The 144,179-nt window shown below is 40.0% G+C and overlaps 1 long non-coding RNA gene across 2 annotated transcripts; it reads right to left on the bottom strand.

The window, feature by feature from the left end:
• Positions 1 to 30,378: 30,378 nt before the first annotated feature.
• On the bottom strand, positions 30,379 to 101,775 carry LOC124169163. Of its 2 annotated transcripts, none has more exons than XR_006867042.1 (4): positions 100,586 to 101,775; positions 64,005 to 64,111; positions 34,194 to 34,300; positions 30,379 to 30,807 (listed from the first exon to the last, which is right to left on the bottom strand). It is a non-coding gene; the product is annotated as an uncharacterized LOC124169163 (long non-coding RNA). The 2 variants fall into 2 exon arrangements; XR_006867043.1 differs by lacking the exon at positions 100,586 to 101,775 and adding an exon at positions 84,406 to 84,944.
• Positions 101,776 to 144,179: the final 42,404 nt, after the last annotated feature.

Below are 144,179 nucleotides of genomic sequence, written 5' to 3'. Positions count from 1 at the left end.
AAAATGAAGCGAATGTGCTGATTCGCCTTCGATATTTTGTGTACGGCTATACAATTTGCAAAAAATAAAGTACCATACGACACAAACAGATGCGCACAATAGATTTTAACAACAGATTTAAAACTGGCTGGTTGTGGTGAGCTCGGTTTACCGGTACATCTGTAACGCGCCTGCAACGCTCAAAATAATTAGAACACATTCTCACCTAATTGGCTTTTCTTCACTAATTTCTTATACAACTGATATACACTCACGCATTGTTCTCCGAATGGTAAAATGGTTATTTTTTTTACTTTTTTAGTGCATTTTAAATATTGTGCGAAAATTTTCATAGGAAAATTCGCCTTGAGCCGAATGGTAAAATGGTTATTTTTTTTACTTTTTTAGTGCATTTTAAATATTGTGCGAAAATTTTCATAGGACCATTCGCCTTGACCGGGGTGCGAACCCGGATCCCCAGATTTTCGGTCGAGTGCTTTAGCCAGTTAAGCTACCGAGGCGTCGCGTCGTTCTTCCCTGTGTAAATTTGAGGACTATAAAAGGTGGTATGGACAAGGTAGTATTCGGGCATTTCCATGAAAATGTCAACATTTTCTCACAAACTAAAATTTAGGCTGGAAATATTTTATCTTTATAAATCAACAGCTAATTGATTGAATTTTCAAAAATCAATGTTTGAAATATTATTCACAGCCTTGCTAAAAGTGTTAAAACTATACTTCGATTCACAGAGCTTTGAAGATGTTTAAAATCATTGCACTTTGGAGGTTGACCTCGCACTAATTCCGTCACATGTTAATTATGGGCTTGTTTAGAAGGTATTTCGATAATTAATTTTGTTTATGCACATGAAAATCACCTTCATAAATGTTTCTTGATCATGCACAGTTACAAGTTTTCCATTTTTTTTTGTATTTTACAAATCAATCGAAATATCCTATTGCATAATTTTCTCTAAAGGTAATTCCGTCACAAATGGAATTGCCCATTTACTACTGAGCATGTGATGCGACAAGCAGTCCAAATCATGCGCACAGCGCCACAGCTGGAGAGCAAAGTCCGAACTTTGAACTCATAGAGGCGGTCGCTCTTGACTAATTTACGTACACCGGGGCCAGTGCGGTTTTTTTCGCACAATTTTTGCATTGCGTTGAAGTTATCACCACGGCTGTTCACGGCATACTTAAATTATTTTAAACATATTTTTGGAAAGAGGATGTTTTTACAATATGCCGGCCTCGGTGGCGGTGGGATAAAGCAGCCCTCGCCTGCCAAACCGTAGGTCGCGGGTTCGAATCCCGCCTGGGTAGGTGGTCTCTATCCAGGGAAATGGATGCTTGTGTCGTGATCTGTTTATTCCTCCGTTGTAAAAGGCCTCTATGTGCTGTTTACGGGGAGCTAGGAAAAAAAAGTAAATAAAAAAATAAAAAAATAAGTAAATATGTAATTAAATAAGTAAATAAATAAATAAGTAAATTAATAAATTAATAAGTAAATAAATAAATATGTAAATGAATAAATAATAATTTTCTTCTATTTTTATACATTATTTTCGTACCCCCTCTGTCTACCCTCTCTCTCTGTGTCACCCTTCCTGCAGCTTTTCTCTTTAAACCTCCCCCTCTCTTTGAGTTTATCAAGTCGTCCTCATATCCTATTCTGTCCATGTCCCCACTTTGCCGCTGCCCTCCCAACCATTCCTTATCTCTAGCCTCCCATCCCTCTTCTCACTCGCTGACCTTTACCCTCTTATCTTCTGTCCCTGTCTCTTCCTATTTTGCTCTACTTCAACCTTCCAGCCGCCCGTTTGGTATTCCTCCGTTCGCATCACCCTCTTCATCCTTCATCTCACTACGTGTTCTCCTCTCTAGAAGGGTGACTGCTGTTTTGGGAGCAAGGGGACAACGACGGTAGCGTATGTAGGTTATGGGCATTTTCATGAAAATGTCAACTTTTTCTCTCAAATTAAAATTTAGTCTGAAAATATTTTATCTCGATAAATCAGCTGCAGATTAACCCTTTATAACCCAATGTTGCTTCTAAGCAACATCAAAAATGTTTAATCTTTCAGCTCTATTTAGGAGAATCTAGACTACCTATTACTATATGCAGCTGCCAGGATAATTATCATTGAGTGTAAAATTAAAAAAAAAAAAAAAAGTTTTCAAAATGAAAAAAATCTTGAAATTTGATTTCTCCTAGAATCAGCTCTGGGTTAGAAAGGGTTAAATGATTGAATTTTATGAAATAAGTATTTGAAACATTATTCAGAGCCTTATTAAAAGTTTTCAAATTATGCTTCTATTAAAAGAGTTTAGAAGATTGATGAATATTTCTCGGGTTCTCAGCCATGTTAATTATTTCATATAAGCCGACGTTTCGAGAGACGACTTGTCTCCCATCTTCAAAAAAAAAAATAGAAATTTAGAGAACCCGAAAAATTTTCATCAATAGTATTCACCAGGAGAAATTAAAATCGTTTATTAGTTTTGAAGATGCTTGAAATTATTAAATGTAGAATTCCGTCATATGATAATTTTGGGCATATTTAGAGGGTATTTCTACAATGTATTTTGTTTCTGTATATGAACATCACCTTTTTAAATGTTTTTTGATCGTGCACGGTCAGATGTTTTTCAATGTTTTTGTATTTTACAATTTTATCGAAATATTCTATTGCATTGTTTTCTCTAAAGGAATTCCGTCAAAAATGGAATTTCCCTTATGCAGAGGGCGGAGAAATGGCAAGATAAATGTAAGATTAGCTTAAGTGATGATACCCCGTTGTTAAGAGTTCATTACGAATATCTTTGCGACTGCGAAATATATGGAACAGGTAAAGAAGGATGTGAATGAGAAAAAATAGGTGGGCGTGAAAATATTAGCTGTAAGTAGTATTGAGTCAGTATCGTAGCCACGGAGGGTTTTCCCCCTAGAGACTTTATTACTTTATTTTATAAATATTATATACTTTTTTTTATAAATACTAGCACAAAGTTACTGTTTTTGAGTTATAAAAATTGCGTTTTCTTTACCAAAAATCCCAAAATTTTCCAGGGGGGACCACCGAACCCTTTTTTTCCCTGTGTGTTTTCCATACACCTCGGGAGGGCCCCGAAATCTCCGATAAACCCTGGCTACGCCATTGAATCGAGTGGAGACCTGCGTCAAACCAATCTTCGGCTTTTGTTTACTCACAATGATTATGATATCACCTCACAGAAGTTCACGAAGACGTATCAGTCCATCTTTAAAGACTGCAGGGATCTCCTAAGTATCCTATTCACCTTTCCCGCCATACCAGTTTCCCCCTGTTCCCTACTCCTTCAGGGCCTGCACATGACCCCCATTCTTCCGCTTCCCCCCCCCCCTGCGAAACTCTCTTCAGCCTCCCTCATTGCCCTCTCAATCTTCCTTTAGAACCTCCTGCCCTTCCATCACTCTACATCGCCCTCCCTTGTTTCGGCAATTAATTAATTAAACTCTCGTCTTTCCCTACCGCTTCTCTTCGTTATCCTATCTTCTCCTCTTCACCAATTCTCCGCCCTTTTTTGTGGTGATTGAATGAAAATTTATTAATGCTCTTGGTTTTCCCGTAAGAGTAACGGGCTCAAAAATTTCCTCTCAGACAAAACAAAAGTAGATCGGGTTGGATTCCCACCCCGCGGGCCCGGGTTCGAATCCCAGCGGTGGCAGAGAATTTTCAGAAACTTCTGGATCCCTGCTTGAATATCGTGTGGAGGATATCTCAAGCGCAACACTCCGTCCGTCGGAAGGGACGTCAAGCTGTGGTCCCCTTGGTGACTTTCGTTAAGAGCAGGCTAATGCCGACGCCGGGTATCTCTCCACCCTTCTTTCCCCACCATTCCATCATGGTGTAAATGACTTTATTTGTCGGTCGCCTCCTAAAAATACCATGCTACCATGCATAAGTAAAAATAAACTTGACAAAATTATATTTGTAACTCTAAAAGCAAAGAATCTCCCACTTCTCTTCAACGTTATCCTATCTTATTCTCCTCACCGTTACTCCGCCATTTTCTGTGTTGAATGAATGGATTAATGAAAGTGTAAGAGGCGGCTGTCGTATTTCTCCCTTCATTTCCTTTCTCACCCAAAGCCAGGGGTTTTTCTTTTCCTTTCGCTTCCCACGTTCCACACCACCCGACCCCGTCGGCCACAGGAAGGGCTAGCATGACCACGTAAGCTAAGACATGCTGCGAACGTGATCTTGCTGTGCACCCGAGCCAATAACTGAAGCGCTGGCGAGAGGGAGACGACGGCACGTTGGTCAGGCGGCGGGGGTTGTAAACGAAGAGAGAATAAAGCGTGATTTTTCCCGACATGAGTTCTTCCTTCTTTGCTGCGCGACTTACGAAAGTTTACAAATGCTCTGAGTTTTCCCAAAAGAACAAACAGAAACACATAAAACAATTTCTGCTCAAGCAAAGAAAATAAAAGTACACGTGGCACAATTCTATTTTCAGGAAAAAGCAAAAATAATACACCTAAGCAAAAATTACCCCTAGTAAAGAATGAGAACGTACAGACACGAACAAGAGGAAGAAAAAAATCAGAAAATGTGACTTCCACATAACTTGTGATGAAACACCATAAAAACAAATACTAGGCATATTCTTAAAGTAAAGTCCATTTGGTCACAGGAAAAAATATACTTATCTGAAACGGTTTTTATTGGCACTTTTAGTTGGCTGCAAACCTATTTCACTCCTCAACATAATCGCCGTTCGCTTCTAACCATTTTTCCTACCGCTGCCCCAACTTCTTTAACCCCTCTCCATAGAAGTTCGCCGCCTGAAACTTGTACCAATAGGGTAGTTTCCTTCATCAAAGAAAACGATTCGTAACCCACCATTACTGTATTCACAATACACAAATTATTTGGTTTTTGAAATACCGGTTTAGACGAATGGCAAGGGTCAAATTTTATCCTTATTTGAAAAAGGCCAGATTGGCGTCCATGCGATTCCACTCCACGTGACGTCACAGGGACCTAGTTCCTACACGAGAGGATAGGAGTTATAAATCGTCTGAGGTTACCAATGCATGCATGAGGCACAGAGCTCAGGGAAACATGTCTTAATAATCACCTATTAAAACTGGCTAAGGTCGGAAAGTTTTCTTTTCGCGCGCTTGAAATTTTTCACTTTTCATTTAATCGCGAAAAATAGATATCGTCATTTAAAAATCTAAAAGCGTGAAATACGTACTCCAGGAGTAATAATCTTTCGATTTAGGCAATAAAAAAATAATAGGAAACCACCCTATTGACAACGCCGTTGATTTGCTCTTCGGTTTGAAATGTTATCCACCGAGCCTCTGTTTCCAGTGCTAAAAGGGGAAGTAGTCGCTAGGTGCAAGGTAAGGACTATACGGCGGGTGGTCTAAGAGTTCCCAACGGAAACCTTGAATTTCCTGATTGGTTTTGACAGCAGTGTAAATCTATTGCTTGGTCCAATTGGTTCAACTCTCAGACAGCGATCTTCTATTAAGAGGGGTTAAAAAGAATCTGGTTCAGCGGTACGAGAAATGCTTGTGAGTGAACGGCGATTGTGTTGAGAAGTGAAATAGGTTTGGAGCTAACTAAAAGTGCCAATAAAATATATTTCGTATGAGTATATTTTTTTCTGTGTCCAAATGGCCCTAACTTTATGAATGTACCTCGTATAATTACCCACTTATGTCCTCGCTGATGTAATAATTAATGCGCATTTATGTATTTATTTTTATTTATTTTTTTCCATTACCCCATAAACAGCACATTTACGGCCTTTAAAATGGGGAATTAACGATTAAAAATGAAGGACATTCACACACGCCCATACCCTGGATAAGGGTAACTTACCAAGGCGGGACTCGAACCCGCGGCCTTCGGTTTGGCAGGCGAGGACTTTACCCCGCCGCCACTTATTTGAAAATGGATAGAGAAGAGGAATGTTTTACAAATGAAAACGGGGAATTTCAGAGATTACGACTGGATACCAGAAAAGAATTGAGAAAATTGTGTTTGTCCAAGGTATAGGACGTGGTGACTCCGCCCTTTGACTAATTATTTTCTCAGATGTAAAATTTTATATTTGAAATGCTGGAAAATGCACAAAAGAGAGTGTTATCATTATATGCAGAAAATTTTAAATTGATAGCTTGCGATTGAAGTGTGTTTTTCTTCGGGTAAAAACTGTAAAATACGACCGGTAGAGCAAAGGTTTGATGAATATAGACCCGTATTTTTCAGTTTTTATCACCGTCGCCTGCTTTTTGATTTACACGAGGTGAAAAGTCAACTGCTTTAGGGCTTTTGCAGATGAGCTGATGACGTCACGCGCTCACACTCAGCGGGTCACCGATTTTCTGAGGCTCCTCCCGTCATCGTATACCGTCGTAGTATCCGCCAAAAATGTACTATTAAAAAAATACTTGTTTTTTTTTAAGTGAGTAACATTGCCACAAAACATTTTTTTATTATTTACCTAGTTTTTTTCTCACTGATATTTATCGTAGACTGACTGAAACGGAAGCTAAGGAAGAAACGTAGGAGTGGAAGGAATTGAAACTAAGTAGACAGTATAGCTTTATCAAGGTGATACATAATACCTTGATAGTGTCACTCAGCAACGAAACCATGGTCGGAAAGAATAAAACACCGAAGAAAAGTTTTAATCTCTTCAAATCCTGCGATCAAGGATCTCCACCAAATAATGCCGGTTCCAATTACTTACATAAGCCAGTAACTATTTTTAAAATTCAGACTGTTTCCGGATATGAATAATTTTCTTTGATGCACAAAGGTTAAGAAAAAGACTTCGCTGTCGTCTGCACTGCACGGGGTAGCCGAGCGACCGAGGAGGACCCATCAGCGACGTACTTCCCAAACCTACCTTCCCTTACCCCCTCCCCCATTCCCCCCCTTTCTCCACCTCCACTCCACCGCCCCTCTAACGCCTTCAAGGGTATAAATTCTATGTACTGATACTTTTAATTGTCAGATGATGATGCGCTGTATCGAAACCGGTCGGAAATATATTTTATTTTGTGGAACAGCGAAGTAACCTTTGTGCATCATGAAGGAGTTCCACCATGTTACGCCAACCACCATCGCATTTAATATTTTTTGATTTTATGTGTGAAAATTTCCACTTATTTCTTATGAACTCAAGCTATTTCGTCCTTGGCGTCCTCATAGACGGTTGTAGTGGTAGGAGGAGCGGATTTTGAGAAGGATGTCTGTCGGATGAGAGGGTTTTAATAAATTACGTGCGATGATGGGAGAGCGATTGAGGCCCTTATGAATATTTGAGACGGATGCGCAAAGGGGTGGGGAAAGGGACCACCTGGGTCCATGGGGGAGGAGATGAAGGTCTTGAAGGAAACAGTGGGGGGCGGAATCTCTTTTAGGTGAAAATCTTTAAGATGGAGATGAGCAGGCTAGATATGGACATCACAAGAGTGAGCGACATCAAGTGGACGGAAGCAGACGACTTCTGGAATAACGGGTATGGATCCGGTGCAGAAAGACTTAATCCGCGAACTGAATAACATTCAAAGGAAGGCTGCGCGTTTCGTCAAAAACTGCTACGGGCGTACAGACAGTGTTACCCAGATGTAAAGCGAGTTAGGCTGGGAGCCGTTGGAGACTCGGAGGCTGCGCGCTAGGCTTAGATTGCTTGAACAATTGAGAATGGATATCTTTAAGAGCGACACAGTGAACATAATATTAGAGCCACACTATATTTCCAGGTCCGATAGAAGTGATAAATTAAGAGAGATGTTTTGCCGAACGGATAGATATGCGAATTCGTTTTTCCCCCGAACCATAAAGGACTTTAATAAACGCTAGTCCCAACTTCGTTTGAGCACTTAATTTTTTTTTTTTAGCTGTAAACGGCTGGTGTCCTAACACCCCCTGCCACACGCCTTTTAGGCGGCTTGCGGGGTATTATGTAGATGTAGATGTACTCATACGATGACCAGAATATTGCAGGAAGCAAGATTATAACAGCCATAATAATTTTCCACAGTTATTTATTTATTTCAACCGGTCTCAACGTTTATTCCTTCGTCACTTTCAAGAGGTGTCTGAATAACGAGCAGCTAGCCTGGACCGTCACCTACATCTTACGTTATAAGAGGAGTAAAATCAACAGACTAAGGTTTTTCAGATAAACTGATGACAAAACGCGCTCATTATGAGCGGGTCACCGCTTCACTGCGACTCTTACCTTCCTCACTCCGGCATAGCTTGGTTCAATGTACTTAGCACTCTTTAAACGATTCCTTCCCTTAATGAGTGGTTCTCTCTGAACGAATCAATGTACCGGGACTCGAATGACGTCACAGACTAAGGAAATGTAAATTGTAACTTTCGAGGTTTTTTTATTTTGAAACTCAAGAGAAAGTGGCTGAATGAAGATATCCTCTCGTTGCAACTAATGTTATCCTTCCATATAACGTATTATTTAAAAAAATGGTGAGTTCGTGTCAGAGTGAATGACCACTTTATAGGGCGGAAACTTCACGGACGCGCGGTAGGCATTGAAAAACGTGTCATTTTTTGTGTTCTCATTTTATAAATATACCTTTCAGAAGCTAAAAAAATATTGTAATACATGTTACTCAACGAAGAATAATACGAGTTGCATTTTGATGCAGTCAGCACTGTAATCGGATGAGCTGTTAAAAATTACGCTGCATTACATTCGGATATCTACAGTGTGTTTCAGGAGGAATCTACAATACTTCAGGAGGTGGTTGGGGAGACAATGATAAGCATTTTTGCTCGATGAACATGGGATCGCAACTCCTTAGTAACTGATCTATGACAACGCAACCATCTTTTTGGATGCACTTCGCAGTTACCATGAAAACAGTTTTCCTTGTGTATCCAGCCTTTTAGTTTAGTTTTATAAATATACCGTTCAGAAAAAGACAAAATATATTAATTCATAATACTTAACGTAGAATAATACGAGCTGCATTTTGTGATGGAGTCAGCAGTGTTATCGGATGAGCCGTTACTAAATTACGCAGCCTTAAACTCGGGTACTTAGAGGTTGCTTTATGAGGAATCTGAAATACTTCAGTAGGTGGTAGGGGAGGAATTTTTTAAAGCATTTTTCTCTCTATTACATGGTGCTGCAACTCCGTGGTTACTAAGCAAGTGCAACAAACACGGTTTTTGAATGCACTTAGTAGTTACCATAGAAACGCTTTCTCTTGGGTATCCAGCCTTTTCGACATTTCATTTAATATTTTTGATTTTTAAGGACATTTAGTGATTAAGGTTGGACGTGAATGTGCGATTATAAATGTCTGTAACAAATAATCTTTGAGCTTAATTTAACGAGAGTTTTGAGCGATTATCATCAATACGATTGCGCAATGTCACCTATTTTGAGATTAATGGTTTCAGAAAATTATAATCGCACGGTTTTGTCCAACCTTAATTATTAAATATCCTTAAAATCCAAAGGATTAAATAAAATGCCGAAAAGGCTGCATAGCCAAGATGAACCGTTTTAATGGTAACTGCAAAGTGCATTCAAAATAATATTCGCGTTTCCATAGCTCAGTAACTAAGAAGTTGCGTCCCCATGTTTATGGAGAAAAAGTCTTTAAATTCTCTCTCTTTTCTCCTCCTGAGCTCAATTAATTTTTGAGCTTAATTAAACTAGAGCTTTGAGCGAGAATCAACTATGAAATTGCATAATCTCAGCCATTTTTAGACGAATTATTTCAGGCATTTATAATCACACATTTTCGCCCAACCTTAATCATTGTAAGTACCTACTAAAAACTCCAGAGTATTAAACAAAATGTCGAAATTGGATTACCAAGTAAAACCGTTTTCATGGTTACAGCAAAGTGCATCTAAATAAATGCTTGCATTGTCATAGTTCAGTAACTAAGGAGTTGCGACCCCATGTTTAATGGACAAAAAATGCTTCAAATTGTCCCCCCCACCAACTCCTGAGGTATTGAAGATTCCTCCTAATAACACCCTGTAGAGTGTAGATACTCGAGCTGGAATCAGCATAGTTTAGTGATGTCGAAAAGACTGGATACCCAAGAAAGACCGTTTTCATGGCAACTGCAAAGTGCATTCAAAAAAATGTGTACGTTGCCGTAGCTCGGTAACTAAGGAATCGCGGTCCCATGTTCATGGACAAAAATGCTTAAAATTGTCTCTGTATACTTCGAGCACACTTACAGTCTTTTGTGAGGACCTTGATGGTTTTTCTTAATTTGACCCCAATTTAGAAAGACCGCGATCCGTAGTTTATTTTTTCCCCGGGGGATTTAACTCTCAAAAAACTCCACCCTGGATTTACCACTCGAGCTGGGAAGGGAATTTGATGGAAATTCAAGGGTCTAAGTAGGCCAGGGGTACGTTTTATGCATATATTTTTTAGAGAGAGCGAACGAGTGGGGGGACGGAGTAGATTAAAATTCCTTCCTTTACGCAGCTGGAACCCCTTGTGTGGCCTCTTGAAAATTAATCAACAGAGAACATGGCGGGAATATAAAGCAGATCAAGAAAAAACGTGATTTACGTACGAAGCTCCTTTAGACTACATATATTTTTTTGGAAGCTTTGGGAATCAAGTAGATGTTTGGGAGCTAAGCCTTGAAATCCCTCTTGATTATCAATGACATGGTGATGCTACTGAAGAATGATGAAGATGAAATGGATCGACCGAGTAAGTGATGAGGAAGTGCTAAGAAGAATGGGAGAAAAGGGAAGTCTTATAAAAACCCTGAGGAAAAGTCGGGAGAGCTTAGTTGGTGACATCATGAAGCATGATGATAACAATCGTAGAAGAACTGGTGGAAGGGAAGAAGGGTAGGGGATGGCCCCGAATGAATTATGTCGGAGAGATTATTTTGGATGCAAAAGAGAAGAAATACGTCTCTATGAAAAGGCTAGCGGGTAGGAGAGCGGTATGGAGATTTGCGTCTAACCAAGCACAGGATTGCTAACTAATGATGTTGATGTTTTTACCCTATTTACTATAAAATTTTGACTCCCTTAACCATTTAAAGACTGATACACTAACCAACTTACCAACTGATTTTGTTATTTTGTTTATATCCTATTTATTTTAAAACTTATTGAGAGATATTAGAAAAGAAAACGGAAACAAAAAAATTTCAAGTATGTTCCCAAATGGAAACACGCCGCAAAAGTTTGCTATTGCTTGAAAAATAAATACGCACTTGACCAAATAACTAAGTTTAACAATGCAATAAATATTGATATTTTGAATAAATGAGCGTTTGTTACTGGAGAGCGAGTGTAGGGACAAATATCGAATGAACCGTATACTCACTACAGAGGTGATGAAAATAACCAATTTAGAAAAGGTATAATTAACGACCAATGTATAAACAAGTCACGCAATTGTCTTAAAAAAATACTTCCATACTTTATTTACATAGAAAAAGCTATAAAGGTAATCACAGATACTAAATATAATTTTTATAAACCTGTTCCCAAATGGAAACATTCGCCCTTAAACGCTTAAGTAAAGTATTGAATCTTATGTGGATGTCTTTTTCTTTCCCCTTTTGATGTTAATAATACTCGACATATTTCTAGGAATTTTACATCATTGCTTGGAAAAAGGAACACATTCCTCGACTCTTTCCTTCAATTTTTCTATTTTTTCATTATATTATTTGTATTTTTCTTTTACCCCGACTATAGTCATGATTAGCTGAAGGACAAGCTTTAAGCACACCAGTGTAAGGGTTGAAATAATATGGATATATGTATATTACTCGTTTTGTTTTGAAAATTTCAAAATTTTGTGCAATGTGACTTGATGTTATTATGAGGGAGGAATGTAATTTACATTATACTTATCCCCGTATTCAAACCCATACTTCAAGATCATTTCGTAGCGGGACCATTTGTGATCTCTTCAATCAAGATTTATGTTACCAATTGATTTTTTCGGTGTACATATACTACGATTTGGCTCGCTCATTCAAGGCTTATGCGTGGTGCCATGTGAAATATTGATGTTGAAATATCATCGAAAATCATAGCCACTCACGGAGGTCATCATGAGAGTATGAGTCAATACATTGGTACGCTTATTATATAACACGTTTTTGGGGCAGGATAAGAAGCGTGTAAGTCTATATTGAGATAGAAAAGGGGAGTACAATTATGGCTACAGCGCGGTGCAGTTAGGGAAACAATATCCAGATAGTTAGGCAACCTTAGGTGTCACAACGAATATGCAGGTAGCATAACTGCAGGGAAATGCCCTTGGAAAAGAAAAAAACGTAGAAATATTTACCCGGGATATTTTATAACACGATGCTTGAATACCCAGGGATAGAGGGACATCCCGGACCGACATATTCCTTAAATCACAGATCCTAAAATGGCCTAAAGGCCGCTATACGCGGCGAATGATTTCATTCGCATGATCATGCGCATGATCATTCACCGTGTATGACGGAACAATTCGCGAATGAACCTTCATGCGCATGATCATTCAGTGAAAATTAGAACGTGTTCTATTTTTCTCACATGATCCTGTGAATGATCACGTGATCACTCAGCATGATCATTCGCATGATCACTCACCGTGTATAGCGGCCTTAATATCTTAGAAAGCGAGTTCAGAAAACTTTATTTTTTTCTCTCGATTGATACAACTGGTCATGGCTAATTGTTAATTTCATGAGAAATGTGAGTTTTTTTTTCGAGTGATAACTATAACAAGTCAAGTTTAGCCTCATCTAGTTGTTGTGAACTAGCAGAAGCTCTCCATGAGTTTTTATCTACAAAGCTTCGCCATTTTAAGTGAATTTGTTGGGTACAAGTTGTTGGATGGGAGTGTGGAGGAAGGAAACGAAATTATCCTTTCCATTAATTATGCGTGTCTGTATCTGCTGCTTTCTTATTCGCAAATCCCATCCATCATCATTTCCCAGCCTACTTCTCATGCAACTGCGTCTTGCAATACTCCAAAACGATGACAAAGGTTTAATCTTTTTAATAATCCTTTTTTGGCTCGTACTTCTTTAATGTCTCGCGTTATCAGGGGGATAATTGTACCGTTTTCTTCAGGTATTGTGGGATTTTGACTGAGATGCTGAAGGACCATCTGGCAGAAAGCCTCGGAAAATGAGATGCTTCGTTTTCCATTAACTCCCCTCGCTTCTTACGCTCTTATAAAGCACTTCTCTTGAACCACTGCAGCCAGGGAACATTGGAAGGCTTTCCGATTTTCTCCTCTTTTTATTCTTGCTCCTCTTTGTGTCTTTGTTTGATGCGACTTTTGTGCCTTCATCAACTGAACATCTACGCCCTTGCAAAATTAAAATTTGCTCGTATGAATTAGTGCTATCCACTTTTTTATGAAAGTATTTCCAAATGTCCTAAGTTTTGATCTAATCATGAGCGAATTTACATCACTTTATTGTGCTTTTGACAAATGTGCTATCCGACGGTGAAAAATCAAATTCAAAACAACAACCGTGATTTTATTGTGAACGAATGTGGCATCTTAAAATTTAAAATCAAATTCAAAACAAGGAACTGCCTTTGCATGATACTTGTCATATGTGCCGTTAATATTGCGAGAGGACATGTGTACGATGTACGCTTTATGCAGAAGAAATAAAAAAAAATAGGTTCGAAGATTAACGCGGAATTGATCAGATGATATCTGCATTTTATTCGGGTTCTCACCGCGTCCGTTGGCTTTTGTTGACAACATTTTCGCTGAAATTGCGTCCTCAGGTAAGATTCATTCTTTTAACTTCAACCTGAAGCCGCTGTCTACAATTTTATACTGTTGTCATCAAAAGCTTAAGGACGTGGTGAGAATCCGAAGAAAATGCAGAGATCACGAGAGATACAAAAGCTTTGACACATGTTTTAATTAAATTTTTTATCTTTCATAATTTAAATTTAAACCACTAATACTATACCTAAAAAACTTCATATCTAAGAATGATGTTAAAAATGATTCATTAGCGGTAAGTTTTTTTTAAATATTCTTGTTAGGAACTTACTTCGTAATTCAAAATTCTTTTTTCAGATATTTTTTAAAGAAAATGCGGATTGGTACCGAATGTCTGTATTTTAACAAATATGAATATTGGTGATTTCATGCTGTGTTTGTATCCGTTCTTCTTTCGTTTATAGAATTTTCTTTATACATACGTATTTTATAAATTCACAAAGGAAAGCTATAATAATAGGCATCACCAACTGCATTGTCGCTGGTTTTGGATGGGGGCTGGTGATTGGGTTATCCGTGGACAAATGTGCCATCAAAGAACAACGAATGAAATTGAATGAAGCACTGGTATTTTCAGAAATACTTGAAAGCATTCCGATACCTGCACTGCAAAACCGCTCGAAAATCGCCCACCGAATCATATCCGCTCATCTAGGAGCCCAAAAATTCGAATTCGCTCAGCTGGCAGTAGCGGGAGCATGAACGCTCACCTCCGAATTTTGGAGAATTGGAGGTGAGCGTTTATGCTCCGGATACTTCCATCTGAGCGCATTCGTAATGTTGGTGTACTAAATGAGCGGATTTGATTGGGTGGACGATTTTGGAGCGTTTTTACAGTGGAGGTATCGATTCATAAGCATCACTGGCCAACTTGAAAAGCTATGTTTTCCGCGTTACTTACCGTCGGACAGTATTTTGGGCGAAGACAAATTTTCAGCTTTTAACTCTTCATCAGAGATCATTTGGAAATTTAATACCCTTAGCTTCCTCACCTTCTTATCTCTCTCCACTCACCAATTTCACAGTTGCGGTAAATATATTAACATTTTTCAGTTACTCGTGTTAGCGTAATTTATGTTTATAGCCCAAATGAAGTGTTGGAAAACCCGGTGTTTATTCATTTCTTGATGCGATTATGCTTTGGTCCCATGTTTTGATCAGTTATTTTTGTGTTTATATGATTTTCTTTATACACTGGTGTTTTATAAATTCGCGAAGGAAAGCCATGATGCGGTTTCTAATCACCACTGTATTGTTGCTGGTTTCAGATGAGGGCTGGTGATTAGGTTATCCATGAGCAAATGTGCCATAATTGAACAACGAATGAAATAGAATGGAGAAAATTATACCCAAGCGGAGATTATGACACCAGATTATACCTAACGGAGGAAGAAAGGATTTTCTGCCTTTCCGTTAAAGCAAACTCAGCATACTCTTAAGAGGAGCTTAAAATAATATTTGATAACCATTTTAATAAAAAGCACTTTCATTTATTATAAATGAACCAAAATTATTACTTTGGGCCACAAAGCTTATCAGAAGGGTCCAAACATATGCATAAAATGCGGCGAATAAAATAATGATGCATAAAATATAATTTAAACGTTACTAAAATTTATAATATCACGACCGGAGAACATGCGGAGAAATTGTATGAGTGGAGACCACAGTGGTAGGTACAGTGGCCATCATGCCACTTCAGGCGGGGTAATACTTACTCTAACGGCTTAAGTACTGCGATGTGAAAGGCACCTTCTATTATTCCCTAAGAGTCGCAGTTACTCAAATTGTGTGCAGGGCTGCGGCAAACCAATCTTAGGATTGATGAGTATTGATGATGATTAATGATGTTTACCGCTGCTACTAACTACTATTTTACTTCATATCAAAATAAACCTCGCTGAATATACCATAAAATCCTCATGTGCGACTGCTTCTCCATTAGGAAAAGGTTTGCAGGCATTTTAAGGCTGCATGGCTTAGACCTTTGTCCACATTTGCCATTATGTAAAATAAAAAAATAAATTCGAGAAAGTGCTACGGCAAAATTCGGGCTGGAAATCAATGGAAAATCTAGGAATAAAATCGAAACTTGTAGCTTGGACGTTATGGAAGGGCACCATATTATCAATAAACGACACTTTGTTTCTTCCACAAAATATTTATAAAAATATAAAAGTTTTTATAAATAATTTTTGGAAGTAACAATGTGTCTGTTATTGGAATTCTAGGATATGGCTGATAGAAACTTTGGTTGAACCCTATATTGGAGTTAAACTTGGAAAGGAGAAAAAACTGATAGGATTGGAATATTAGTCTAGTCAAATATGTTAGAATTCACGGAAATAGAAAAAAGACAAAAACGGGGATAAGGGGAGGATGAAGGGGTCAATAAGGTCACATGTGTTGCCTGGGTAGGAAAGTGTTGGATAAGAGAAAGAGGAGTGTAGTGGGTTGGAGGATGGGGCTGAATCCGAGGGTTTTGGGAAGTGAAATGGTGGAGGAGAAGGGTGAGATATGATGGTGGGGAGTAGAGTTTAGGGTGGTAAATTGCGCTTAGGGTGTGTAGGAAGTGAGGGATGTAAGGAGTCTTGGGAGGGTTGTGTGAAGTTGGATGTATGTCGGGGATGAGCGTAGCAGTAAGTGACCGAAAAAGGGCCACTAATTTAGGAAGATATACACGAGGGCATGTCAATAAATTAGTCGGAAAACTGAATTGAGGCTAAAGTTATCAAAGTAACTTTCTGGTATTTATTACACTTTTTCACATATTCACCCTGTACATTCAGGCATTTATCTAGGGGCGATCTTGGGTATTTGAGAGCCCTCGGCTGGGGCTCATGATGAGGCCCTCCATAGTCGGGTATGCGGGGGCCTTCCCCCGTAAAATTTCAGGAACTTGCATGCCCTATGATATTTAGACACTTTACTGACTCTTAAAATATGGATGAAAGTTTGCAATTTCTCAAGAAAAATAATAAGAAAAGTGAGCAATTTACAGCTTATAAAATTTAAAAATGTATTATGATTCTATCATCTACGTAGAGAATTTTTTTCTTGAAACTGCGCTGAAATCTAAAAAAAGTCTAAAATAACCATTTCGAGTAGCCCATTAAAAAAAGCATTAGGTTCCCTGTTATCTTTTGACACCTTTATTTATTTTTATACAATATTTTTACAATTAGTATGTTGTAAAGAAAGCGACTTATGAAAACGCAGAAATTTATAATTACAAAAAAACTAATGTTAAAATAATTTAAGTCTTTTTTTAAGACTCTTTTCATATACGCTTCGCGAAAGACGAGAGTGTTGTGGGGGCCCCCTAAGCTCGGGGCCCTCGGCGATCGCCGATCAGCCGACATGGCCAGACCGCCCCTGAATTTATACAATTTCTGTACAAGTCCTTGAAAGCCAGCAGAAAAGAAGTCCTTTGGCTACTGTCGCAGCCAACGTGTAACCTCATGATTACGGAAGCATCTGTATCAAAATGACGGCCACCCAAATGATGTTTTTAGGAGCCCAAACAGATGAAAATCACTGGGGGCTAAGTCAGGAATGTACGCTGGATGGATCTGCTGGCAAAATATGCGCGAGTAATTTTAAACGGTATGAAGCACACAAACGTGTGTGACTTTTTTCTTCACTCACCCTCGTGTATGTGTCTGGAATTGAAATATGTAGTACCTGATGATGACTGCTTGGCAGTCGAAACACGTGTAGTGGAGTTTGTGAAATTAAGATTATGTGGATAGTACCATATCTTTGTGTATCAATTAGTATTATGTGCTACGATATTTCCCCGGAAAAAGTTGACTTCCACTGTTTAAATTTATTTCACAATTTTACTTGCATCTTTTTTCTAAAAAATCTATTTGTACCACGGCTATGCCATTGATGCAAAGTTGTGGAAATTTTAAAAAGTCGGACTAAAAATCTGGGATAAGTCACGGAAATTGAAAACGGAGAGTTGGCATGAACCCTGAGGCAGGGTATCTGAATGCTTTGTGAAGTGAAGTGGACCTGGAGAAGGGTGAGAAATTGGTAAGGGTGGTAAATTGCGTTTAAGATTAGGAAGTGAGGGATGTAAGGAGTCTTTGAGAGGGTGGTGTGGGGTTGAATGTATCTTGAGTATAAGCAAAGTGGTAAATGACGGATGAAGACGTATCGAAGACTTCTCAAGAAGTCGCAAACCTACCGTAGGATCGATCTATTTTTATAATAATAATAATGTTTATTATACGGAGTATTATCCTTTTGAAAATCATTACAATAGACATGGTTACATTTCAAAAATAAAAAATTAGACGTTTTTCATTCGGAATTTCTTTCTTAAAACGGACGGGAGACTTCATTAAAGTATAGTAAGAAATGGTTTCCTGTGAACTTTATTTTTAATAGTATAATTTACTTATATGTATTATATATTTATGAATTATGATGTCAGTGAAACTGTCAGTAAACAGTCAGTGAAACGTGTGGTGCTAATAACCCTAGTTGACGACGCATTCAAATATTTAATACTACTACTAACTACTTCTACCGGTAGAATTTATCTCACAATACACTTTGCTGCATTTTTCCATAAAATCCAATTATATCACTGCTTTTCCATTGATATAAAGTCGAGGAAACTTCAAACTTCGGACAAAAAATCTGGGGTTAGTCAGGGAAATTGAAAACGGAGAGTTGGCATGGACCCTTAGGCAGGGTATCTAAGGGTTTTGTGAAGTGAAGTGGCTCGGGAGAAGGGTGAGAAATGAGGGTGGTAAATTGCGTTTAGGGTGTATAGAAAGTGAGGGATGTAAGAAGTCTTCGGGAGGGTGTTGTGGGGTTGGATATCTCTAGGGGATAACCGGTGGAGCAAGTGGCGGAAGAAGAGGTCTTCGGCTTCTTAAGAGCGATTGTGGAACCGCCCGCCTTTTCCCCCTCGAGACCTTTGTCTTCCCAGACGATGCTGCAGGGCATTGCTTGATGGAGGCACGAGGCGTCTGATAGCATGCAAAGGGCGTCTCATTTCGACACCTTTTTCTCGAATCGGATTTTTATTCCCGTAAAAGCTGGTCAACCTGAATGATATTACGTGCGTGATTTTCTTCAAATCGTTTTAGATCTCCTGTCAAAACTTTTGCCCTTAAATTTCGAGGAGAAATGAAACAAAATCATTATTTATTTCGTATATCAGCATATTTTATTGATCAAGTATTCATTTCACTTTGATAGTCGTTTTAAAAATTAAAATTTTCCTCGTACCTGGACTACTAACTTCAAAATTTATAAACTTGGAGGAACAACAAAACAAAATAATTATTCATTTTGGAATTTCGGAATGTATTACTGATCAATTATTCGTCACACCTTAACCATCATGGTAAAAATAAAACTTGGCTTCGTAAGTGGACCACAAATCTCAAAATTTCGAAATTTGGAAGAAAAAACTAAATCCTAATTTATTTTTGCATGTCAGTATAAACGATCAATGTATCGTATCGAGCATTCGTCAAATCTTAAGAATCACTGTAAAAATAAAAATTTGCCTCGTTACTATACTATGGACTTCTTGACATATTCTACTACTCAAATCCCGTAAGTTACAAGAAATTATCATTATGGTCTCTTCAAATAATTTCAAGGAACGCTTGCTTAAAAATATCAGAATCAAATTATTCTCCACATTCCCAATAGCATTATTTTTATATATGATATCGTTTGAAGTATCTACAGTGGCTCATTTTCAGTAGCCGTGAGAATGGGTAGCGAGTCGGTACCCGAAACGTCGGCGCTCTTGCATAATCTTACCCGCGCGAGTTTATCCAGAGACGAGTTTATACATGTTTTCGCCGGGAAAGTGTAAAATCTTAGATATCGTTTTGGTTTCGTCAATGATGGGAAAACATTTTATTTTGAAATACTCACGTGGTGAAGTATTCCTTTTTTTATTTCCGCAGTCACGAACTTACCTTCTTTGAGTGCGTCCCGATGGGCCCCGTTCTGGTGAATGGCCGGATATCTTATGAGAGGATAATGGTCGGTTTTGTAACGAGGAGCGGTGGAGGAGGGTTCAGAAAGGGGAGCGGCATCTGTGAGGGAACCGCCTCCTCTCTCTCCCGACATCGGTCGTCGCACGCTGCTGCTCCGGCTGCTGCACCCACCACACCCAAGTATTGACCTCGTTGTCATGGTGATGGGTTGAGGTGGGGGGATGGAGGGAGGAGTAGTGGAGGAAGGGTGAAGTTCCCCCTCCTCTCTCTCTCTCTCTCTCTCCTGAGGGCACCCTACAATCTAGCTCCCTCATCCTTCACTTCTCCGTATTCTATCCCGGTTTTATCCCTGTTATATCCCTCTTCCCTCCCTCTCCTATTGTAATCAGGGAGGGCAAGGGAAACTAAACGAAAGACGAAACCAGTACAATTTCAATAGTTTCGTTCCAGGGAGCGAAATGTAGAATCGAAACGCTAGGAGCTAAACTCAGGGTCGAAACGAAATCGGAGTCAAAACTACTTCGGGTCGAAACTAAAGTAAAACTCTAGGACGAAACGAAACGCAGGTAATTTTTCGCACTGGAGGGACCACGTGCTTCACCTTCGAACAGTTTAGTTTCGACCCACGCGCCGAGTACGAAGTATGGTTGAATGAAGTAGAGGTTTGGCCTACCGCCATAAGATGTATGGGGCACTCATTTTTTACCACTAACAAGAGAGCGGTGAACGCCAACCGGTCATTCCATTTTTAAGCTCGATGTTTTAACCTCTCTACAGGTATTTCAAATGTAATGGGTCGAAACTATTCCCTTAAACATTTTCGTTTCGTTTCACTTGCCATCCCTGATTGTAATGATTCGGAAACGGAAGATTTCCTTCCCCCAAAAATGCATAAATATGTTGCTGACTTGACGTCTTCGAATAGCCAGCTGCACTAGGTGATCAAAAGTATCGGGGCACCTATCTTTATATGACTTACAAGTTCATGTCGCCCTCCATCACTAATGCTGGAATTAAATATGCTCTTGGCCCACCCTTAGCCGTGATGACTGCTTCCTCTCTCGCAGGCATACGTTCAATCGGGAGCTGGAAGGTTTCTTGAGGAACGGCAGCCCATTCTTCGCGAAGTGCTGCGCTGACGAGTAGTATCGATGTTGGTCGGTGTAGCCTGGCACGAATTCGACGTTCAAAAACATCCCGAAGATGTTCTATAGGGTCAAATCCGTTTTCACTTTCCATGTTGAAATTAATCTGCTAATCGAGTATAATCGTGTTGACAATTTCTGATGATGACAACTTCCCTGCCATTTAATCTTATTGGAAAACCCTCATCTCATTTCCATCCGACCGCTAAGTCCTCAAAAATCTCGCGTTACTTATTGTTGTTTGCACTGTTGTGATTCATTCCTTCCCTCAATTATGGCTTCTTTCTGAGCGATTTCATGATCCGGATCTTTAATGACGTCATCTACTCATGAATAGTGATTATTGTTACTTATTTGTCGTCATAATTTATCTTTTCCTTCCATCATCATCACTGGTCAACAATTCAAAGGTTGGTTTGACGCTGCTCTCCTCTCAGTTCTCCCAGCAGCTAATATTTTCACACGTACGTATTTCTTCTCTTTTACATCCTTCTTTTCCTGTCCCATATATTTTTTTTTGAACCTTCAGTTTTCCGTTCTTGCCATCTACTTGCCCCTCGATGATTTACTTCATCAGGCTATCATGTCTCCAGGTATAAGATTGTTCCGTCTTCTTATCTAGGTTTGTGTGAGACTACTCTTCTTTCCTTCTCTTCTTAGGACTTCCTCATTACTAATTTAAGAATACCGGGACTGATTTCTACCGAGGAAAATGACGCATTGGTAGCTTAACTGGTTAAAACACTCGACCGGAAATTCGGGTATTCTGGTTCGAATCCCGGTCAAGGCGAATGGTTATTCCTCTATCGAATTTTTGCACTATCCTCATTACTAACTCGGTCGATCCATTTGATTTAATTTTATTCTTCTGTATCACCACGTTTGGAAGGCCTTCACTCTTGATTTTTCCCGCTGCTTTCATTGTCCTTACCTCACTTCCGTAAATAAGCATACACCAGATAAAATATAGCATTGCGATTTCGTGTCTGTGTACCCGGCAGCGATACAAATAATTGTAATGTGGTCCCTGTGGTGGCTTTAACCTAACGTTTCAAAGCGATTATAACAACTCCAATGTCACTCAACACTATGGATTTTCTTTATTCCTTTTTATATCCCTTCTGGTGCAACATTCATTGTTTTTTTTTTATTTCCAAGGCGCCAACTCAACCATAACAATTAAAAACCAAAAATCAACTAAAGCAAACAACAAATGAACATAAAAAAATGAAACGGAATGATAACGTATATAAAAACATGTATAAAAGTGGTGAATTCTTCTCGGGTTTCCATCCGGGTGAGCTCCATCTCCATCGCTGCCGACGTTTCGATAGAATCCTTTTCTATCGTCATCAGGGCCGATGATGCCAGTAGGAAAGTGCCAGGTTTATATATCCTCAGTCGTTATGTTGGGTCGTTCTGATTGGCGGAGAATATATAAACCTGGCACTTTCCTACTGGTATCATCGGCCCTGATGACGATAGAAAAGGATTCTATCGAAACGTCGGCAGCGATGGAGATGGAGCTCACCCGGATGGAAATCCGAGAAGAATTCACCGCCATCATACGCCGGGAAAAAGTGAAATCTTTCATGTACAAAAGTGATTTGAGGCATTCAAAGTATATGCATCAAACCTTTTAAGTTGCTGTGGAAGATCCTTTACTTGTGGGGTACAAATGACCCCTCGGACAGGGCGATGCTGTGGCTGTTATCTTTGCCATAAAATGTACTAACTGCGAGATGCCTAGAGCTGATCTTACGGGATACAGCTTCCATCAAGTGCTCTGATGTTTCGCAACCGATTCCGCCAAAGTACCTATTAAATGTGAGTGTCTCTTCGAACGCAGGTTTTATGCGTGTCAGGTTTTATTATTATTGCGTGTCGTACGCCATTTAGGATAGGCTGTGACGGAGTCAACAACTCCTATGCCTTACTCGTGTAATTTACCACCGAAATTCTCCCCTCCTTGAACCCTGGCTTTCTGTATCCATTGCTTGGAAACCATTAATTTTCTCCCTCGTAATGGGTCTACAACCTTTTCTTACCTTGCATGTTACCTTTACTTTCTTCCTACGCTCTAACCTTTGGATCCATATTTATATATGTATGCTCCTTATTCAATGTAATAAGTCCTGATATTCTTTCGAGAAATGCAAAGGTCTTCTTCACATTCTACCATCTACCTCTGAGGAAGGTGTACCATCATATACGGTATGGAATCCGTCAGGATCCTAGAAAATCCTAAAGAAAAAGTTAGCTCCGGGTATTTTCTGTGCATAGAAGCTAAAGAGAGACAGTTATGCAATTTTTTGTGCCAAGAATTATGATAATCTATCTAAAAAAGTGTAATTTTATATTCTTTCAATACTTTGAGTAATTTATAAGTTGAATAAGGAACTGAAGAAGTATATCGTAACACATTTTGGTATGATAGAGTTTTGATTTCCCTCGTTTTTGAGGAGGGAAAGCTGAAATTTGTGAAAAACCTTCGACCTGAAGACGGAAGCAGGATGGCTTCCGAAACTGTAGTCAACCATAAACGACAGACGCGGCGGGAGAACCCGGAAATTAGCAGTCATAGCTGAAGTTTGTGTTGGGAGGTAATGGAAGAATTCGAGAAGAGAAGTAAGAGATCATAAATAAGTGGAGGAGGGAAAAAATGTTTTATTGTATAAAGATTTAAAAAATGATTTTTTGTATAAAGTTACGGAATCGACGCGGGAGGCTATGAGCTACACTATAATAAGTACGGATGTTGCAATGGCCACCATTTGAACTTACATCAGCCGATGGATTGCATCTCTTAAAATTAACCCAACGGTCGACTGAAAAAAGTCTTAGAACAGCCTCAAGCTTGACGATTCCTCGTTAGCTCTTCCATCTCCCACCATCAAACGACCTCCTTCCTGTAGAATCTGAGTTTTTCCCGGCGTATGCTCTGCAGGAATATTTCTCGGGTTTCCCACCGGGTGTCGTATCGGGTTGTCGGGTTGTATGAGGGCCCTCATGAGTATAAATACCGGAGAAAAAATTTGGCTCAACATTAATCCCTGATGACGATGACGGACTTAGTCATGGAAACGTTGGGAACTACAACCCGATACGACACCCGGTGGGAAACCCGAGAAATATTCCTGCAGACCTCCTTCCTGTTTTTAATCCCTCTCTCCCTGTCTAAGGTATAAATAAGCTCGCAAATTGTATATCATTACCTTTGGAAATGACATAGTGTAATGTCGAAACCTGGGTCGGTCAATTAAAATTTAGTGGAACATACAACTCTGTGTATCTTGTGGAAGGCTACACGGGCGAGTTGTCCATCGTCTTCATGCCCTGAAGACGATGGACAACTCGCCCATCGAAACGTCGGCCGAGATGGAGTTGGAGAACCTGACCCGGTGGAAATCCCGTGTAGCCTTCCACAATTCAATACGCCGGGAAAGCCTACGATCATTCTTCTGTGTATCTTAATTATGTTTCCTGTCACCAAGTTCCTCCAAATATCGCCATCCAGCCTTAAGTTGACCAATTGACCGTGAGTAACAAGAATAATCAATGAGGTAAATTATTAACGCAGTTTTTCATGGCAGCAGAGGCCCTGACATGGTGGAATACTCGCGAAGAATATGTCTCATTAGTTCGTCGGAATAGAACTCAGTCATACTTAACGCATAATCAACCTCATCGATCAGTGGAGTTGCTTTAGAAGGTTTTCAGGAATCGATAGTAATAAAATGAGCCCTCATTTTTTCTTCATTTTTAAATTGGCACGATAGTCTGGGTAGAGGTTTTAAGTGTTGGTTTAACGTATAAATATTACGGGAAAGGGAGTGAATACTCATTGCAGGCTACGGTGGGGCAGCTGTGTCCTTATGAATTCGGACTATTTACATCTCTCATGAGATGGCCGTCAGTGCTTAAAGCTTTTATCAGGGATTGCAAGTGAAACGAAACGAAAATGTTTCGTCTCGACCCGGAGGGAAACGGAAATATGATGCCTAGGTTTAGTTTCGTTCCCGCACGAAAAATTAAAATCACCAATGAGTCAAGTTTCGACCCGGAACGTAACTTTAATACTGGGAATGAAATTAAATTAATCGAAACTCCGCTGCTCATAGTTAAGTTTCGATACCAAAGTTGAGTGGAGGGGGATAAGAGAGAACGGTTTCGACCAACTACGTTTGACATACGTGTAGAGAGGTTAAAACATTTTAAACTTAAAAATCGAATGGTCGGTATGCGTTCACCGTTCTCCTGTTAAAATGTGAGTGTTCCATGCACCTGATGGCGGTAGGCCGAACCTCTATTTCATTCAACTTCGAGCTCGGTGTGTGGGTCAAAACTAAACCGTTCGAAAGTGTGGCACGTGGTCCCTCAAGTGCGAAAAATCGTATGCGTTTCGTTTCGTCTCAAAGTTTTAGTTTTGTTTCGACCCGAATTAGTTTTGACTGCAATTTCGTTTCGACCCCGAGTTTAGCTCCGCGGGTTTACATTCATTTGGTTTCGTTACTACATTTCGCTCCCGAGAACGAAACTATTGAAATTTTTCTGGTTTTGACTTTCGTTTAGTTTCTATTGCCATCCCTGGTTTTTATAATAGACGAGTCGATAGTCGCTTGAACTCATCAAGCGGGTAATTAGGGGGTTGGGAGCATTGTTGTGTCACGTGTTTCCGAGTTATTTGCCCATAAGTTGCTTAAAAAGGAAAAAAAACTCATAATATCGTTGAAATGGATGAAATGTACGGAGAGTACGCTTTTTCGCCGTCAACAATACTTAAGGTCGTCTTAGTAACCACGATGGTATAAGCGTTGAGAGATTGTTTTGATTTTAATATTTACGTAATGGGGAGAAATAAATTAATAATGACCGGTGAAGTTATTTAAAAAGGCCGATTTTTTGTAATTACACCTTTCTCTATGATTGTAGCTACTCCCTTTCTGATCGCAAGGGTTTTAACCCAATAAACTTAAGCAATTTATAACAGATTAAAAAAAATAAAAGATCTGAGACCAATTAATACCAATACCCAGCCGCATATTGAAAATATTTCAATGGGGCATTGTGAGGAATACCAAGATGTACCCATTCACAAAATTTCTTTGGTCCAAATTATATAGTAATCAAGTTATGCCAACTGTCGTATTTGCTATAATTATCGAATCGATCTTTCGATTATACTGATGAGATCGGTTACCCTTCGATACTTCAAAACATTTTGTGGATGTAAATATCCGGCGCCAGCAACTTAAGGCGCCGTTGGCGGAAAAAAGGCCGATAATAAGAGCTTGGAATTACCTTGCCTCCTCGGGCAATACGTTGGTTACAGTGAAAATAGGACGCATATGGAGATGAACGCTTTATCGAGATGGTTTTTTGGTAAAGTTTGAGTGCATTATTACTTTTATGTGTATTGCGATATTTTTATTCACCTTCCTCTCGATTATGACCTTCCTTTTGGACTTGACCTACAATCCGTCTTGGCCTCCACCTTGAAACCAGAACTTATTTTCTTCTAAGGGGTAATGGCCCTCGTTTCATACGGACTTTCAAGGAATAATTCATTGTCCGAAAGATTTCACTCTTATTTATTCCAGTAATCACCGTGATTTTTCTGTCGGTTAATATAATTTTCTCCTGTTTTTAGTAACGGATCTCTTAAGTGCGATCTTTTTTGCGTTACAGTTTTATTTTTAAGAAGAGACTTGGAGGAAACGTGATTTTTGGAATGACTCTGTTTTGCGTGAACATAATTGACAAAATAAAAATGGAGCAGTTAAGTTGAACTAAAATCTGTGCAAAGAGAGGTTTTTGTAAATGTATAATTTTTTTGCTAATTTTCAAACTTTGCTATTGCAGCCTAACTACCATGTAGCATATGCTGCCTTTTATTCATTTTTATGCGTTGATGGAGTAGAACAAAGAGTAGACAGATTGAGGAGTAAATCCTTGTCCGCAGCAAATTAACTTGCCTTAACTTGGCTTAACTTTATGTGGAAACAATAAGACGAGCACAAAAACTACGAACGGCGTAACTTGATTTTGAATAATCATTACTTGATAAAAAATCAAGATTTTCTTGAAATTAGCGAGCAAGGAGGATGAGAGTTAGGCCACATAAATTATCTTACTGTACTCAACAGTAGAGATAACGATTATTACGCGGTGTGATGCTGTTATTGGTGGAATATCTCAGCCATAGTCCTTGTCCAATATGAACCTAGTTTAAAAATTAGGCACGGGGATTTATGATTTCTTTTGGATAATGTGTTCATGCATAGTTATGTTGATTTATGAATTCATAATTCAGCCATTTATATTTCCGTATTCTATACCAGTTCACTTACCTCTTTGTGTTGCTTCTACTTCCTATACTTATAATTTCCGAGAAATATTGTTTTGTTGGTCTTTTTTGTGCGATTTACCCACCAAGAAATCCTTCTCATGCACATTCTGTGTCTCATGCCATGTCCAACCTAAATATTTTGGTTGTATGCCAAAGATACAGCCATGGAGTATGTTTAAAGGCGTAAAGAGCTCCAAAGCCCTCTTTCTTCTCTTATTACTCTTTGTACTACTCACCTTATCAGTTATTTTATTTCTCATTGAACTCCGTCAGCGTACACCTTCGTCACTGTGCTTCTTATCCGCTGAGTGCCACTCCTTACACGAAAGGTTTCTCGTAATGTTTCTTCACCTTTGTTCCTTCAAAATGGTAATCGGATGCTGGTGGGAAAAAAATCGAATAAAAACTTCACTTCTACAATCTCCTTACTCTTCTGAATTGACTGCGCCCATAAGGAGGTAGTGGGTGCTGTTTGATTACACTTTTTGGGTCCAAATGGTAAGGTAAAGGGAAGTCAAATGGATTTTGTAGATGCTTTTCGTGCCCGATGATGTGAAATATCCGGATATCTTCAACTCAGGATAAATACTATAAATTCTTTACCACTACTAGCAATCAATGAAATGTTTAAAAAAAGTGAAAGGAGGTAAATTTTGAAACTAAGGATAGTTGGGATCTTATGAGCATTATTTTTTTTGTTTATTAGATTTGGAACCTTGCGATTTTTATGTGTCAAGATTAGGCTAGTGATGTGAGGGGGACGTAGAATTAATTATTGGGGAATTAAATTAAGTAGAGGCTAACTCCAGTCTTAAGCTGGGTGTACCCGTCCAATTTGAATGCTTTAGAAGTGGACTCCTAACTTGCATTGCACTCGACTCGTATGTGTTCCAGAGACTGCGAAGCAGTGCAAAATGTTTTGAGGACGGGGTTAATTTTGCATCAATGTAAGTTCAGCTCTCCAATCGATTAGAATAGATGACTATGGATATATTTTAAGCTACAACGCTGGATTTCCTAAGCGGGCTAAGGATAAAGGTACAGCTTGGTATTTTTACCTTTTTCTCGTTGAACTTAAGTCAGCAATGAACTATTTTCTCACGATAAAGGAGGAGATGAAAATATTTCTCATTTGGCATCTGAATTTCTTTTGTTTTCATACTATGCGACTTTAATGTAGTAGCTCTCTTTCTGAGCTGGTAACAATTGAGAGATGTATTTTTTGAGTTACCATCATAGCAGTCAAAATTGACGTCTGAACGCAGTAATAAGAAGAGGGTACATAGCCTCAGTCTGAGTGAATGTTTAAAATGTGATGAATCAATCGTATGTGTAAACTCGATATTATTTATTATCATGTGATCAATACTTCTAAATTTGTTTGAATGCTGTTGGTTACTGGTGGATATTGATTCACGAAAAAATTGAGGGAAGTTCATAATAAGAGAAGGAGCCACCAAATTAGCATTCAAGTTGACTTTGGCTGTATAAAATCTTTCCTGGAATACTCATCAAGTTTGGATGGAAAGATGAATTTGTACTTATAAATTTTTCAATTCAGGGTCATTACCGATTTTACTCTTCCTCTCTCCTGTAAAGCAGATGCTTACATGAGATAAACTTTCCAATCGATCGGTGGAATTTCAGCCTGAGTGGTTTCAAATTCACACTCACCGAGGTCTTCTCTCTTGAAATTACCTCAACACCAAGTACTTTGTGGTGAAGAAAAAATGGAAGCATTTTGTCATATATATCTTTATTGAAATTTTTATTAATGATACACATCGCTAATTCTCCTCTGAAGAAATTAGCGATGATCATCACATGATTTTGCATGAAAAACTTTGGTAAACATGCATCAAGTAGAGAAAATGAAATAAAAATAGAATCACAATTCACCAGTAGGAGCCACTTCATGGGATTCGGCATCAATTACAAGTGAAGAAATAATTACCTTTGAATTGAGGTGGATGATATGCTGTGCAATGAAAACAAATATACTGCCTACGAAACGCAGACATTAATAATACTGCTTCTTCGAAGTAGCTATTTTCATTTACGACTTGCTACGATATTTTGTTATGTTTTGTTTTGAAATTATCCATACAATGCTATACAACCGCGCATATTCGCGAGAATTTTCCAAATTTAATCGAAAACTTGCTCCTTACCATGAGCCCGTACCATTTGAAGGGCGTCATGATAAATTTTCTTTGCGGTACACTACCTGTGTCATATGGTTTTCAAATAATTGATTGTGTACTTTAATAATTATACGAACTAATTAGCTCGATGATTCAACCTGAAGGCTACTAGACGAGATATAATCATTCAAAATTTCACTCAACTGTAAGTTAGGTTAGAGTACAGGTTTAAGTGTTGATTTTCTGTTATAGTTTACGACGTTACTACGTTGTTTATTTTTTTGATTCCATGATACTTTTTAGTAATTTGTAAAATATATCGATGAATCACCGAATTTATCTGGAAGTGTTCTACCAAAGAAGGTTCTTCTAGAGAAGCGGTTCCCAACCGGTGATACGCGTACCCCTTGTAGGTACGCGACGAACCAGTCGGAGGTACGCCGAAAATAATCGGTGATGGTGGTCGCCAGGAACAATGTATTTCTTAACCAGGAAACAAAAATACATACTCGATTATGCTCTCTTTTTATCGTCACTATGGAAGGTCTTCCACTTTTTGTCTGTCATTTTTTACTTAAGAATCGTTTACTTTTCAGTTGGCTAGATTATATATAAGCAATATTTCCACTTTCAATTAAAACGAGCGTATATTACGTAAGTTACAATATAAAAAAAGAAATTTTTATAGAAGAGAAACGTTTTTCTGAAGGACCAAAAATTGAATAAATTCATACAAGTCTCACAGAGTCTCTAAATTATTCAATTAAAATTAAAAAAACGTTGAGAGCATGATCCACTGTAACACTCAATTCATACTTAATATCATAACATAACGACTTTACGGAATACAATGATATAGATTATATGGGGTATTAAAAACAAAGTTTCTATTTATGCAATTATTTATAGCTAAAAATGTCACCTACCCGTTGTTAAATCATGCAATGAAATGCGCACGTTACATTTTTGGAGGCACAATATTAGTTATACACGTTAAGTGGGGTAAGGGAGGAAAATAATGTTGGGAACCGCTGATCTAGAGCTTTGTATGTTTGTTCATCATGTTTAAGTTTGCCCGCGATGCCGCTCTCAGTCACGTGAGTGCTACCGCGACATTTAAAAGGCACCATTAATCATCTGGCCACGCGCCACTATCTGCGGAAAGTGCACAGCTCTCTCTCGTCTTCCCCGGAGGTTGGTTGGTCGATCGTCGAAGTAATCGGCCCCTCGCCCTTGGCATTCACCGCGTGCCTTATGACTTCGCGCACATCAAGGCCAACAGTGAACACGGAGGGATAAGGGGCCTTCCGCCCGAAGGAAATCAGTCCGTTTTTGACGACGACAGCAATATCGAACGCCGCTCCTTGAGCGCGGGGTGTCTGAGAATGAGCCGCCGGGACAAACTCCCTGTAAAGGGGGAGCAAAGAGAGAAAGAAGGGAACATTAAAAAACTCGAAATAAAACTTGAGAGTGAACAAATAAAAGTTATCTCGCCCAATGAGGACGTCAAAATGTGTCTGTCATGCAAGTTAAAAAAATACTCTAATTTTCGTGCTCTTCCTTTTTTAGTTTAGAGCATGCTTTCATTTACCAATTAGGGGAAAATTTTAGTAGGTATGGCAATTTTTTTAAAATCTCATGGAAAATTTGTGCCATACTTAGACCGTATCATTACCAAGGGATTTATGATACGTTTTCTTTGCGATGCGCTATCTGCATTGTATTTGTTATCCTCAATTAATTGATTGTTTTCTGTTACCAAGAAGAATGAAGTGAGCATCCAAAACTCGAAATAAAACTTGATGGAGAACTAATAAACGTTCTCTATCAAGTTTTATGAAAATCCAAGAGGATATCGGTATGGGTCTGTCATGCAAGTTGAAAAATACTCTACAGCTTTTGTGATAATCTTTTTTTTATTTCGAGCATGCATCCATTTATTCCGTGGGGGGAAAATTTAGCACCATCAACTTGGATAACTTTGGCCCAATTTTTCATGATTTATCATGGACATTTATATTTCTCTCTCTGTTGAACATAATAAACAATAAACTAGGGCGCCAATAGGGGTAGTGTGCAAAACTATGTGATTATTATTCAAGTATTCTACCCGTAAATGTGGGTTTGCATGGAGTATTTAACAAGTATTGTGGGATCCTCGAAATAAAAATTGAGAGAGAGAACAAATAAAAAGTTCATTTAGCTCAATTATTCGTCTGATGAGGAAATCGAAATGTGTCAGTCATGCAAGTTAAAAAAATACTCACTCATACTAAAAATACTTTCGTGCTAATCCTTTTTTATGTAGAGCATGCGTCCTATTACTCAGTAGGGGAAAATTTAGTACCGTCAAGTTGGATAATTTTGGCCCAAATTTTCATTATTTATTGGTAAAAAATATTATAAACCTTAAAATTTGTAAACATTATTTATAAAGTGGTTGACAGATCATGCACCTTCAATTTAGGGATGTTAATTTTTAGATTTAGGGAATTTTTAGACATTTATTTTTATTAATTGCCACAGACGTGCGAATTTCGAACAGTCAAGTTAGATGGTCCAGTTCCTTTCCCTGGGCCACCTCGTACTTAAAGTGTATTTGTCAGAATGGTTCGCCCTGGACTTGAACCCGGGACATTCGATTCGATTGTCAATTAATTTTGTGTATCTATGTAGTAGAGGAACAGAATCAACAGAATATATAAGGGCGTAATAAGGATAGAGTGCAAAACTATATCATTATTATTACAGATTTTTAGCGATTAAGGTAGGTTTCCATGGAGTAATAAATAAGTAATCTAGCAGCCTCCCCTTCCTTCCAGCACTTTCCTCTGATATTCACAATTAGACTTACTCCCTTTCATTCTATCTAAATCCTATTCTCTTCCTTCCTCTCCCTCGTTTACCCAACATTCTATCCTCAAACACATTTTTCAGCATCCCCTCCCCATTCAGTACTGCCTCTATCCATACCTTCTCTCTCCTCCGTATCCCATCTAGAAGCTGCTTCCCCTAACCCGCCATGTCCAGCACTTCGTCGTTCCTCCTCCTTTCCGTCCACTTCACTTTCTCCAGTCTAGTTCACACCCACATCTCGAACGCAACTGTATGATATTCTTTAATTAGTTATCAGCTTTCTCTTAAGGTTGATTTGTATAGATTGCTTCCGCGTGATTTTCGATTATTTTGAAGGGTTACTGCATGATTTTCAAATATTTTGGCATTCCCGCCATCGAAAAAAGGGGCCAGTCAAGTATCACGTTAGAAAAGTTTTGCCATTTTAACCCCTATGTCACTTACCCTATATTAGTAAGCGTAGGATTTCGACGTTCTCTCATCCCTTATCTAAAAATTACGTAAGATGGCAGATAAATGTATTTCCTCTTCTAAAAAGTTTTATTTATTCAGTTTTGGATCTTCATTTATCAAAATTCCATTATAAATCTTAATAAAATGTAAAATCGCGGGGTAGTCAAGCGACAGAAGCCCCTACTACAGTCGAAGAGCTCGGGGGTATTTTAACTGGCTATTTTAGTGACGGAGTCTGTGAGCATGATGAAGCGGCAAGACTTTTATAGTTAAGTTATTAATGAGCAGGTATTCAAACTTGCTGCTATTTACCCCAAAAAGAACAGCAATATTTCACCTCGGCGGACAAAAATATTATGTAATTTGGTTTCAGACCATCTGCGCAGGGCAGTGTACGAAATTCCTCATTCTCATCTTCCTCAAAAACGTCTGTTAAATACTTTTGTGATCCCTTATCCATTTTTAGAGCATACTATTTATCTTTTTTAACGTGAGGCTTGTTTGCTGAGTAGAATTCAAGTGTTGGAGATGCATAGTACCATTTTTACTCACTCGGTGAAACAACCCGCAGGTTGGTTTGATAGGTGAGGATAGAACTCCCTCCGAACTAAGTCACAGGCGTGTATATTCCACTTATTCAGGGTATGGGGGTAGAGGCAGTTCCTTTACGTGGACCTCCTTGCGCCGAGGCTTTTCACGAGAGGTGTCCGGAGGGCTTCAACAATGGACACTTTGGTTTGTAGCCCAACGATTAACTTGGCGATAGCCTGGTTTTTCCCATAGGCACCAAAGGGACTGATAAACAGCGCCTCATCCGACGGATGGATTGCTGCTTTTGAGGCGTCCTTTTCACTCGAAAGATGGGTTCCCTATTTCTCTGAAAAGGCTACGCGTTCGCAGAGATTTGAACTCGGTCGATCGGCATCGAAAGCTTCTAATATTCCCAGTCAATTCCTCCAGTCACCTCTGCCACATTTCACATGAGTTGATTAGTCATTGAGGTTATTCTATACAAGAGGGACCGAAGGAACAAAGTGATTACATTGTATGTTGAGATTTAGGGCCTATTGAGGGCATTTTTGTAAGCAATTAGGCTATCTATCTTTTTTATGTAGTTTACTGGTACTGAGAGTACCGTTTGGAATTAAAACGATGGCAGAACGCAGCCGTAGGGAGAATGAAGTTATCGAAATTATTCCTTGTGAAGACTATTTAAGATGATTCAACGTTTCTTTCAGTTCGGAAGTAGGGATGTGCTCATCTGAGTTTAAAAAACGTGGTGTATGATGAAAATGCGATATGATTTTTATCTTATTGCAAAAACAAATTGATTCCGGAGTTATGTTCTTAAATCTTAGGTTTATTTGCTCAATAATTTACCACAGCATTCTATGGAATGCAATTAATTTAATTATGAAGGGCAGCATGCAATTTTTTCCGTGAGAAGGAAGGAAACTTGTATATTATGAATATTGATTACTTACGGATATCACAATGGTTTCATTTCCTCCCAGGTGTATTGGGACGATTGACGTCTTCCGTTGAAATTTCTTGGGGCAGGAGAGCAGCGTCCAGTGGTTAATTGCGGCACCTGCAATTGAAGATAGAAGAAATCAGTCATGGCATATTGGTGGCGTCAAGACAATCTACAGTAAGCACAAATTTAAATAATGCATTCTTTTTTTTAGTTATTTCCAAAAATTTGAACCATCCGATTATGAGACATGGCCACTTTCTTGAACTTCTCAAAGGAATGATTGAATTTTTAAGTAGTCCACCATAGTAATCTATGTAAAGGTATTATTATTATTTTCGGTATATATACGGAAGCGTGGCTTCTGATCTCGGGACTTGGGATCCGGGTTCATATCCCGAATGAAGCCTTCGGATACCCCCAAACAAAACCTGTATGGCTAAAATTCACACTACTGCGGCTTAGTTCGAGGTGAGCTCTAGCCTCACCTATCAAACCTATCCTTCGAGTTGAATCACTGAGTGAGCGTGTATGTACAAAGTAGCTAACCTGTAAGTGCTGGTATTTATTCTTTCTTTTATCATCGAAGGAGGAAATACATCAAAGTAACGCTCTTAGCTCTTATTTATTTCAATGAATCGCAATTTGTTAGTTCGACCACATATTCGGCGATGGCTCGAGGGATGTAAATCCCATTCCTTTTTTCATCCCTCGGCACACCCCTTTTTCCGTCCCTGAAAGCATCGCTGGCACCGTCCTTCAGCCTATCAGAACTTATGGCCGCTAAAAGCCATTGTAACCCCACGCTTGTCTTTTAATTGAATGACAGTTGTTTGTACGAAGAATGACGGAAAGAGCGATGGAAAAAGGAACTGTGGGAATGACCGTGCGATACAGAATATGATGGCTCGAGTGATCACTCTTGTAATCCCTGAAAACCTATCGCTGGAGCTGTCATTCTGAGGGATGGAAAAAATGATCGTGTGGTTCTGACTGTAGAGAGTATTTTCTCTCTTGTACTTTTTTAAATTTGATATGAAGAAAATCATTGACGAACTTCTTCTCTGTGTAGCCTGATAATTTGAAGACGATATTGTAATTTGTGAACGAATAATTCTTCGTGAAAGCAGACTATATATGTCTCAAATCGGGAGGGAGTGATGAATACTCATAAACTGATAAAAATAAAAATAGTCGTAATCAATTAGTTTGAATAAAATCCGTAGTTTTAAGCGTAATGTAGTGGAATTTTTAATAATGAAATTAATAATTGCAATATTCCTCTATTATCGCAATAGTGGCTATATAATCGGGGAAAATTTCAAGTATTTATTTCATATTTAGTTTGAATCGCGCAGCCACTATTGGACGCCATAAACTACGAGCTTTACCGTTGATTCAGACTCGGGGGAGGGGAATCGCTTGCTTGGGGGGGGGGTCGCTTTTTCTCTCCCCCTGCGAAAGCCATCCTGACCGTTTTGACGACGGAGGCAATTACAAGGGCTGTATAACGGATCAAATCACCCGTGACGTTGCTCATTTTATTAAGTGAAAGCCGTGTCTTCTATTTTTTTTGCCCTCCCACCAAACCTGTCCAGTGACACCGCTTTCTGACCAGAACACATCCTCTCCTTCCCATCCCACTTATGGACAGAGTAGTTCTCGCTGTACGAATTTCCCAGGAACAGAGGGCGTGGTCAGTTTTACCGAATATCCCCTCCCTAGCCTCCAGGTCTGGTTTTATTGTTGACACGACTTGCGTCGCCTGCTGCCTCGCAGTCGCTTAGCTGCCCTCAGAACGATAAATATACCCAGTGTCCCCGGCAGGCTGAAACGTTGTCTCCCCTCAATACAGGGAGCTAGATGGCTTGCGTGGGAGAGATGTGGCTACTCTACCCTACAAAATGCATGCAAATCCTTGGTACAAGCGAATTCGTCGCAGCATAAAAGTGGTCTTTTATTTCATTGACCAGTAAAAGTAACCGTTTAATTTTTAGAGTCTATGAAATGTTCTCTGCAGTTATTGATACTTCATTTTGTGATACATGTAATGTAGGGTTATAGTTATTTATAAAGGTTAGAGGAACGTTGGTTTGAAAGTAAAAAGATGTCACTTCATCTTTGAGTGATATTAAAGCAGAAATGCTGTATTATCTGTCGTATTTTAGTAGTAGTCACTTGGATTTTAATGTGTCGTGTTGATTTTTTTGCTTCGGCTACTAACGTACGTATGAAATCCGTGTTCATTTCCATACGCGATGTCAATAAACTTTACCCAGATGCCATAAATAGTCATTATAATCGACTCTCATGGCAATTATAGACATACTTAGCTGCATCGAGACAGTGATAGGTAACTGATAACGGCATTTTTTTTGTGAAATTAGGGTTTTCGGGGTCGACTTGCTTGGAGTGAGGTATATATTTTCCTTAACCTCATATTTTGTTAGTGAAAGTTGTTATTAAATCAAGTTTTACTCGAAAATTAGAAGTCGGAGTATGTTGACACAGTAGTATCAGATAAATCTCGGAAATTCTGGAGCGAGTTGTAGGAATCGAGGGGAAGCTATTGGAAAAAATGTTATCTTGTAGACAGTGGCGGATCTATGGGTTAGCCCTTAAGCGGCTAAGCCCTTATAGCCCGTGATCAGTTTGCCCCCCTTGGGTATCCAATTTACACAAGATAGAATGGTAATTTTTTTCCGTCCCCCACTACTGCTGGAATTTTAATCCCCACTTAGCCCCCCCCCCCCTATCCCTATCCTGAATCCGCCACTGGTTGTAGATAATGGAAAATAGTATGTGTATGTATATCCCATCTGTAACATTATAATACATAATACACACCTTTGCTAAAGGTGATCCCCGCACGGGGGGAGGAGAGTTATCTCTTCCTTTGGGGAGTCGCGCCCCCACGGACCCGAGCCCACCGAGGAGACAAGCTCGTAAAAAAACCCCGTCGCTCGCTCGGATAGTGTCCAGACAGCATGTGACTCTGCTGCTCTGAGTAGCCGTAAGATCTGGCGTCCAGAATCACCCACGTGTTTGCCGTGCGTGGAGACCCGTACGTGGGGGAGAAGGGGATCCTGGTGGGTGAGCTCTCCGGCACCCAGCTGGGCGTCGGAAACCCGGTATGGGCCGGAGTTCAACACCCCACTTCGGCCCTGGATTCCCCGCAAAACGGGCGGCCGAGAAGAGCCCAGCTCGGTCAATCGGCTCCTGGCGGCTGGGGAGCTTGGCGGCTCCTTCCGAGCGTACGCCAGGACGGGTTAGTGCTGGAGATATGGGGGTCTCCGTAGGGCGGCCGAAGGCGTGTGGGTTCGGAGGGCCCCCGCGCTAGAGGTTCTAACCCGAAAGAGACCCCCTTTCGAAGGTTCCTATGTCCCTTGGGTAGCCCTGGCGACCACACCGAATCTCGGTGTGGCGTCCCGAATGTGTGGCTCCGTGGTGGGTGGGGAGCCCAGGGGATGAAATATAACGTAGCATGGAGTCTGAAATTCTTCCTCCACCAAAGAGATCCCGCCCGGACACGGGCGGAGGAGAACAGTTATTCGAAAGAGCAAAACGGTTTCTGTCATTGAAATGCTCCAAGGACGGCGAAAATTTGAAAAAGGTTTCTCCCTTCTTCATTAAAAAAGCACTTCAAGCCATCATTCCAGGAGAGCCAAACTCAGTAAAGAAACTTAGAGATGGTTCCCTATTAATCGAAACAGCCAATAACGTACAAGCCGAAAAATTGTTAAAAGTAGAAAAGTTGCACGATATACCAATCAATGTCGAGATCCACCGTACTCTAAATACATCTAGGGGTGTGATAAGCCACTACGACCTACTATATGTCGAACCAGACGAAATTAAGAAGGAGATGGCTTCCCAGGGTGTCATTGATTGTCGACGACTTACAACGAAGCGTAACGGTGAAGTGATTAATACTACCTCGGTAATCCTCACGTTCGGTTTGGATAAAATCCCGAGCAAAGTCTACCTAGGCTATGAATCGGTACCTGTGAGACCTTTCTTTCCCAACCCGATGCGTTGCTTTCAATGCCAAAAATTCGGCCACATCGCACCGCGATGTGAGGGCAAGAACACCTGCCCGCGCTGTGGCAAGGACAAGCATGACGGTGAGAAATGTTCATCGGAGCCTTACTGCGTCAACTGCGAGGGCACGCATCCATCGTACTCCCGAGATTGTCCCGTCATGAAAGATGAAAGGAGGATAATGGAAATAAAGACCCTGGAAAGAATCCCCTACTCCGAGGCACGAATGAAATACCGGTCACAGATGGCCCCAACATTTTCAAAATCGTATTCGCAAATAGTCGCAACCACCACTAAAAAAACTACATGTACCATATCTACTCAGACTTATAATGATTTTCGCATTGAGAGCACGAAGATGCCCACACGAGAACAAAAAAAAACAGAAAAGCAAATTAATAAAGTCACAGACAGGAAAAGTCATTCTAAGGCGGTTTCCCCTAAGAAAAACCCAAAATCTACTTATGAGGATGCTGGGAATAAGCGGGATAAAACACCCCCACCCACATCCTCTAAAGATGCACAATATGATGCCATGGAAGAAGACCTCTGTGTCTCGGACACAGAAGTGTTCCAGGCCAGGATAAAGCAGAGGAAACAGCGGTTAAAACGTTGATCCTCCGCTCACTGTGTACATACGTACATTTCCAGATTTTAACCTATTTATTTATTTATTTTAACAATTTAAACCATGAATTTTATTCTGCAATGGAATATGAATGGTTTTTATAGGCACAAGGAGGAGCTGGTTGTTTTAATTAGAGACTATAACCCCGTCTGCATATGCCTGCAAGAGACGCATTTTAAGCTGACAGACAAGACCGTTTTAAAAGGTTTTAAATTTTTAGACTTGACGACACCAGTGGTCAGCGAGCCCAGGGTGGAGTGGCAATTGCTATTCGGGAGGCCCTATACACCTCACGAGTGCAATTGGACACTCCGCTGCAGGCAATTGCAGTGACAGTACACGCACCCGAGGCAATTACTCTCTGCAACGTATATCTGCCGGAAGGTGCACCTGTGAGTCGAGTTAATTTAGAATCCCTCGTTCGTCAGTTACCTCGGCCCTATGTTTTAATGGGTGACTTCAACGCACACGACACCCTATGGGGTAGCTCAAGAACTCAGTGCAATCAAAGGGGACACATAGTCACAAATTTTATCAATGACCTTAACTTGTTTTTACTAAACACCGGTGAAAAAACTCGATTCAACAGCTTCAACGGTACCTTCTCGTGTATCGACTTAAGTATTACGACAGGTGGCCTAATGCCTAGGCTTGAGTGGTCCGTACATAAAGATTTATGCGGTAGCGACCACTACCCTATTTTAATAACTAAAGGTGGCGGTTTTATCCACCGTCCGACTCAACCAAGCAATTGGGTTGTCCGCAAGGCCAATTGGTCTCTTTTTAAAAGAAATTTTTATTTTAACCACGACGACAATGTGAATGGTGTGGGGAACATAAAAGTACTCACAGATAACATTCTAGAAGCCGCAAATTCCACCGTACCCCGTTCTAAATGCAAATCTCACAGGCCCACAGTTCCTTGGTGGAACGAGGAGTGCGCAAAAGCTATACAGGTGCGAAAGAGGGCAGTCCGAATCTTTAGCAAATATCCTACGGCGACAAATCTCACCGCCTTCCGGCGCCTCAGAGCGAAAGCTCGGCAAGTGGTTAAGGAGGCCAAGAAAGCTTCGTGGGAGGAGTTTGTGTGTTCTATAAACCACAGGACTCCCATATCCAACATCTGGAGGAAGATTAAAAGCATCTCTGGCTCTAACCACAACCCTGCAATTTCATCCCTGAAGGAGACTGACCGAGTTCTGACGACACCTCCCGAAATAAGCGAGTGCTTTGGACGTCGACTTGCGGAGACGAGTCGTAACGGCAGCTGCGACGAACCATTTAGAACACTGAAAGAGCAGAATGAGACGATACCTCTTACCTTTAACCCGAGAGACTCTGGCGAGGTTTACAACGACCCCTTTTCTCTGTGGGAGTTGACCTCCGCCATCCTCGAATCCCGTGACGGCTCACCAGGAATAGATAAGGTGCATAACGCTTTTCTAAGAAATCTTCCCAAAGAAGCACTCCCCCATATGCTGCGATCCCTTAACCAAATTTGGTCAGAGGGTAGTTTTCCAGACCCTTGGAGGGAGTCCATAGTCGTACCCATCCTTAAACAAGGAAAAGATGGATCGGACCCAAACAACTATAGACCGATATCTCTCACCAGCTGCGTATGCAAGGTGATGGAAAGAATGGTCAACCGTCGTCTCGTTTGGTGGTTGGAGCGGCGGAACCTTCTTTCGGATATCCAGTGCGGCTTTCGACGGGGTAGGTCAACCTCCGACCATCTCGTCAGGACTGACAGTTTCATTCAGGAAGCATTTCTCTTGCGGCAAAACGTAATTGGCGTGTTCTTCGACTTAGAGAAAGCGTATGACCGTGTTTGGCGGTACAAAATTCTGAAGACACTTGATAAATGGGGGTTTAAAGGAAATCTACCTATTTTCATTAAAAATTTTCTGTATGCCCGAGTTTTTAAAGTTAGAATAGGTGAATATCTATCTACCTTATATCCACAAGAAAATGGAGTACCCCAGGGGTCCGTACTGAGCGTGACCCTATTTGCCATTGCGATAAACGATGTGACCGAGTGTATCCGCTCCCCAGTTATGGGCTCCTTGTTTGTTGATGACCTCGCTATTTTCTGCAGGTCATCAAAATTAACGAATGCCTCTAGGCTGATCCAGCTGACTCTGAATAAGCTCTCCGTTTGGTCTCAGAGGAATGGATTCCGTTTCTCTACTGAGAAAACGAAATACATTCACTTTTACCGAGGACGGGGTGTACAAGCCCCACCGTCCCTATATCTCAATGGTAATGAGCTTCCTTACGTTGAGAACGCCCGATTTCTGGGTATGACATTGGACCGGCGCCTGAATTGGCGCGAACATTTCCGAGCTCTAAGAGACAAATGCTTCAAAGTTCTGAACATTTTACGGTTTCTGTCACATTCGACATGGGGCGCGGATCGTACCTCAATGCTTATGCTGTATCGAGCATTAGTACGTTCAAGGCTAGACTACGGATCGATTGTGTACTCATCCGCCCGTGAGACCTACATGAAACCGCTCTCGACGGTTCATAATACGGGACTGCGTTTAGCAACCGGTGCCTTCAGGACCTCCCCTGTCTTGAGCATTTACGCCGATACAGGAGAGCCTCCCCTAGTCAATCGCAGAGAGACGTTGATGTGCAATTATGCCACAAAAATTTTATCCGCGCCGAACCACCCCTGTTTTAACATTATTTCTCACCCACTGCTTTTAGACCTTTTTAACCGAAAGACAAGATCCACTAAACCTCTAAGTGTTCGCTTCAGAAACCTAATCGCAGAACGCAATTTTACCTTGCCCGCCACGTACCCCACTGGGTACAGCAACGTGCCGCCGTGGTTAATTCCCCGGCCAGCTTTGAGACTTGATCTTACTCGCTGCTCTAAATCTACTACTATGCCGGGAGAATACCAACAACTTTTCAAGAAATTCCGCGCCGAAAACTCCGAATCTACGTTCGTATACACTGACGGTTCGAAATCGGATACCGCCTGTGGGTGCGCTGTGGTATCCCCATATCATGGAGTCCTCAAGGCAAAATTGCATCCGTACTGTTCCATTTTTACGGCTGAGCTCACTGCCATTAGGATTGCTCTCCGATCCATTAAAAACAGTGTTGCGTCATTTATGATCTGTACAGATTCTTACAGTGCTCTCCAATCCATATCTCTTTATTCTCCTTGTCACCCCATTGTTCAGGACATACAAAGCACTCTGTTATCCCTGAGTAAAAAAGGGACCACTATAAGCTTCGCTTGGGTCCCTGGACATGTGGGCATACCAGGGAATGAGAAAGCAGACTCTGCAGCCAAAGATGCGCTCAGGTCTCCGGATACAGATTTTCAGTTAATGCCAGCGGAAGATTTAGGGAATGCCATGAGGGGTATGATTAGACAAAATTGGAAGACGCAATGGCTCGAAATCCAAAATAACAAACTTCGGGAAATAAAGCCCGTAATAACTGCGTGGCAGACCTCTATAAGAAATGTCCGCAGGGAGGAAGTGGTTTTAACACGCTTAAGAATTGGTCACTGCTTATTAACCCATTCATACCTCTTCACCGAAGAGAGAATACAGCCCCAATGCTTAAATTGCGATTGTCCACTAACAGTGCGACATATCCTGACGGACTGTGCAAGATATCGTACTGCACGGGTGAATCACAACCTCGGAGTCAACCTAGCTGAGGTACTAGGAGACACTCCCGAAAACATTTCCCGACTGATAGCATTCCTACACTCAACTCGACTTTTCAATAAAATATAAATGATACCTCTTGTAAATTATTGACACGTTAATTTCAGAACGGGCCTAATCCCCTTTATCAATACCAGTCAGTGAGTGGTGCAAAATGGCCTTAGCCGCCGACGCACCCTATAAAATAAACACTACTACTACTAAAGGTGATTAACCAAAACGGCATTTTAATGACATTGTAGTTAGCTCTTAATGAGGTTGCTTTTAAATGCATTCATTTAACTTTACCGAAAAATTCCGCGTTCACCGAAATCCACCGTTCTTCACGCACTCCTCATTGCCAGCACATTGCACGAGGATGTGCACAACCTTTTCTCTCACTACTTTCCTTATTCTTGCTTTTTCGCTGCTACTTTGTTTTTTATTTATTTGCATTAAATCCAATAAAAGTACACAGGACCTTTTACATTGGAGTTGTAAAAAATGGTTAAATAATAAAGCGTAACAAGAAACAAAAGCAATAAAAACAAGAAAAAATTAAATACCCTCAGATATTACGTAATACTTCACTTGTATCAACGTCTCATCCGCTTATTTGTAATTTAGGGAGGGCGGAGAAAGCTTATTTATATTTAGCTTGGTCCGGTAGTTAGAAATTTAAATCTATATATATCTTGCCTGCCTATGTTCTTACCTCTTTCCGCTATCTCATAGAATTACTTTTTTGTTACCAGCGTATTCTGGCCTTGTTTCTCAACAGTATAGTGGGGGGGTCGTTGTGTGCTACTTCTCCCTTCGCCCGCCCTTTTACTCGTACGCGACACGTGATACGTCGCTTCCCCACCCTCCCGATGGACGTCGCGCTAATCGAATTGGTCGTCACGTAATCCTCAAAAAAGCTGTACGTCACACTTGTTCCTATCCTATGGTCCCTGTTTAAGCACTTAGCGAAAAAGCGGAGAGGAAACCTATTCTTTTCCTTGTACCATCCTCCATGTATTTTCTCCCTGAATTAGCCGTGTACCCTTCTTGCGGAGGGAATGGATGCCTCAAGTAATTTGTTTCCATGGCTTTAGCATTGTTGGTGTTTCTCCATTCTCAATAGCCTCAGTATTTTTTCACCGTAAGGGAAAGAATAATGTGATTACTGATGTGTTGGAGAGGGATTGAGCTACAATCGCTAGGCTCCGCAATAATTGTCTCCGAAATCATTAAGTTGGCAAATATCCATGAAGCTGCATTAAACTACACTAAAACTCGCTCATAACGAAATTCAGGGGATTCCATCGCTGTATTTTGTTATGGACGAGTTTTTGTTTTATCCATAATAAAGAATTTTCCTACGTAAACCACAGGACTGCCGGCTAATATCACGTAAATTGTCTTTATTCAGGCCACAGGTTCATAATAATTTCCTAAGGGACAGAAGAATAGTCCGTAATAGTGGGAATTTCGTACCATCCGCACTCGTTACATGCGGGGAAATTGACAATGGCGATCATAGGAAAGTCCAAGAGACCGGGAACTCACCTCGTTATTGGCGGGATTTCCTTACATGCGTGTTCGTCATAAGCGAATTTTATTGTAGTTAGATACCGAATTAATTTCATTGTAGTTTTCGAGTTTTTTTTACGAAATTGAAGAAACCTAGAAATAAATTTAATTTTGATTCCAGTTTGTTTACTTACAGCAGAGCAAGTAATTAGCTAGATTCAACACTTCAAACTAAATAGCAATAATTCACATGAGACCGATGGTAAGCCTTATGGTTTTTTGATGACTTTTTGAAGAAGATAGGGTCTTTAATAATTCATCCATGGTTTAATAAGTGCATGCAAATGGTTGGTCTTATTTGCCCCTGTTATTAGGACCCGGTCGACAGCGAGTGGAGGTATCTATGCCTAAGGCATGCTTTACAAATTTATTTCGTTGAAATCTACCCACACCTACTCAGACTGACTCTCGGTTCCCGTTGAGTTGACACACCCTCTGTTGACTGACTTGATAATTAATTATGGAAACAGGTTTTACGTGTTGTTTTGGACAGAACAATTTTCATTGCATGTATTTGTGGTGATCTTATTAGCCTAGATAGAGTTCTCCTCTGCGAGACTGTCACAAAATATGAATGTAAAATGAAAAATAGCATTAGTGATGATTATTTTGGCACAGTGATAGGCGTATTTTACTTGCGAATTTTCATTCATCTGAAAAATGTCCACGTAGTAAATATAATCTATGTGTAAAGTCTGAATTTCATTTTCCTGGTGGATGATAATGTTAAGTTGTTCAATCCACTGTCTATAAAAGATCACGCTTACCACACCTTAAAAAACGCGACTCGAGTCAGTGGTTGATCTTTCGCGATAGAAGCCATTTTCAGTTGTCCGTTATCGAGAAAATGTTTCCAATCATTTAAAATTGAGTTCGTTGGATCGTGGAGGAAATTTTCCATAAAACACGATGCCTAGGAAAATCGTGGATTTTCCATGTATTGCTTTCAGTGGAAAGTATTGCATTATATTAAAAAAGTCCATCGGTCGTTATTGACATCGGTTGTGATTTATAAAGGTAGCAACGATATAGGTAGTGACCGAGATAGACAATTACCGACATAGCAAGTGACCTATCGTGATTGACACACTCAAATGAAAGGTGAACGGTGATAGACATCACTTAAATATAAATCGACTTGTTCCATCACTAACCAGAGCGCTCATCGGCGTCTGTGAATGGAATCAGCATTGAAATGGGAAAGTCCGTGATATATATGTTGGGTCTTATTAGCCGACTGGGGTGATGTAATTTGCTTTCTTTCTTTTTATTTCGACTGAAAATCGTATTTACATTAAATAGAATACTCCCGAGGAGATGGAAATGTCAGGACTTTAATAAAAGCTGTCATTAAGTATTTAATTTGCTTTCAAGATTTGCTTTGCTCATATGATCAACATTAGAACCCTAATAACTCAAACCTCGATATCTGAACTCTCCGGGGAAAATGGACAAGCCCGAAACATTTTTTCCTCACACCCGTAACGAATTTTTTGAGGGTGCTCGGACCCCCTCAAGACCCATGAAGTCGGCGCCACAGATTTACTAAGCAATTTTAAGTTCACTTGGGTTTATTGAATTAATTTTTTAAACATAATAAAAAAAAACAGTTAAAGTACTGCGTACAGTACATAAAAATAGTAAAAAATCCAGTTTTAGTGGATAAAAATTATGGAAATAAATCTTTGCATAAAATATATACGTAATAATAACAGCGTTATTAATTTTGGTCAGATTCTTTACGGTTTAGTATCACTGTGCATCGCGTGGCACGAAAAAGGAGGAGAGGAATAAACAGTGCAGGGCGTCCAACTTTTGGGAAAGAGCTTCTCGGGGACTGAGCGTGGCGTTGAGAATCCAAGGGGTTGGCACCCGTGACAATCGTGCTGAATCGGAGCTCTCTCTCGACCTTGTCAGCTAACTCTATCCTCTTATCTTCGACCGCCAACCCTCTCAACTTCCCCTCTCGCCTTTATAGCTTCCACCCCACCCTCTCGATATCCCTTCCATTCTTCATTTCATCCTGTTTATCCCCTCATCTCCCTAATACGTAACTAACCGATCCTCCCTCCTGACCAGCGAACTGCCTCAAACCTTTGTAGTGCTGCTGGCACCTATTTAGTGTGGTTTAAACATTATATTCTGTTTACCTCTATCTTCTCAGGCTAAACTTTATGGAAGTTCATTTTATCGTCAATGAAATGACAAACTTTATTATATTCCACCAATTTATTTTTAGGTACGACTATTTACCACGTAGAGCCGTCATCCGCGGATGCATTAGCTGAGTCGTAACTAGTCGTATCTAAAAATATATATCGGTGGAATACATTTTTCATTTTATTAACTCTAAACGATGAAAGATTGCGTGGATTTAATTATTTATCCAAACCTTAACGATCTTAGGTTTTCCCGACGCATCAGTTGCAGAAAAGTTTCTCGGGTTTTCCACCGGTTGATGTCTCCCATGTCTCCCGACGTTTCGATCCGCGACTTGCTGATCATCCCCAGGGGATCCTCAGGGGATTCGGAAGATCCCCTGAGGATAATCAGCAAGTCGCGGATCGAACCGTCGGGAGACATGGACGACATCAACCGGTGGAAAACCCGAGAAACTTTTCTGCAACTCTAAACGAATTAACTCGAAAAGCAATATTGCTGCTCACAAAATTTAGCCCTTTTTTCACGGGATAAATAAATCGCAGCATCAAGGTAAAAAGATCTTTTTGGCTGGAGTAAAACCTATAATGTAAAACATTCAGCCGATAAATAAACTAAAATGGGAAACATTCTCAGCGCATGAATCATGCCTGTGACCCCATCACGCCCTGACCAGTCAACTGCCTCACACCTTTGTAGTGCTGTTGGCACTAATTTTGCGTGGATTTAATTATTTATCCACTGTTCATTTTGACTCAAAAAGCAATATTACTACTTACAAAATTTAGGGGAAAAATAGAACGTAGCATCAAGGTAAAAAGATTTCTTTTTGGCAGGAATAAAACCGTCACTGCATAATATGCGGTCAATGTATAAAATTGGATGGTAAACATTCGGGCTGGATGAACTTTGCGTGGGAACGATAAATGCGACATGTTGTCCTCCAATTCCTTATGCAGGCTTCCGCGGGTCGATGAGTATGAAGATACGTCTCTTTCGGGTAATACACCGCGTGGGTTCATTGTTCTCGGACGACAGTTTCGCCGGCGTTACAGTCGGCTTCTTCAGGTCAGTGAAGTAATGATGCAGTGAATTGGCCGCCTTATATATCTGTCCGTAGAGACACAGCAGCGACAGCCAATCACAGATGACCTAGCCTCTACGGACAGATATATAAGGCGGCCAATTCACTGCATCATTACTTCACTGACCTGAAGAAGCCGACTGTAACGCCGGCGAAACTGTCGTCCGAGAACAATGAACCCACGCGGTGTATTACCCGAAAGAGACGTATCTTCATGTTGTCCTCCAATTTTAAAAACCAATGTACTGTTGAAAAAACGATAAAAGATTATTTATGAAGAGTAAAAACTTAAGATATATATTATTATTTAAATTGTTATAAAATAATAATGGGATTCGTGATATAAAGCTCTTTGTATCATTCTAGCGTAAAATAGGTGATGTTCAGCCCATAAATACAATAAAAATTCAGATAAATCCCCTCTCGCATAATGAATGGTTTGTAGATTTATAATGTGTATATACATTTAACGAATGAGCGTCAATGAGGACCTTAATATTCCATATAGCGTAAATAGTATTCAAAATACATTAATACACATTCTCATTTGTAATAATAGACAACGTGGTCTGCATGAAATTTAAAATGTTATTGGCCCGTGAAAATAGTCAGTAAATTGACGGTAGCTCATATTATTAAAATAAGACATTGCAATATTTCCACTGAGTTTTATTATTACACAACGCGTTTCGTCGTTATAAACAAAATTATCAAGTGTTGTTTGTAACGACGAAACGCGTTGTGTAATATTAAAACTCAGTGTAAATATTGCAATGTCTTATGCTAATAATATTAAGAACTTCCACCATATCGTGCCCAACATCATACAAGTGGCTGTAGCTCAGTTAATGCTTGTAAAAAATTTTAATTGAGCACTGCGGGATGTTCTTTTTACAATCCTAAAATTTATTATTATGATTACTTGAGTTTTAACAAGAATTTCCGAGGTCAGAAGTTCAAAACCGTTCGCTGTGATAATTTATGTGGACTTTACAGAGCCATTAGCCTTCCTCTGAAATAGAATGCTATAAAATTTATTGATCCACTGCTAAATTTATTGTTGAGTATACTTTGCAATATTTGTTATCATCATTGGTGAAAAATTCTCAAATATTTTTTTTTTAATCTGTAAGAATCTTTAGCACGTTTGGAATTTCTTCGGCACGAGGTAATAAGATATGACTGAATCAATATTCACACTATTAAGTTGTGAGCGTTTCTCAAAGTAAGAATAAATTTTGAGATATCACCGGAAAACAATTGTTTCATTAAGCTTCTCCAATTTTACAACTTTTTCAAGGAAACCGTAGAGAAATAAATGTTGATGACGAAAAAACTTACTGGATGCATATCACTGACAACAACAAATGCTACCAACGCGTTTTGCAACGTCACAAATTTAGCAATTCCTCCCATAATTAGAATAGTTGATGCGTTGCTACGGCAACATACTGGTTCCAGCATCAAAACGATTTAGTGTGGATTCATGAAAGCCTTCTCTCTCCTAAACTAGCGTCGCATGCCTCGTGAGTAGTGCTTAATCATGCGCAATCCAAAATAGAAAGCTCCAAATCATGTCATGAATGGGCTCCTCCGGTGAAAATAAAACAGTTTGATGTCATTCATCCGGGTAGATGTTAGGACAAAGCAACTCATTGGTAAGGCCTATGCAGAGGCATTTATGTTTACGTATATGATCGCAGTTTCAGCCCAGTTTTAACATCGCGCAATAGCATTTTTTTCTATTTAGCGGCCTTACTTGTCGACTGCTAATTAAGGCAACTTCGACGCGTAAAACAGACTTAAATGGCTAACGATGTGGGCAAGAGTTTCCATAAATCGCACTGTCGAAAATATCCAATGTGATAATTCGAAATATCGGAAATTCCCAGTTCGAGAAATCTAAATATCGACAATGTCCAGTTCGATAGATCAGTATTTTTAATGATAGAAATCCCGTTGTAAAAGGCCGATATTTGCTGATTAAGGGGCAGTTTAAAATAAATTAAGTTTTCAGCAAAGCTATAAATAGATTAAAATTCGAAAATTCAGTATAATTTGAGCGAAGATAGTTTTAAACAAAGTATCGAAAAAAATAAGTTCGATAAATCGAAATATCGAAAAAACCTTGGAGTCAGTCAATGGAACCGTCCGAGAAAGGAAAAGCAACCAGCAGGAGGAGATAAAGACGTAGGGGGGGGGGGAAGGCTGAGCTGGGGCAGAGGAAGGGGAAGAGGGGTGAATGGGGTTGGGGTAGAGAGACACGAGCCATCGCGTGCCGCGCTCAGTCGCCCCCCTTTCGGGTTTGGGGGGAGGGTGCGTTTTTGGTGGCACGTAAGAGAGAATGGTCAGGGGACATGAGTACTCTCGACGACGAAGAAAGACGCAGGGAGCTGCGGGTTTCAAAAGAGTAAATCGAATCTCCCATTGGCAACCAAAGGCTTATTCAATGAAGCTAACCATGACTTCGATCACCTAGGAATACAATGAATTTGACGCTAAATTCGTTCAGAATTGATGAGGTGAGACTCGAAGGAGTACAAGTAATTTTTTCTGAACAGAGTGAAGAAAATTGACGGAAGAAATATACAAACACTTGGTTGCCAAGGGATACGAGTGAGTCTCTTTTCTGTGCTGACATCGAGTGAAAAATCAAATGCCCTACTAAAATATCTAGTTGATCTCTTTTGTTTTCTCAACCTAATTTCTGTATCTTACTCTGTTTAGCAAAAAGAAATCACTTGTACCCCATGGATTCTCACCCTCTCAATTATCATCTTTATTTCAAAACACGCGCTAAGAAAAGCACTTGTGAGGCTGGAGTTATCCTTCAACAACAACCAAGGTCTACGAATGCATTCTTTCCCCAAGCATCATATGCAGTGGAGTCAATTAAGCTAAGCTAATACTAAGTATAAGAGCAGATTTCGGGAAATATTTGCAGTAACTGATGAAATTAACGTTGCTTAAAAGAACATTCAAATATGCGCCGAGCCTTCATTTGTGAAATGTAAGAGGGAATGGTATGGGAACTTGATTACTCTCCGTGACGAAGAAAAAGGTAAGGAGCTCCGGGCTTCGAAAGAGCGCTTAAAAATTAAGGTTGGGCAAAGAAATTAAGTACTGTAGACCTTCGTTTTACGATCATAATCTATTCCTGACGATCGATCGCAAAGAGAATTACTTAGTTACCATTACTACTGAACGAGGGTCCAGTTTAATCAGTGCATGTCAATGCTGCCACGTCATAAAAATGTGTTTCTTGAAACAAATAAATCGTCGAATTATATAAGTGATAACTTTGTTCTAGTGTGAACATAACCTGCGATATTATAAAAATTTTGCGCATCCAAAATCAGCTCAGATCGTTAGCCAAATCCGTTCGAACCTAAGTCGAACCCAACAGAGAGCTACTGAATTTGTTATTTCATGAATGTTTCAATTAAAATAAATTTCCCCTCTAAAATCTCTGGGAAGTTGAAGATGATGGCTTCTAAGTTTTAAAAATGTAGAGCGTCACGAAAAAATGGCATAATACTATGCAAAAGATAGATTGGGCGTCAGTGATACCATCATCAATTACATAAGGGAGTTTATTGAATAAACGAAGAACACAATCACGATAAAAGTTTCATAATACGCTCTTATAGTTGGGATCCATCGGCTAATTGCTGCATAATTCTTATAAAGGCTTTCCATGCTATATTGTCTAGATATTTTCATTCGTATTCGCAGGCCCTTACGGCGATATCTGTTTAAGTGTAGGAAAAATGTCATTATATTAGAATATATGCGTTGCTTTGACAAATAATTGATGTATTGTTCGCACCACCATAATATTTCTCATAAAAATAAAATATAGGCCTTTCACTAACAGTTTTCCTAGCTCCGTACTGGAAAACGAATATTAAAATTGACGTCTAATCACGATTAGCTACGCCGGATAAAATATCTGGAAAAGGTTGTAACTTAAAATTTTATGAATTGAGTTACCCACATTCTCTGTATGTATCATTTGTTATTCACTAAGTCAGATTTGATGGCCTCCCACCAAATTTATTGATGGGACGATAAATATTGTAAAAGAGATATTGTTTTTAAAATTATGGCGTTTATCATGAAACGGAAACAATGCTGATTCGTTGAAACTTACTTATCAATGATACAGTAAAGCAAAAATACCTTTTTTTGTATTATGACTTATTATTTTAATTTTGGCCGCTTAATCATTTGTATTTCCGTCATTTTCATCGTAGAAGTCATCCCGGAGAGAATAAGGTTAATTGTTATTACTAACTATTTGTCGTTAGTTTCCTCCCTATTGCCACATATACCCATTAAAAAAATAACATTACTCTCAGAGAAGTGAAAATATCGGTCTAACGTCTGATTAATATAATACGACTTGTGTTGTGATTTCGTTTTAATTTTGTCTTACATCTTTGGAATTCTTTTTGTTGTGACTGTGTTGTTGACGGAAGAAAGGTTAATTGTTAGTTTCTGGGGTATGGAAGAGCTACCCTGGCGCTGCAAAGTTTGATATATTTTTTAAAGTCCACAATCAGTTTTTTTTTAATGAAAGTTCTGAATAAAAATGAAGGAATTAGCCTAACGCTACATCAACGATCGGCGTTAGGCCTCCGCCTAAATAAGTAGCTTCATCGTATAAGTCAGTGAGAATTCAGTTCAACTCAAGTCAACATCTTCACCAGCTGTATTTTCGCGCGGAACAAAACTTTCAAGATTCAATTACTTCATTTCAGTAATTTGATGTATTGAGTGATTCATGGCGGCCGTAAATGAATTGTTTCATATTCCGTCGTTCGTTATGTTTTATCGAACGAATTTACCTCTTCATTTGTTTTGATCACGGCATCGTGAGAGCAGCATGACGTCCTGTCACATAAATCATCCTTTCCCACCCTTGGTATCATACCCGTGGTGTTTCCCGACGCACGTTTCATGCCCGAGTTATGGTCTCATGGTCCTGTCTTTATTGACGCTCGTGTATCGACCGAAACCATGGAGATCAATGTTCGGTCTTGGGAATTCCCATGATGTAGAGCTACCTTCCGAGTTATTTTTTATTTGTTGCCGTGAAAGCTATTCGATCATTCCCTTTTCTTAGTTACTATATAGGATTACATCTCTGCAACATTCTCCGTTATTGTAACTGTTTTCCGATTTTTTAGTTTTTGTGTTTCGTTTTCCCTTATCGCTCAATCTGCTTCAGTTTCAATTATGATTATAAAAAGTGTTTTAATATAAAGTTGATGGCGATCAATTTTGCTTCCAACGCATCAAAATTTCAAGCTGTTCCTTCAGTTGTTGGTAAAAATTGCTTATTGTGCATTTGTGGGTTTAAAAAATTGTACATCATCGTTCAAATATTCCCTGTAGCTTCGTAGCTAAAACATATTGCTCACATTATTCTTTTGTATAGAAATATAGTAATAATTGGGAATTATTTATGGCATTCATGCTCACACTTTCGGCGACAAACATCTCTTGCAAATTACTTTCAGTATCAGTCGATAAGTCATAATTTCGGTCATAATTGTGCATACAGGGGTGCCGAATACTTTGTACGAAGCGGAAATACGTGGAAGAATTTATCGAAAGTTTTGGCTTCGTGAAATATCGCCTAGAAATTGTATGAAGGCTTGGCTTGAATTTGATTAATTTTGTTATTTTTAAAACTATCTTAAAGACAGAGTCCTTGCTCCTCTATGTATTCATCTTATTCCTGAGTGTATTGCGATAACTGTGTGGACGCACTACATCGTACGCGGTCGTTTGAATCAGCTGCTGTGGCCAGAGCCGAGGTTGTCAGTTCGTCCGCGTGTTTTAATTTCGCCACCCTCCTGGGACTCGAACCCGCCACTTCCGAGGTAAAGTTCTTGCCCTTCTATGTAGTCCCCTTGCTCCTTAGTCTATTGCGATAGTGAAATGGGCGCGCTACATCAGACACGATCGTTGGAATCAGCTGCTGTGGGCACGATTCGTTTTAAATTCGTAAGCGAAGGCTGTCAGTTCGGCCGGGTACTAAAAATTTCGCCACACATCACGTCTCCCCAACACAATTCCCGTTACCCAGGCGCATGAAGGACGTGAAAGAGAAGAAATACGTAGGCGTGAAAAGATCGGCTGATGGGAGAATTGAGTGGAGAGCTGTGTCAAACCAGTCTATGAATTTTTAACTTGTTATCATGATGATGTGGAAAAGTGCAAAGTATCATCACTTTATATGCTACACTGGATAAGAATTATCTATCCGGGTGGGACTCAAACCCGCGACTTTCAGGGCAAATTCCTTGCTCCTTTATATATAGGGCTTAGAAACATTTTGGAGTAAGTAAAAAATCAAAGTTGTTCAATAATTAATCCTTCGTGTATGTCATTGTTGTCATGATTATAATCCTTATCTTCATTGATATCATCTCTTTCCATAAATAGATTGAACAGTTCTTCGCTGTTGGGTTACATTATACAACGTTGTTCATCATGCAATGGGTGTCAATACGCAATGTGATTCAGTAATAAGTATCAGCTACTTAGAAACACAATGGTGTAAGTCAGACTCACTTCATTTTGATTTGCAAAGTTGGGATTGTGCTGAGGGCTCGCATTATTTGCTGCTACATGGCGGCCTCAAGCGTAACGATGTCTTAAACCATTGTGTTTCTAGGGGAGTCGGTTGTCATGGTTATCTAAAAACCACCTAAAATTGACATACACCACTATGTTTTTCAGCCCTTCATATAGTTCCCTTGTTTCTGAGTCTGTTGCAATGACCATTCGGAAGCGCTGCATCGGACGCGGTCGTTGGAATCAGCAGCTGAGGGCAGGCTTCCATTTAAAAAGCGTAAGCCAAGGCTGTCAGTCCGGCCGGGTACTTTAAATTTCGCCACATATCACGTCTCCCCAACGCACTTCCTCGTGTCTTTCACGTTCGACCCACAAGACAGACAGAACCACCCCCCTTTTTTCACGTAACACAAAAGGGGATACGTCCGTCGCACGAGAGTATGCAACCCCGTCGTCGTTTCCCTCCCCTCCAACCCCAAAAAAACTCTTCACCCCTTCCCTACACATTCACCCCCAAACCCTCGGGCCTTTTAAGCTCACGCGAATCCCTTTATAAAGGAAAGGGTGGGGGAGAGAAGTGTGTTCGTCGTCAAAGGGGCAGCGTAGCCCCTGAAAAATTCCCCCTTCCCCATACTTGATTTCCCTATCCTCAACCACCGCCCTCCTCTCTTCGCCCACAATATCAAACTACCCCCACAGTTCTCATGCAAAATCCCGCACGAACTTCATCCCCCTCCCCACACTATCCTTTTGTGACTCACCCCTTCCTTTATTCCGTACTCCTCCCGCTTCCGTCACAACCACCCTATTACCTTCCCCTCCACAGGCCACCCACATTCAAATTTCCTCCGCCCCTCCCCCTTCACTCCAGCTCTTCAGCTCGAAACCGGAACAGTTATAATGATATGCGAAATTTCCAACGGTCTCCGCGTTCCCAGCAGTCGACACGTGGGTTGCGGCATTGGAGAAAATTTATAAGAGCGCTCACAAGGTGACTGCGCTGTAATCATTACCATTTGCCAACATTCAAAACTGTTACATGGTCATTATTGATATGGGAAGTGGAAAAAGCGTTTGAAATGCTACATACAGGAAGGATGAAATTCGCTTTGGTAAAATCATTTGGATTAGTGTGTAAGATTTCACACTTTCCCTGCGAACAGAATATTTAAACTTTCCTCGGAATTCCGCGCGGGTAAGGTTTTCTAAGAGCGCCGACGTTTCGTGTTCCGACTCGTTACCCATTCTCACGGCTACATTACATTTGGCTTAGCCTGGATTCGAATTTGGATATCTTGATTGCCGGTTAGGTATGTTATCATTTACACTACCAAGCCATCTTAAATGGAAAATCGTAGACTGGGTTTGCTGGAAAAGGTGCAGCCAGTCCTCACTTTGGGACAGGACGGACTAATGTCGGAGAAGTAAAACCTACTTCGTCGCTTATCCGCGACGGACGTATTCCAAATCACATAATTTTGAAAAACAATTATATATGGTGGATGTATGATTTTGCTCTTTCCCGGCGTATGATACTGGTGAAGTCTTATCGGGTTTTCCACCGGGTTAGTTGCTTGTGGGCCGCAGTTTCGATAATTACCTCTGCCATCTTCCTCAGGGGATCTGCAGTGAGTACCCGGTGAAAACTTGGTGATGACTTTACCCTTATATGGTGGACTTTATTGAAATCCTAATACTTACAGGTATCTTTTCTCTGTATGAGTATAAAATTTAGAGGAAAAAATATTTCCAAACGAAATTGATTACCAGTAAGGAAATGATTTCGTCGGAATCAGCCAATCAGAGCCATCACACCCATCACGTGTTCACGGATTTGACCATTGCAATCATAGTTCCATGCGCAGGAGCCGATTATATCTTTCGTATAGGTTTACTTCTTTGTAAATTCATCAGACTATTGTTGCAATAGTTTGCTGGCTAAATTTCGTATTTTTTTTCTAAAAATTTTATTGGAGTGGTTGATTTAAATTTCCGCCATGTCCCAGAACAGAAGGACGAGAGAAAGCGGCAGGATATTGGTGGAGAATAAAAACAAGAATGAAACAAATATCATTCTGCTCATGGCTACGCTCTCGAAGAAGTTTCTCATTATCTGGGAAGGTATGACACATTCTGATTTGGGGCCTGGTAATGCTAATAGTGAGTAGTAAAATGAGGTTGAATGGCGTGAGTTCCATTAGAACCAATTTCCAAAAAGATTTGGTAGTGGTCCCATCCGTATTAGCATTAAATATCCTAAATAAAATTGGCTCCGTCATCTTCGGTAAAAATGTATTCCGGGAACACGTGTGGAGAGAAATAACCCTGGCTTGGCGTTCATCATTGCACGGAAAGTATGCGAAGTCTTTTCATGATTACTTAACGATGCTAAGTTCATGCTTTTAAATGCTCTTTTTTTCTAAGTTATTTTAATGCCGCGTCATTCAATTCTAGGATGGGTTGCCTGCAGTCATTAATGATAGTGTATTCAATAGTTTTCCTCTCATTCACCTTTATAGCGGCAGCTTTTCTATTTTCACCTCATCTCACAGTTTTGTTGGCGTGGGGGATACGTTTATTTTCAGTTGAAATTCAGGGTGAAGTATGCGGACCTAATAACAATATGCATAGTTCGATTAGCGAGGTTGCCCGCGGAAACATACCGGCCCTCCTACCCTAAATGTCAGAGATGAGACGTTAAGCCTTTGGCGCCTTTCGTTAAGAGCCTGATAATGCCGACGCTGGGTTTCTGTCCACCCTCCCTTCCATGTCTTTCCCTCATGACGCAATTAACCTTTGCTTTCGGTCACCTCCTTCAATACCAAAAGTAAATGATGTAACTTGATACTTCGCACACCTTGTGATACACAGTTTCCTTTATATCTCAAACCGTCTCCAAATCCTTCCCCAATACGTCACCACTAACCCTCGCTTCACCCAAACCGTCCCTATCTTTCCCTTGATAACATCCCTCCACGGAACACTATGAGCCAACATTCCTTATACCATTGTGATGTAATATGATACCTGCACAACTTGTGCTGCCATCTTTCTTTACATCTCGAACCGTCTCCAAATCCATCCCCTATAAGTCACCACTGACGCTCGAGTCACCCATACTCCCTTCCCCCCTTTGTAACATCCCTTCCACGCCTCTCCCTGTTTCCTCCTCCACGCCCGCTTCATGCAAATCGACTCGTCATTACCTATCCCTCCAACCCTCCGCTTCAGAGAGTTATCCGTCGTCTAATTCCTAATTGGGTTCCGGGGACAGAGACGCTCGCTAACAAACTCTGTTCCTCTTTCATCCCTCCCTCCCTCTTGCTGCAAAGAGTGCTTCCTAGTTCTCCTCCCTTTCCTAAGTTTAAAATTCACTTTATTTTTTTTTCGTTCGTTCTCCTCTTTCGTATATAGTGTGCGCGCGTTGTTCCTCCTGAAAGGAGGGGGAGGGTTGGGTTGGGTCCGAAATTCAATTTGTCGTCTTTCGACTGTCACCGGCGGCATGATTGGCTTTTTGGAGTCTCGAAGGATCGGATTGGCTGTTTGGGAAAAGGGATGAAGATGATGGTGATTGCATTGGAGCTGGAAGGGACCAGGATCGAGTGGAAACTGGACCCTCAAATTCATTTATGTATATGGGTCCCCGAAAATTTTTGTCATGCATATCTGTTTCCTCAGTTTGCCTCGGGCGTTCAAAATGTACGGTTTTTCGCGTGGGTTGTTCCAAATATGGGAGATTTGAGGTGAATTTTGGTTGGTAGGAATTAGTTTCCCTTTTTTAAATCAAAGGACACAGTGATTTTCAGTTTCGAATGGCAAACGCTACCTAAAATAATGATTTCTTTCTTTTGGTCGCTTTCATGTATAGGACTATTAGGTGTTCAGTGCTAGAAGAAGATTAATGATTATAAATGCGGGAAATAATTTCGTGCAATTCCTTTTGAGAATACGTGTGGGTTAAAATTACTATTAGTCAAAAGCCCAAGACATTTTAATATTTAAACCGTATGTTTTCTCCCAGCTGAAATAATTTCTCGTATATCGAATCCTCGTCCCCTTGATGGCTCGATAGTATCACTTAGGAAACTCTGTGCCTCTCTTTCAGTGTGAAATAATTCATCGAAATGATAGGTAATTACAATCACTCGTTGCATTCGAAGACTACACCTAAATTACGTATTTCATGTGGCGCAGGGTGAAATATCTTGACGTCTCTGAACAATGACTGTTGCGGAGAAATCAGGGTTAGAGGCCCCCAAAATGTGGCGCTACGGAAGACTGATGAAAATACAATGGATCGATTGAGTTAGTAATGAGGAAGTCTCAAGAAGAGTAGGAGAGAAGAGAAGCCTCATAAAAACCTTGACAAGGACCACACACATGATGGCCTGATGAAGAAAATCGTCGAGGGACTATTAGATGGCAAGAGTTTATCAGAACTTAACTTTGGAGTCTGCTTGGGTTGGTCTGCTTGGGAATAAGGTTGGCAACAGCGGAGAAATCAAGGATATGGGCTTTCGAAATGCGTTGCCGAAGGAGAATGATGAGAATAAAATTGACGACCGAGTTGATACTGAGGAAGTGCTAAGACGAGTGTAAGAGAAGAGAATCCTCATGAAATCCTTGACAATAAGACGGAACAATCTTTAGACTTGATGGTCTGATGAAAGCAATCGTAGAGGGACAAGTAGATGGCAAGAACGAAAAGGAAGACCTCGAACAAAATATATGGAGCAAGTAAAGAAGATGGGGAAGAGAAAAAAATATGTTGGTTTGAAAAGATTAGCTGATAGGAGAATTGAGTGGAGAACTGCGTCAAACCAATCTTAGGATTGTAAACCAGTGATGATGAACACGAAAGACGTCTCACTCACAGTTTAGTGATTCAACTCAAGCTTTTGATTGGATTGTTGAGGTAGAACTCATCCCGAACTTAGGAAAAGGCGTGTGAATATTAAAAAAATCAGGGTAGAGGGCCAGTTCCTCTTCCTTGGCCCCTCGCACTTTTTATGCTTTGAATTGTCCGAAAGCATAATCTGAAACTTAAATCCAGCAACGTACGATCAGTAACTAAGAACTAAACCCATTAGACCACCATATCTGTCATCAAATGCTCTATCGTAAAAAATGAAGTTGCTAATATTAATGTAACGGAAAACCGTACATAGCTCCAAGTATTGAGTGATAACACCTGAGACGGGTGTGGAGGTTTCACAAGATTATGTATGGTGTGATATAGGTGGAGGATAGTAAACATAAATTCATAGAGATTATTACAATACATATGTTGTTGGAGATTGGAACCTTCGCAGGCTGATTAGTGCATATAAAATATCATTCGCACCCCGATTTTCAGCAGTAAAACGCTGTATCGTATAATATAGGCTTTAGCTTGGGCTAGAAACATATATCTCCACCTTCCGAGTTTCATCTAAATACGTATTATGCTTAAAATTGCAACGGGAGAACCGAGGTTTTTTTGACTACACTATTATGGATTGAATATATTTTTCTGTAACTGGCTCACAGGAATCTTTAGACTTGAGACTCGAGATTAGGTTGATTGACCTAGAAAGCACAAAAATGTCAATGTGTATCATAGGTAGTGTTTGAAAACGATCCGTAGTTATACTATAAAAATGTGGGATCATAACCATTGAAGTAAGTAAGAAATTTATTAGGACTTGCATCTCCACGGTAGTGAGGCATCGACGATGGCTTAAGCGGGAAAATCAAGGATATAAGCGTTCCATATGTGACGTTAAGAAAGTGTAATGAATTCCAAATGGGTTGACCATGTGAGTAATATTGGAGTTTTAAGAGAAGTTGGAGTGAAGTCTTTTGAAAATGTTGAGAAGAAGATGGTATGACCAAATCGGCCAAATCATGAGACGCGATGGTCTGATGAAAGAAATCACACAGAAAAACAAGTGGAATGTAGAACGGCGAAGAAAGGCCTCGGTTGAGACACATGGAAGGAGTGATGAAGGATGTAAAACAGAATAATAATATGAGCATTATAAGACAAGCTAATTGGAAAAATAAGTAAAATCCTACGTCAAATCAACCTTAGAATTGTTGGCAACCAAAGTTGATGACGATAATAATGATGAAATGTTAGAGATACCCTGTATAAGGGCCAATGATGGGAATTAGATATTTCTCGCAATCACTAGCTAGTACTTTTATTTTTCATTAGTGGGGTAACTATAGGGGGGATGAGGTGATAGATCCCCCCAAACCTCGGATAAATTAAATAAATATTTAAAAATATTGTCTAGTTTTGACATTTAATAACTGCATCTGCTTTAAGTTAAATTTTTAGTGTCAAAATCGTGCAAAATGTATTTCGAGGCATGTCATTTTTCAAAAATTTTCCCTGAACCCCCGTCAGCTGGGAGAGGGGTCACCACCCAAGGCCATCTCATCCCCCTACCCAAAGCATATCCCTAGTTACGCCACCATTTGCATGGTAGCGTTTTCGTGTCCTGAGCACTCTCCTAGTTTTTGGTCTGACCGCGTGTCGTGGTTCTGTATGCTAATTTTGTGTCTGGTAAGCCAGCGCGTTTCTTATTAAGGCTAGGATGAGTGATGCATTCCTAGTGTGGAAACACCCCTTGCCACACAGCATGATTGGGGCTTGCACGGTTCTTCTAAGATGTAGATGTGTATATCGAGGAGTACACGAAGACCTCGAATAGGACAAAAGGAAGAAAATCCATTCATTCTGAAGACGCTCCCGGGAAAGCAAGAATCAAATTTATCTCGAGACTAGGAAGGGAAAGGGAGGCACAGCATCACTGGACACACAGAGAAGCTAGCGCCCCGCTCATCCAGAAATGACATAACCGTAACGATAACGCGGGAAGGGGAACGAACTGAACAAATGATTAAAAAAAATGAATGAAGGATTGAAAAAAAGAATTGAACGAACTGAAGTGATTAGTGCTTATTTTTAATGATATTAGCATGGGCGAAACACATTAAGTATACTTATATGCACTATTTTTAATGCAGTATGTATACTCCTGCATGGACGTACCCAGCGAGGGGCAGGAGGGGCAGCTGTCCCCCACTAAAAAAATCGCAAATGTATTTGAGGAAAATCATATTTTCCAAGCAAATAATTTTAAAAACGAATAAAGAGCTGTTACAGTTTCCTTAAAAAATTTGTTTTCCTTCACCTTTTCAATGCTTGAATATTACCTATAACTTGAGCAACCATGGCTTGGCCCCCCACTAATTTTGATACTGGCGACGCTCTTGTACTCTTGACCTGATGTACTAACACTTCAGGCACGAGCCTATTTAGGGGTGGCATATGCGTAAGGAAAAAAACTTTCGATTCGTGTGCCGAGTCCAGCTGAAAATTATTTCTCGTCCCCATTGTGCTCGTGATTCGATAGCGTCTCACGCGGGGCGCTGTTCTCCTGTTTATCCCTCCCACCCGCCCCCTTCCCTTGGGACCAAAAACCGGACCCAACTGGCCCCTTCTACTCCCCACCCTCCCCTGCCTCACCCCCTCTTAAATCCCCCTGGGGCCCTGCATCATGTATCACGCGGCGACCGACCTTCCAAATCTCCCAGAATTAAAACCGCCTCCTCCCTCTCTTGTGCGCTGCTGTCCGAAAAAGATTTCCAATCGCTCTCTCGCTAGTGTTGATGTGTTGGGAGGAAGGGGGGGGGATTGCATGTGCGCGAGTGGGGGAGGGTTGTTGGTTAGATGGGGTGTGCGGGACGTGCGCTTTCATTGAGGCCGGGCGATTATGCGAGGGGATGATGCAAAGATGGTGCTCGTGTGCATCTCGTTTCCCACACCCCCAGTCACCCACGTCGCTTAGCGTGGTGCCGGATGCACTGAGGCCCCAGAGTGGCGGATCTACAAGAGGTGGGGTTAGAACGTAGGTTTTCGCGGCGATGGTCTGATCTCTGGTCTTTTTTGTCAAAGAATTAGCCTAATACAGCTGTTTTTGAGCCTTGGAAATACCAAATTTCCGAAATTCCCGAACCACGAATTCTCTAGACATTCAGTTTGCCCCCTCCTTGGTCAAAATCTAGATGCGCCACCTTCTGGTCGCTCTGACTTATACCCGAATCGCAAGATCTTTGGCCATACGCAAAGCTAAGGATTATTGTTAGTTCAGGATTTCTATGGCAGAATCTAAAGAGCATTAAAATACATCCTTTCTTTAATCACACGAAACCAGAAGATCGTGGAACCTCTTTTTTTAGTTTGTTGTTATGATACCATTCTTCTTCCGCCAGAATCCACGGTAATGACCCTATAGACGAGGTTTGATGTTGGTTGTTTCGCTATACTCGGAATTAACAAAGATGTTCTGTTTAAACACAGACCGCGCTTTCAACGTTTGCGCGCTATAATCGTGATTCAAAAGCTAATATAAAGTTTAAACTTCCTAGGACGATAGTGAGTTTAGGATTTCTAGGGCAGGACCTAGAATGTATTAAAACATCCTTGCTCGAATAACGTGATGTTAGAGGCTTGAAGAACTTAAAAAAATAATGCTTCTTTGGAAGGGGGAGGGTAAATTTCACAAACATGCCCTAGATAGAGGCAACCTACCTAGGCGGGACCTCGAACCTCTTGTGTGGAAGATCAAGGACTTAATCAACACTGAGGGGAGCCCGGATATTAATCAAGTTTACGCAGGAATCTCTGGTGATTGACAATTCACTTTTGATCGTATGCACCAAATTAATCGCTTTTAAATCGAAGAAAATCCCTATTGTAAGATCTAAGATTCTCCCGGCTTATCAAATGAAGAAAGGTTTTTCGGGATTCCCACCGGGTAGTTTGCTCCATGTCTCCGGAAGTTTTGAAAATCGGCTTGTATTTCATCCTCAGGGATCTTGTGAATCAAATCATAATCTTCAGAAATTCCTCTGAGGATGAAAGGTAACTCGCTTTTCGAAACTTCGGGAGACGTGGAGCAAATTACCCAGTGGGGAGCCTGAAAAACCTTTCTTCAAAAATCCTTATTGTTAATATATACTGTAGGTTAATATAATATACTGCTGATCCACTGTTATGGCATTATGATCGTGAGTAGTCGTGCTTTCATGGAACACAAGTTAAATGCTTTTCTTTTCTGGCTAAACCCTGTGGAACGAAGAGAATATCAGTTGAATCAGAATCAAAATAGGTTTGGTCCTTGAGACGTTGGCTAAACATATCATTAGCTAGCATGTTGATATCGAGTTTTAGAGATCGGTGTACCGCGGAAGTTGGTCGACGATTGAATTTTGTTTAATCCGTCTAAGGGCGCACAAGATAACTACAGCGATCGCAGTTAAATAAAATTATCTACACACAGATATATTTTTTGCTCATTATGACTGTTAGCTTCGCTTATTGGGAGGAATAACCGTATAATATGGATGCACAAAATATGTTTTTATAATACACATCTTTATACCAGCCGCCAACCTATTGACTTTCTTTGATTTGAAATGGGCCTACCTGGGATTAATGAAAATCGCTATGCTTTTTCTTTTTATTTCAATTATTAGCCGTCTAACCTTTGGCTAATGGTTTGCGAGTTTAATTCACTCCCTAATTATTGCTGTTTAGTAAAGCTTGGATATGTTTTGTGAATATAATTAGGAGCCGCTTGCAACCGGAAAAGCTATCGGGTGGTGGTTCTAAATTGGGCTGTGAATTCTTGCATTAAATGCCTTTATTAAATGTACGACGAGAATGAAAGTAAATTGATTCGCAAAAGTTTTTTATTCTCGATATCTCGAAATGATCACGTGATAGTCGCTCACTGCACTATAGATTTTTCCCTCTTTTTTTAACTCATTCTTACTCTATGGGCCATAACGTTCCAAATTGAATTCATGTGAAGCCAGGGATAAGAAGCTAGAAACTTGAATAACCCACTAGTGGGTAGAGTGTATATTCCCATGCGTAAACATATAACCTATCGAAAACCGTTCATGAGTCTGCTAAAAGGTGTGGCAACTTGAATCATAATTCCGCTGGATGGAATGGGTCTTCCTGATTCTTAGGGTGAAAAATTCTGAAAACTGAAAAGCATGTTGACTCACCGCTGAGTAGCGTCTAGTAGCAGGTTATCAGCGATTTGTGTCGGCTGAACGCGAGCACAGATTCCATTTTGTGGCAGGACTCGTGGCTCATGTCACCGGGGTAAATCCTGTGAAAGAAACAAGAATTTGGCGTTATTAATCAATTCCATACGACTCTATAACGTACAAATGAATGTGAGGAGGAAAGCAGTGAACGGTAACACTCAATAAGCAATAATACTATTACTAAGCAACGTAGTGCCTTATGAAAGTTGAGGCGACATTGATACCAACTAGTAAATTTGAAATATTAACTTTGAAACCAATGATTGTGGTATAATATTAGTGCATTAATTATAACAGAATCCTGTAATTATATTAGTACTTTTAAGCTTCTATTTTATTTGATTATAGAAAATTTTCTTTTCTTTTGATTAAACTGAAATAAACTCTCGCTTGAAGTTAATAGATTTTCATCAACGATCATGAAAAAATTTCACGAAGTCATGCCCAAGCCATTCTTTTCAAATATAAAAAAGTGGCAAGTTAAAATCGGTCGACTAATAAAGTTAAGAAGCGACAGAAAAATTAGCAGCTCCCTGGGGAATGTAGGTAAACATTCAAATGAGTGGCCCAGACACAGCCATAACGAAAGCGTGTCCATCAGTTCTTCTGGGATTGCCTGGTCATATACGGATATCTCAATTTCCCTCCTTGCCTATCAGTCGAATATGATCATGCCGGACCCGTGTGCTCGCGACATCCTAGGAAAAGTGATGCTAAGGGAAGGGGGTTCATAGAGTTCGTCTTTTGTGTGGCTAAGGGTAGGAGTTGGCATGGGAACTAAGTATGGTAGGATTGGTAGGTGTTACCATGACCATTCTGTTGACAGCTTTTTATCACCAAAATAGCAACCAATGAAACATAAAAATAATTAAAAATTCCATTAATTTTCCCTTTTTTATCTTTTCTAATATTTTTTTGGTTTTTCCTTTACTTTAGGCTATGGGTTTAGATGTGAAAATACATATAAGGACGAATACATCCATGAAATATAGGTTAATCTTATAGGGCCACCTTAAATCTTGCGAATAAAACGATATTACGTTTCGATGTAATGTTTATAGTAATAGATTTGAACACTTGATTTATTTCTTTAGAATTATTAACCAAATCACACACAAACGCAGTCTTAGCTAATTAGTCGACATCAAATGGTAGTTAAAATTTCTGCTCCAGGCTTTCGCAGCGCTGATGTGCAGTTCTCTCCATGGTTTGAAGCAACTAAACCGAATACCACGAAGAGAATGCATTTTTGCCGATGTTCAATAAAATCATTATTATGTATACAACTCTAAAATAATCATGTTAAGCCGTGTAAATATTAATGGAGATGCGAAAACCTTGAATTACGCTGTAATATACTATTATGCTACATGTCTTGCCGGTCTCGGTGGCGGCGGGATTAAGTTCTCGCCTGCCAGACAAGAGGTCGCGGGTTTGAGTCCCGCAAGGGTAGGTTGCCCATATCCAGGGCATGGTTGTTTGTACACGTGTAACTGTTAAATTTGTTGAGTACCCCGATGTAAAATGGCAAATATATGCTGTATTCGGTGGTATGTGAATAAAAAAATAGATAAGTATGAAGCTTACTCTTTTTTGACTACTTTTGAACTTAAAGGCCTTGCCACACGATATGTTTATACGTACAAGTTAACTTTTAATTGTAAGTGTATGTTTGCGGGAATGAACACGAAAATACGCCGTGTAACCATCCAACTTGTGCGAACGCATGAACGGAAAATAGAACCTGTTCTAATTTGGTTCATGCATTCGTACATGTTCCGCTCCGGTCCACAAAAATCATTCATGCAAACAGATGTTAACTCGTACGTATTAATGTATCGTGTTAACTAGGCCTTTAGAACCGTCACTGCTGCAGTAAACATTTTATATTCTGATGAGTTTAATCTAGCTAGCTCGTATCTCTGTCTCCTAGTCGGTCTGCCTGCCTCTCTGTCCAGGATGAGACATGCTGGGTCCATGTGCGGTTGACAGCCTAGGGGACTAAGTTCATAGGGTCCGTCTGTTGCCATGGTTGTGAGTGGGGGAGGGATTGTTGGTGCGGGAACCAAAGAGGGTGGGTATGTTACCATGGTGGCGGCTGGAATCCGGGGACGTTTTTGGTGCGCTGGATATATAATGGTGCAGGGCTGTCGAGATAGGGTCCCTGTGTCCGGGGGTGGTGTCATCATATAAATTGGGGGAGGGTGTAGCTGGACGTCTGAGGGAAGAAAGAAAATATGAGGTCCAGTGCAGATGACTGATTCGGGTCCCTGGGAACGACTATGGGGGGGAGGTCATAGGGTACCTTCAGAGGATTTAGGGGCTGTATCAACCGTTGAGTAAGAAAAAAACATACTTTTATCGTAGGTAAGCTGGGAGTTTTTACTTTTCCGGGTCGATTTGTTGTTCATCCTCAAAATGAGCCGATTACAGAAGATAAGCCGCATTTTCTGGTTCCTGTTTCGGCGTCAAACTAAATAGATTGTTGCATTGCTCAAAGTTTGAAATTATGATAGAAGTGATAGTTTTTTAATTCTTTTTTGAATCATTGAATCATCATGAATAACGTGTGATTTTGTCCACATTTATAGTACCATAACTTGCTTAAAAAATAATAATACAGTTCCGATTTGAAATACTCGGCAATTAATATCATACTTTGAACGAATCCTCGTTAAAACGGCAATGAATTTCTGTCAAAACCCTTCAAAACTATGTAGGGTATGTATTTTTCATGTATTCACTACGTACAGTGACTAAAAGTGAATTTTAACCATCGCAAAATCTCGAGCTTTGTAGCGTCAGCCTATCTCTCTCAGTCTCCAAATTCTAACTATCCAGCCTCTTTTTGTCAACGCATTCTTCACCACCAAAAACATTCTCATGCAAAACAAATCAAACGCAATGCAGTTAATTAATATGAATGAAGACACGAAGGGTCCCTTCAGAGATGGTTGTTTTTCAATTACATTACAAAATGAGATACGATAAACTAGAAGTACACATTCATGGGGTAGTTTAAGTTATGTCTTTTCTTGGTAAAAATGAGGTCTAGTGAGCATCGTGATATGATTGGAGTTTTCACAATATCCAGTTATTTTGTTGCTAAAACTGTTGAATTACTATGTCAGTAGAATATTGTGTGCGGGATCACATGTATCCGTGAGTAAGGGTGATTAATCGGAAGGTTGGCGGGGAAGATAATTTATTTTGAACACAATAAATCCGTTTGTATTCATCAAGAAGAACTTATTACCTCTTTAAGCAAATCCTTTTTATAAACACCAAAAGGCATGGATCAGGAAGCGGACAGAAATATGGTTAAACTTATAATACTAATGGTATGGATGCTATGATTATCAGCGAAGGAAAAGTTCTTCCGTGCTTGTATTTATGCGACTGAAAAATATAATTTCAACGCTGTTTCTTTTTTAAGTTATTTATATTCCATTTGTTACACTCAGTACTTCATCAATAGTTGAATTTGCCAGCGAAGTTTAAATGCTCCTCGTAAACACTTCCGATATTACGTCATAATCAAGTCATCAGTGGTAACATGTGCACTGATTCATAATTAATGGAAATGTGCTCGATGCCCTTAAAAATCCATTATAGCCGTTGAAATTGGTTGCTTGAAGTTGCACCAAAGTTCTTTAAATATTATTTTAAACCGTATTTGACGAGAATCGCGGCATCATTCTTGTTTTCAATCAAGTGCGTCGCTGGTGAATCGCTGTGTTTTGCTCTCGGTCGGTTTATTTCAATAGAAGTGTCACCAACTCCGAAATCTTCCTGATCGCGAGTGTTTTCCAGTTTGGAATATCACTGGGTTTTATCTCTCGAGTGCCGTGCGAAACGTCATGCGCTGCAGGAACCGTATGGAGTCACTGGAGCAGACGTCGTCGGGACGTTTTCGAGAAACAAAAGACTCTCGCCACGCGGTCTCTCTCGGACTCGTGCCGCAAGTGTGTCTTGTCGCTGGGGGGGGGGGGGGAGGGAGGGAACGATTATTTAAAAGGAAAACTCATTCAACAACCATTGACGCGCGTTCAAAATCACTCCGTCCGTCCCTCTACCCCACGACCTCTTTTCCCCCCTGACCCATGTTCACTGTTTCGTATTCCCCTTACCCTCCTAGGGTATTTCTTCGTACCCTGCGTATCCCCATCCCTCCATCTCCGTCGCCCGTGGCAACGTTTCCTAGACGGAGGGGAATCGTGGCTATTCGAGAATCCAGACTAGTGAGACGCCAACTATCGGCCGAATTCGGAAGTAGATCTCCAAGGATACCAAATAATTACGTTGGGAAACCACGTGGACAATCATTGGCATTGTTGGATATTTTCTGATTTATGTTGTTATTTTGATTATGTCGTAAGTAATGTACACTATGCAATAATATTTATAATTCCTTTTAGTTGCCTTTCATTGCTACAATTCATCATTTTCTGTGAATGTAGTCTGTTAGTTTAAGGCATTTAAGGTTATCAACTCTTTGCCGTTTTTCTCTTCTACCATGCTAATAATATTGTTTTTTTTTAATCGGAGTCACGCATTCATGGCCACTAGGAACCCTTTGAGAAATCGCCATGAGCTGGTGGTGGACATTTCAGTTATAAGTTATTACTTCCTGAATCTTAATTGCTATTGCCCCTAATTATCGGCATACCTCTACAAAACCAAGAAAAAGTTGTCATGACCATCAATACGTTATTTTCGCATTGGCTCTACGATTCATCCTGTTACACTAATGTTATTATCACAACCAAGGAGACTGCATAGAGAAGGCCCAATCGCATCTCCTAGAAGGCTGATTTATGTTGCCACTTCGATCGCATTTTAATCGGATTTCAAATATGTCCGCAACGTGGTGATGAGTTCAAGGTGGTCCACTTTTTTCCAAATTTTGCAGTATGACCTTTGCAAATGCGAGGATAGCATTGAAGAGTGTGAATATGATAGGTCACATCGTCATGTATATAAATTTCTGTTGAAAGCCCTAATTATATCTTATTTCTCCGTGAAACTCGGATCAATTTGTCCGTCAACGACGCGAGTGGCGACTTTTGCAAACCCATTCAAATGTGCGGTGGGTGACAACACTTTTAGAGGCCGACTCTAGGATCCTCTATTGTAATAATCGTGATCACAACACTATCCTCGGCGCGTCGGCCATATCGGCAAAATACGTGAGCGCTTTCAGCGCCGCCATCGGCGATTTGGGTCTCGAATGGCATGGAAAGGGAAAAAAATTCAGGATGGTGAGGGGATGCTAAAAGGGTACGCTGGAGGCGGGGATATCGAGGGGAGAGAGGGGTAAAGGGTGGGTTAAAACCCCTGCCAGCCGAGAGAGAGAGAGTGTACCCTGTACCCTGGGGGAAACCCCAGCACGACAGAATGAGGCTATAGGATGCTGCGGGCTATGTACCCTAGCCGAGAGAGTGGTAGGGGTATTGTCAGGGTTCTTCCCCACCTAAACTCTTCGATTGGAAGGGGGGGAGTGCAAGCGCGCTGCTGGGGGGACAAAAGGGTTCCTAGATGGGGGAAGGTTTTGGAGAGGCCCTGGGATCAGGGGTGTGGGTAAGTATGGCTAAGAGGGGGAGTAGTTTTTGGAGGGTTGGAAGTGGTTTTTTTTCTCCTCCTTGCGGAGGGTGGATGGGATGCTTCAGTGGGGTAGCCATGGAAATGCGTCGTGAGGGCGTAATGGGAGAGCATCGTGGGGACAGCGTCACGTTCATTTTTTGAGGGGTAGGGCGTGGATCCGTGGAGTGTCGAGATTTTCCCCCTCCCTCCTGTTCGACCTTAAGAAGGTTCCGCCGCAAAAAAAAAACATTTAGTAGATAGTTTTTTATATCCGAATCTATATACAGGGGTGGAGAAAAATGGTGTCACGAAATTTAAACCGCGGGTTACGTATGGCAGAGAGTTTTGAGGGTTCTAGGTGAACCCTTCGAAGGATACAACGCACCGGGGCCGGGAACCAAGCCCGTGGCTTATACGCCCAGGCACCCGGGGAGGGGAAGGACGGGAAGGAAAAAGGATAGAGGCGCCGCCGCGATGGGAGCCCGCCGACGCCTCTGGGAAGGGATAGGAACGGAAGGGACGGGACGAGGGAAAAACACCCCAACGCTATAGAAGCGAAGGGGGCCCTACTATAAGCGAAAACAAGCATATGCAATTAATGTTCTACCAATCCTAGTGGATTTTCCTATGAGGAAGAAAAATCCATCGATCGAATCGCTAGATTTACGGATGGCAGTGAGAACCAAAATTCATTGTAATGTAGAGGTCGAAAACGCACCATTTTTAAACTACATAAACTTTGAGCCAAGCGTTCCGATTGGCCGTGAGTTTTCCTTGTTACCGGATGCTTTGTATGCATCGTGAAGGCATACAAAGGCATGAGTTGTCTAGAGCACCCTCAATCAAAAACCGAAAGGGAAGTTCTTTCTATGAATATTTACCGTGGGCTAACAGCTGATGTGTGGAAGCGTATTAGGCTGAATTTGATGGAAATGTTTCACAGCTTTGCCAATGTTGACAAAATGGTAAATCTGCAATCACTATTTTGTAGCAAGAGGCATTTCTTCCAGCGTAGAGAAGTCAACGTCTGAATGTCAGTGACCGGTAATTTTGGGCGGTAGTAAAAATCTTTTTCTTTATATGTTTGAAGCATGAAACATCTATTTTTGCTACTCTGTGCTGTAATTGAACTAAAATGTCCAAAATGGCAAATGAAATATACTGTTTCATTCTACAAGAGGATGTGTTAAGGATCACGGAAATTGGTTGCGTTAACATAAAATTCTGTTAACAAATTGAGAATACCTAAGAGTTTCAAGAATACCCGAGATGTAGGTCCACTGGTAACTTGCGCAAGGCTTTTTATGAGAATAAATTCTGCGATTGAACTTTCATGACTGTACCTATTGAGCAAATACTGAAGGATGGGGAAAGAAATTTTAAATACGACTAGATGTTAGCTGAGAGAGGAATAGAGCGGAAATTTACGTGGAACTAACTCTAGGAATGATATCGTACGATAATAATGGCACCTTAAAAGGACAAATGGCTGAAGCCACTTGATTGAAGCCACAAAGGCTACAGTAGATGAATGATGAATGGAATATTAAGTAAAAAGCGTACGAAAATCTGCAAAGGGCATCAAATTGTTTCCCTTTTTTTTATTAAGTTTGGTTGTATAGTTTATAATGTGTCTTTAGCGGGATCCCAATTCTTTCAAGTTGAAACACAGTTCATGATAATGTTTATTCATATGGTCAAAGACAACAAATTTGGCTAATGGAACTTCAAACAGTTTTTTCATCTCGACCAATGAATGAAATAAATTTGGACTTAAATCGTGGATAATTTTCTGCCATTTCCTTTGGTGATAATTGAAAGTATAGAGATAATAAGTCATTATAGATTTATTTTTATAAAGATCTTCCCAGTTCGTTAGCAACCGTCAAGATACGCTAATAAACCAGTGGATTTTATTCCTTTCATATTTTTGCCTTCAAAGTTTACTTAGCGTGTAACATTTTTAGTCTCAATCCAAAGTGTACCCTAACATCGAACTGGAATCAAATTCACTTCTCACAGATCCATATTTCATTGCTAAAAGTCTATGTCCTTTAGTTTCGCAATCATAGTGAATTCGGAAAGATTTGGGATGTTATTTTTAGTATGTCAAATTCTAGAAAGTATAAGTAATTTTCAGTCACATCCATTAATATCGATGAAATTACCGAAAAAACAAGTCCCTCTTCAAAGTTTTATTTGCACTCTTGGGCCATCAATTTCCAATAAATCTATACTGGACTGTAAATGACCTTAGTCTCTCTATCGATTGCGTCTCGTAAATTGGCGAAAAAAATCTTTTTTTCGTAGCACCCTTGTGCATGGGCAAAAAAGACTAATCCGTCATTCGAATGCGCGCTTTTCGAAATAATAATAACTTCATCAGCACAAATTGCTCGGACAAAAACGAAAACATCACTTAAGCGCTTAATCGGATCATCGACGGTGGGTTCGCAAAACATTATCACTCAGACCGTGGAACACAATACATAAGGGCAAAAAAACTGAATCATATTTTTTTTCTCTTCGGCTTGCCCTGCTGCGAGTGTATATTTGCATTCACCACCGCTGGCGGCCGTTCGGCCTATCTGATGCTACCGCCATTTAATACCATCAACTTTTCTCGTCCTCCCTAAAATACCCATCCGTGCCTTTTTATATGGCGGTGTCCTAAGGCTTTGACTGGGGCCATTTGGTCAGTAGTCCGTGCTCTACCCACTTATACTCTTGCGATCTCATTCATTACATTTGGACGCTGTATTTCAAGTATTCGGATATCTCGCTCAGAGAATATTTTTCTTCATGGCGTTCAATGGATTTACCCAGAATTTTAACTCAGGGTCCTTCGGTTGGTAAGTAAGGACTCTACCTATTTGGTTACATATGTCATAATTAATGAAAATAGTCCTAAAATCCATTACTTATTGATTCATCAAATTTTTGAAGTTCGCAGTTAACTTATAACTACTTATTCATGGTTACTTATACTTAGTCATGGTTACAATGTTGGACTGAAACTCGCTGTCGTCAGTCTATCAGACCCATCACGTGGTCTCGGATACCTTTTAATTTCATATTTATAACGACACATACTATGTCTTCATATTTATTATGAGACGGTATGTTAGTGCTCAGAGACGGTAGCTTAGTGAATAGCAAAGCTCATCGGGCCTTCTCTCGGGCGCAAAAATTTTGCGCAGGATATATTAGAAATAAAATTTTTAGCGAAAGACAGGGGTAGAGGGTAGAGAACTTTCTCTGCATGTGAAATGTATTTATATGTGGTATGTATTCAATGAAATCTGAATAATTCACCGTTGTCTAATCCATATTGCCCCTTCTTATGTTCAAAAATTTTGTTTTCTGTCAGTTTTTATTTATTGTGTTATTGTTTGTTACCTTTTTGCTATTATTTATTTGAATAGCAGCAAATGTAGAAGTATTTGTACCGTTTTTGGTGGTGAAACAAATAAATGAAATGAATAGTAGTGAGCAACCCATAGTTCAACATGTGAGTTCTATTTAACGTGAGAAAGCTCAGAAACCCAAAACTTCCACGGGATGGACTGGGTCCTCTTGTACGTAATCTCCATGCAGTCGACGCTCGACCGGTTAGTTCCCTGAATCGTAGTTAAGAGGAGGTGGGGTATTATATTCCGCTGTGCTATAAAGGAGAGGAAGGGGGTGGTGGAAAGTGGTAGGTCTGGGAATTAAGAGGGGGAGGAATAGGGTGATAGTTGCGAGTGGTAGACTGGCCGTAGGACAGCCACGTGGCGGGGTGGGGGCATTTTGATCTGTAAAAAGGGGGATGGGGGTGTACACCAGGGGTACAAGCCCCTCTCCCACACGTACCCTGGTCGCATGCGTCCGGGATCTCGGGGGAGATGAATCAGAACTCTTGTGGGATCGAAGGGGGATAGGGTTTCGATCAAGCGGCCGGACGCCTCGTTTCTTTTGTTTCTTTGGTGGTTCGAAAGTGGGGAGGGTTGAAATTTCCGGCTTCGACGTTGTCCGTTCTCACAACCTCGGTCGTAATAATGGTCCGTACCGAGGCAGCTCTTGAAAATCGTCTGAACGGGCGTTGGTTACCGAGATATCAGTAGTTCGTATCGCTGCCGCTTAACCGTTATATCATTCCCGTTTGCGGCTGTCAGATGAGGCCCGCTTGAGACAAAAAATAGCACCCCTTAAGTCCACCTTTTGAAAGAATTGTTTCAACCAACGTGACATCCAAGCGGCACGAAAAAGAACCATTTCGAACAGTGATGAAATAGAAGAAAAAGAAAAAACCGATAACCGTATACATTATCCCGTTCATCTCCACCATCAGATACAAGATACAAGGCTATTTCGATGACAAAATATATAAACCATTCAAAAACCTGCCAACAAGATCAAAGCCTGTATTGGGACACCGAAAGATGACCTGGGGATCAAAACCACGGGAGTCTACAGCATTCCATGTGAATGCGGTCACGTCTACATTGGGGAAAGTGTTCTCATCAAGCAAAAGGAAAATGAAATTTCATAATAATCGCTGTCGTGTCAGGCTGAACTTTGTGGAAGTTCATTTTATCGTTAATAAAATGAAAAACTTTGGTGGTGTGTGGAAGAAAGAAAGAAATAAAAAATTTTTATAAATAAAATAAAATAAATTTAAATGGCGTCATCCGGCCTTTTTATAGTTAATGTTCTCGGGTACATAAACATCCATTTATATATTTATGAATATATTATATTACAAGGTTTTGATAAAAATATTATTTTTTACCATGTTTCCCACTTCAGAAGGTGTGATGGAAATCTTTCAAGGAAAGAGAAGGAATCCTGCAGTAAGATTTACGGCTCGATAGTCCTTGAAGATGATGGTCCTCGGGATAACTACGTCTGAGATGGCGGGACCATACGAAAAACGATAAGAAATTAATCCATTTGAGCTACAGACAAAGAAGCATAGGTCAGATTCAGACGGAAGAAATTGATGCTGCTAAATTAAGCCCGAGTAATGGATGACGATGGAAATGTGAAAGTGAGGGTAAGTTTTTCCCTGTACCATATTTAACATTAATGTCATATGGAGCAAACTTGTCTAGCAAACTTGGCAGGCGGAGACACGTTTTTATATGATATTAAAGTTAATTGTAAATACAGGAAGATTTAATTTTTTGGTTATAAGTTTTGATTATATTCTCTTCATTATTGTCAATAATATGTTTGAGAGAACTTCGGAGAAAATTTGGTGCAAATAAGATTTTTTATCGACTCTAAACAATTCCAATAAGGTTTTCAGAAGTGTTTAATATTTTTTTTCGTCGCGAAGAGTTAATCTGCAAGGGTTTGGCTTGATCTCCTGAACTTTTACGCCTCATCAATACTGGTCAATTGTTATTTTATGTTTTTTGTTTGGGTCTTCAGGGTCCAAAATGTGACTCAAGACTGTATCTTTTACAAATTTTCGTTTGCAGAGGTCAGGGGAAGATTTATTCAAGGAAAAGGATGAAGATTTTATTTAATTGAAAAGAAATTGACATTTCATCCTTTCACTTGTCTGACTTATCTTGGATTAAATCCATTTTTATGGTGTTATCCGGCTTTTATATGGTTATCTGGAACTCCAACTATTTGTTTTGAATGTGTATATGTCTTTCATATTGTTTTTGTCCCGTTTTTTCTTTGGGATAAGTTTTATGATTCATCCCTTGATTTAATATTTCAAAAACTCTTGCGTGCGCAAATCAATCTGTATATAAAACGGAATTTTTGTTATAACGGAATCATTACGTTATAAATAGGATGAAACAGAAATTTAATCGCACTTCTTCTTTTGCAATGCTGTGTTTGTGGTAGAAATTCGTAAGCTTAAGGTTAAGTTAATCGGTGTGAGAACGTCACATTTAATTCGCCTCTCCATCTGTTGATTTATCTAAAAAAATTTAGGGAACCCAAATGGTTACCAGCGGTGATCCAAAAAATTTAATTTGCGTGCATTTGAATATTTTTCGTACTAATAAGTCAAGCATGTTTTCTAAGTAATTTTTTTTCTGCTTGCCCAAGTGTATTTTGAGTGTTTTTCGAACGAGCAACAAACACGTTTTTGCACAAAATTTTACGTACGTTGAAGAACTGTCGATGTTTTCGATTAATCGATCTTTTGGTTCGAATTTCGATTTTTGTCGAAATTTCGAGCTTTTCACTTCGATTCAGAATCGATTGCTCGAAAAATTGATTTCGACCGATGTTTTTCCTCCGCAAAACCGAGCACCCTGAAGCGATTTTATGGCTAAAGGCCTGCGCTATAAGTCGCAAAAAGCTTTCCCCTGACGGAGTGAACGCCGAGCAGTTTACCAGCCTGCTTCACGTCACCCCTCTCTCGCGGCACGAGGTCGGGGGTAGATAGGGGGGCGGCGGCGCAACGTCTGTTGGTTGGATCCTCCCCCCCCTAACTCCCAGAGATTCTTTCGTGTGCAATAGAAGGAGGGGTGTCTGGCCCCCTCCCTGCCCTTGAGTCACTCGTGACGTCACCGATTCTTCCCCTCCCCTTCTCCCCATTTAGAGCCATTCCTTAATGTCCCTGCTGGACTTATTAGATGGGAGATATTCGGAGCCATCGAAGATCCTTCATCATCATAAGTCAGCAATCCTAAGATCAATTGAGATTCGTGACACCTAAACAATCATCGTAAAAATAGAAATTTGCCTCCTAACTGGACTGCGAACTTCAAAACTTCTAAATTTGGAAGCAAAATTTTAAAAATCATAATTCATTTTTTCCTGTCAATATATATTGCTGATCAAGCATTCGAATCGCCTTAAGAACCATGGTTTAAACGAAAATTGGATCTTATTACGGAGGCTTCCGCGGTGAGTTGATTGGTGATAGTTTTCCGGGTTCATTCCGTGTTGATTCTTATTTTGTGGACGACAGTTTCGGGCGCTGGAACGCGGAATGCGGAATCAACGCGGAATGAACCCGAAAAAACTATCACCAAAATTGGATCTTAACTGCACTACGGACTTCTTGACTCATTCGCAGCGTAAGTTAAATCTCTTTAGTTTCACGACTATGGGATCGAAATCCTCTCAAATAATTTGAAGGAGCATTAGCTTGAAAATGTCATCATCATAAGTCATCATTCCTAATATTGGTTTGACGCAGCTCTCCATTCCCATCTCCTATCCGCTAGCCTTTTCATTGTGACTCATTTCGTCTCATTTACATCCTTTATAACCTGTCCTATGCTACTAAATCGAGGCTGCCACTTGCCCCTCTTGCCTCCTGTCCTTCGATGAATGCTTTCATCAGGATATCATGGACGGCTGTACTTTTAAATAAATTAGATTCACTGCAATAAAAAATATGCGATTATGATTTTGATTAAGGGGATAAATCCGAGAATCGACGTTATATTAAGTATTTCAATTACATTAAATTATAAAAAATATGCTCTACTAGTTGTGCCTCATCAAATGAGCTCCCAAAAAACAGATTAAACATATTTTTCATTTTTTTAATTAGCTGATAAAAATCCGCATAATAGCACTACTCTACTAGCGATAATTGTAAGTATTTACAAATTGTTGGTTAACGTTAGAATTTATGCGTATTTTTGATAAATAACGGATAAAATATTCGTCATACAATTTGAGTTGTGTCGAAGTTAGTCCAAGAAGTAGAACTAACTCCAAATCAACGTGATTGTGGGATCTGACTGTGGTAGAGGTAGGACTCAATTTTGAGTCACAATTCGCAATTCGGCTCTCAAGAGGAGGGAAATCCCCCCAGCCTTGTGTCACTCGTGACGTCACCGTTTAGAGGCTTCTTCCCTTCAATTGAAGTCTCCTCTCGCGCTATATATTTATATATTTCTTCCTCCCCTCTGTCCTACTGTCTTGCCTCTCCTGACCCCTCCCATATTATAACCCCCGAAAAGACCTTCATCCCTCCCAGATCCCTAACCCAGACATAATGTGCCCCGCCCCCCCCCACTGGCGTTCGTTCCACTTTTTCCCTCTCTTACTGAATGGATGCAGCTCTCATTCAGCCTACTTCTCCTGCTCGCTCTCGTCCGTGGGAACTATGAAAACTCATCAATTGATTAACCCTTAGACTGCGGGAACATTTTTCTATAATTTGCGCACTGACTGCGGGAAAGGCATTTTTTTCTAACGTTTTGCCAAAATCTCAAAATGAGTGACATTTCGTAGTCGCATTGTTGATACTCGCACTCGTTTAATTAAGCTCAAGATTAATTTTTTCTCACAGTTGTAATCACACATTTTCTTCTAATATTAAATATTTGATATCTTTATAAACCCAGAGTGCTAAATAAAATGTCGGAAAGCTGTATAACCTAGAAACCGTTCTCATGATAAGAGCATCAATAAAATGTTTGCGTTGCCATAGCTCAATAACTAAGAAATTGCGACCCCATGTTTATGGACAGAAAAATGCTTAAAAATTATCTCCTCTTCCTCCTCTTCAAGTAATGCAAATTCCACTAGAAACACCCCGTATATGTAATTAAATATTGATTTTATTCAATTTGTTACGTATTAGGAACCAAGGGTTACCAAAAATTTATTTATTTTTCTCACAAAGAAGACGAGATGAAATTATATCTTCTTCGCTACTGCCACTTCTTTTGTCTTTCTACCAATGTCGTCACGAATCTTATTGGCAATATTGGTACACTTCCGTGTTAATTACACCAGAGAGATATCTTTTTGGAGTCTCCGAGGGCCGTATTACGGAGCATGAATCACGCTATCTACAAACTCACGATGAGTTAAAGTCAGATTTCTACTTAATTAACTAAATGCGACTTAACTCAAATGGAGTGATAATCATTTTATCAGTTATTTCCAAAAATACGCATAAATTCTAACATTAACGAACATTTTTTTCCATGCTTCAAAGTTCACTAACTCTTGCTTTACTTTGTGGTATTCCATTATAAGTTTCCTGGAAGTCAGACAATTTTTTATACCACTTATTTTTTATCACAGCGCGACCCGGGTTTCAATGAATTATCATCATCATTATTTGCGCCTGAAGATGATGATAATTCATTGAAATCCGGGTCGCGCTCTGATAAAAAATAAGTCGTTTAAGTAATTGTCTGATATCCAGGAAACTTATGCTTCAAAGTGTCGCTTGTGTAGGAGTATACAATTATGTGGATTTTCATTGGCAATTTTTAGAAAAAAAGCACGTTTGGTCGATTTTTCATAACGTCGACGTTGTAAACCCGGTTTTGTACGCATAGCGATTCTCGTATCGAGCGATTTTCTCATCATGGCCGTCCGCAGCCTCTCTGCCTCCTCGTCTGATGCCGCCTGGGGGCCTTCTCTTTCCTCCGTACCCCTTGTATCACCGCCCCCACCAGAGTGCTTCCGCCACGCCCGACCGTGCGTCGGGGCGTGCCTGCCGCCGCCTCTGGGTGCCATTTGGAATACGACACCCCTTGCCCCGGCACCCGGCGCGGCTCCCGCTTCCTCTCCCTCGGCACCTCCTTTTAACGCCGCGTCTGCCGCTGCGCATTCTAGTCCTCACCTCTCTTTCCCCGCACCCAGTCCTGCATCCCGGGGGAGAGGGGGAGGGATCAGAATGTCGGAGACCCATGCCTCCTCTAGGCCAGTTTACGGAAGAAATTAGCGACTATAGTAGCAAAGTACCTTAAGAAAAGTAATTGAGTTAGCGCTAAAGTTTACATTATAATTTAATCGTTCGTTTTCGCAAAATGTAATTGTTATGCCTCGTTGAGATTACGATTGTGCGAGCGATCGTCGTAACGATAGTTGGCCGAACTAGCCGTGTGAATGCATGTCCTAACAATAGATAACGTAGTTCCGAATGTTGCCACTTTACGATGGTTAGGCGCTGGGAGAACAGAAGAGGAAGCGACGAGACAAACACAAAAAGTTCGTAAAGCTCCCATCGCTCTATTTTTTCATGAATTTGTCCAAGCAAGGAAGAATATGAGCGGCAAAAAATATTCGTTAAATACACGTTGAACACAGTATTATCTTGATCCTGCATACCTCAACAGCTAACTGTCAATTTCTCATTCAATTTAGATATCAGCACCAGATGGCAGTACAGATTTTAACCATCGTTGTGTGAATGCACGATAGTTCTAACGATTGCTGGAACAATCGTAATCTGAACGATGCATAATCATTGCTCGCTCTCTGAGAGTATTCGTTACTTAACATTTTACGATTTTTTGCCAAAAGTACCAATCAAGATATACCGACTGAGTTGCGTCCATTATATTTTCAAAATAACCATCAAATTTCAAAATATGAAACTTCTACTTTTATAACTATTGGTACTGGTCTCAGTCATTGGTCTCCGAAATTAATTGTTATTTATCATTTTATAATTGTTTGCCAAATTTATCGACTCTGTTGCGGAGTAACTGAGTAACAGTCAACATTACAGTACCAATAGTTATATAAAGAAAATGTTACTATGACTTTTGATTTACCTACTCATTGCTATCTGACAGTAATAGCTACTTATAATTTTACAACTCATTACCAAAATTATCAATTACCAATAAAAAAATACCTCCTGAATTGCAGAGAAACTGAGTAAAAGCAGCGTAGTTAAAAGCAACGAATATATTATAATTGTATTCTTAAATTTCAAAATATTTAAATATTTCTTGTAACTAACTCATTGGCCTCTGAAAGTAATTATACATTGGGGCTCTATATACTGTACCGAGACTATATCTACTATAATTTTGTCGGCCAAACCTCTAGATAAACTACAAAAAATATAATAACAAAGTGGTCAATAAGTTATATTTTAAATTCTATTCACACTCCAGTATTATATTTTATTTTGAATCTCTATTCAATGTTGTTTTACCACAAGTTTTCTTAAGTATATTATATCCGCTATCTTGGTTTCTTTCCGACTATCTGTAGTTATATTTCCTACTGTCTGCCATCGCTTGGAGAGCTAGAGTATAGTCTTAGTGTAAGAAGATTTCGGATAATTATTCAAAGTTATATGTTTTAATACATAATTTATCAGTTTGTAGTCGTGTGAATGGATTTATTTCAGTGAAATACTTTTTTTCCCTTCCGCCAGCGTATTGGAATCCTCAGAACTTTTATTTGACTCTTGAGGACATACCGCGTATAATAAGGGCCTTCCTGATGGATATATTTGGAAAAATTGTGAAATGTTAATATCTTCCTGGTGTGGTGACTCATTTAAATCTAAACCGATTCACTTGTGCTTTAGCATAAGTTTTCTTAGTCATTGTTACGTCGAGCAACAATTGTTTGGTGAGGTTGAATACACATCTCACGAAGCTAAAATAATTTACTCAAATGAAGCGGTAAATCAAATTTATGTTATTGGTCAATATTTCCCGGATGCATTAAAAGTTTAATGAACTTTTTTTCACGTTATTGCTGTATTTGCTGAACAAATGCATCGAGTAAAAGCCTAATTTTTGCTGGAAGTGTCTTTTAAATCGTATTCCGTTTCCATATTTTTCGATTTTCATTCCCTTTTACTGGAATTGAGTTAAAAGTCGATTCCTCTACGCTTGAAATAATCCGACTACAATCGCCGATGAAACTTCCACATTTAGATGAAGTCGGTGGTTTTCCTCGGCCGCAATCCAGAATATCCGGGATCGATTCTCGCACCCATCCGAGCTATTTTTGTTCGACTAATCGATACCAAAACACTGGGACTGAGAACGCCGTTTTGGATACAAAAAATCAATGGGAATATGGGTATGGTTACTAGGGAACGTAAATATGTCGAATATTTATTTTTGACGCTCATTTACAGTTTATTTACTATTTACTTCTACGTAGTGATGCCTAACCTTCCTTGTTTTTCGATTCCAGGGATTAGTACATTTGATTATACGACGTTCATTCGAATCACTATATCTCTTATTTGCAATAACGCAATCTGTAGAATATTATTGAAACTCTGTGATGTTATTTGCGGTTGTTTATGTTGTTTTCAGAATAAATGGAATTCCGATTGATTTTATCAAATAAAATGTCCTGAGTTTGTTCCAATTCGTAAATTTTGATAAATAGATGTTGCCGGAACAATTTCCTATCATAAAGACAATTAATGGGTGTCAAATTAATAATTATATAAATTAATAATAAATCAAATCAATAAATGTAATTCATGGACTGTGGTAAAATTTTAAAGGAATTATTGGCACTTAAAAATGACAATTAGTTAAATGACAGTTAGTACTCAAGTAACTAACTACAATTTTCAATGAATAACTGAATGATAGGGTATTGATTCTACCGTAAAATATTCTCCTGAAAAAGCCATGTTTCGTGTTGTTAAAAGTTTTATTTATCTCCCAAGTCTGCGAATTTGCCGTAGAGCTGATAATCGCTTCGTATGTCACCTAATTTTCTCTGATAACATCGAATATACATTCGTATTCCTTCGATTGGTGATCGAGCATATGTTTGGTTCTGGTACGCGGTGACATATTTTACGGGTGTTAACCAGGTGTTGGAGCTTTATAATGACTATTGTTATAAGTCAAACTACTCTTACCATAATTTTACTAACCACAACTTTCCATGAAAAACTGAACGGTAGAAAAGTAATTCTTTTATAAAATGATCTCCAAGTTTCGTGTTGTAAAATTCTTTTATTATCTTTCAAGTTCGATATGCCCTAGAGCTGAAAATCGCTATTTTCTTTGAAAACATCCAATATATATTCGTGTTCTTTCGATTAGTTATCAAGAGTATTTGCTTAATTCTAGTCCTCGGTAAGGGCGTCAGTGTGAAAATAAGGTACTCAAATGCGGAATAAATCAGCCCGACCGTGACAGAATTTTTTAAAGACCAAACTTGCCATCTTCTCGACGGCGAGCGGCACTTACGTATCGGCATTCTGAGCTCGAGTTCAAGACGCCGTGGAGGAATGCAGTCCAATTGCTGAGATGTTATGCGGGGTGCGTGACTTCGCGGCGTTTCCTCAAAACTCGAGGTTGGGTCGAGGACTGAAAAGCCATTGGCTGGATGAAGTCTCTCTCCTCACTTCACCGTATATTAAGAACCTACCTACCATCCGTTTTGACTCATCTCTCTATAACACACATATACGTGTACATGGATTACGCCAACCGGCTTAACGACTGGTCATTTCAAGCACAGACGTCAACCTTGTGATGGTTTAATACTTTCCTATCTTTCGCCGAAAAAGTTTTAGTATAATGCAATCGAAGAACGAGTGGATTTTAAGTTAAAAGGATGACTTGCAATATCGATACACATCCACTGTTTCATTTGTGAAATCACGTCATTGTATCGAGCATCCGGATAATATTACTTATTTTTGCGCATTCTACCTACCATGAATATGAATTTTCTCCAGGTTCATTTATTAAATGTGCATGAAACTCGCCTCATAAGATAACGGTTGCTAAATGCAATGACAGACGGCAGCTCTCCTGTTTCACGTAGAAGTTGCAATTGTAGTTAAAAGAAAAACTTCTCAAATTTGAAGTGAAAAGAGTTACCGGAATGGTTGGCAAACTACACTATTTTATTTGTGATCAATATATTGCAATCAATTCGTTGAATCAATCATTATGAGTATAAAATAAATTATTATCAATTTCCTCAAATAAAATATCCTGAAATTGATTTCAATATGGTAATTTTTACAAACGGGACTGGTTCCTATCTCAACCACAAGTTATTTGTGTCATTTCCAATATTTTCTGTAATTCATGAGCTATGATGAAAATGTTTAGAAATTTTTGTACTTCTGTGATGGTAGAAGTGAAATATCTTACATTTTCTCTGCGGATTTCTGCTTACGTGGTGATTTAAAATAAGCATATGTTTGAAGAATGTTTGGATCCATGTAGCGGTATAATGTCCTTACCGTCTTCATTAAAACAACGTACAGCTCAATTGCCCATATGTTTCACGTATTCTATGTTAGATAGCTCAAGAGGTAGGGTAAACCACAAAGGGATTACGCCTGTGTCGCTTCCGTTCCTGTAATAAAAGAAGATTTTTACTCCCGTTTTTAAGTTTTTAGCGACGAAATTTTTGCTGCACATCCATAATTTTGTTCCTCAGAGACACGCTTCAGCTCTCTCCCTTTATATAAGCCTTCCAGGATTCTTAAATCTTTGATTTTACTCAAACATATTGATGGCTGGAACTCAATGAAATAGGTTCTTAGATGATCGAAAAGAATCAGTGATAGGTCGCTATAAAAGTAACAACAATTTTTGTTTCCTAGATCGCATGAAAGGTATCGATACTTAACGCAAGCTTAACTTTGGGACACAATGCCATAAAAGGTATCTTGTCAATTTAACTCGGAATCATAACTATCAGGTGATGATATTTTTGTTTATAGCGACTCAATAAATCAATAGAAATAAGCGTTATACATCTCTCGTTTTGTTTATCACTTCCATATGCGCACTGATATCCTGCAAATGTATAGCCGCAACGCTTTCGTGCAGACGATCATCCTACTCTCGAGGAGTTCCCACTTGTATCTAGTCGAACATATCTTGTCCTCCGTTATCGATCGCTCGCCAGCTGGCACTGGGCGGAGATCACGTTGCTCATCCAAGTAGCAACCATCTCGACTCACGAGAATGTAACTTACTGGGGAAATATAAAACGATTGTGGGTTCGCCTTTCACATGGGTAGGGAATAAGGGGCAGGAATAAACGTGTTAGTTCTTGGACGGCACAAGTAACACAGTAATGGAAGCACTCTCACCCGTAATCTTGTCTCAAATGGTCATCAAAAGGCTCCGGACACGACAAGGATCTTGGCCATCGTACTTCTGCCTCGAATTCTTCTTAAAATAAAGTCACCTTACGTTGTGAACACGTCCCGCGACTGAGCTGTACCCGAGATGATCACACCACCATACTGCTGACGTCTACCGGAGGGAGAAAACAAATATTTCCCATGCCGGGTTCAGTCTTATGATCCATCATCCTTAGTCACTCCCAAGTCCACCTTTAAACTTCCTCTATCCCCAAGAATCACACTCTTGCAGTTCACACAACCGACCCAGGAGCCTCGTGGCTGGTTCCACGGAGGTTCGCGTCTCTCCCGCGTGGCAGCGCTTCGATCGACTAAGGACTGCCTCGACGAAATACGCAGCCGTACTTCGATAGGTCGAATCGCCGCAGGAGCGTGTTGCACATCGTTAAGATGGTTACGATTGGGGAAAACCACCTTGTCCTTAAATAAGCGAGTGTTAATCGAATATATTTCTGAATGTAGTGTATATATTATAAAGGCTAATGCCTTTTCGTTGCAGCCTCTGTTCTGTCACTGGTTGTTCGATTTAATCCCACACAATCGTCACACTTCTGAACTCGAACGAAAATCCGCGTGTCCCATAACTCCTCTCACGAACCGACTACTCCGTCAAAGTCTTCAATCCACATTCGCACTTTCATCCACCGTTACTGGCAGAAGCAGAATTGGCACGACATGCATCGAAAGCACGGGCGATCGCTCGATCTGTCCGATACGTTCATGGAGACAGTACTGACCGATCCAAGGAAGTTCGACGGGTCGTCCTCACCGCCCACTATAACGAGGAAGACCGAGTCGAGTCGGGCCGGACCCGCTTATTCCGAAATGGGGGACTCTCGATTAACCGGACTGCGTGGGCCGCGGCGTCCTTCGCGTCGGGAGGAGTAGGTCGAACTGTATTCTCCACGGTGTGTCTGACGGCGGCGACGGAGAGGCAGTGCGGGGGTGGGTGGGGGGGGGGGGAAAGACGGGGGTGCAAAGTAGGGAAGGGGTTTGAGGGGGGGTTGTTAGATTGGGAGGGGGATGGGGTCGGGGAGTTGGGAGTTGGGAGGAAGTAACCTGGACGTCTGGACTGTGTGCTCCTCGCGATAGTCACGATATGTGACGGTGGGTGTGGGGTGGGCCGAGGGGTGGGTTCGTTGAGGGTGGAGGGGGGTGGTTGAGGAAGTGGGAGGCAACCTGGACGTCCTTCCACTGCGGAGAGCGAGGGGACCAATGGGGAATAGGGCTGGGTGGTGGGGGAAATGGCAAAAGAAGGGGTGGACGATCTCCCTACGAGTCATTCTCGCCAGGAAGTTGAGGCACTGGGCGATTTTTGTGCGGGCAAGGCTCGGAAAAAACGGAACTAGCGGATTTCTGAGTCTCGATCGTTTCCCTCACATTGTCGCAATAGGCTTGTATCATGTATTTACAGAACAATGGTACAAATATTGATGCTGAAATATGAACTTTGGTAAATTTAGTTTAGGTTATGTATTTTACTATACCCACAAAATAACGACTAAATGCTCGTAAAAACGGAACTATCGAATCTCTGAGACGCGATCGAGACTGATTCCCTCGCGTTTTTGCAATAAAAATCCATGACATGTACTTGAATTTTTAGAACAATTATTACAACCAGTGATACTGAAAAAATATTCATTTGGGTCTATGTATTTTCCTTTACATACTAAATTACGACCACAGGCTCGGGAAAATCGGAAACAGCGAATATCTTAGGTGCGACCGTGGCTGTTTTCCTGGCGTTGTCGCAAAAGCCATAAATCGCATGAACTTGAATTTTTAGAACCATTGCTGCAACTATTGATGTTGAAAAATGGGTGTATTTACACGGCACTTTTACTACACTCACAAAATTACGACCGCAGGCTCGGAAAAACGGAACTTGAGAATCTCTTGAGTCTCGGTAATGGCCTTTTCCCTCACGTTTTCGCAAAAGGCATCCATTGCAGAAACTTGTATTTTTAGAATCGTGTTACAAATTCTAATGTTGAACCGTGGATGTATTTAGTTAAATGTAGTTATGTTTATGCATTTTGCTAACCCCCCAAAATTACGATTAAGGGCTCAGGAAAATAGGAGGTTACGTAGAACCGAATAGCGAATCTTTGAGGTGCGATTATAGCTGTTTCCCTCGCGTTGCCGCAATAGTCATTCATTGCATGAATTGAATATTTAGAAAAATTTTAACCATAAAATCTTACCTTATACGTTGTCCTAATTACTAATACAATGGGATTTCTTCGATTTAAATTCAAATAACAGGAGGATTTAAATCCATTGAGTTGTTACAGGTTTGAGGAGTTTTCTGGTGTGAGAGGAAAATATTTTTGAGAACAGCATGAATTTCAACTCGATGCCTACCCTGTTTGTGAATCGTAATCAAATTTCTTGTATTGGGTCAGTAAAAAGCGTAAATTCCATAATTAATATACTCTTCGTTTTCCCTCCATCATTACGTTGTGTCATGTTTCCATTATGACTTGATTATGAGGATATAAGGGCCGTGTTAGCAGTAATAGAGGAGGAATCTTCTCACATTATTGAAGATGTTTGTCTATCATTAATTGTTTCAACCCGAAGAATTTGTTGATAAGTGAAGCTACATGTTACCCTATGCTAAATAATTCGTTCAACCATAATAAGAGAGGGATATAGAGAGATTTTTTACGAAGATTATAAAAGCCAGAAGATTGCCTTATGAGAATCGATAGCTGACCCCCATGTAGCCTTCATCTTGGTTTGAACCGAGTCCCTCTTGGTGGGTTGACCTTTGCTCTGGTCATTATCAAACCACATGCGGAACCCGATTATGTGTAAACGGAATATTTTTAGAAGATATCGTTCAATGTTTTCGATAAAACTGGAATATTTACTCAATCTACTATATCATACGTACCTGAAATTTTCTCGGATGAACACACGAGTTATATGAAGTGTAAATGTTTACGAGTGGAGAGATGCATATATTTTTTTGAATTTCCAAGAGAGTGAATGACGAAATGGGATAGAAGAAATTTTCTGCGTCAATGGCGCAAGGTTGATTCTATAGATCCTTCTCTTGGGATGTAGGAAATAGCGAGATACCTGCAGAAGATAAATCGTTGAATGAAAGGTTTGTGTTGCGTGAGTAAGATGAATGAATAGAAATTTTACGTGGGAATTGGATGAAGGAAATAAAATTCAGAATCCTGAGTGGGAAAGAGGACGAAATATTGTGAGAGAAGGGGAAAAGACATGTTTTTTTATTTAAAAATAATATTTCCTCCTCGAACAAGTCCTTTAGGAACAGTATTAATATAATAATCCAAAGTGTGCAGAAGTACTAAGATAAGACGTTCTACCGATAAGGTACGATGGTAATGGCACCCTTAGAATCAGAAACATGGACAATTGGAAAATTTGATGAGAAAAGTGTTGCAGCTTTCGAGAACTGGGTGCTGACATTGGATGCTGGAGATCAAATGGACGGATATTAAAATAGGGAGGCAAAAACTGATAGAGGTGGATGAATTCTGTTATTTGGGAAGCAAGATAACTAGTGACGGGAGAAGCAAGAAAGAAATTATCAGCAGAATAGCCCAGGCGAAGAGGGCATTCCACCAAAAGAGAGACCTGCTTACAGCGGGAAACTTAAATATGGAAGTAAAGAAACAATTTATAAGAACCTACATCTGAAGTATGCTCCTATACGGAAGTGAGGCATGGACAATGACCGCAGCGGAGAAAGCAAGGATAGAGGCCTTTGAAATGTGGTGCTACAGAAGAATGATGAGCATCAAATGGATCGACCGAGTTAGTAACGAGGAAGTCCTCAGAAGGGTAGGAGAGAAGAGAAGCCTCATGAAAACCTTAATAAGAAGACGGAACAACCTTATAGGCCACATCTTGAGACATGATGGCCTGATGAAGACAATCGTCGAAGGACAAGTGGAAGGCAAGAATGGAAAAGGAAGACCTCGAACAAAATATATGGAACAAGTAAAGAAAGATGTGAAAAAAAAGACATACGTAGGTGTGAAAAGATTAGCTGATAGGAGAATAGAGTGGAGAGCTGCGTCAAACCAATCCTAGGATTGTTGACCAGTGATAATGATGAGGATGAGAAACATTGATGCCTCCAGAGAATGGAAAATGTAAGGAAACTGTCGAGCATAATTCGCCAAAGAACGATCCGGTGGATGGAACCGGTGTTAGCGGGTACAGTGGTTACGTTAGAAATATTATGAAGAAAAAAATGGAAGGAAAAAACCCTCGAGGAAGACATAGGGATAATTAATTGAGGCAGTTGAAGAATGGCCCACGGAAAAATAGCCCGAGGAGAATGTAGGAACTAACTTGGAAGAGAGCGAATGAAGGGACATACTATAAAAACCATGGGATTCCAGTACTCTGAAAATGCAAACTGAAAGGGGTAAGAAAGAGAGTTAGACCGTGAAAGAGATGATTACAGGATCCAGAGGAAGACTTGAAGTCAGTGGGAGTCATGAGATGAAGGTAAAAAGCAAGAAAAGAAACTGAATGGAAGATCGTAGAGAATGGTTCGTCATACAAGGCTGTTAAGTTATGGATGGTGATGTTATTCAGTGAATTGCTGTTTCTTTCATTGTTGAGATTTCGTGTAAAACTAGAATATGTTTCAAAAATGCGCGGTTTGTAGATTTTTGAATGAGCCATGAAATTTCATGGATAGATCGAAAAAATATGTAAATAAGAAAAGATTAGCTTATAGGAGAATTGAGTCGAGAGCTGCTTCAAACCAATTTCATGATGAAAATGAAAAAGCAGGAGCAATTTCCACAATTTTACATTTATTGATACGACCGGTTTCGTTTTTCAGCATCATCAGGCATTTTCAGCACCTGATGATTCTGAAAAGCGAAACCGGTCGTATAAATAAATGTAAAATTGTGGAAATTGCTCCTGCCTTTTCATTTTCATTATGTCACGTTTCCACTCCATCTCGCCTGAAACCTCAGACAATCTCAGGATTGTCGACCAGTGATGAGGAATAATATTTTACCATAACGTTAGTTTGCTGTGATATATATTTTTCAAGCGCAAGGGGTGGATGGTATTGGATGAGGAGAGATAGGCTAGGATGCACTCGAATAGAATCTCGATACTTATTTATAGATTCATAAATAAAGAGACTAGGATTGATTGTTGCGTTTGGGTAATGCGAGGGAGAGAACTTAACGTTACAAAGCTTGGGATGTTTTAAGGGTTGAGATAACTTTTTAGTCACTGTCAATTTCGAATCAATCATATGTAAATGATTTGCCTTGAATGACTGCACTTTGCATCCTGAGCACACTGCGGGACAGGTAAAATATATGCTACGCAAGGGCATTCTTCTTCTTCATTGCTCAATTTGTTGATAGATTTGCGGAAACTGAAGTTTATCTAATTATATCTTTGATATAAGCATAGCCTTTTCTTCATGCGTACTACATTAACAGCCTCAGTAACTGTAAACGTAGTCTTTCTCTGTTTCTCTTTCCTGTAAAGTTTCCATATGCGGCTAATTTCAAGCATCATTCTTCTATGCTTAATTTTTCTATGCTTCTATGCTTTGCAATTGTGATTCGTGGAAGATACATACTTTCCAAGGATGATATTTCCGCAGTCGTCAGTGTTAATGATTTTTATCGCATCGTACTTTCGAGATAATGTGAAATATGTCCTTACACGTTGTCCACTCACCTTGCCTTTATCACTCAGATATGGCTCAGTCGGACTTTGAACTGGTGCACATGTTAATATCATTATCGACTTGATGGCTCTAACGAGTGTTGGACACGACTTGTAATGATTTGTACACACTAACATCTAATCTTGTACACACAACAGTATATCCTCCAATTCTATGTCATAACCGATAAATACGGTAAGTGTAGCCAAAGTTTTGCTTGTTAATTACTTTAGTTTCATAGTTTAGTTGACAAATTGACTGTAATCATGGCGAAATCCCCAGATCTCCCCAGAAGTGTTAATTATGTATCTATTTGACTCACGCGTTCATTTATATAACCCCTCACCGACGATTTTGAAACACGGTTGTATTTACTCGTTGGATTCATTTTATAGGATGACTTAGCTCTGCTCTACTATTAAGTTGTATTCTTCCGCGTTGAATGTAATTATCGCCGGTGGTGATGCTATGTATGAAGCTGTTCTGAATGTGCAGTATGGAGGTTAGAACTTTGAAGTTTTTGGAAGAGTTTTTGGGCTTTATCAATCAATAGGCAGCAATATTGTTTAGCACAAATGCTTCCAAAGTCAAGTATTTCGTCATGTTCAGGAAGAAAGCCATCATAATTCACTTCCATGATCGTACCTGATTTTCGGTGAAATGAAAATAATGCATTTTTTAGCACTGTTCATTTTGTCCGTAATTAGTGTTTAAATTTGAAAATATCTTTTCTGATAGTCCAGAAAACAATAATAATTAGGTATTAAAAAACTAGAATTTTTCCCTTTCGGCGGCAGTCCGGATTATCGAGAAATCCTGTTTTGGAATATGCGGTCCCGATTCAATTCGGTCTCCCTCGTTATAGTGAATCTATCGGCCAGTCCGAGGGATCACCCGTCATTTCGATTCATGCCGTGCCGTATCAATTTTGCTTTTTTAATCACGTGTCCTATCACCCCCTGCCAATCTTCCATGGGGTGTAATATGTAAATTCGAGTGAGAGGGGAAAGTTATTGGGAGAGGTAAGAAGGGGTCAGGGGGATATTTAACGGGCTCGCGCGGAGGGGCCGTATGAGGGGTACCTAAGGGTGAATGTAGCGGGAAGGAAGGGTGAGCCGTGGGCGTGGAGGCAGCTGGTCCGAACTGGTCAGGGGGGGGCGGTGCAAAACGGGTGCTCCGTCCACATTCATCGCGAGAAAAGTTGCATATCATCCTCGACCTCAATAACTCGGCAAGTTTCAAAATACGTACGCCGATATCTCTGCCGTTTCCTGCTCCGCGGACTAATTTTGTCCTTTCCCCGTGAATCCTGCTTCCTCTTCCGGATATCTACCATAAATACGCAATATCCCTGATCGGGATATCGACCCGACTGGTGTGAATACCAAAGTTTATTTTCGTACTCGTTGTTTTTATCTGCTACTCCATGGGTTTTTTTTACCCTCGCCGATCGGTATTGTTTTGCCCTTCCCGAAAATAGGTGAAGAAGTTGAAAATATTTTCATAGGTACGAAACGGGATGTTTTGTGGGTGCAATTCTCTCTTTGTTAGACCCATTTTGGCATGATTTGTAGTTTTTACCTGCTATCTAATGTGTTTCTTTTATCTTCGACGATCGTTACTGTTTTGTCCTTCCCAAAAAAAGGCCCTTTTTTTTTTAGCTCCGGGCGGGCATTATAAATATGTATTAGCCAATTCCAAAGAGATGCGTGCTACAGATTGATTTTAGGTCACGGATATAGCATCGTTGCACATCGAAATATTATCCTTTAGCGACGCATCATCACATCATGTGAGCGATGCGTGTATCAAATATTTATCCGTTACGGTCTGGGAAGTATTATGGGTGCATAAATGTGGTCAAATTTAGAAACCTTTGCACATTTTGCTTCAGACGACATTTCCGTTGTACGTCGCGCGAAAATAGCTTCGAATAACAAAAGTTACCACGGAATTTTGCCTGGCTATCACACTGATGTCGCTGATTTCATTGGGAAATAGAGAAACCATATAATTATAATGACAACACGCCTGTTAACGAATACGAAGATTATGAAGCTATCAAAACAATGGTATCAATAACTTGACCAAGTATTTCATGCTAATTCTTCTAGTGATATTGGTGTAGCGAGAAGAAACGGGAGTATCAGTGATGTCTAATACTGCTATTTGAGATGTATTTTAAAGGATTATGGTGATCAAGATTTTTTCATTTTTTCCTCTTGGAATGATTATTTTAACATGGCATACTATCTCATATTGGCGTACTAATTTGTGGTTTGGGTATCTTTGATTCGTGTAATTACGATTTAGACATTTCGTTCGCCATTGGCTGTCAACCGTAGTGAGAACCAGGTTTCGTACCTGTGAGGGAAAAACTCCATAGGCATAGCGGAAAGATGAAAATCGTGAATGAACATCATTGGTGCTGCTGCGTTTGAGCTGCTAGGCGGGCGTTATAGTGTCGCCCTGGATGGGCGTATTATATTAGTGCTGACTTGACGCTACTTGATTTTATTCCTGACACTACCACTCAGAAATATTACAAAAGAGGATCCTCAAATCGTGCTCTAAATGTATTGTCACCCACCTCGCATTTAAATTGGTTTACAAAAGCCGCCACTCGCGTCGCTGACGATAAAATTGATCCGAGTTTCACGGGGTAATTAGGTAAAATTAGGGGTATTGACCGAATTTTATACACATGATGATTTAATGTATCAAATTCATTTCTTTTCAGTGCTAATTCTCACAGTGACAAAGATTATGCTGAAAATGTTTGGAAAAAATGGATCGCATTGCACTCATCACCGCGCCGCGGACATTTTTGAAAACTGATTAAAATGCGACCGGAGTGGCAACAGAAATCAGCCTTCTATGGGATGGAATTGAGCCTCTTCTATACGGTTACCTTTCTTCCACTACTGCTTGGGTTAATATCGTAATGCAACTTACTAAATTGTTCCATCAAATCCCTATCTATACATGACTCCTTTGACATTGATATAAAGACAGAGAACTTTGAGAAGTTCTGACTTAAAATCAGGGAAGTGTCGGGGAATATGAAAATTAAATGAATCCTTAAAACCATGTACGCAACACGAATATTAGGTGAGAGGATACGCAAGTTTGGATGTGTTTTCAACTACCGTGCATTAAAATGGATTTATCGAAGTCGCCAGTGACGGGAGAAGCGATCACAATTTCATGAATAAATAAGCTGTAATCAGAGCTTTCAACCAAAATTTACATTCATGATGATGTGATCTATCATATTCAGAGCTTCACAATGACATTCCTCGCTCTATACATTATGTACGCTCGACATTTTACAATAAAGTTACCGAATCGGCTTCAGAAATCTTTCTGTCCGACAAATGTTTATTGAACTCATAATTTTTCAATGCTTTTCCTCGCAATGGTAACCGATATACAGCAAAATATTGGAAAAAAAGTGTATCGCCGGCATTTTCGAAAACTTATTGAAAAGAGACCGGATTGACTACAGAAATCAACCCTCTATAGGATGCAATGGGATCTCCTATACTAGGTCTCCTTGGTTCGTACTTCGAGTGGGATGGCTTCGTTCGATAATATCGAGCTGGGCACAGGTTAGGGGACCGCTCTTCTCTCAGCGTATGATTAAAACGGAGGGGATATCCTCGTACTTTTTTCCCCGGTGCGTTGGGCAGCTCCTGTTTTATCGCACGCCACGCAGGCGAGGGTGGTGAAGTCGCACTATCACGTGATACCCTTACACGCTCTTCCGAGCACGAATTCGTGCCGAAGCGTGACCGCAGACCGTGAGGGGGGAGGGTGGAAATCGGTGAATGCTCTCTTTCGTGATCGCTTGAACGTCCAGAAGAGAAGAAGGGGGACCGAATTTTCGAGTCAAATAGGCACGTCTTACTAGGGCGTGGTGAACTAGTGGTTAAGGTTTTTGTGTTACGCCGACCGGTGTTTCTCGGATTCAACTAAAATTTCCACCTTAAAACCTTTTTTGGTGACTTCCGTCTGAAGTCCTCGCGGCTTACTTTCATACTGTACCCGACGCAGGCCACCCGACGTTGCTCAGGAAGAACCCAAAGAAGTGGGAAGCTTGGAACTTGGAATTCATGGTCACATGGCATGATTTTTAGGTAACGGAACATAGCAGGTATGATGATGGTATGCATAAGTAACACCTAACAATGAAAAAATAGGTTTTCTGTGTACTGCGCACGGGATAGGCTTATGCCCCGCACCACGACATTGATCATTATGCGTGACCGTACGTGCGCAGATCAAAAACGTCGTGTGAAAGCATACCCCTGCAAAAAGATTTGCACCAATAGGATTTATATTAAGTGTAGAATCCTATATGTAATGTTTCCCTTTGAGCGTATCAAGAGGTGTGCCTACCCGGCAGGATGTCCAACCACAGAAATTGTATAAAGTGATGTAACAAATTATAAAGATAAATCGACGCAAGGATCGCGTCAAAAATAAAACGACGTAGCACTACGGGCTTTGAGAGTATGATATGCACCTACGTACAAACTTTGGTTGTAATCCGTTCAGCCGTATGGAAACTCATAGCGGACAAACAAACAGATATCTTCTTTTATTTATGAAGAACAAAGACACTGGAGGTCGATGAAAATTAACGTCGCTTCCTTGAATATGTGAATTATACGCCCCATTTGCGCAAAAATAGATAAAGATTTGCGCTCACCTCAAATGAATTTATGACATCCTCCGTGGAATAATTGTGAAACTGGGTAATTTCAGAGAAACGGATTATTTCACTTCGCAGGACTGAACAACGCGTAATGAATTCTAGCATTGCCATGTAAATCCTTCAATGTTCTCCAATTCATTCACGATTAGTCGGCGAAGTTTGATTTTTGTTTGAAGCATCGCCTGAGTACAGCACAACGGGAACTTTGGTTTGTATTTTTGGATATCCTTAATTTTATTATCCTTTTCTGAGGATGTAAAATTAATTGTGCGATGTTTTTAGTACCGTATCGATGGCTTTGCTATCGATGTAGTATAACTGTGCTTCGTTGAAATGGGAAGCATCTGGATCGGAATAAAATTAATATATATTTTTAAAGAATTCACAAATCACCGGCAAGCTCATATTTCGGGAAGGCATAGGCAACCGTTGCTTTTTCACAGCGAAATATAGCTCCGGTCATATAGGAGTTCATTGATTACGTAAAGAAGAAATATGAGACGTGAAAGTTTACCGCATGATGTAATCTATTCTTTACGAAACGCTTCCTAAGGATTACGGTGTAACAGCCCTTGACGTTCGAATGAGTTACGGGCCTGAAGGTATCCTTAAAAATATTGGGATAAAAGGGAGTACTCCTTATTTCTCCAAGCACATAAAAGGATCGCATAGCTTTGGAATCCTAGAACTAGAAACAATCCGCGCTTTCGTTTACTTTTTTGCCGATTTCGTATTTATAAATCGAAGAAATCCTGAACCTCATTTTGTAGCTCAATCATTGTCCGACATTTATAACAAAATAAACTTCTCAATTCTGTGGTTTTCATATTTTGCACCTGAATTTTGAGCATTGGTTCAGCATTGAAGTGATTTCGACATCAAAATTTATATATTTTTATTCTGCCTATTTCTTGAAGTAAGCCGTGCAGTTGTGAAATGATCGTACCGTTAACTGAAGAGTTTCATTCGCGATTATTCTGTTTTTAATATTCTCCTTCGGTCAATATAATAACCATAGGGGCAAACATTTCTTCCAACTTTCTCTATGACGATGCGAGAAAAATAAATGGTCAAGGAATCAACACGCGAGCATTTAACTGTTGTAATAATTAATGATCTTGAAGAGCCCATACTTTTTCCTTTACAGGACAAAAAAAATCCTCGTGAATTAATCTTAAACGAGCCACATTCAATAAAAATAAAATTTCCGCCCAAAATGGGTCGTTATGGTTATTTCCGTGTCGGAATTCGCCGCTCTTTTACGCCGGCTAGCAAATCACTTCCTCTTTCCCGCATTGGAGCCCTGATAATGGCGTTTCTATCTATGGACTTACGGCGTCTCCTCCTGCCGGATCAACAGCGCATGCGCAATTGTCATTTGACGCATCCTTGCGGCTTCAGCGCCTCTCCTCGTCTTATCCGCCGGTTACCACGTGACGATTCGCCTCAGACGTTCAATGGCCGAGCTGCGAATATAAATACTGGACTTTCGACGTAAAGGGGGCGCTGCATGTTAACGGATAGTTTCCCACCCTTCCTTCGCCGTTTGTACGTATCTCAGAGATTTATCTAGGCTATCGCGCGTTTCACATCATTTGTTAAATAAAAGCTTTGTTTAGTGGGTATTAAGGAAAAGATATAATTCACCTTATACGAGAAGAATTTGAGTATGAGAAACTGTTGAATATGAGAACAATTTGGATGTATTTAAATCAATAAACCTTTTCTGAGGAAGTACAATTAATTATGCGATGTTTTTAGTACCATATCGGCGGCGTTGCGATCGTCATGGCATAACTATGCCTCATTGATATGGGAAGTCTATGGATCGAGATAGGGTTAGCGTCGAATATCCAGTGTCCATATTCGCGGGCAGGAATGATCTTGCTACAGCGAGACTTAGGAAATACTCAGCACATGTTTCAGTTTGTTTGGAATTTGTTAAGTCCAGTGATTATTTTTCCAATAATCTTATTCCTGTTCACATTTCATGCTTGGTAGCAATTTTTGTTATTTCATGATATATGTTGCTATATGAACTGTTGCGGTTTTCACCCGAAGATGTTTAAAGATGTGTAATACTCGAGCTGAAACTGCTACCTATATTTCGGATGGAGAATTATCCTCACGACTCTGCAAACCACGATTGTTATTTCCGAGTGATACGAAAGATTTTCCGGTCGATCTTATTGTGGTTTCAAAAGCATTATGGTTAGAAGTTAGACTAGTAAACCGGCCTACGAGTTAAATCACTGAGTGAGTGGCATGAATCACGTTAATAGACACGAATATCCGGACGAGTCGTGAAGATATCTCACATTTTTGCATTCGAAATCGTGGGTTGAGTCCGTATGAGGTGGAAATAGAAGCGTTTATGGTCTCGTGGCTGGATAGATTTTTATGTCCTTCCCCATCCGACTTGAGGGAGAACTTACATATGATCTGAATAGACACGCAAGTGGTATCAGTGCTGAGTAATGAGTGTCATTGAACTCGGATGCTTTCGTCTCTCATACAATTCTCTTATTCCGAACTTCTCCGATTACTTCTCACCCCTTTCTCATACGCTTTTGCCTGATTTCCCACCCTTATGGCTGTTCACCTGTCTTTCCCCGCCCTCTGCCGTATACAAAATCTACGAATTTTTGTTATAAGTACACAGGCCCATACTTCGTCCTTTCCGAAGTATATTCAACTCAGAGAAATTGTGTATCTTGGCTGAGAAATGGTTAGGATGTGAATAAAGTAAACATAATTGTGTAGACATAGAAACATGTGGATAGTCACAGATGGATATAGATAAAAATTGGAGTAAAAATGATGGAATTGGTGATAAATGGAATAGATAGAATTTTTAAGAAATTTTCAGAAGTGGATAAAAATGTAAATTTGGATCACATATCCATTCCGCATATCACATGATTCTATTCTTTGCCACTGCTTGCACCTTGCCTAGGGTTCGTCTCGGTAACTGCTCATTACCAGCATCTATGCGGGAAATTTTCAGTAATTACAGAAAAATTTCAGTAGTTGCAGTAATACCGCAGTGAATGGGGAGCGTGGTAGTCTAACAGCGCGTGATTCTCGGCTACTGAGGTTCCGGGTTGAAATCCAGGGAGGAGAATCTAAACATCCAAAAGTTCTCGAAGTGATGGATGGAATAGAGAGAACCGTCTTTTCTACTCCGAATTCAAGACAGTCGCTCACCTGTGGCTTAGTCTGGGATGAGCTCTACCTTAGCCTATCCAAACCAGCCCTCGTGATGAGTCACTGGGTGAGTGAGTTGGTACAATCGTACAAGATGCCATGATTGCAAACCATGCCGGGTAAATATAGTTTTCCGTGGACTTGTTGAAAGGCGGCATTAGTTACCTGATATGTAAGCTTTTTAACGCTGAGTTTGGTGTAGCATATTTCTCTCACGAGGTGGAAATCAAGATGAAACAGTCGCCGCCCGACTTTATTGCATGCTAACGGTGAATATATCAAATCTGGAGAGAAATATCTACGATTAGACTGTGGAGCTGAGCTATGACTTAACCGGAATTCCCCCGTTGATCATCATTATCCCTTCTAGCGAGGGATCGTTGGATGTAAGCCACGGTTTGGGAAGAAATTATTACGTCTGCTACGATGATAGGTAATTACGAAAATTTTTATATCCACTTCCATTTTCTTTGGATTGTGTAAATTTGAGGAAAACATCATGCGGCTCTTGCAGTATGAGTTAGCACACAATATGTCATTACAGACGGTTGTGTTAGTTACGTAATAAAGCGAAAATAAATACGGTGTTAATTTTCTGTGTTGAGTCTCAAGTATTTTTCTTTTCTCTAATCAAAGATGAAGGGGTGACTGAACTCAAGTTCAAACTCAAAGCAGAAATACAATATAGCCCAGTGGTTTTTACATTAGTAGTCAGGATATTATGTCTTATCTTATAGGTTACGTAATTAATTTATCATAGTCTCGCTCTGAGTCGTTTTTCGTTCATTGATATTCTAAGTTTTCATATCCGGGATTCTTATTAGCTGAATATGATGGTGAGCCAGTTTCGTGAAATCTTGATTTGTGTCAAGGCATAGTCGAGTGAGATGCCGGTACATGCTGAAGACGTGATTGGAGTTACTCAGTGCTAATCACGGTTTATTAGAGGGAATAGCTGAAGATATAAAGGATAGGTGTTGAATAGACGATGGAAGTCCGTGGATGCATACACTGGATGTGCATAGCACGTGGAGAGCCAGTATTTTCCATTTATGCAATCCCACAGTTTTCGTCGGCGAATCGGACATAAGCAGGCGTATGATAATTCTCATCCATACTAAGGTACGTGGTTAGGTAATAACAGTGTAAATGTATTGGAAGGGTGTGGACGGAAACTTATAAGCCAAATGGGAGGCAAGAAAGGTGAGTAGAGTTCGTATGGCTAGACACGGGATACAAAATTCGTGTTACTTACGAAGAATACTTAGCAAAAAAATAAAGCGAGGAATCAAAGAAAAACTTTTAGATGTACTACGAGGCTGAGAAAATACATTTAGCCCGTTTGATAGGAGATGGATTACTATAAGCCAATTGAGAGAGTGCTGTGCGTCTTAGGATGAACGGGAAAAATGAGAACTTTTTTGTAAGATGACTCTTGGAGGTTAGAATAATAAAAATGCTGTTAAAAATCGCGAGAATGTAAGGTATTGCGATGACTTACAGGGAGGAAGAGGATGAATATTTGCTGAGCGTAATCTCTATTTAGGGAACGGCCTTATCTCTGCAAGATTTATCAATTACTCAGCGGCAATGCATATATTGATGATTACATAATCCTTCAAATCGAATACTGCGGCCTTCCTTTTCTTATTTTCCGATAATAGTTCCTTCGGTCCCTAGATATTCTTTTTCCTGGTGTCCTTTCTATATCTATCGAAACTACCCTATCTCGGGGCGATATCCATCGTAATATCCTATAGTAAACGATAAAAAAAGCTTGAGTATCGATGTCCTAATTGATTGAATCCTCATTCAGTGTCCAGTGTATTCTTGACTAAAAGTTCGAATTCCCAGCATGCCCAGTATCACAGACAAGAATGCGCTTGCCCGGCAAAGCAGTAAAAGGCTGTAGCCCAGCCAGCAAGCCGGCCGGCCGGCTCCGGCGACCTCATAGCTGGAGCATATGCAGCAACCCTTGGAGAAGTCACATCACCACTACCACTCCCATCTACCCCGATAACCAACCCTCGCTTTTTTGTCATTCTTAACCCCCTGCAGGCGTCATATTCGTAGGGAAGGAGAACCTCTGTACCCTCACTCAAGCAATCATCTTTCATGCACTCACACATGTTCACGACAAGGATATATATATATACGCGTGTGTGATATATATATACAATATACATATGCATAGGTATATATTGTATATATATATATACATCATATTCGTATATATATTACACACACCCACACATACTCTCCAGAACCCATCCGACCGATATCACCACATCCTTCTCGCCTATACTGAAATCCTCATCCCACTTTCCTGCACACATGTGTTTAAATTCCCACCCTATTTCCCTTCTTGATCATCCCCAAACCACCACCATATACACACATTCACCCTACATCTATACCTCCCCTTCATGCAGAATAGTTAAATAAAAAAGAAACCACTCAAACCGATCTCACAAACGCACACATGCACTCAAAAGACTTACCGTATCGTTCTGTTGGACACTGCTCCTTGATCTTCATCTCGACGTCTTCACTGGGACTCCTTCAGCACATCTTCTTCTTCTCCAAAGCCGGCGAAAAACTTCCAACCCGTCTTTTCCCAGATCTTGCCTCGGACGTCCTCATTGATGGATTTCTCAGTCCCTCCGGCAAAGATGTACGCGAGGTAAGGGATTCTTCTCCCGCTCCTCATACGACCTACGTGCCCACACTCATTTCCTGATATACTTGGTACATTTAGCAACGAAGGGTTACGATTCTTTTATACGTACAGTTTCTCTGGAGTTGCCGCGGTATGGAACATCCTCTCCCGAGCTTTCGCGTCGACTGCAGGGGCAGCATCGTCTGGGATCAAACACCGGAAAGGGGTCCAGGAGAGGAAGGCATCAGGGTACACTCAGGAAATATATGGTATACATTACGTGAGCGAACCAGTGATATTTTGTTGTAGGACTTCACTTTTTCCCGGCGAAAGATGGCGGTAAATTCATCTCGAGATTTCATCTGGGTGATCTCCTCAATCTCCATCGCTACCGACGTTTCGATGAAATCTTCTTTTACATCATCATCAGGGCCGATGATACGATGGAAAAGGACTTTATCTAAACATGGGAAGCGATGGAGATTACCCGGATGAAATCACGAGAAGAATTTACTTCCAGTGATACGTTTGATCTCCCGTTAATCCGCGATGATCCTGGCCTTCAGCGGACGCAAAAGCTCGCGGAACGAAGATCCATGCTGCGACTCCAGAGAAAAAAACGGGCGTTTCGGCGGAGAGAAAACACCCTTCTCGTCCGGGGCGTCAGCTCCTCTTTCCTCCAGCGGTGGAAACACTGGACCCATTCCTCTATACTTCCAACCACCCCTTTCTTCTCCCCCACCCTACTCCCCTCTCTCTCGCGATTTAGGCTGAATCAAACTGTCCCGCACGTAAAAATTTGAGAAATTTGAACGAAGAGGAAAAAAAACGGAAATAGTCGAGGGAAGCTCTCTTTTTTTTACGGGACCGTCGCCGGTTGGTGCTAGCAGAAATTCTCTCGTCGAAATGCGCGTCCTTTAAAAACCTCCCCACGGAAGATCCCGACAGCCACTGACTGCGGAGCTGGAGCGAACGCTGTGCCCCCTCCGGACCCAGAACCGCCGCCTCCCGTGGAACCGGCAGGGGGTAGGGGGGTGGTGGAAGGCCGCCCCCCCCTTATGTGAACCACCGCCCCACACAACCCCCTCCCCCCTCTAAAAACCCCCGCTGCAGAATAAGGGGGAGTCCAGAGAGAGAGAGAGATATAGCTGGCGGTCCAGGCCTAAGTCTCCCGTTCGTCCCTGCCGCACGGAGCTCTGGCAACGGACTGGGGGATCGATGGGACAGTGCGGGAGGCGGCCTGCGGGAGGAGGGGAAGAGAGAAAGGGTCTGGGGGAGGGGTACGTATGGGAGGGGGGGATGGATTTACCCCTGCGAACTCGGTGGTGGGGGTGGGGTGATAAGGTGGGGTGGTAGTTGTGGGAGGGGAGAAATGTAGGGGCGATTCAGGGGAGTGTTTAGTGGGGTGGAAGCAGAGGGTATGGGGTGGAGAAGGGGTAAGGGGAATTATAAAGAAGGGGTACGGTGGGGTACGGTAGGAGTAGGGAGAGTGTGGTAAGGGGAAGGGATGGTAATAATTAGCCAGGGAGAACAATATGGGTGGAAAGGTATGTTAAACAGGCTTAAAGCCAGCGAGTGCGTCCACCGTAGTGATGGATAATCGATTTCGATAAATATAGATTTCGATTAAAATCGATGTCAATGAATATCTACTTAGATTAGAATCGATTACGATTAAAATCGATTCAGAAAAGAATCAATTTCGATTAATATCGATATAGATTAAAATCTCTTTAGGTTAAAAAAATAACTATTGATGAAATTAATTATAATTTTGACTATCAACATCGATTGCGATTAAAATTGAAAATCAAAATGGTCAAAGATCGAGGAAATAGAGATCGATTCTAGTTCGAGTTTCAGATCCAAACTCAATTTTTTAACTTCGATTTTGACCATTTAGTTTGCTCTCAGTTTGGAAAATATTAATATCGAGAGTCAGTGGAGTTTTACTGTGGAAGATGCAGAGTATGGGTAAAGAAGGGGTTAGGGGAATTACACAGGAGGGATACGGTAAGATTGGGGAGAGTGGACTTGAGGTAAGGGGAAGGGGTGGTAATAATTAGCCAGGGAGAACAATATGGATAAAAAGGTATGTTAAACAGGCTTAAAGCTACCGATTGCGTCCACCGTTGTATGGAAAAATGGATTTACGTTAAAATATATTTCGATTATAATCGATTTCGATCATGATAGATTTCAATTAAAACCGATTTCGATTATAATCGATGTTAACATAGTCGATTCAGATTAGAAACGATTTAATTAAAAATATATTTAGATTAAAAGTTTTTCACAATTGATGAAATTAATTTTAACTTTGACTGTTAAAATCGATTACGATTTAAATCGAAAATCGAGTTTTAACAGTCAAAGAGCGAGAAAATCGACATCGAACCATATTCTTCGAGTTTCGGATCCAAACTCGATTTTTTTACTTCGATTTTGACCATTTTATTTCATCTCAGATTGGTAAAATCTTAACATCGAGAGTCAGGGGGATTTTAGTTGGGTAAAATCAGGGAATGCGGCGGAGAAGGGTTCATGGGAGGGATACGCTAGGAGTAGGGAACAGAGTGGGTAAGCGGGCTTGAGATAAGGGAAAGGAATGGCAATAATTAGCCTAAGAGAACAATATGGGTGGAAAGGTATATCAAACAAGATGAAAGCCACTGAGTGCGTCCACCATAGTGATGGAAAAATCGATTTTGATTAAAATCGATCCATATAAAAATCTATTTACATTTTAATCAATTTGGATTAATACTAATTTCGATAACAATCGATTTTGATTAAAATCCATTTCGATGAAAATCGAAAATCGAGTTTCAATAGTGAAAAATGGAGGAAAAAGAGATCGAATCATCCATCTTCAACTTTTTATCCAACCTCGATTTTTAACTTTAATCTTGAACATTTCGTTTGGTTTGTTAAAGGGAAAATCTTAATATAAAAGGAACAAGGAGAGGACTATAGAGAAAGTTAGAATTCTTTTTTGTTACTCTGTTCTATATCATATCGGGCTTGAGGTAAGGGAGTTGAAAATGAAGAAGTCCTATTGTGAGTAGGAGGGGCAGAGAAGCCTCGTATAAACCATGGTGAGAAGACGGAACAACGTAATTAGCCATATCCTGTGATATGGTAGATGGCCTGATGAAGACAATCGTCTAAGGGACAAGTAGAATGGAAAAAGAAGACCTCAAAAAAATTAATAAATGGAAGAGGTAAAGAAGGACGTGAAAAATAAAAAAATACGTTGGTGAGAAAAGATTGGCTGATAGGAGACTTGAGTGGAGACCTGCGGTAAACCAATCTTAGGATAGCTGACGGGTGATAATGATAACTTATACTAACAATATTGAACAAGTTTTGATAAGGTATCAAATTGGCGGCCACAGTGAGGGGTTGAGTATATCCATACAAGCTCGGTAGTTTTGGGAGGGGAAAAATATAGGCGCGAGTTCTGGGAGATTTAGTAGGGTAGAAGCAGGAGTAGGGGTAGATAAGGGGTTGGAGGACGAGAGGAGTAGAAGGAGGAGACTGGGGGGTAAGCGAGATTTAGGTTTGGGAAAGGAATGACAATAATTAGCCAGGGTTAATAATATGGGTTGGAAAGGTATATATGTAACAAGCAAAGGGAAAATCTTGATATGAAAGGACGAAGTGAAGGACTGTTGATAATCTGTCTTGTTAGTCTGTTCTGTAGAATATTGGGCTTGAAGTAATGGAGTTAGTAATGAGGAAGTCTTTAGAAGATTTGAAGAGAAGAGAAGCCTCAAAAGAAAATCTTGATAAGAAAACGAACAACCTAATCTGCCATATCTTGAGACATGATGGCCGGATGAAGACAATCGTCGTGGGACAAGTAGATGTCAAATTCGGAAATGGAATACGGTCGAATAAAATATATGGGACTGATGAAGAAAGATATTATATTGAATGAAATGTCAGACCGTTTTCATGGTAACTGAAAATTGCATCTAAAAGAATGTTTGCGTTGCCATATCTCAGTAACTAAGGAATTGCGATCCCATGCTTATGGACAAAATAGTGCTTAAAATTATCTCCCCCGTCACCTCCTGAGGTATTGCGGATTCCTCCTAAAACATCCTGTATGTCGTAACTTACAATATTGAGCAGGATATTGGTCAGGGTATGGATTTGAAACTATCCATACAAGCTTGGTTCTCGGGATGAGGAACAAGGGGGAGGAACGAAATGTATGTAGGGGAGGTCCAGCTGGGTAGACACAAGGGAGAGGTCAGGGGAACTGCAAAGAAAGTATTCGGGAGGAGTGATACGGAGAAGTGATCAGGGGTGAGATAGCTATGGATGGGGTGAAATTGTGAGCAATCCTGGTGTGCTATGCAATCCTATGTTAGACAAGAGCGATGGTAAAACTTTAATATTGTCATAACAGCATCATCGCTCATTTAGGTCAATTATTAACTATGCATTCAGTGATGTTGAGAGAGGGGTGGTGCAGATGGCGGAGAGCTATGTATCCGGGTTGTTCTCCGCGTCGATTCATCTTCGTGAAGAGCGTTACTTAATGTTACTTAAAATTACTTAATCGGTCGATTGATTACATCTTCATAATTCTTTCATCAAATACAGTACAATTCGTTGATTACTACGTCATACTAGACAGTGCGTAAAAAATTTAGTTCATGAAAACATTGACTGATGGTGAAATTATCAATATGCCTAAGCTCTGGACTGTACTACTATCGTGGTTGGATCATTCATATTTAATTGAATTAAAATCCTAATACGATTATGCTGCGGTCCTCCATTGGTCTTTTCCCAAGCTAGTTCCTACACAGCGGTGATGTTCTTCTTCCGTGGGTACCTCTAACCCGTACTTAATATTTCTGTCTTGGTCTTTCCCCTACAATTTTTGTCCATTCCATTTATTACCATTTCCATTCAGCTCTATCCTGTCCATCTCTCAATAATTTCAATTCCTATTTAATTTACACCATTTCCATCTGTTGCCATCCTTGTCTATCCGTATGCTTTTTTTCTATCAAACTATGATGGAGTTTCTTTCATTACCCATCTTTTTATGGCTAGCTGATGCTAGCTTTAGGTATCCCTTAGAGCGACCAAATAGCCGGAATACACTCCCTAGGATAAGCAAGGGGGGAAGACATGGCAGAAATTAGCGAAGGTGTTCCATAAGGCTAAGGGGTATGTAATTCAGACTAAGGATCAATTGATGACGAGAGGGAAAAGCAGTGTTCCAGAGAGCTAATTGAAATAAATGTATCCGCCCTATCAAGAGATAAATTCAATATCCATGTACGTACTTTATTTATTATCTTTTTTATTGCTTGTATCGAATGAGGGAAGGCGTAGGTTGGGTAATGATGGTCGAAACGTAATATCTACAAAATCGTAATGAGTATTAGGAAGAGGGGTAGTTTGGTGATATTTGGGAGAGGGGAAATATAAGGGAGGTTCAGTAGGGTTGTCGTATGGGAGGGATAAAAGGTAAGGGGGGCATAGGTCAAGGGTATAAGAGGAGTAAGGGTGAGAGACTTGGACTTAAGGGATATTGGAAAATAAATATGTGTAAGTCTCTCGGCTTCCGGGCGTTCCTCCGCGTTGAGTTGTCCATAGGTGACGACAGTTTCTCCAGCCATCCTGCTGGCGTGACCTTAAGCTGGCATTTCTGACCTGAAAACGCCAGCAGGATGACTGGAAAAAACTGTCGTCACCTATGGACAACTCAACGCGGAGGAACGCCCGGAAGCCGAAGGGCTTATGAAGAAACGCCGCGGAAACCTCAGATCAAATAGTTATGTGGTAACAGAACAGCAGGAACTTTCTATACATGATAAGGTTGTTCCGGAGTTTAATTTTTTGAGAAAAAAGTTCAGCGACATGAGGTTGACGTGATGATTTGTAGGAGACAATGGCCGAGGAACAAGTAGATAGCAAGAACGAAGAAGGAAGACCTCGAATAAAATATATTGAACCGGTAGAGGTGGATGAATTGTGTTATTTGGAAAGCAGGATAACTAGCGATGGGAGACGCAAGAAAGAAATAGGGTGGTTTCCTATTATTTTTTTATTGCCTAAATCAAAAGATTATCAATCCTGGAGTATGTATTTCACGCTTTTAGATTTTTTAATGACGATATTTATTTTCGCGATTAAATGAAAAGTGAACATTTTCAAGCGCGCGAAAACGGGACGGCTAAGTATGAATGCTGGGAAAATCCCGTGTGACGTCATTCTGGTTCCAGCTGCCTCAAAGTGAGGTGACCTTGGGGCGAGGATGTGTGCGCCGCTGCGATGCAGGCTGCTAGCAGGTAGCGCTTGGCTTAAATAAGAATTATTAATACCTTATCAAACGAAGGAAACTTTCCGACCGTAGGCAGTTTTAATAGGTGATTATTAAGAGATGTTTCCCTGAAGTCTGTGCCTCATGCATGCATTGGTAATCTCAGACGATGTAAAACTTCTATCTACTCGTATAGAAACTAGGTCCCTGTGACGTCACGTGGAGTGGCATCGCATGGGCGCCAATCTGGCCTTTTTCAAATGCGGTTAACATTGACCATGAACATTGGTCTAAACTGGGATTTCTAAAGCCAAATAATTTATACATTATGAATACGCTAATGGTGGGTAGGTACGTAGGTGTGAAAATATTAGCTGATAAAATTACTCTATCGATATTAGCGAATAGGTGAAATTGAGTGGAGAGCTGCATTAAATCAATCTTAGGATTGTTTACCAATGACCAGTGATGATGATGATTTTAACATATTTAGTAAAGCCAAAGAACATGATGCTATGTTTGAAAAATGCTGAAGGATGCTCTTCCAACACCTATTGATTCAGATACACTAAAGTCAACAATCGATACAATACTTACATCAACAAAAATCCTGAGAAATTAAAAACAAAAACATGCAATAGCACATCTATAACTTTATTGTGTGTTACAAAGTTAAGAAAACACAGTAATCAAGCCAACTTTCCATTTTTTGCATTATTTTTTCCCTGATTTCTTGGGAATGAATACTTAAAATTAAAAAGAGTAGCTGATAGGAGAATTGAGTAGAGAGCTACGGCAAACCAGCCCTAGGATTGTCCACCCGTGATGATGAGATGAACTGGCTTCAGACCCTGAATTTGTAATTTTCACCTACCTGTGACTAATCCCGGGGTGAGCTCTACCCTTACTTACCCAAAACACTCTTTGTGTTGAATTCGAAAGTGAACGAGAAAGGTTGGTGACTGGAGAACATAATTTTTTGAGTAGATGAGTAAACGTATCCAAATTGTCTTCTTCCTCTGAAGCAATTTCCTCCCCTCTCGCTGAAGCTCAACCCATTAACGTTCCAGGAGCGATCACCGCGCGTATACGTGAAGTTGAGGGAGGGGTCTAGTGTTTGAAGACAAGATAAAGGTTTTATAGGTCGAGGCGGTTGCGCACGCCGTTGGAAGGATGAAAGAAAACCATCAGGCCACTCAAAACACCCACGGATTCCCTTTGCCCCCGCTCCCTCCACCCTTGAAGCGTTCACTCCACTCCTTCACCCATACATCACAAAACCTTTTATCTTTAATTCAAGGTGAACAGCGACAGTATTTATCGGTGTTACTTAGGTATTATATTAATTAATATTACATCCTTATTCATACCGTATTCCATCCTATTCCTCGCCCAGGACGGAGTATTTAATGGAATTTCTCCCGTGTGCATCAGAAAACAAGAAATATGAGCAACACCGCTAAGTAATATTCATTGGTTTTTGGAGGGAATACTATCTACATCTAAATAATATCACGCGAGCCGCCCCGGTATTTGGCAGGGGTTCACAAATCTCCAACATCAGCATGCAACCTCACTCCTGGGACCACACACATGGGACCGCCACATGTACACCGCACGGGCATAGAAATATTAAGCATATTAAAAATATGTACGTGCATATCCATGCAAAGACAAAACTTGCCAATGATTAGCAATTCCTGTAGCAAACCAATGCAAGGTTAGAACTATGGAAGAAAAACAAATCATGCAGTTAGTCGTCCTAGCGACTGAAGCCATTAATTCTATTAATTGAAAAACCGTTGCTATCCTTGATAGCACGAGGGAAGAATGACATTTTAAATCTCTCTGTTATGCAGCCTATTTCTTTTAGTATCTTCTCGTGACTATCATAATCATCATTAGTCAACAATGGATTGATTTAACGCATTCCTAAGATTGGTTTAACGCAGCTCTACATTTCTCTCTCCTATCCGCTAACCTTTTCATAGCGACGTATATCTTCTCTTTTACATCCTTTATTACCTATCCTATGTAACTCATTCGGGGCCGTCCCTTGCCCTTCTTCCCCTCCACCTGTCCTTCTACGATTGTCTTCATCAAGCCATCATACTTCATAATGTAGCCAACTAAGTTGTCCCGTCATCTACTTAAGGTTTTACTTCTCTTTTCTCCCACTCTTCTTAGCACTTCTTCGTTACTTACACGGCCGATCCATTTTATCTTACGGGTTTACATGCCGGTGGTGGCATACAATTTTCAGAGACTACCCGATCCCTGCTAAAATGTTGCGTGGAGGACATTTTCAGGCTCAACACTCCTTCCATCGGGACGTTAAGCTATGGCCCTTTTGGCGCCTTTCGTCAAGAGCAGGCTAATGCCGACGCCGGGTTTCTCTGCATTCTTCCTGCCATACCCTTCCCTCATGGCACAAATGGCTTCAGCTTTCGGGCGCCTCCTCCAAATACCATACCATACCGGAAACTACTTTTTATTTTCCACAAAGCTATTTAATACCCCTGTCGATTTCTAGAACAATATGCTATTTTCGAGGTAGGGGAGCCAACTGATAGAAATATCGGAGTGGCGGATCAGAGAGGGGCTATATAGTGGGGCTATCCTCCCCCAAGGGTATTCAGTTAATACTAGACTGAATGATATTGTTGCTCAGTTGCCGAATGTATACTGGACAGTAGAACCCCCTGCCTCCCTCATTTGTTCCTATTCTAAATCCACCACTGAATATATTTAGCACAATATTTAATGTACGGTTGCTCCACGAAGTATCGCCTTCATCCATTGATATATTTTACCTTTCCATCATGTCAATCATATGTTAATGTCTGTTATGCGTCAATTATGCATTAATCTAATGTAATATGAATCGTGTCAATGAGTCGCGATATCTGGTCTTAGTGAACGACCCCCATTCCATCCAGCATTCCAGACGGCACCTTGGCCTGTCTCGTGGACTCCTTGACGTAGCCTAGCTCAGGTCGGACACACGATATGAGGGTTTCTTAACTCTATAAATTCAAAGAGGTACCTAGGATAATAGCGCAGCAGCTAAGACAAGACTCCATTTTATTGTAATATAGCCACATTTTGAGGCACGATGGTCTGATGAAGACAATCGTTGAAGGACAAGTGGAAGGGAATAAGGGCAAGGGACGGTCCCGAATGAGTTTTATCGGACAGGTTATAAAGGATGTAAAAGAGAAGAAATATGTAGCTATGAAGAGATTAGCGGATAGGAGAGAGAAATGGAGAGCTGCGTCAAACCAATCTTAGGATTGTTGACTAATGATGATGATGAGTACCACAGTGCTAGTAAAACGTTATTATGCAACGATTGGTTAAGAAGACTTTTTTCGTCATGGCTTATCTTTCCTTAAGCATGTTACATGAAACTACTTTGTAATTTCCACGCAGCTTTTATATTACACCCATTTATTTAAACAACTTTTCACCGTCGTGGTGGGAGAGACAACAAATAGAAATGGTCTGCTATATTGTAATTTATTTTAAAATATTTAACGCAGGAAAATTTCACCAAGTTTCGGCGTTATCCATTAATTTATCCTTCCTTTCAATCATGTCAAGTATGTATTAACGGTCTTTGTTCCGCGGGCCGGTATATCGGCTTTTGCTTCTCGGCCGAAAAGTGCCATAAGACTTAACATCAGTTTTGAGGTAGTGAACTTTTCAAATTAATAATTATGTAGCTACTATAATCTTGAATAAAAATATCAAGATTAATTATGGAGCTAAAATTTATATGATATGATGTGTTAAATTAATATTATATGAATTAAACTTGGACGAACTCAGCGTGGTGGATTGAAAATTTTCCATACCTAAAGAAACACGTGCAATTTTCCACGATTATATAGTATAACATCGTATAATCGTGGAAACTTACGTTTGTTTTTTTCAATAGCATGAATTATATCTGATATGTGTTTATTCAATGTAAAATGAATTAAATTTGGGCGAACTAAGCGCTATGGAGTGAATCTTTTCCATATTGAAAGAAACACGTGCAATTTCCCACGATTATATAGTATAACGTCGTATAATCGTGAAAAATTGCATGTGTTTCTTTCAATAATATGAATTATGTGAATGAGTTTCGGTATTGAGCGATGAGCGAACGACCCTATTCCTCCCAGCATTCCAGACGGCACCTTGGCCTGTCCCACAGACTCCTTGCCGTAGCCTAGCTCAGCACCCGACCCTCAAGATGAGGGCGTTTCCCCATCCTCGTCTCGTCCGGCTACACCAGTCTCCGCGCACGCGCCCTCATAGCCTTTCTAGTATCTCACTTAATTCCTTCCCCTCCCAGCGACCTGCGTGAGAGAGAGAGAGAGGTTGCGGATGGGGGAGTTAAAAGGGTACCTCTGACCCCCCCCCCCTTCCATGTACCCCTTAACCCCCTCCCCCGTACCCTAACCCCTCCGCGACCTTCCAGCCAGCCTCCTCCGTTCCCAGGGATTGCTGCCGGAGAATCACCTAGGCAACCCCACCTGTAACAACTCCCCAGGTGAAAATAAATGAGAGACAGATGGTGGATAAGGTAGAGAATCATCGATAGAAATATTTTCTCTTACACAATTGCTTAGCACTTCCATCCTAAAGTTCGTCTTCGTGTCACTACTAACTATCGGGTGAAAGTGCTAATTAATTGAGGGAGTGAGAAAATTTCTATCAATAGTTAACTACTACATCCATCCTCTGTAGGAAAGGGTAGAGCTCACCCCAGACACTAATACTGGAGTGTGAATTTTAACATACAGGATAAGGTTCTAGTTTCCTTCTCTTGGTAACTATGCAGTTTCATGATTTTGTTTGGTGGAGTTCGAAGGAATTATCGATAGAAATGTTCTCAATTACTTAGTACTTCCACAGGAAAGTTACTTTATGGGTGAGGGTAGGGATCATTCCAGGATCTACTACTAGCGTGTGAATTGAAACATCCCAATAGGGGCCTGCCAGCCAGTCAGCCAGCCTCCTTCGTTCCCAGGGATTGCTGCCGAAGAATCATCTAGACAACCTTACCTGTAACAACTCCACGCTTGAAAAAAAAATATATACATACGTACCTACCACCTACGTCCCTACCATCATTATATCATTATCTTCCATGCATTGGTTTATAAATAGTGGAAAAAAGGCATGTACCAACATTAACAAAAATAACATCCTTTACTAATACTATATATTTATCAATTAATTATTATAATTATCAATTCTTCGATTACTTAAAAATACAATAAGCTTGACTTTGAGTAGCAAAAGCGGGAAAGTGTATCACGCTGATTGGGAAGATTTAAACTTAAAATTTAATAGTAGGACTGACGTGTTACTTGAGAGCCATAAACTAGAGATGGTTAAATAGCTGTTATGTTGGATGTTTTTCACCTACGTCCTACCCAGCGAGTTACCTCCACTACTAAGCCAGCGCCTTAACATAGCCCCGCCTCCTCTATGGAATTCACCTTCCACGATATATCTTGCTAACACCCTTCCTCCTTCCAGGCCATTATGTGAGCGAGGCCGCGCGTTGCTCCAGGAGGAAGTGCGAAGGGGCCATTTTAATAGGCCGCAGTCGCCATTGAAATCTGGACCCCTCGTCTGGTGATTTCCCCTACGGTCTTCCCTGCTTCGAGGGATTTCAGGGATTTAATGTGTGCGTCACAGTTTAATGTCTCCTGTATGCATCACGTTTCGGCGGTTAAAGGAGCAGGTAGCTGATGCTTTGCTTAAAGGCTATGTAATAATTTTCGCGAATAGCGATAGAGGGTTTGGTTAAGATAAAAAATATTCACATACATTAGAGCAATAAATACCACAAACTATGTTTATAGACCACGTTTTAGTTTGTAGTCTCGGGCGTGACTTCATGGAGTTGACTTAACATGATGTAAAGTAAAAAACAGACTAACTTCATATTAAGTCGTGATTTTACACAAAATTTTAAATTATTATCGCCTCCGATATAGTTCTCGTCATCGTTATTAAACATCTTTCATCATGAGGTGAAGCTCACCAGACGATGATGCGAATCATATCGAAAACGCTAGTAATTATGCCTTTTCTTTTGGGAAATGCTCCTTCAGTGGCATTAGTATATCATATTCTTCCGAATTTAGACTGAAAATACATAGAATGTGGCCTAGGATGTTTTATGCTCCACGTTTTCCCAGGTGCACATTCAAACATTTTGGCTAGTTGTATTGTTGCTGAATCTTACTTAAGTTGCATAAATCGTTTTTTTAATTCGTTATGTGTTTGGTTAGCCTTTGTTTAGCCTTTTTGGTGAGTCCGAATGGGTCGTTATAATAGCCTTTCGCCATTAAAACCCGAAGGCCTCACGAGTGCTTTACGCTACGGTGTTGCCTGGCAGGTATAAGATATTCCGGAGGTTTAATGTGTGCTCAACGGTTTAATGTCTTGTTGGCTGGGGTGATGCGTTCATACCGGTTTTATGCCTCGTGTGAACATCACGTAAGTGTGGGTAACAGGCTGTGAAGTTGGTTGTTTTGAAATCCTACCAACATATATTGATTTCTAATAGGTTTTTGTACCCAATTAATGTATTTATTGATACCAACGTTTCGGAAACGAGGTACCTCGGCCAATTTCTTCAGGAATTATGCTCAAATGACTCTTTCCATGGAGTCTGAATGAGTTTCGAATGGTTACCACAACAGTCTTCACTAGCATATGAGATTTCGAAGGTTACATATGAATGTTCTTCATGGCTTAATGTCTTGTATTTTCAACTTCCTCATTAATTATACGATCTGTCCATTTGATCTTTATCATTATTCGATTGCAACATATTCTGGAAGCTTCCATTCTTGATTTTCCACTTCTATCATCATTTGCGGCTCACTATCATAAATAATTTTGACGAAAATACAATTCCTAATAAATTGCTTCCATAATTTTACGGTTATATTCCCAGCTGTGACTCCTCTTTCCGAAGAGAGTCCTCTTCCCTTCGAATATTCTACTGACAAATTTTCTTCGTCTATCGCTGATCAATCGGCTACCCAGGAGGCAGAGCTATTTTGACCATCTATAGTTTATGGTTCTCAACTAAAACGTCAATCCTACTATTAAATTTTTTTTAAATCTTCACAATGAGCGTGATACACTTTCTCGCTTTTGGTACTCCAAGTCAAGCTTATTGTATTTTTAAGTAACCAAGGAATTGATATTTGTAATAATTAATTCATAAATATAGTGATGTATTTAGTCAAAGATATTATTTTTGTTAATGTTTGCACAAGTCCTTTTTTTCACTATTTATAAACCATTGCATGGACGATGATAATATAATGATGGTGACGTTAACAGAGGTCCGTCTTCTAGGTTACCTACAGGTCCTTATATTTTATGTATTCGTTTGTAATTAATATGGAGTAGTAAACATTATTGTTAGTTCTCATCCTACGTAAGATAAAGGAACGAAAACTTTGTACGAGCGAGCACTTCGAATGAAGGAACACTTCAAACGAACTAACACATTGGGTAGGGTAAGTGAAAAATTTCTCTTAAAAAGAACACTCAAATTTTTTTAGTCGCCGTTGCTTCCTGATAAACCAACCCCTTTACCCGCGACACCCTTTCTTTAAACACTCTTCAATCCAATGCATTTTCATTCTCCTCTTCAATAATCCTCTGAATAATGCATCAGGAGGCATTAAGATACCACTTGGCGTTGGTCATGGAATATCCTTAATGAGAGTCGATCGTGCGTAGAGAAAAAGGATTAAGTTCTGCTATTGTAACACTCCTACTCGAATACTACACTTTGGCTACTGTTCCTCTAAAATTTATCTGACGATGGACGCATAATGCATAGCATCACTGTTCACATTACGTCATTAAGGGCGATTAGATAATTTTGAACACGCGTTTCCAATTTATTTCGATATTATCGTCGGCATTACAAACATCCTGATACAGCCGAAGGCACCATGGCTTGATGAATGCGATTGTTGAAGGATAGATGGTAGATAAGAATGGTGGGGGATGGTCCCGAAGGAGTTATAGAGCGTATAAAAGAGAAGGAATACGTCACTATTAAAATGGATCGCGGATAGGAGAGCGGAATGGAGAGCTGCGCAAACCAATCTTAGGATTGTTGACTTATCGCAGGCTTTCCCGGTGTATAGAATCGCGGAGGGTTTCTCGGCAATTCCACCGGGTCAGGTTCTCCAACTCCATCTCGGCCGACGTTTCGATGTACGAGTTGTCCACCATGCCCTGATGACGATGGATAATTCGTACATTGAAACGTCGGCCGTGATGGAGTCGGAGAACCTAACCCGGCGGAATTCCCGAGAAACCTCCCACGATTGTTGACTCATGATGATGATGTTAGATGGAATAATGTGCACATTTCCGTAAATGATTTTGCTAATAATAATGCAACCATGAGAGTTTAACTGTACCATAAGGAAGTTTTGGTAATTAAAAATTGCTATAAATGATAATTTCAAAATAAATTTAATGGTGAGAATCATTTATAGGGACTAACTCTCTGCTTTGGAATGGAAAGCTGCGTCAAACCAATCTTTGGATTGTTGACTTATGATTACATGCACAGAAAATTGAGCCTATTCTATTTTGGTTTATGCAATTGTAAATTTCCCAATCCGGTCCATCACAAGCGTTCACAATGTAGACAGGGAACATAATCACATATACACTAACATTGTATGTTCTTCAAATGTTTAATGATCTGACCCATGTTTTGACAGTATACACTTTTCCATTCTCAACCATCCATCCAAACCACCTTTCGATACTACACACTATGATATTCTCTTAGTTTGTAGTAACAGATGAGGAAGAGGGCATCCAAGGCTCTTAATCATCTGATAATCTATAGAGGCGGTAGGCGTCAATTACATTTATGTAATATATAGTGTGTTGTGTTGAAACCTTGGTCAGACCATTAGAAGTTTATGTGACGTACAATATAAGTGTATCTATTATCATGTTTGCTGTTACTCAGTTCCACTAAATATCGCCATCCACCCTTAGTTTGCATGTAGACATTAACTCATACGAGTTAATGTAAACTCATACGAGTTAATGTACCATGTAACCAAGCCATTGAAGTGAATTATTCCATTACATGCGGAAGTGTTTACATTCGTATGCACGAAGTTTACGTAGCATGCATTGGCACTGAAGGGGGTACCGTGCATCACAGGGGGGGAAGGGTTTCGCGTGCGCTGGGGAAAAGGCAAAGGGGGTACCGTGAGGGGAAATGGCTATGAGGCTGAGGAGGGAGCGAGCTGCTAAGGGAATCGGTCGGAGCTTGGCTGGGCCCAGGGGTTACAGACGAGGATCGATCGGGCAAGAGGGAGGTAGGGGAAAGAGGGGAGGGGATGGCGAGGAGAGGGAGGGGAACTCAGGACTGGCGCATGCGCAGTTAAGTACCCCTCGCCTCCGACCGAAAGATTGAAAAACCGAGCGGGCCCAAGCCGTGCCCCTGTGGCACACGTCTCGATAAATTAATACTTGACGGCTATACTTCGTGGAATTTTCGTACTTTGTACATGTTACACGAAACTATTTTGTACTTTCCTCAGATTTTAATCAAACCGATCAATTTGAACGACAATGTGTCTTTTTCAAGGCCACGTCTATAAATTCTGATATTTGGTGGTACTTAAAAGTCCTTAAATATAAACAATTTTGCTTTCATCCATTATTCAGATTGATTGCCTCTCCGGTAGTTCTAGTGTTAAATCAGGAGGGACGGATAAATTTAAATGAAAATGCCTAATTTTAAAGATTTTTTTGCGCTTTTCGCTTCCTGATAATTTTGAACATTTGAATGACCACCATGCTTCGTCAAGTTTTCACTTAATATCAGGAAAATATTAACATAAGTGTCATTCATTAACATTCTCACTGACAGGTGATTTAATTTCTCCGTTAATGTTTGCAATGTAAAACATACTGCTTTTCATGCTTTCCATAGCTCTCTGTGAGAGTCTTATTCTCAAATATTATTATTTAAGTTTTATACCTATTAAGGTAGGTTTGCATTTAGTTAATAAGAAATGTTCTGACAGCCTCTCCTTCCCTCATGTACTCCCTTTTCTCAATTCACAATAAGGCCTACTCCTTTTCAGTCTACCTAAAAATCATATTAACTTCCTTTCTCTCACTTCCAAACATTCTACCCTCTAACACTGTTTTCAACATCCCCTCCCCGCTCATCTCTCAATCCATTCCTAGCTTCTCTCTTCTTCGTATCTCATCTACAAGCTGCCTCTCCTCACCCACCATGTCCAGCACTTCGTCACTCTCCTCCTTTCCGTCTAATTCAGCTTCTGCATTCTTCTCCACACCCACATATCGAACGCCTCCAATCTTCTTTCGTTGTCCTTCCTAAGTGTCCATGTTTCCGCACCGTAAAGCGCTACACTCCAAATCAGACTTCACCAGCCCTCTCATTATTATCTTCTATGACGATCCCCTCATTAGCTACGCCTTGTTCACGAACACTTCCTTTGCTAACTCATTTCTCTCACTGATTTCCTTACCGCTGTGTACGTTTTCCTCATATGTGATGCACAAAGCGAAATAACTTTGTTTTCAATTTCTATTGGCGAGTAACAGCTGAGAACTGTTGAATTTTAAAACAGGTACATACTACATTTTCTCGTCCTCTTTCCTATGCGTCAAAGTTTCCGTATCGTAAAGCGCTACACTAATGATCAGACCCTTTACTAACCTTTTCTTTAAATAACGATCCTCTCATGAGTTCCTTCCTGTTAACGAACGCCTCCTTTCCTAATGCAATCCTCTCCCTAATGCATGTACTACTGTATCCGCTTTCCTCTAATTTGCTGCCCATATAGTTGAATAGATCTACCTGCTCAAGTTTTTCCCCACCTAATTTTACCTTGAGTCTCACATTCCTAGATCGCGATGCTTTATAAAAACGCACAGCCATGGACTTCTTGTGATTAATCCTCATGCCTTACTCCTTCCAGCGCTTGTTGTAACGCATCCACTTGAGGTTGCAGTCCCCTATCTTAATGGCTAATCAACTCCAGATCATCCACAAACCTCACTGATTTAAACACCATTAAATAAATTAAAAAGATACGAAATATTCAGTGAGCATATACAGCGGCTAATGGCGGCCACTTCAACGGCCGCCATTTTGGTTCGTGCATGGCCATACAAGTGGCTCTCTTTCTCAAATGCAACCTTTCGGCATCAACTGTGGCCCAAAAAAGTGGCACATTACAATCAAGAAGTACAGCTTTCTTTACTGTGCTAAACTCACCTTGTCTAATCTGCGCTACGCTTTCATCAAGTAAAAATTTTAATAAATATTTAAATCATTTATACCCTATGTTAACACTTTTACTCCAGCCTTCTAAGGAGATACAATATTATGCAACAAAAATATCCCTAAACATACGCAGGGAAGTTTCTGTAACGTACATGATTGAAAAGATCACCCTCGTGAACTGAATAGCGAAATGGGAGACGTTACGAAACGAAGGGAAAAATAGACGGAGCTGGGGATTAAGTTGAACCGTCTGTCTGGCCGTCTCACTAGGGATAGGGAAGGGGAGCGCTGAAGTCACGGTAATAGGGCGAGGGGGAGGGGTATACTGGCGGGATATACCGTACGTATTGTGTGCCGCAGACATAGGAATAAGGAATTCGCCCGAAGAGATGGGAGACGTCACAGCGACGGAGCATGGGCAAAAATATTTAATTTCACGAAAACTTAGGACAGAAAAGACCTGGTAGTAATTTTTGTGCGCCAAAGAAAGCTGTTCTTTTTGATCGGAAGATGCCACTTTTTTGGGGCCATAGCTGATACCAATAATGTAATATTTGAGAAAAAGAGCAATTTATGTTCACGTGCAGGAACCAAAATGGCGACCGTTGAAGATGGCCGCCATTAGCCGCTGTGTATTTCCACCATTTTGTTTTTTTGTTTCATTTTGTTTCCCACCTTCTAATGACACAAACTCGATAATATGTCCTATATTTAAAAGATTTTGCAATGAAAAAGATTTAATGCGCCTAAAAATGAACGTTGAAAACTTTTCGGTTCCGATAATTTAGCAAAATACGAAAAATTAACTTGTCTCGCAACTCAGTCGATTAGTATTATTTTCGTGGTCATTTACAACCTTTTTGCCCCAAAAAAGGGGTTGTATTTACGTATTATACATTACTCACTTTTTTTGCATTCTAATATTGTTGCTTTATATAAAAGTGTAATAGGGCTGGGGTTGGTCCCTCAAAAATTTTGCTAGGACTTTAAGGTGGCTTCCGATCTGAAGTGTTACTTTTAATCATCAACTATGACTACGGAAAGTATAAAAGATTACAATGTTTCGGCTAATTTGAACACGTAGGAAACGTACCTTAGGCGTGTATTTAGGTTTTTTCGTCGTTGGCGTTTAGCTATAGCTATCGTTTGCTAAACACAACTAGATAGAAGTAAATATAGTAGCCGATACTTTGTGGAACTCCATTTTTGCTAGAAATGTAATTATAATTATTATAATTTTCGTTTGTATTGAATGGAATTTTGCACAATCTACTGTTACAATAAATATTGTATTGAAAATCATATATTTCCTCGCTAGATTGAGTCTGAGTCCTCTTGATGGAATTGAATGACGATTTTTACTATACTTGGCTAGACATAACGAGATTAAAGTGAATGTAGCAGCGTATACTTTGTGGAAATCAATAATTGCTAGAAAACTAGTTAAAATTTACCTACTCTTTTGCTGAAATACAACAATGGTATCGCTAATCATGTATTTATTCGCTCCTCCTTCAATGTCACTCTTAGATGCTGATAGTTTACTAATCATTCAATAGCCAATATTCATTCTATTTCAACATGAACTATTTTCTTTAATTTATAAAAATTAACTCATATTACCAAAATTTCGTCGAATAATACATTAAAAAGGTGAAACCACGTATAATAAAGATTTAATAAAGTTTTTGAATATATACATTTATTTGTTTTTGAGGCCCAATTTCTTTCCCTAACGTACTGGAAAATCAGCAAAAATGCCTCGGCACTTTTAACACAGTACCTAGGAAATCGGATGACACTCAGGGGATTAAGTTAAAGTCTTCTAGATTGAAGTGGATGATGATAAATACTGTATACACTCTTCGTAAACTTTTAGATGGGAAATTACCTTCCTTCTCCACGTTAAGGCGTAAGTGGCGCCAGTGCTATTATCTCCGCGGGCTTCTCCTCATACCTCATGTGTGAAGTTAGGTTGGCAAGACTACTAGGTCCTATTTCCTTCTTCGCGTCTGCAAACAATTCACCGTGCGATTTACGCCGCTCCTGGGCATCGCCGGGCGCCTTTATTGCTTCACGCTAGTATCGTCCTTCCAGTTAACCGGCCTCATCTTAGGATATTCTTCCGCAATCTCCGACCCACGATGTTGACCCAGGACCAGATCGATCCGCTGCAATAGTCTCCTTAAGTGTATATCTGGCTAAATGTAAGAGGGGATAGGATTTCACTTCATTTTTCCATTGACGGCCAAGTTCATTTCGTGCCATGAACTCTTCTTTGTGGGTAAAATATAGTTAATTGAATGTTATTGAATTAAAAACAAAGTTTTCACAAATCAAGACTCTTTTAAATGGGGGTATAGTGTAAAATTTGCTGCAAATTTTGCTGCTTTGATTCTTCAAATTGAGTATATTTTAGTCTACAATCAACAAACTTGACCTGAGTGACAATTGTTAATAGTATTCTTTATGTTATTAATCCAAATTAGTACTTATACTTTTTAATCCAACAACGACGAATATTTGTAAACATAGATCTTGTTCAATGAAATTAATCAAATAGGGAACATTAATTCATTGGATTAATTTAAATATTGTGTACCACTTTTTATTAATTATGAAACGTAAAAAATATTTAGAGTTCTGTATGATAGATTAGATAGAAACAAATTGAATATTGATTTTTATTTATAAATATCGCGGTATTTTGAGATTGGACTAATTATACCGATAACTATTTTTATGATAATTACAAGAAACACGTTATTTGTAGAATATTAAAAATCGAGTAGCAATGAAGTATATTGTACCTTTGCAATATAAAAAGTATGTTAATAATACATCTAATGTGGTATTACCAAAATAATCCAAAATGATACTATGTAATATAAGTAATTTATCCACAAGCAATGAAGTAAAGATATAAATCAAAATATGGTCGATAGAAGAATAAAATGATGTAGGGTATATAAAAAAGGCGTATTGCTGTTCAAAATATATATCCATCGAAATATTTTACTGCAAGAAAATAATGGAAAATGCAGGTGCCAAAATAATTGCGTTTGAGTAATGGCACCTGCTGACAAGTCCATGGGGCTAAGCAGTGATTGGATGTTTTTTTTCTTTCATTTTGATGCATGTATGCTTATAAATATAGAATGTACCTGTTTTAAAATTCAACGGTTCTCAGCTGTTACTCACCAATAGAAATTGATTACGAAGTTATTTCGATTTGTGCATAGCATATGAGGAAAACGTACACAGCGGTAAGGAAATCAGTGAGAGAAATGAGTTAGCAAAGGAAGAGTTCGTGAACAAGGAGGAGCTAACGAGGGGATCGTCACAGAAGATAATAACGAGAGGGCTGGTGAAGAGTCTGATTTGGAGTGTAGCGCTTTACGGCATGGAAACATGGACGCTTAAGAAGAAAAGCGAGAGATGAATGGAGGCGCTCGAGATGTGGGTGTGAGGAAGAATGGAGAAGGTGAATTGCACTGAGAGGACGAGGAACGACGAAGTGCTGGACATGGTGGGTGAGGAGAGGCAGCTTCTTGATGAGATATGGAGGAGGCAGGAGGTATGGATACTAATGAGAGTACTGAGCGGGTAGGGGATGTTGAAAATAGTGATAATGGGTAGAATGTTTGGAGTGAGAGAAAGGAAGATGATAAGATTTTTAGATAGAGTGAAAGGGAGTAGGTCTTATCGTGAATTGAAGAGGGAAGTCCATGAAGAATGTGGAGACCAGAATATTTCTTAAAATCTCCATGGAAACCTGCCCAAATAATAAAGTTCGCATTTTTATGTTACTCGTATCTTATATATTGAAATAAGTGTGTTTTGAAATTTGTATCCATGGTGCAGAAACGCTTGAGATTGGTATGCTGAAATCCCCCATTTCTCGAGGTGGTTCCATGAGTTCTCTTTTCTTTTTCTTTCCTTTGCTCTTCAACGGATTTTAAATTTCTCCGACGGATGAAAGGGAATAGGGAATTTATCTTTACGTGAGAATAGAACAGGGTAAATCAATTTGGGGTACTTGTAGAATTTACAAAATACTTTATGCTTATCTTCCTTTACCGGTATAATACCGTCGATTATTCAAAGGGCTAAGGTGAAGCAAAATGAAAATAAAAGAAATTAAATTTTAAGTCCATGTATAGCGTCGGAAGAATTGGATTATATTTGTCTGGTGCCTTGTCTGACTCATATATTTTTTCAATATTGTGACGGAAAGAGGAGGAAATTGCTCGTATCGTATGCTCCTTGATATCTTTTTATCCTTTTTGTATCCACTTCCTTTTCGCATATTGTGCGTTCTCAAGTATTTCTTCAAGTCTTCCCTATTTTTTTTGCCTATACAAGAATTTCCGGTCCTTTTGACGTCACCCAGCATCCGAGGAGTGTATCCGGCTTCATTTTTTTATTTCTCCCGCTTCGAAATCTTGTCTCTAGAGTTTCGTTCGTCTTGCTCATATTATTTGAGATAAAGTAGATGCTTCTCTGGACATTTAAAAAAAAATAGTTTTGAAGAGGTAATTTCACTGTTAAGAGTGGGCAATTTGCGAAATACTTCATGTTTACCTACATTTACTGGCACAATATCTTCAATTATTCGTCTACAACTGCAGTCACTCTAAAAAGTTATAGGAAAAAGTTTGTGGCACCACCTCTGCTTCTCGAGGAATTTTAGTTTCCCCTACTCTTTCTGTTGTCCTTGGTTACTCACCGAAAATATTTCGTTTGTGATTTATGTTCTATACACTCAAAGGGAGGTATTACTTGTAAAATGATTATTCTGTTTCGATTTATGTCGGATGTAATGACTATTTCGTGTGCATTTATTGAGTACATGTCCCGGTTTTCACTGTTGGTTTGTATTTTACATATTATAACACCTTTATCGTAAGCAGTTGCGGTGGCCTAGAGGAATAAAAGTGCGACTGAGATGGTGTATTTAAAATGATTTGAAACATATAAAAGAATACAAAATGAATGAACGACCTGAAAAAAATGCATTAACACACGTAACAAGTTAGTAGGTCTAACTACAGGTCAACTAACATTTTTGTGAATTCTGACGCTGACGTTATAGTCTCTTGTTGATCGTAGAAAAAACGAAATTCTTAATCTATCTGTTCTACTATCTATCTCTCTTATTTAATTTATATGATCTGATCTGCCGAAGTATGCTGGCGTTCGTAAGCTATGGTTGATTTCGCCGGAAAATAGATTGCTCTTGAATTTACAAAATAGTTTTAGTCTATTTTTCACTCTAAAAGTAACTTCTATAAAATTCCAGGGGTCCAGATAGAATAAAATGTAAATATGAGCAGTTAAATTTTATTCTTAAGTCTACAAATAGCGTCTTTTTTGTGCCTTCCAAGATACCTGGTGTCTTGTCTGGCTCATATCTATTTTCAATAGTGTCACGGGAAGAGGAGGAAATTGCTCGTATCATATGCTCCTTGATATTCTTTTATACTTATCCACTTTATGTCGTCAATTTAAATGAATATTTGATGCAAGAATGTTTTGTTATTGGCGCAAAATAATGTTTGCTTCATATCTTGCTGGCGCAGGTTCGAATCCAATTTACCATTTGTCTCTCGAATCAAGCTACGTCACGTCCTCTGCCAGAATTTTTGTCTCTTTAGATAGCGATTTCGCCTAAAACATATAAAATTTTCATTTTTTCAGTTTGTTGAAATGTCTTTCTTTCTTGATTTTCTCGCAAAATTACTATCTGCACAATTAAAATTTTTTATCATTCAACGTAAGGAAAATTGGTTGTGAAGGAGATTTTATCCTAACTTCATCCTATTATCTCGTTTCCGGAGACGTTTGCCTCTGGGATAAGATAAAACCCATTTGCAAATTCCGTGACGTCACTTCCTCCACTTCTTCGTCTTGCTCGAAAGCTCTTTACGTATGGAAAGGGTTTTAAGTCTGCTACATCTCCTCGGCATCCTCTTGCAAGCTAGCCGGCGTTAACGATAACAGAAATTGATTGAAGGCAAACATTAAGTGCGTTAATGACGAGACGAAGAGTGTCTAACTTATCTGCTCGTCATCATCAATATCGCTAGTCAGCAAATTTCGGATTTGTTTGACGAAGCTCTTCATTCTACTCTCCTAATACCTAAACGGTTCATACTGCCATTAGTGATGGAAAATTGCCGGTCAAAATTGATTTTTCAAGTATTCGATAAAAAAAAACGAAATGAAAAACTCGAATTTTCCACAAAAATCGAAATTTGTACTAAAATATGGATCAATCGAAAAAAATCGACGGTTCAGTTTTGGAACACCACAAAAATTTTTTATGCTGATTTTTCGCACAATTTGTGCATTGCGGGTGACTCCCGCAAAAGTTATCACGGTGGCTAGTTCCGGTATACTTAAAACGAGTCAAGAGCGAACACATCTATGGGTTCTAAGTCCGGGCCTGCTCTCTGGGTGTGGCGCTGTGCACACGATTTGGAATGTTTGTGGCATCATTTGCTCAGCAGTCCATAAAATCCTTGTCCGGTTGTGTCTGCAAATATCCTATGTGAGGAATGAAGTCTCGGTAGCTTATCTGGCTAAAGAACTCGACCGAGAATCGGGGTATCCGGGTTCGAATCCTGGTCAAGGCGAATGTTTTTCTCTGTAGAATACAATCCTAAGATTGGTTTGACGCAGCTCTCCATTCCGCTCTCCTATCCGCTAGCATTTTCATAGCGACATATTTCCTCTCTTTTACATCCTTTATAACCTATCCTATGTAACTCATTCGGGGCCGTCCCTTGCCCTTCCTCCCTTCCACCTGTCCTTCTACGATGGTCTTCATCAGGCCATCGTGGCTCATATTGTGACCAAATAAGTTGTCCCGTCTTTCGCTTAAGGTTTTCAGAAGAGTTCTCTTTTCTTCGACTCCTGACAAGTATTCTCACAAATTGGATTGTTACACGGTGCATATGAGTTGATGAGCAGTTTAAACAGGCCTTAACGAATGTATGCAATATCTATCTAATAAACTCTTGATTGATAGCATCTATTGAGAGTTAAACTTTTCATTAAGAAGGGTTGTGCGATAGAGTCTTACTTATCGTTTTAGAAGAATATTACCAGTCTTCTCCCTCGGGTTTTAGATCTTACGAGCGTGCTGTGCCCGCTCCCAGCGGGCTTCTTTCGTACTTTTTAATGCAGGTCCACAGAGGGATAGGCGCGTTTCTAATTTTAAAATGTAGAAAAAAAGGCAGGGTTTTATGTGCAAATTTAATTGAAATTTTCATGTACAATTTGAGGTCAGGTGACCTCTTCAAACACAAAATTGGAAGTAATTACACTATCCACTGTTCAACGCACATGATGACTCATACTTACGTATCAATAGGAAACTTGAATGTGGAATCAGCCGCATTTTGATAAAAGTTATGTAAAGAATGCGAGGTATTGTTGCAAATGAACAAATGTATCAGTGTGTGCGCCGTTAACGTCAGGAATATTTACCGTTTTTTTGTGTTTTTTTTATTAATTACTTAAAAACCAATTTAAGGAAACAGTAGCAATATATAGGAAGTAAGGTATGTCGCCTCGCATGTTCTCTGATAAATTCTGTGCATTTTGGTACCTCATTTGTAGAGTTTGGTTGCGTATAAGTTGAGAAAAAGGTATCTATACAGTGGAAATAATATAGAAGATTAGAAGCTAAAATTCACCCATAAGACATCATTGATAAACATGCTTCGCTGCAGCAACTTAAAATGGTAGGTCGGATGAATGTTTTTACATTGCTTTCAAGGTCGAATGGTGACCCCGTTTTTCTCCTCAACCCATTCTCCTTTAGCCCTTCAACCATCCTTACTTGTATATCGCCAACCCTCCACGCCAATCCATCGCCTTTTGCTTTCCGCCCTCGAAGCCGACATAGCCCTCCCCCTGTGCCTACAGAGGGACCCCTCTTTTCTCCGACCCCCTGCAGCGGCAGACGCACATGGCTGAAGAGGACGGATACATTATGCTCGACCGGTCTTTTTTGGTGACGTAGGCTTGTAAAAAAAACTTATGCTATCGGGGTGGAAATGCACAAAATTTGCGAATTTCATATAAAATTTTAATTTTAACACGACCCGGGCAAAGAAGGGAGAAAATCCTAACAAGGAGACGCAACGGTTATTATTAATTTATAAGAGAGAAAAAAATTAGCGTACAGCCGCACTCAACTCGTGACGCACTCGTCATGAGTCACTGGACTATCGCCCTTGACGTCTCCAGCGCCGAGGGAGTTGAGAGGGAGCGATTACTCAAGGGAAGTCATCGTGTGCGAAATCTTTACATGCGAATATCTCTCGAACCCGGGCCTATGTGGAAGAAAGCCGTGACACTTTATCTGCCTTACCAATATAGTTTCAGAAATTAACATCGGTACATACATAACTGACGAAATGAATGTATACAGATATTGCAAAAGGGTAAAGATGTGGTTGTTTGCTCATAATAATATTTCACATTTGCTTAGGTGAATGAGGTATTGTCATGAATGGAATGAGATTCTATTACTGTTTTAAGTTAGTTAGTGATTTAATATTCTATATGTTTATTTATATATATTATGTTTACATATTATATATGTATCATATGCTAGGGAGCTTATTATTTCTCAATACGAATGATTCAGCAAGGTAACATTTTTTGTGTAATATGTACAAAAGCACTCTAACTGAAGAACGAGTCGGTGACCCCAATGCGGAGTATTAACTCCAAAGGGGTACCTATGTTCCTGTACCCATGTAATTCTTAAAATCTATATTTGTGTGGAACAATAAACATTATTGTTTATTATTATTATATAGATCCCGAACATCACTCTGGCGATGTCTCCTTGTAAGTGTTATGTTCCCTGCGAAGGTTAAATGGGATAGCTCGACTCCGACTTGGTACAATCGGCTCTATAACTAATAACTTACTATATTTGTCAGTACTTGCTATCTCCCAGCATTTCTTGTCATGTTATAACTAATGCATAAATAACTTACTATAATCACTTTTCGTTTTTATAAGTAGCTGGTACTTTTATTAACATGTTATCATACTCGTCTCCTAGCTTCAGATCTGATTGCGTGTTGCGGTCCTGTGTGCTTGGCTTGTGTCCGGCATGCGAGCGCGTTTCAGATTAATGGTTATGAGGAGTGGCGCATGCCTTCTGTGGAATCACCCAAGTGGTGGCCAGCAAGTTACATCAAAGATGTAGATATCTATATGGAGGAGAAGAAAAAAGCCCCTCGAATGGGACATCATTATCAGCACTGGTCAGCAATCCTAAGATAGGTTTGACACAGCTCTCCGCTCAATTCTCCTATCAGCTAATCTTTTCACACCTGCGCAATTCTTCTCTTTCACATCCTTCTTTATATGTTCCATATATATTCATTCGAGGTCTTCCTTTTCCGTTCTTGCCATCTACTTGTCCCTCGACGATTATCTTCATCAGGCCATCATGTCTCAAGATATGGCCTGTAAGGTTGTTCCGTCCACTTGTCAAGGTTTTCATGAGGTTTCTTTTCTCTCTTACTCTTCTTATTACCGGCACAATAGGTGAGGTGCGCAATCGCGGTTCGTTACGGTTCGTCAAAAACTGCTACGGGCGTACAGACAGCGTTACCCATATTTTAAGCGAATTAGGCTTGGAGACTCGGAGGCTGCGCGCTAGGCTTAGATTGCTCTAAAAATTGAGAATGGATATCTTTAAGAGAGACACGGAAAACATATATTAGAGTCCCACTATATTTCCAGGTCCGATAGAAGCGATAAATTAAGAGAGATGTTTTACCGAATGGATAGATTAGGGAATTTGTTTTTCCCCCGAACCATGAAGGACTTTAATAAATGCTAATCGTAATTTCCTTAGAGCACTTCCTTCTTATGTGTAAACGGCTGATGTCCTAACACCCCCTGCCACACGCCTTTAAGGCGGCTTGCGGGGTATTATGTAGATGTAAAATCGTGTAGTTGATATTACCACACGGCTCTCCTTTTCATAAGCTCAAATATAAATTGTTTTAGACAATTATAATCGCACATTTTCGTCCAACCTTAATTATTTCATGTCCTTAAAAATCCGTAGTATTAAATTAAATGCCGAGAAAGCTAGATACTCAAGAATAACCGGTTTTCATGGTAACTGCAAAGTACATCCAAAAAAATGTTTGCGTTACCATAGCTCAACAACTAAGGACTTGCGATTCCATGTTTATTGACAAAAAATTCTTAAAATAGTATCCCCTACTGCCTCCTGAAGTATTGCAGATTCCTCCAGAATAACCCTATATGAACCTACAAAAGATATTTTTAAATTAATGATGACGACACGTGGTGACCCCGAACTTTTCATTGGAGCCTGCATGAATTTGACTGGAATGGCCGCACCCTTGACCTCTTCTCATTCTTCATCGCCTGGAAATTACCGAAAACAGCTTTTCCGTGATATAATCCATGAAAATGTTCCTGAAATCTGGATGGAAAATCTATTAATGCCCATCGTTATTTGAACGAGCGATACAAACATCATTTACTCCTGATCGCAGGCTTTCCCGGCGTATTTAATCGTGGAAAGTTACTCGGGAATTCCTCCGGGTCAGGTGGAATCGTCGATGTACGATGTAAAACCCTGTCCTGATGAAGATGGACAACTCGTACATCGAAACGTCGGTCAAGATGGAGAACCTGACCCGGTGGAATTCCCGAGTAACCTTCCACGAGAATTTACTCCTTCTAAATCTATTTATGTTTTGATTTAGTGCCGTTGAGATATCATCGTTTTCCCCCCTGTAATTAAAGTGAGAAATTGCCTTTTTGAATGGAAGATTTAATGTCTGAAATTTCGATACTGCCTGCTCTATTTGGAAGCCTTGGCGCCCATGTCGTTAAGGAGCTGTACCTTAACGCTGAGCATTCAAAGAAATGCATGACGATTAACTACAGTCTTCGTCAGCACAATCGCTTTCTTATTCCTATGTCGTTTCTTACATGCTATGGGCGATTTCAGTCTATTAATTTATTGATGTCTCTTCATTAAATATATCCACTATTGAATCCATTCTTCCTCCGGTTTTTTTCCTCGAAGCAATTAATATACTCCGTTACAAAAGATTAAAACGTGCATTCATCTCTCCATTCTATACTTATTTTTCATGTATGACATCATGTTTTTATGTGCATTAAGGAATAGAGGTTTTCTGAGTTAGTAACTATGGAGAATGCTATCAAAGTAGTGGGAAGTTAATTTGTTCCCATGATTTTTGGCATGGATGATAAGTCATTGTGGCAGCCATTACGACACCTCCACTGCACAAACGCTCAACAATCGCTCACAGAATCAAATGCGCTCATCTAGTACTACTAAGGCTACTAGATGAGAGGATTTGATTCGATGGGCGATTGTTGATCGATTGTGCATTGGAGGTATAGATAAGTCCGCACCTTGTAACATTCAGAAAGTCTGGAAGAATCAATAAAGTAAGATTCAATTTAAGGAGGTTAGATATCTGCGAAAAAACTATCTTTAAGGAAAAAACTGCGGGCAAAAATTGTAACCCTCAGATTTACCAGAAATGGCTGCAGACCGGGTAAAAGCGAGTTCATACATATATTCATGTGTGAACGAGAACAGACATTTTTGGACCAATACTGTCGGCACAATGGCCACCCTCCTATTCATTCTTAGAAGGGCATCTTCTAAAGAAACTTTACGTGTTTTATCTCAAGCCTCATAACTCACCCACCCCGCGTCAGCAATAATTATTTGGTTGGCGCGCCTGACGCCACCGAAATTTCGCATCCTTTGCTCTCCCGCAGTAATTAATGCTCCCGATCGCTGCTATTTTCGGGAGCCACGACGGCGACTCCCTGAATTATGGCCCCCTTTAACTCTCCGTGCGGGGAAGAAACTTTGCTCGCACTATATTTTATCTCCAATTATCGAGCCTTAATTGGGGGGGGGGAGTTGGAAAACCTTGCTGAGGGCTGCTAAACGCTAATTTTTTTGCACACTATTGAAAATTTAATTGGATTCATCCATCAAGCAATCCGCATGGTGCTTGCTGGTTAGGGGACATTTGCCTTTCCATCTTCTTTTGCTCTCGTGATATTGGTTTCCAAATTTGCTTTGTGCTCATTGAACTCATTTACTCTCAATGAGCGTGTGATCGTCATTTGTTCCCTTGCGATCAAATACCCACTGTTGTTCTATATTGAATTATTGATGAGGAAGTCAATTTTTGCGGAGATGTTTCGTGGAACAACATATCTAATCATCAAGGAAGATATCGTATTGCCCACAAATTTACCAAGTTCCTGATGATGATTGTGAAACAATCGAAACACGTGTAGTAAAGTATTGTTATAAAATTGTGGGCAATACGATATCTTCGGTGATTATTGATGATATATTAAAAAAACAAACTTCGTTATATCCCACATAGTATTTATTGAAAAGCCTTCCAGTTTCGATCTTTTGAGGTCATAATCAAGAGGTAACAGAAATATTACCTATTATGACCTGGAAAGGTCGAAACCGGTAGTTTTTTCAATGAATACAGTGTGGAAGAAAACGAAATTTATTTTTGAATCTATCACGTCACCATTCCACGAAGTAAACTCGCGCACCATGTTCATACACCTACTGTAACGTTTGATGTTTCGTTATTGATGATAGATTCAAAAATTAACTTTTTTATATTCCACACAGTATGTATTGAAAACTCTACCGGTTTCGAACTTTTCCGGTCATTATCAATAGGTAACAGAATAACTCTTAATAATGACCTGAAAAGGTCGAAACCGGTTGATTTTTTAATAAATATTGTGCGGCATATAACAAAGTCTATTTTTGAATCTATCATGTCACCGTTCCACAAAGTTAACTCGCAAACTATTGTTGTTGACGTTAGGGAGTTGTTGATGGGAGGAAAAGAGGGATTGTTGATGGGAGAGGAAAAAGGGACAGTTACTGGAAGTACGGAGGCAAAAAGGAACTGTATCTTTAAGAAAATAAAGAGAATATGGTACGAAACAAGCGTCACAAGTTGCAACACTGCTTTTGCGTTCGATTTCCGCTTTCAACGTTGCATTAAAAAACGGGACTACATAGAGGAAACTCCATTGCATCCCATTGATTGGTCTATTCCTGTTGCCACTTCCTTCGCTTTTAAATCGGTTTTCAATAATGTCCAAAGCGCGAAGCTGAGTGCAGATTGCAGCATAAATCAACGTATTACTGAATTAATGTTGTTTTCAATTACTATTCCTACCGACTTTTCACCAGATGTTTCAGAATTTTCATGTAGTTAACCTGACTAAATTTTAATTAGAGCATTCGTTTGGTCATAATGGATTACTTATTTATGGTGACGTGACTATGTTTTACTTATATCGACACCTTGTGTGTTCAGGCACCTTTACACTTCTTTCTTAAAGAAGGACATTTAGATGTCGCCCAGATTCATGTGCGTTGCCTTAAAATGACATACAGCGATAGAGAAACCCAAATTTGGTCCAGGAGCACTGATGGCACCAGTCCAATTTTTGGGAAACTTTTTTGAGTCATAGTTCGTGCCGCCAATATTTTAATTCCATTAATTTAAATGAATAATATCACAATGCAACAAACTGCGAGGTTACTAAATCTTTTTTTCGAAAATGCAGCTATTTTAAATTTATTTAGACCTCCTGAGTACAAAAATTTTATTCAAAACATCGTATTACCCACACTTTGTGCGAAAATTTAATTGTATGCAATTAATAATAGGAATTAATGGGAACGTTATAGCATAGTCTGTAAACTTCAAATTTGGGACATGGAGAAAAGGTTCATCTAAATCTACATACTACCCCGCATGCTGCCTCAATAGGCGTGTGGCGGGGGTGTTAAGACACAGGCCGTAGAAAGGAAATGCGCCAACGAAATTCCGCGTTGCATTTTTTTAAATCGCGGCGATGACCGCTGGATTTCTCATCCGTCATAGGTACATAGTTTGTTAATTATCTCAGAGTAGAGATGAATCTGTCTTCTTGACATTTTCCCATCAATTTTTATAATTGCGAAATTATTTTCTCTCTCTGTAATGTAATTAATGTAATTGATTTGTAATTAATAATTTTTATTGAACGTTTCCTGGGCCTTAAATGGCTGAATGCCTTGAATTGAATGTAATATTTTTCGGATTAGGGTTAATGTTATGTCCAATATACACAATAAAAAGTTATATTACTTTTTCGCACAATTTATTAAGACGAACGGTTTCGTCGCAGAGGCGACATCTTCAGGTACAGAAATCGTTATTTTTATAGTTATTTTGTTGTCTATTCGTTGCTATTACGCGTTGATAGGGGAGGGTTGGGATGGGGTTGGAGTGTTACTCAACTTCAGGGGAGTTTCCAAGAAGGGGGAATAGTTGACAAAAATATTTTCATTTGCTAAAATTCCATTCCTGATGTGTTTCCTAATCTCCAACTCCTCCAAGCAGTCCATCCTTCTTCCCTTTTCCTCAAGGTGGAGAATTTCCGGAACAAAATCGCTCCTGTGGTCACTCTCCCATAGGTGTTTCGCGGAATGCGATTTGTCTATCTCCCCGTTTGTTAAATGCCTTCGGTGTTCCTCTGTTCTTACTCAAACACCTTACCCCATTTAAACTAATCCAGGTTCTTAAGACCATGTTGATTTTTTCGATATCCCTTATATTTTTATTAAAAACCATATATTGCAATTATAATTATCTCTATGACTTGTTATTAGTGGACGGGTTGTCCAATCGTACGTCGACTTCATAGCTGTAATATTTAATCCCACCTGGGAGAAAAATCCTCCAGTAAGCATTCTAATGATAAGAATCTTACGTTAAATACATGTTGAACACAGTAATATCTTAACCCTACATTAATTAAAAATGGTTATCGTAGAGCTGGCTTGACGTCATACTTTAATTTTTAATAGTAAGCACATTCGTACATAGGAATGTTCTAAGTAGCTCTAACGCATTCACGTATTCAAATTTCCCGCACTTTCCCCGACATCACGTGGTTTTTATCTTGTCCTCACCTCGCACCTACTGCGCATCTACAATAAGCGCTCTTCATATACTTACTCTGAGTAAATTATCACATTAGATCGTTGTCTTTGAACATCACGTGAACTCGAAATAGAGCTTGATCATTTTCGCAGCAGGAATCGCCCTTATTTGAAAAATCTCTCGAATTATCAGTAATCAACAATAGTAGATTTCTTGAAAACGAATTATAATCCTTTTAATCGTGAAATGGTGAATTATAAACCCTTTAATATGTAATATCAATGTAATACCATTTCCACTATAATTGACGGCTCATGACGGCTGCAACCACTAGTCATTTCTAACTTGGAATTATTATAATTTCTTAAAGGCTGTGATAATTTAAGTTTGTAATGTAGGGATCATTTCACCTTAATTCAACAAACATTTGCTCCTTCGTTCGTTCGTCTGAGAATTTGATTAATATTTTTGCATCGGTCTGTATCCTACTCGAACTAAGTACCACGAAACCGTGAAACATAAAGGCCTCACGGTGGGGCGAATAAACAATTTGTGCGTGTTATGCAAATTTTAATCCTCTTAACTCTCTCCACTATAATTGGGTTAAGTTCTAGATGGATTTGATTCTTTCCCTGCGAATGGTGGCTGTGAATGTCGTTCGGGCTTCACGCCGGGTTAGGCACTCCATTTCCGCCAACGTTTCCGTGAAATAATCGATCACCGTCCTCAGGGCTGGTTGGTGAAAATATAGAAGGACGATGGGCAAGGACCTGCGGTGGTTGAAAAAGTATTTCATCGAAACGTCGGCAGAAATGGAGCGCCTAACCCGGTGAGAAGCCCGAATGACATTCACAGATAAGTGCTCGATGTTGACATGAATTCTTTGAACTATTCATCTTCCGATGAATTATTTTACACATATCATTATCATTAGTCAACAATCCTTAGATTGGTTTGACGCAGCTCTCCATTCCTCTCTCCTATCCGCTAACCATTTTCATAGCGACGTATTTCTTCTCTTTTACATCCTTTATAACCTATTCTATATCATTCATTCAGCGCCGTCCCTTGCCCTTCTTCCCTTCCAACTGTCCTTCTACGATTGTCTTCATCATGCCATCATGACTCAAAATGTGGCCAACTAAGTTGTCCCGTCTTCTGCTTAAGGTTTTGTAGGAGGCTTCTCTTTTCTCCCACCCATCTTAGCACTTCCTTGTTACTTACGCGGTCAATCCATGTTATCTTCATCATTCTTCGGTAGCACCACATTTCGAATGCTTCCGTTCTTGACTTCTCTGCTGCTGTCAACGTCCAAGCCTCGCTTCCATCGATGAACATACTCCACATGAATTGAACATCATCTGATGAATTATTTCCTTACTTCTATGCTTGTAATCTCAGCTGTAGAAAGATTCTTCTTTTCGTAGAAAGCCCTCTTCTCCTGCGCTATTCTGCTGGCTCTTTCTTTCTTGCTTCGTCCATCGTTGGTAATTCGGCTTCCCAGGTAAGTTAACTCTTTCACCTCTTCCAGCTTATGCTTTCCTAGGTTAATGTTTGTCTTAGCCTCCTCTCTTTTGCTGCATACACCTATACTCTGGCAAAGAAACATACCCCGGCGGAATGAGGTCTCCCGTGTTTTGGTAGTATATACATCAAGACATCATAAACCTTAATTGGAAGTAAGGAAATAAAACTTTGTTCCTTACTTCCAACATGGAGAGGTTTCACAAAGTAAAGCCTGAAGTTATTAGTTATGAACCTTAATGTTGAGACGATCTTGAGTGGCATCCTTTCAGAATATTGCGAATAAAAAAGGAGAGAGAAAATTTATGCGCTTCTCCTCGCAGAGAGACGAAGAAGAAGATGAAGATGATGGCGAAGAGAATAAATTTTATTTGAAAAAAAAACAATAACAAAATAAGAAAAATGGAAGCAAGTGAGACGGGAAATTAGGTATGAAACGAACGAGTGGACTTGAATGGCGGCGAGAATTTTAATGGGATAAGAAAATTCCTCGGGCAGAAAAGGCAGATGGAAAAAAGAGTTTCGTGAGAAGTGAAGAGGAGGCGGGGAGCACATAACACAGTGAGGAGGAGAGGGTAGAGGGATGGAGGGGTAATAGGAAGAGGGGTGGGCGGGTAGGGGAAGTAGGGAGTATAGTGGGAGGAGCAAGATTCTAGAGGAAGGGCGGAGTTTGCTTGTGAGGAGCGAATGGACGGAGATGAGATGAGGAAGATGGAGGAAAAGAGGAAAATATAGATATACCAGCAGACAGATACGCTTTGCCACTCAAAGGGGGATAAAAATAAAGGAATCATAAATATGCAACGCCAGTGGCGTAACTGTGGAGGGGATTACGGGATTGAATCCCCCCAAAGCAGCAGCGGATAGAGAAAAAACTCAAGGGGGGGAGGGCACAAAATATCTCTTGAGCTAGGTACCTTTACTTTTATCGGAATGAAAAATAAGTCGCATGCGAAATTTGAGAAAGTTTCATTTTTAGCAAATTTTACAATTATACAAGATAATTTTATCTTATGATAATGATATATTCGGCAATGCATTATGCAGGTGACCCCTCAAGGGGGGGGCGAGCCCCCTGCGCCCCCAAATATATCCCCCACTGCCCCAAAGCCTCAGATAAATGAAAAAAAATATTTAAAGATATTGTCTAGTTATGATATGTAATAACTGTATCTGCTTAAAGTTAAATCTTTTGTGCCAACATGATGTAAATATGTATGAAATGAAGTGATAAATGCCTGGAAACTGCCTTTCACCAAGTGATCTGGATGTAGTGTGTTCGAAAAAAGTATATATCCAATATTTAGGAGAGGTAGTAAAACCCAACGAAACAGGAATAAAATCCAATAAACCTTGGTCTGTCAACGCACACTTTCTTAGTTATGTGCACTTGTTCATAGCGGCTGAATATGTTTGGTTCTGCATCCTGCAGTACTCTTTATTCTTAGGATACGTTTAACCTTACATCCATTCATAAGAGATGCTCAATATGCCTTGGAAATGCGCCTCTCAGCCCTTAAGAGTAACGAATAACGAACCATTTGAACCCGGTTCACATTATAAATTCTGACATGCATTGAAGACAGGGACATCATTGTCTGGACATCGTTGACTGGGACGGCATAGGCTATTATCTTCAAGTGCCTCCATAGCCAAAAATCTTGGGGATTGAGGTCTGCGGATCAGGAGGGCCAAGGTGGAGGGCCTCCCCGTCCAATCCAGAGAGCTTCAATCGCCAGCGTCAGATGCTCATGCACCTTGCGAGGGAAATGTCCTGGTACACCATCATGCTCAAACTATATCTCTAGTCTTGGCTCTAGCCGAGGTTTGTTTAATTACCGAAGTATATGTTAACACATTGCGGTCCGTTCACGTGTTACCTCATCCAGCGGTAGTGATCCGGTCACGTATTTTTACGTGTTTTTATATTAAGATTTGTCACTCCCCTCTATGGAATTATTTTACACTGTTTGACCAAGTTATTGTTCTTGCATAGAATAAATAAAAACATATGCATTAACTAGGGATGGACGGATCCAGGATTTTTTTCGGATCCGGATTCGGATCGGATCCTTGATTTTCGGAGCCGGATCTTTCGGATCGGATATTTTCGGATCCAAATGTATTTTCAAATTCCTGACGCTGAGATTCCTCCGATGATTAATGTTCAATCTATTGGGAAGAGTCGCACTATGTGCCAGTCGTATTTTACCTTTTTTATTTTCCACGGCTGAAATTCTCCTACGTAACCTCTGCGAGAGCTTTTAAACAAAACGGTTCATGAGTAGGAGAATCCCTATTCTGGCGTCCGTTTCAAAATCCATCTTTTCTTCCGTTACGTACCTGAGGATACAATAATAATGAGATGAAACCTGAAGCACACGATCATTTTGTTTGTCATTTCCAAGTGATGACTCGAGTGATCATTCGCAAACGATCCTTGCCGGCAATTGTTTTTCGCGATGACTCCAATGATGAGGATCCCTATTACTTTTTTCATCGCTCGTCTGGTAGCTTTTCCCGTCGCTGAAACCGTCACTGAAACCCCATATCAGCCAATTAGAACGCATGCCCGTACGGAGCGATTGAAGCGCAACGGACTATCGTGGGAACGACCCAGGTAAGCATAAACACATTATATATTTTCGTGATGCGGATCATATGAAAACGAGCTGTAATATCGGAAATGATGCGATAAGCGACGGCGGGAGGGATCGCGTGATTCAGAAAAATGATCCCTCGAGCGATCACTTTTTGCGACGAAAAAAATGATCTTGTGATGCAGGATTAAGTAGCGAATGATTTACGCATGATGATGATGATGATTATTCATCGAAACCCGGGTCCTTTCATTAAAAAAAATGAAGTCGTGTAAGTAATAGATATTCATCCAAGAGCTTAAAATGGGAGACCACATGCGCTTTGGCGCTCTGATTTTTTAGTTTTGTTTGTAGTTTAAAAATCGTGCGTTTTTGAACATTACACTGTCAACGGTACACATGCGCCATTTTGTTAATGGAAGTTAGGAATATCGACTTGCATACATGAAAAGGATGTGAAAAGGTTTGAATGATAAGTTGCAACAAAATTAATGTTATCGCGGCAAATCCAAAGGCTATCTCCCTTCGTAATACAATGTTTCTCGCTTTTGTGAACCCTTATGAGACACGCCTTTGGCGCGGTCACTGCCTTGAACGGACCTGACTATCATTATTAATTTTGATTCCCATTGGCTTCTGATATCCTGCCTTAAAATTTCGTGAACTTTTCCACCACCCTGTGTTCGTGTCTCCAATACTTACGGGGCGTGGAACCACAGTAGCCGCCTGTGTAGCCAAATGTTTCATTTTGATCTTGCTGCGACTGCAATAGTGGATTCACGTTCATATTACTCACATATTAAGGACAAAGGCACACAATACAAGACCGCCTCCTGTGTTTACACCCGTCTTCGCCTTTACCCCTCTGACCGCACAGCGTTCTGTCGCGAGCAAACCCTCTCCGCAGCTCATGGTTCACCCTACCACCCCTCCCCTCATCCCTCCTTCCCCTTAATGTCCCCCCTCCAGCTACCCCTCCCTACTTCCCCACCCTTGAGCCATAGAGACCGCGCAGAGGGGAAAATCAATACGGCGACTGCCCGGGGAGGTTTGGAGGGCGGGGTGGGAGGGGTGGGGGAAATAAAAAAAAGCTGCCGTGACGTCAAGGGTGTGGGGCAGGGGGTGTGAGAGAGAGAGAGAGCGTGCGTGCGTGTATATATATGTATGAGGAAGAGAGATGGCTTGTTCGTGTGTGCTCGCGAGAAGATGATCTGGTCGCAGTTTTTGGGGCAGGGTTTTTTAGGTTGCATTATGTTTAAAACAACATATCGATGGCTAAGTTCTAATAGCACGTATCTCAAAATTTGGCCGGTCTGCGTTAATACTGCCAATACTGTCAATAAAATTCCACCAAAAAAAAACTCTTTGTTTGCAAATGTATGCTTCTTTTTCAGTTTTTTTTGTATTTTTGGTTTTTAATTTCAATTAAAATTATATGCAATAAGAAAAATTGTAGTTTTTTTGATCTCCTGAAAAGATACTATTTTTGATATACGTGTTGTTATAACTTAGCCATCGATATATTCAGTCTAAATCACTTCTTCGGATCAGGTCTAAGTGCCGCATCTTCAGTCTGAGCCACATCGTCCGATCACTTAGACCTGATCTGGAGATGTGGCCAGCATAGACCACGAAACGTCATATTGAGAACAACTTGACGCAGCTAACCCGGAAACCATGTAGAGAACTGCAATTCAGCGCTGAGAAAGCATCAAGCATAAATTTAAACTTATTATCAATAACAGACACTTAGTTACTTCCACAAAATATTTATAAAAATTTCTATAACCGGTTTAGGCTATTACACCATTATCAAATGCCATTAAGACATTAATTAAATATCTCTCAGAAGTATTAGTAAAATAAGAAATTGCGATATTTCCACTGAGTCTTATTATGACAATACATGCTTCATCGTTACAAACAACATTATCAAGGGTCACTTGACAATGTTGTTTGTGACGACGAAACGCGTAGGTGTCGTAATAACTCTCAGTGGAAATATTGCAATGTCTAATTTTACTAATATTAAGAACTTCCATCATATCATGCCTCATGTCATGCAAGATATCCCTCAGAAAACCGTAAAACTCACCATTTTGAACCACTTATCCTTAAAAAAATTGTAGGGGATGGTACCATTACGTCCTGCTTTCCCTGGCGGGTATTAAATATCCCCAAGACCCCCAGTATTAGTTGCGCCTAAATCCCCCCCCCTAGCCTTAATTCCTAGGGGCGCCCCTGGCACCATCTGCCATTCTCTGATAAATCTCCAAATAAACTCCTAACTGACAGCTTTTCTTAAAAAGTGTGAATCGGAGAAAGGATTGGGCTGTGTAAAGAGGTGTAACAGCTAGAGTCTTTCTTCTCCGGAGTGGGCGGAAATAGGGTAGTATTCAGAGTGGATGATTATGCCAAGCCACGCGCAAAACTGAGGAAATTAACTCGGAACATTCATTCTTCAGCAAACCCGCTTTTGCGTGGCGGCGTAATTATCCCGGGAATTGGTGTTATCCCCGCAAACTCTCCAAGGCTTTGTTCGCTTGTTCTTTTCGGGGGATATCTCTCGGTTTTCTTTCACAGTTTTGAGCTGCAGTCTTGGGAGTTCTCTGCAGATCCTCTTTTCATGTTTTTGGAAGGATAGGTAGGAAAGATCACCCATACAAAATACAAATACCGGCCACAAAAGAGTAACGTAAAAAAGTTCTCTTATTTCAACAGGACGATATATGATTGGAAAAGACTCCCTGCAGGACTTTTCAACCCTATCGTAGCAACATAAAGATTTTCAAGAGGAGTTGCAAAAGAATTATCTTGGTATACTAATTTCATTGCCTATTTAAAATTTTCGATTTCGCTGATCTAGTTTCATTTTGGTGATGGATTTTCATTTATTCCATTTACATTACATATCAACTGTTACCACCTTGAAAATAGCCAACTTTTAATTTGTATAATTTAATAGTTATAATAATTATGATAATCCGCTCGCTTTTTCTTTGAGAGAGAGAAATTTTAGGTGGTTGGAAGACTCAAGTATTTATTCGAGGTATGCGAGTAAGAATAGATGTCTATCTGTGCAACTCGGATAACATCATCTTTGAATCTCACGTCATTTTTATGTCCGACAGAATTGACCGATGAAGAGAGGCATTTTACAGAACGACAATTTTTCTACTTTCGGACATAGTAAACCTTTTTACCGCGTTTTCACGTTTCAGACCTCTTTTGTACCTTAGTGATTAGTGTGACATGATGGAAAGGGTAAAAGAAACCACTGGTCCAAAATTTAACGGCAGAATTCATAATGATAAAATCGTTGTCCCACTAAGTGTTATCATCCATTTGAGTAATTGCGTAGTCACCGTGCAGATCATTTTGTTTACCTCTCAAAGTATTTAAACGTTTCCATCCTTGCAAGTAAATATATACGCGATAGTTTTTCGAATTTGAAACATAGTTAATAATCGGCGGTGGATCCTTTCCATAAAGTCAGGGGAAAAATAAAACTTGTAGGTATTAATTGCTAACCAAACGGCAAAACTCAGCTACTTTGACCTCGAATGCCTTCAGTAACTCAATGCCATGATATGGAGGTTACAGCAAACGATGAACAACACCATTCTCTCTCATTTACGCATTACTCCTTAGGAGGTTGCGGCGTAAGCGAAGGAAGTCAGGGAAGAATAGCTGAGTGGTGAATATGGAAATATTACTGATTTAGATTATTCATTAGAATTTATTTTTAGATATTTTTCTGGAATACTTAAGGATAGAAAAGTGCCCTGAAGGTATGTCCCAGGATGAAATGTCAAAGGGCATTTCGTACCTATTGTAATAGTACCCTCAGCTATATCGAGACTAGTAGAACATTGTATGTTTTCCAGAAAAAGATTAAGAAGGAATGCTCTGATTAAAAATATGTAAAAGGTGAATATTGAAATATTACTGATTTAGGTAATTGATTAGAGGTTGTGTGATATTTTCTTGGAAGATTCATCGAAAGGGAAAGTACCCTGAAGGTTTCTCCTACTCTATAAAGTCACAGTGCTTTCTGTAGCTATTTAAATGATACCTTCATATCCAGATATCGAGATTATTAGAAGTTTTAATGTTTTCATAAAAAATGTAAGGAGGACTTCTCTGATAGAATACATGCGTGAACCCAAGTGTTATTACAGTCCGTCTTAATATGAGAGGATGCGGAATAAAAAAAGAGATCATTTGCGAAAGAAAATGTTATGGCGAGTCCACGATGAAGGCGACGTTATTTCAAGTGGAGTGTGGAGGAATGTACGTATCAGTCAAGCAGATGGAGGTGAAAAAGAAATGGCATGATGAACGGGACGAAAAAATGCGTATAAAAGGGGTTCAGGGCGAGAAGGGGAACGGAATGGAATGGAAAAAGGGTCCTTTTTTGTGGTTCAGGCGTGTATGTGAGAGGGGGAAAGAGCACATGGTACCAAGGGCGATTCAGGATTTTTTTCTGGAGGGTGACGCAAGGGTCTTACAGGCAAATGGTCAGCTCATCTTTGAGATTGAAAATATTTTAATATGAAAGTTACGAGGAGAATTCAATATGTAATGCAACACATTTTTTTCTGAAACAGGGGTTGTTTTATTCAGCTTTCAAATACACCATTTTATTCACCAATCTTTCAGCTACACAGCACTATTTTTCAACGCAGTCTCCGTTAAATAATATGGCTTGACGCAACCTTGAAGGGACGGCTTGTATGCCTGCACGGTATCATTCCAGTGGTCGATGTCCGAGCCAACGCCGTAATGCATCAGTAACTTTATTTTATTTATACGTTATGTTCGCTATTTCTCATCGAAAAACTTCAGCGTTAATTGTAAGAAAATATACCCCTCGACGGATCGCCCAATTTACGAGATAAAGTAAATTGAAGTTCTGGAGGTGGATTTATTATCTAGCATGAGCTGCACAATTTATGTGGTATTATACATTCCACATATCCCGCCTAAATTTCCCTTTCATGATGTTGTAATAAAAAATTGCGGGCAAAATTCCCTCTTACTGGTACAATAGAAAATACCGAAACTCAATTTCCAAACTGCGGCGAAAGGGGCGCCGCTTCATTCGTTGCAATACTTTTGAATCCGTATATAGGTTCAGTATCAGTAGGGTTGGTTTTTCGCCCAAGAGGGGGATTAGTAAAGAGCAGGAGTGTTGTGGGTAGGTGGGTTTGGAAGGGGAGGTAAGAGCTGGAGGTGCTCCTGGGACGGTGAAGGAATGAGAAAAAAGGAGGGTAAGAAAAAAAGGGAGAGAGAAAATGAGCAGAAATTGCGAAAAAGCCTTTGCCAAGCCCCAATGAAAGGACGAGGTTGCTAAGGTGTTGGAGGATGGCTCTAGAACTAGGGATGGCAAGTGAAGCGAAAATGTTTCGTTTCGACTCTGAGGGAAACGAGGCCTAGATTTAGTTTCGTTCCTGCACGAATTAAAATCACTAAGGATTTTGGTTTCGACCCGGGACGAAATTGGGAATGAAACTAAATTAATCGAAACCCCGCTGATCATAGTTAAATTTCGATCACAAAAGTGGAGTGGAGGGGGATAAGAGAGACGAGTTTCGACCCATTAAGACGCGAGTGGCGAATTCGGCAGACCATGGGTGACATCCAGGAATGGCAAGTGAAACGAATCGAAAACATTTCGTTTCGATCCGGAGGGGAAAGGAAATAAGAGACCTTGGTTTAGTTTCGATCCGGCACGAAATTAAAATCACTAAGGAGTTTAGTTTCGACCCGGGACGAAACTTTACTCCCGGGAATGAAACTAAATTAATGGAAACTCCGCTGCTCATTGTTAAATTTCGATCACAAAAGTGGAGTGGGGGTGATAAGAGAGAAGAGTGTCGACCCATTACGTTCGACATTCGTGCAGAAAGGTTGACACGTTGACCTTAAAAATCGAATGGCCAGTTTGCGTTCACCGTTCTCCTATTGGTGATATAAATATGAGTGCCCCATGGATCTAATGGCGGTAGGCCGAACCTCTACTTCATCCGGCCATACTTCGCACTCGGTATGTTGGTCGAAACCATAGAGTTTATATTACTATTTTTGCAGTATTTAAAATAAAAGCATTTTATAATGCGTATATGAAATACATTTTTATTTTGTATTTGGCATTTCAAATACACGACCAGAATGTATCTTGGAAATTATATTTCAAATACAGATTTTTGGAATTTTCCCATTCTAAAGTAAAAAATACATTTGTAAAATACATGTTGTTGGTGGTTCTCGGGTATTGCTGTGTAGAAAACATTTTAACTCGACGTTTCACTCCTCCTACTGGGAGCGTTATCAAGAGAATGGAAGGAATTTATTCTCGTCCCGAGCTTATATATGTTTTTTTCGCTACCCATTGTTGTGCCGGATTTGAATTTTAGCCGATAGCCGTTGGCCATTATATTGTGCTAGGAACCCTCTCCATATACGGCTGAGGTTATACCCATCCTCCCTATTAAAGTTATTAGGTCTTTAAAAAATAAATAAATAATAAATTCCTTCCATTCTCTTGATAACGCTCCCAGTAGGAGGAGTGAAACGTCGAGTTAAAATGTTTTCTACACAGCAATACCCGAAAACCACCAACAACATAG

Source organism: Ischnura elegans, chromosome 12 (genome assembly GCF_921293095.1).
Source record: "Ischnura elegans chromosome 12, ioIscEleg1.1, whole genome shotgun sequence".
In the NCBI taxonomy this organism is placed as follows: domain Eukaryota; kingdom Metazoa; phylum Arthropoda; class Insecta; order Odonata; family Coenagrionidae; genus Ischnura; species Ischnura elegans.
Note: the sequence above shows the minus strand (reverse complement) of the source record. Positions and strands in the feature narration are given on the sequence as shown.